A 144179-nucleotide genomic window follows, 5' to 3' on the forward strand; every position below is an offset into this window, starting at 1 on the left:
TAGGTTTCACAAGTCTAACCACGGTAACTTGGGGTCTTGATAATCAAAAACGGTTCTGTCACTTTTCTAAATTTCTCACCAGTGTAACTGTTTTGAATTATTAATAAAGTCGAAAGAAAAGGTCAATTAACTCACCTTTAGCTATTTAAATCATTTGAGGACATTACTCTTTATTTTTAAACTCACAAATTTCCTACCGACAAGTTGACTAACTATGCTTCAAGCCCCCTCATAACAGATAGAAAAAGCATAAACAAATAGTGCATCCAAAATCAAATCCAGAGTATTTATCCCACAATATATTCATTAAATGCTGCATCAAGATGGAATTTTTGCCTAATGATAACAAGTGCAAATGTAACTTTTGGTTAACATACTCAAGCCGGAATATTAAGTACCATTCAGATTAACAAAATCCTAGACTATATGAGGAGGATACACATTATAGCTCAAAGTTTACATTAGCTGTTGCACTAGCACCACAGGCAAAACTCAGAATGAAAAGCAATCTTCCTCAGCTGGGCGAGCCCGTAAGCAATCGTAATCCCATATTTTTTCATAGCAAACCCTGAGCCTGAAACCAAATTGAAACAACTATGGTGAACTTCAAACATATATAAATCGTAATGCCAGAGGTGCCTAGTCACCGAAGGAAACTTTACTGGTTAACAAAAATGTCTGCCTAAGCATGTAAAGTACAACTAATTTGCCGATAACAGACAGATCAAGCCTACGGTAATGCCCCTACATGAAAGTAGTTTGGTTTCCATCTAACATCATAAACACAACGTCTATTCATCCGGTAATTCTTGATCTCCAAAAGATTATTACACAACTAAACAAGAAACAGAAACAAAACCCTGGCGTTTTGAAATTAATATTCACACATACACAATATAATTTATATCACAATAATATGTATTATAGTTAAAATAAATAGTGTACTCCATCACCATGTTTTATTGAATCAAATAATTAAAATTTAATATTAGGATAATGAAGTTAGTCAAGTGATTAGACACTTGAGCATTTGAGTATTATTCAGTTATTCTTTAAAATGCAGAGAAAAATTCAAAATATTACAAATTTCATTTAAATTACAGCTTAAATCTAATTTATTAGATATTAATAAATGAAATTTACATTATAGTTTCTTTATTAAATGCATTTAAATATTAAAGATTATAAAATGTTATGTATATTGTATTTACTTCTATTACAGCAATAAGATTAAACTTGAAAAAAAATCAAAATTCAATAGTTTTCTACTGATATTCAAGAGCCGGAATCATCGCTTCTAGAAAAGGAACCGGAACCCTAACTGTTGGTTCACTTCCAGTTCAGGTTCGGTTCAAAACCGTAGTCAGGTATCCAGTAGGTAATTGCCTATATATGTTATATATGTGATGTATTTTAACTCTTCCGTAAGTTTCACTCACGCAGGTCTGAAAACTAAAGGAAAATCGGAAGGGAAGATAACAGCTTAAAGCTCAAAAATTTCAGTTGCCACAATATCCCAAGATTTACTACTCTTGATAGATGTAACAAAAACATTAGCAGCTACTAAAACAGCAGCAGTCAATGCACGTGAAGCAGAGAAGTGTAGAGCTCAGTCAAGAGACAGGAGAGAACTTCAAAAAACACAAATTATTAGATTAAAAATTCACCTCACTATGATCTATCGGGGAAAAAAGAAATTACAAAACTCAAAATGATGGAAAGTGATACTCTCCTGACATCAAAAACAGTGGCTACGGCATGGTCAACTACAGTAACAGCAATAGCAAATTTAAAGAAGATGAAATGACAACAATAGCAGCTAAAATAACAGCATCAGTGCAGCTATAATAGCAACAAAAAATTCATAACGTTGTCCTCAATATTTTATTTGATTCTAATTTCATTAATTAGGTGATATTGTGATGATATTTATTTTTCAAATTGAAGGAAATGAAATAAAGAAAATAGGTAGTATAGCACATGATTTCCAAGACCCAAAAAAAAAAATTAACCCCATCATATCTCAATAAATGCAAGACAAAAAAAGAGGGAAAACGAATTTATGGTGTGATAGATTTTTACAATAGCAATGGCATCGTGCATTTTTTTTTCTATTTTATCTCAGTTTGATTGTTTGGTTACAATTTTTGATGATTTTCTATCCAATCAATTATTGTGTGAGCAAAAGCAACTGCAACTTTGGTACAGTCAAAGTTCTGGCAACCCTGAAGTTCAGCCTCCAAAACAAATCCAGAGCCTAAAGTTCAGGCTGAACCTTATGAAACTGATTCTGATACAAGATAATAACTTCAGTCACCAGAACTTCAAGACCGAAAACAATTTAATTGTGTTACTTACCCTTATGTTGTATGGAGGAGGTAAAACAGAAAGCTCTTACAAGATTAAGCAATAAATGGTGCATTAATTGACACAAACCTTAAATCCATGTAAAAATCCATTGCGTGCTGTTGTAGAAGAAAATTACTAAAAGTAAAAGCATAGCAAGCAATCAGATAAAGATTAGCAATAAGCAAACATGATAACCTGAAACTTATGACAAGAAAACATTCATATAACTGTATAATACATGAGTAGGCTTCTGAAGGACAAAGTATTGGTAAAATTACCAGTCCAAATCATAACCAACTAGCCATCAGGAATTCAAAGTGGTTGCAATGTAAGATTTTCACTAGTCATTATCAATTTGTTGATTTAAGAAGCAGGCATCAATCTAATTATACCTCTCATTTTTGGGTTAACACATAATTTCCTGAGGTTTTATATACCTCAGGCAGTGCCTCCTTGGACCCATGTAGGGTCCAAGGGGACACTGGGCCCCTGAAATTAAAATATAAATTATAGACCACTTTGTGCTAAAATTAAAAGGCACTTGTCAGAATTATTTTACCATATACTACTATTTAAAATTGATTTTTAAATTTTAAATTTTATCTTACTAACACTCAATTAAATTTTTATTTCATAAAAGAAGTACAATAACATATTTTGAACAAGTAACTGATATAGCAAGGCGGCTAAAACATATTAGTTAGTAAGAACAATGTTGAGTTTCTTACACCTAACATAAAAATAAAATTTATGGTACCAAAAAAATATAAATTAATGTGGCTAAATAATTTGCTCTATATGTCCATTGATTAACAACCTCATTTGTATATATCACCTGATGACAGACTCATAAGCATTTTTAAAAAATATTATTACTAAAATTTGTTGATTCTTTCAAATCGTCTTTAAATTTTATAACAGAATATCAATAATCAAGCATTCAAATAGTAATTAAATTAAAATTGTTTTATCTTTTTTTAATATTAACATATTTTATGTATACTTTATATATATAATATTTTAAAATATGTAATGATTTAAAAGAAAAATTAACAAATGTTTGAAAGAAAGACTTCAAATATCATCCAGAAAAGCTAATGTTGAGGTTGATACATAAAATTTATCCAGTGATCTAGCACTATAACCAAACATAACAATTTTCTCTTAATTAGTAGGAATTGAAGGCTAGAAGATTGTAATTACGATGAAATATATTATCATGTTTTTAATTTATTTGTTAATCATATATTTGTCAATTATATAAGTTGTTATAGTAGTTCAACGACCTTTTTCTGCAATGAAATTCATTAAAACAACATTGCACACTTTGATGGGGATAAATAATTAAATATTTTACTAAGTAATTATATTAAAAAAATTGTGTTTGTAAAAATTAGCAATAAAGCTACTACTATGTAGCGATTTCATAATATTAAATATTCAAAGAGAGTTAATATTATGATTTATTTATATTAATTTATTAATTTCTGTAATGAAATACAATTAATTTAAATATTTTTTATTTACATGCGTATTATATATTTATTTATTTTTAAATTTGGACCCCGCTAAAAAGATGTCTATGCATCGTCATTGACCACAGGTATTACAAAGATTTAGCATATAAAAGAATACTATAGAACTTGGATATCCCTATTTCAGTCTCATGTTAGCATATATATATGTTGGACGACTGAAATTTGAGATCTTGCCCCGGTCACACTAGGTCTGCAAGCAAGTGCAAAGCACACAGCCTTACAGGTGCATGAATTGAAGCAACAAAAATATGCAGGTGCTAGGCTCACTGCCACAATTGCTTCATGATTAATTTGGCCACTTAATGCACAACGCATATCAACCTCAAACATTAGATGGCCTCACAAACCATCATCTGGTAAAAGCAAAAGAGTAGAAATTCTTGGCCTAGCTATACCTCATAATCAAAGTCACACTATACACAATCAGGTTCAATAGTCCAGTATTACTAGTAAAGTTAAATTAATCACAGAAATCATTACCAATTACTATAGAGTTTAGTGTAACAAAATATGCGACTCTGTACAGCAAGACTTCGTCAACATGTTAACATTCAAGACCTTTCCAACACTCAAATCATTGCAGCAACCAAATTCAAAGCAAGTGTCTTGGAAAGCTCACAAAAAGAACTAACACAAAAGGAATCCAAAATTAACAGAGGTGAAGGCTTGACACACTAATCAAAGAAACACAAGTTCAAATCGAATAGCAGCTAATAGCAACATCTACAAATTCTGGAAAACATGCACATAATAGCAATCCAATAAGACAATCAATACCATTGTAACATTCAACAAAATGAAAGATAACTCACACTGAAAAGCTAATTTACCCAAGCATTACCTATCAATCATTGCTGCTGATTCTGCTGTTGTGGAGGAGGCATACCGGGACGAGGCGGTCCGTAACCAGGAGGAGGAGGCATTCCACGAGGGGGGCCACCAGGCGGCATTCCAGGTCTAGGAGGGCCAGGAGGGCCTCTCATCATAGGTGGTGGCCCACCCTGTGGTGGTGGCTGCTGAGGAGGCATTCCCATAGGTCTTTGCCCAAACTGTGGTGGAGGCATAGGATAACCCTGACCAGGTGGTGGCCTAGCACCTCCAAACTGAGGCGGAGGAGGCGGGCCGCCCCTTCCCATCTGCGGTGGAGGAAAAGAACCAGGTGGCATCTGTCCAGGCGGTCTAATAACAGGAGCCGCACCGGTGCCAGCTGGATAATTCATAGGAGGAGCCGAAAGTTGCGGCATGACACTGGGAGGACGAGAGATCTGAGGCTGCATCATACCAGGAGCAGGCCCACCAACACCTCGGACCGGACCGGCAAGGCCAGGCTGAGCTTGAATAAGAGGAGCAGTCGGTATTCCACGGCCCGCAGCGCGTCCAATGCCGGGACCCGCGACAGCAGCAGCAGAAACAGCCTTAGCGCGTGACTCTTCTTGAGGAGGCGGACCCTCAACAGTCATAGAAATAACTTCCTCCCCGCGGAGGAGGACGAGTCCGAGAGTGCGGCGGTCTTCACGATCTTCATTTGTATTGCTCTTGGCTTTGCCGCCGCCTTTGGCTGGCGGAAGTTTGCGAAACTCCTCGCAATCGCCGAGGACTAAGTTCATGTGACGATCAAATGCCATGAATTTGCCTACTAGTTGACGGTCGTCTTGAATTGTTACTCGCATCCGGTAGTTGATGTACTGGAGCATCTTCGAACTCTTGGACATCGACATTTTGGCGGACTCTAGGGTTTTCTTTTCCGCTCTCTGGTTTGAGGGAACAAAATGAGTCGAGGTTTTGGGTTTGGGGAAGGGTTTTATTTTATCTAGGGCTTCCCCGCTAAAGCACTTTTATCAAATACAAATAAGGAAAAGGGGCAAATATGCCCCTATCGTTTATAGAGCGAGTAGACCCTTTTTAAATTTCGGATTTCAATTAAGCTTTTAACGTTTCAAAATTAAACAATATAAGCCCCTTCGTGTAACAGCGTTAATGAAACGTTAGTTTCTGCCTACGTGAAATGTCCATATCATATTCTATGTGGCCAAATGGAAGCAAATATGCCCTTATGGTTTAAGATGAGAGCACATATGCTCCAATAGTTTAGGGCGGAAGTAAATAAGCCTTTTATGAATTTTCTATCTTAATTAAGCTCATGAAGTTTCAAAATCAGTACATTCAAACCCCTTTATCTAACATCGTTAACAAAACGCTCTATGTCATTTCTCCATGGCTACGTGGAAGTTTTATATCATTTAATATCTTAGATAAAAAAATCATGTAACTTACTCATTTTAAATTTTAAAAATCATTTTATTGTTTAAATATAATTGCAGACACCTTTTTAATCCTTTTTTATATTATATATTCTCTTCTACTCGTCTCCTTTCTTTTGATGGTTGTCCACCGTATTTATCACGTCTTTTTACCTCCGTCACATCCTTTTACAACCATGTTCGTCGATTCGAATCTAGAAAGGTACGAACTTACAAACACATCATATGTATGTCTATTCGAATCCAACTGAGTTCAAAACATACAACAAATAAACGTGTTATTTGTAAAAAAAAAAAAGAACTATGTGCACCATTCGTCTGAAGTCCCCACATGAAAAAAGTTCAAAAAGATCTTTAAATTTTTATTTAAAAAATAAAATATTTTTTGAACTTAAAAATGAGTAGGATACGTGGAAAATATTATCTGAAATATTAAATGATATGAACATTCAGCGTAAGCATGAAGTAGAAGGATAAAGCGTTTTGTTAATAATATTAGACAAAGGGGCTTATAGTGCCGATTTTGAAACGTTAAGGGCTTAATTTAGATCAAAAATTCATAAAAGGCCTATTTGCTCCCGCCGTAAACCATAGGGACATATTTACTCCCGTGTTAAACCATAAGGCATATTTGCCTCCTTTTAGCCACATGGAATATGACAAGGGCATTCCACGTAATCAGAAACTAACGTTTCGTTAATACTGTTACATGGAGGGGCTTATATGGTCTGATTTTGAAACGTTGGGGGTTTAATTGAGATCTGAAATTTAAAGAGGGCCTACTTGCTCCATACCCTAAATGATAGAGCAAATTTGTTCCTTTTTCCAATACAAATTTAAAGCAATTTGGTTTCCAATTAAAAAAAACAAATATAAATCAAAAAGAGAGCCTTTTATAAAAAATAAGGAAATCTATGATCCATTTATTTTTGAGGTTTTTAGACAAATTACGGGATTAACCAATAATAATGTAAAATTAAAAATAAACTAAGTTTATTGCAGTGTTCGGTATGAACTCAATGAAAACTCAATGTGAACTCAATGTAAACTCAATGTGAACTCAATGTAGACTCAAAGTGATCTTAGTGTAACTCAATGTGAACTTAATATAAACTCAACGTAAACTCAACGTCAACTTAATATAAATTTAAAATTAATTTAGTTTAATCAAATTAATTTATTTGCGTTTTAAAAATAAATTTTTAAAGAGACAACTAAACTAATAGTAAATTGAAAATAAACTATCTAAGTTAATTACGGTGGTCGATATGAACTTAATATGAACTCAGTGTAAACTCAATGTGAACTTAATGTAAACTCAGTGTAAACTCAAAATAAACTAATTTAAATTTAATTATTAGTAAACTGATTATAACTTCAAAATTAATTTATTCTAATTAAATTAATTTATTAATAATTTACACTATTAATAATTTTTTTTAAGGAATTACACTATTAATAATAAACCTATAAAGTAACATATAAAATAATGACAAAAGTATCTAAGTTTTTAATGAAATTAAATTGGATGTAAGCTTAAAATTAACTTAATATAAATTTGAAGTAAACTAACCTAAATTAAAGTCTTAATGAATTGATTATAAATTTAAAATTAATCAAATTAGTTTATTGATAAAAAATAAATTTATAAAATAAAAAATAAACAAATAGTAAATTGGAAAAAAAATATATGATTTCACTAAAATTAAATCGAATTTATATTTAAAATAAATTTGAAATAAAATGAATGTAAAAGAAATATAAATTAAAAATAATTTAATGTAAAATGTAAAAGAAATGTGAACTTAAAATAAACTAACTTAAAATAAATAATGAGTGAATTAATTATAAACTAATATTTATTTTGTCTAATTAAATAATATATTAAAATTTAATAATAACAAAATAATTTAAAGTAAAATAAAAATAAACTAACTAACTAATTAATTAAATTTATTAATTTTTAATAAAAGTACATTAAATGTGAATTTAAAATAAATAAATAATTTTTTTTAGTAAAATAATTAATTTAGGCAACAATATTATTTAAAAATTAAACATTATTTTAATAAAAAAAAATATGCTGTTAAGAGCATCTGCAACAATGCTCTCTATTTTTAAGAGCATCTTTAAATAAATAAAGAGCATCTTTAATTATGGAGAGCAAAAATTTAAACCTCATTTAATGAACTCTCTAAATTTATTTACTTTTATAATTATTTGACTTTTTCTTTTTTATTTTCCCTCTTCTTTTAATTATATGTCATTATATTCAATTCTCCTCCATTGATCTTTTTCTTATTAAAGCTGAACACACACACTGATAACACATATTAAAAAAAAATTATTACAAAATTAGTAAAAAGATACAGCAAAAGATGATCATCATTGCCACAGATGGTTGTATCCTAATTCCAAAGGCAACGTGTTTGAATCCTTTAGTGGTATTTTCACATAAATAAAATAACTTGTTGGATGAAACGATACATTTACGTTGTTAAGCTTATGTTTTTATTCTCTTGGGGGCATCTTGATTAGACTGAACGAGAAATAGAGGAAAGCAATTAAGCAAAGGCATTGAAAAAGAAACGATGGATGTCAAAGACGATGGCAGAAGATGGAGAAAGAATACATGAGATTTTTTCCCCTAAAAATAAGGAAGTAGTGGAAATATAATTAACACGTTGTTTTTTTGAAAATACAGAGTTGGTTTGACTCTCTAGATGTAGAGAGCCAAACTCACTCTTTATTTTATATCTTTATTTTATTTTTTTAAAATAAAGAGTCCATTGGACTAATATTTTTTAGTTACACTCTTTATAATAAAGAATTTTAAAGAAACTAGTTTCGCATTACGTGCTATGCACGTGGCTCGTAACGTAACTCACCAATGTACATATTAAATTAATATTAAATATTAAATTAGTTAAGAATTTTTGTAAAAGTAAATATAATATATTCGGTTATTAAATTTTTTTCCATACTGAATTTATTCTTGTTTTGGTTTTATAATAACCATAATTAAATAATTAACTTAATTTTATTAATAATATCTTTAAAAATAATAAGATAACAAATTTAAATAATAATATATTGACCAAATATAGTATTTTAATTTTGTAATTAAATCAAACTAAAAGATAGGTATTCCTACTAATTTGGAGACAATTTAGTTATTTTTTACATACTAAAAACTAAATTGGAGATAATTTAGCTACCTATTCTAATTAGGACTTTAATTACAATAATAATTAATTAAATAACTAATTAGTTAATGACTATAAAACCTTTATTTAGTGTTAAATTGAAAAGGATTATTCGGTAAATTTGCCTCTGTCCCCCCCCCCATATTCGTGCTTTTATATATAGTACTAGTATTTCGCCACGTGCTACGCACGTGAGCGATATTTATATGACCCGTTATTTATAATTACATATTTACATGTTTTTTGTTTTACTAATATATTATTATTTATATATAATTAGGATTGTATTTTTGTTATTTTTATTTAATTAATTTAACTATTATTCTATCACATAACTTTATTGAAAAATTATATAATTCTAATTACAAAATAAATATTAATAATTTTCTCGTTTGAAGTTAAGTAGGAGTCTAATTGTTTTAATTAATTTATCATTTTAAAAGACAATTGATTTTGTTATTAAAGAAATTGTAACTATACTATACTATTTGTGTCTATGTGTTGGAAAATAAATATAGGTATATACTGTAGATAACGGAATTATTGCCTTAGTCATTTTAAATTAATATTTAATAAAAATATATTAAAATGGTAAATAAATAAATTAATCAATAAGAATAATTATCTACCTAGACCAGAAGAACTAAACTATCTAAAGTCCTAGGCTTTTTACATTCTGACATACGTTTATAAAGTTATAGTTTTAGAGTAACACTGTAATTTTGCAACCTAATCAACAAAAATATATTAGATTGTAATTTACTAAGTTCATATGAGATAATATTGACATCAATAAAAAAATCACATAGTTTTTACACCATCAATATTGCCTGCACTTGCCTGCACTTTAACAGAACCCTAATTAACACAATTCAAAGAATAAATTTATATAAAAAAATGAAAATTTAAATTATTGCAAACAAACATGATCAAAGTTAATTTGTTGAAACTCCTTCTCCAGCTCCAATTGAACCAAATTTAACCGCAGCATCAGTTAAAATTATTTTTTTAAAATTGATGGTTCTTGTTAAAAAAAAATTCATTGTAGAATAAATTTAAAATATAGAATTGATTGTGTTTATAATTTTTTTAAGAGCAGGTACATATATATATATATATATATATATATATATATATATATATATATATATATATATATATATATATATATATATATATATATATATATATATATATATATATATATATATATATATATATATATATGAGTAAATCCATGTAGCATATAATTAGCTAGTGGTGTTTAATTAGGAATATAGATAGAAGACTTATATTGAAATTAAACTTTTCTTAATTACCTAGTGGTGTTTGATTAGTAGTATACATAAAAGACTCATATTAAAATTAAACTTCTCTACTTAATTTTAGCTTAGTATTGTAAGATTTGGTTTCATATATAACTTCTTAATAATTAAGTTCCTACTTACTATTAAACTCTATTTAACTACTACACTAATCTTTTGATCACTATAGCGTGTCAACAATTAGATCATAGATAAATCATAGATATAATTGATGTTATTGTTACAAATTCAAATTCTTACCCTATTTTAATTTTTGTTGAAATCCTTGGACTATTTATACGGGAAAGTGAAAGCAATCCTAACCAAAGTACAATTTTTTAATACGGTTACTTTTTATTTTTTTTATTAAAATTAAATTTCATTACTATTTGTTTTATAATTTCTTTAATAATCATACCCTTAATGAACTCTATAATCGTAATTTTACCTGTCCTCCCCCCCTTCGCTCTTATAGTATAGTTATAGATAGATAGATAGATTATAGATAGATAGAGAGTCCATTGTGGATGTTCTAAAATTAAATTAGACTAATCCAATTAATAAAATAGTCAAAAGGTAAAATTAGTTATGCCACCTAACCTTTTTTCTTCCTTCGCACTAGCATTCAACAGCACAAGTATTATGGAAACGAGCATGTCTGAATATTAGTCATGCCACCTAAACTTTTTCATTTAATTAGGCAATAACATTCAACAAGTATGAGTATTCCTTCGGATTTAGCATGTGTGGGGTCAGGCACAAACTTGTCCTATTTTATATAAAAGCCAACTTATTTTGAGTTATGGGGGATTTATAAATTTTTTTTTTTTTTTGAGTGATTACTGCAAAAAAAAAATCGAGGTAAGTATATTAGATTGGAGCACTTTTAAGGATTGTGTAGATTACCCATTAGAAAACTAGGAAGACAAATAGAGAAAATCGACCCAATCTTTTTATTTTTGCATTCTTTATATTACTCCCTCCGTCCCGTTTAAAAAGGGACAAATGAGTTTTGCACAAATATTAATAAAATAAGACAATATTTTATTTTGTCATGTCTACCCCTATTTATTAGTGTAGTTTCTCCTAATAATAGTATAGATTTATTGTAAATTGAGTTGCATTTAATACATATTGAAATAACTAAAGGGATAAAAGTGGAAGTTCAATATAAATTGGCACAGAAAACACGATATGGCCTTCTTAGATGAGACAAATAAAAATGGGATATGTCCCTTCTTAAACGGGACGGAGAGAGTATAATTTTTCTAAAAAATACATTATTTATATTAAATATTACATATTAATTCAGCACAAATGCGGACATTTACTACTAGTTAAATTGTATTATTATTTCTTTGATAAATTATTAATTCTTTGATAACGGCTACAATGATTCTTTTGTTGTTTATACAGTACTATATGTATAATAAAAGTGACTTAACTTATATTGAAAACTCGGCTATATCATCAAAACTATAACTAACTGCAACTGACTGTAACACACTGTCAATCAACAGCTATAATACTAAGCAGTCATAACTATTCTCTGAGATCCAACAACTGACTCATCTTCCTTTCCGTATCCATTTGATAACTCATCGTCGCGTTTTCTCTTTGTTTTGCTCTTCCAATCATCCACTTTATCATCAGCAAATGATATAAAGGTCTGGATTCGTCTAGAACGAGAGCTGGCAACAATAGAAGGATCTGAAACCTCAGCAGAGTAGCGGCTGAACTGGCGTAACATCAAGCAAAAGTAAATAAACAGAGCAAGAAAACATGCAACTCCACATATGAGAAAAAGCCCCAAGAAGCTCTGTATCTGAAGCTGTTCTGATCCAGACTCGGAGATTTGAGAACCGCACACTTTTCTTGCCAGCCACTTACTATGTAGCTTTTGAAGATCGCCATTTTCAGAGAGAGTCAGAATGGCAGTTGACATATCTATGGCTAAAGGAGAATCTCTTGGAAATGCCTGAAGCACAAGATAGTCAGACCAGTTAATCACCCCAGCTGAAAAATTAATTACAATGCAGCAAATTCGAAGCTTGATACAGAAGAACCTAAGGTTATACAGCCATGAAATAGCTTATCATGAGAATTTCTATAACCGACTTGCGTAAACCCAAAGAATAGCTAGAAAGGAGGAAGACAAGAATTAAAGACTTAATTAATTAATTAATTCTATGAGATACTTACAAATCCCCATCCACTCTTGGTAAACTCTTGGCCTCTGATTGAGAACTGACAATATTCAGAAAGGAAGAGGTCCACATACGGTCGTTCATCAACCACAGCAGCAACCATTCCATTTATAAGGGCGCGTGCGTATTCTGCTGGTGAGCCAAGAGCAATAAGTCTGGTTTTAGCTATGTTGAGTTCCTCAATCAGATAATTCTCCGCAAAGGACCCTACTTGGTATCCAATACGTTCATTGCTAGTGACCAAAGAATCAATTCCTTTGATGGGTGAGGATAACTGCTGGACGGTCAGTATTGATGTCAGACTTGCAGTATAGCTCGAGTTGATTATCAAAACAACAAAAAGCCATATGATTAGCACCACTCGACCGAGCGTGCTCACTGTATTTTCTCCTGAAATTTGAGGAATCCAGAAATGGTATTATTGACTAGAGTCATAACAAGTTCCTCAATAAAATAGGGTATTATAAGTTTAAGATAAAAAAATAATAAAAAGGAAAACCAACTTACTATGAGCAAAAAACATAGTTGAGAAGCTAAACCTGCAAGGCAAAAGAAAAAGAGTGACATCACAAATTTGAAAAAGGTAACAGCATAACTCTAACTAAAGATGTTGTGAATTAAAGAACTTAATCACTCATTCCCTTCATTTAGTAAAACACGATAAAACAGTTGCACTATTATTTGAGTTTCGTGTGCAAGTTTATATCTGTACCTTCATGAAACACCTTTTTCTTTTTCTAAATTGACCAGTGGAGGGGACTGGGAGAAATGACAATGTCTAACTTAGAGAAAGTTTACAGAATTGCACGGGAGGTTAATGGTGTAAGAGGCAAATTACAACCAAAAACACCAGTCCATACAAGAGAAATCATCCAATTGACAGAAAGGAACTCAACTCCAACTAATGAACAAGTCACAAAATCATCCAAAAAATTATAAAGGGAAGAAAAGCAGCACATTTAATAAAAGAAGTCTATGTTTTCAGTGATGAATGCAAAATTTCAAAGTTGTTTATGAAACATGATTGTTTCCACCGGGAGATTGATAAGCAAACCATGAAGTTTAAACAAACAATGAAAAAGATAGGGTTCCTAAGATGTGGGCAGTGACTGATAGGCTCATGGTAGGATTTTGATAGCTATTTCAATTATCAAACAGAAGAGTATTTGAATATCAAACAGTAGATAAGAACGAGTATCATAAACTAGTGTCATTATTCTCTTCAACTGAACTGCTTTCAATACTAGTTATCATGTACAAAAAATTTCCTAAATAAATGGCATAGTAAACAAGCTGATAAAATAAGAGAAAATATCATTGTTGGAAGTGGTTGGCCATAGTGCCAACTTCGCATTCGTCATCTACTAAGTTGTGTTATATCACTGTGATGCATAGTTTCATTGCAACAGTCCAAAGTAAACCAAATTTCATCAGCTTCCAAATATGAACTGAATATAATAATTATCATGTGATACTGTTTTGAGGGAATTCAGATACAGATCCTTTTCTAGTTCATCTCGATAAGCTAGTAGTTGTTCATTTGAATATTAACTTGACAAGCTATGCGGTGTCAAACAGCAAATTAATCTACCATGTATTACTGAAAAATGTGAAGACCATTCTGTACATCAATCAAAGTACTCACCAGAGAACTGTGACAATTTGCTTCTTAGGTGGGCCCCGGAACTCATCATTGATTCTGTGTTCAAGGATCCACACAACAGCTCCCACCGCAAGAAAAAAAGTTGACGTAACAACCCACATCCATGGAGTAAATGGTCTCAAGAACACCCACTCATTTGAATTCAATTTTTTGACCGGAGCTACGACCACTAGTCCTGACTCTGTATATGGCTGTGTGAAATCCACAGCCCTTGTTCGGTTTGTGACAATTGTAATGTCTCCAATAACAGCATCAAACTTCTGTAGGAAAAAAAAGTTTACAATATCAGTACAAGAACAATACTTTTTATTTTCGGTAATAACATTTGTTAATCTTGTTTTCATTCTCACACTTCATAATCCACTTACGCCTGCTGTTATCTGGTTTACGAGTTCAGCATAGCTTGGATTTTCATGATCATCTCCGAAAGGAATGAACTTATATGGAACTGCATAAGGAAGTAGTTGTATTGCAGCAAGGAATATATCTATGCAATATCCACGAACCTCATCTGTACCATTTACTTTTGACAAAAAATCACGATAACTAACTCGGCTTGGAACACCAATTCTCAAGTGTCGTCCATTGTTTGGAAAAACCCATCCACGGGGCCTAGCTGTTACTCCTCCAGGCCATAAGACAGTACTGAGCAAATGTTGGCTGGAACTTGAACGGTTAGCTGGTTTTCCATAAAGTGTTTCTGGAGGCACAACCGATAGCCCAGAATAATTAGACCAGTATCCAATCAGCTGATACCCATTTTCAATTACATTAATCACTTCATAGGAAGGATACAAGAGAGACCTGTCTGGACTAAACTGAATAGGCCCTGTTAGACCTGTCATGTTTGTCTGTAATATGTTCCTCAGCAAGTTGCTTCCACCATCAAAAATGCTTAATGCTCCAAGATTCAAAATCCCACCTCCTAGATTACTTAAGTTCGAATCATTGGAAAATGAAATAGTGTTGCCTTGATCAAAAAACAATTTCAGTGCATGAGCAATCATCCAAACTGTATCATAAGCATATAAACCATATGGGTTTAACCCAATAGAACCATTGCTCAGCTTGTTCCACCGTGATTCGAAATCCTTTCTTCCTTTTGAGTCTCTTGTGTGCGGGCGAAATGTGAGAACACCCTGAATAGAACTGGCAATTTTGGGAGGAAGTGTTGAGCTTGAATCTATAACGGTGGACAGCCATGTGGTAGCTATCCACACAAATCTCTTCTCCATCATCCCAAGACTTTGAGCTACATCAAAAACCAAGAGTCCAGTTTTGGAGAAAGTATGCAAAACAATCACTCGTGATTCCATTCCTAGAATTTTAATAAGTTCATCTCGAACATCACTTCGTTTTGCAGTTGGATCTGGTGGGAGTGCAGCTTTATAGGAAATTCTGCTGCGTGTCTCTGCAAGTTTATCACCTAATGCTGTTACACCATTTCTACTCTGATCATCATCACTGTAAATTGCAATCACCTCAGTCCAATCATAGAAACTAACTATCTCGGCAATGGCAGTCATCTGAAACAGATCGTTAGGAGCTGTTTGAACGAAGTAGGGATACTGGAGAGGGGACAGGGAGGGGTCTAGAGCTGTAAATGACAATAGTGGAACATGGAGCTCATTTGCAAGATGGGATAGCACATGGGCCATAACAGCGTTTTATGGACCAAGAATAGCAACCGTATCAGTCTCCATAAACTGCAATGCTACAATCAATAGAAATATATTCCAAGTATTACTAACTTGCAACTAACACATACACAAACAACTTTTGAATAAATAGAAGAAATCAGGATAAAAGCATTACCGCCAATGATACCGAGAAATCCACTGAAGTTGGAATCATGCAAGGTTATAGAAAATTTCCTTCCTCCAAGAAAACGGGGATCGGAATTTATATCATCCTCAGCTGCTTTCATGGCAATCCTTGAAACTCTCCCATTGATGCTGCCAAATGAGAAAATAGCCCCAACGTGTATAACACCAGGGCCAGCACTGGCATCCCCATTTGAAATTTGACTGATGTAGACAGGCAGGAAGCATAGAAACCAAACCAGATTCATGGTCCTCTCTCGATTGCTGCCTAACTTGCAAAATAGCACAGAACAAATATAGCAGCTCCATATGAACAGAGACACAGATTCATGAGCAATTTTTTAACTAAAATAACAATAACTTTATTGAGAAGATACAACAAACACTAAGACAAGCATCAATTTCTGTACTAAAACACAGTAGCAGTGCGCATAACAATAGTAAAAAAAACTCCCAAACTTAAAGTAAACATTTTTAATCTTGAAAACATCAAACTGAATCAACAATAAAAAAAACTAAAATTACCTGTAAAGAAGTAGGAAGCAGACGCAAAGAACCATGAGGTGATTCCTTAACACTAACCTCAAATTCAAACAAAGAATATGTTTCAACTTAAATAAATTATCCATCCTGCAAAAGAGCACAGTTCATTCATGAAAAAACTCCATTGAAATGTTTGTTTTGTTGAGTGGCTCAGCAATGGTGGAGCAGAATAAAAGAGGCACAGATAGAATAAGAGTAAGACCACACGGGAAAGGACGAGAATAAAAGAACCATGTTTTTCTTTTATTTTCTTTTTTTGAGAATCATGTTGGATGATGACGCTCATAAAGACGGGTTAATGACACTTTTGACCACCGTTTGTTAATTATTTCTCATTTTAGCCCCCATTTTTCGCAATTTCTTATTTTATATTTTTCGCGCTAATTGGAAGGAAATGCTCCTAATCATTTGATTACTAGTCGTAAACCCGTGCATTTGTGCGAAATTTAATATTTAATTATAAATATTAATACAAAGATGTCAAAAACTCTATTATTTATAAACTAATAAAAATTTGTTCTAAGTTATAGCAATCAACTGGTTAAAATTATTGATATTTATTATCTGTTATATTTCATATATTTATTTTTTTCAAAATTAAGTCTTTTGTGAATCATATATAACAATATTAATATTTTATTATGCCTCGTTCCTTTGGAATTATTAGTAAATTAAATTTTTTATTATAAAATGTATGGTTAATAATCGCACATAACTCACATAACAGTTCCACAAATTTCTTATGATAAAAATTATTGACAAATTTCAAATTTCAATAGTAAATTGGGTATATTTATTTTCAGCTCGTCTATATCGTAGTATCCTATCATATTTACTTTTTTAATCAAATAAATAGTAAATTATGTCACGTAGTCCATGCATTAATTTTGTTTTTTTATAATAAAATAGAAAAAACCAATTATGTACAATATTTTATAGAGTTGAAGATGTTTGGAATATCAGTATAACACTTAATTTTTTTAAAAATCCTTATTTGTTTTTAATATTTAAAAATCAAGTATTTAAATTCTCAATATTCAATAATTTTAATTTTAATTTACTATCACTTCCTTAGTTTTTATTTTATAATACATAATTTTTACTATATTTAGTAATTTAAAATATATATATTATTTTACTATTATGGTATATTTTTTTATAAATAAATAATATATACTTAAATTAAATTATAAAACTATAAAAAAACATTAATGCAAAAAAAATTAAACAATAATTAATATTGAAATTTAAAAACTTCATAATTATTAGAAACTTTCAAGACAAAAATAGCATTTGAAGGCTTGGCATGATGGCCAAGTCCTTCAGTTTGCATGAGGTCGGGAGTTCCATCCCGCAATTCTTCTGAGACCGTGGTTTGTCTATTTAACTTTAAAAATACATACTAACTTCTGCTAATTTCCGCTAACAATTAATTTAAAATAAGTCAAACTTTAAATAAAAAAAGACAAAAAAATGAATCATAATAGAATTTATTGTCTTTGAAATATAACAATTATTAGTGAGCATTAAAAAGTTGATAAATAAAAATAAATACATTTAAAATATTAAATATTTTATTAATTTCTTTTTTAAAATAACCACTTGATCGAACAAAATAATTTATCAATCGACTCTAACTAATTAAAATATTTGACCCATTGTGGTGAACCGACTATATTAAAAAGGTATTACAGTCGACATAATAATCTATACTATATATAAAAGCACGGATAGGACGGACAGACAAAATTACTTAATAACCCTTTTAAATTTATTACTAAGGCATTATTTAATTAAAGGGTTTATGGTCATTTATTATTAAAATATCAATTATTTATATTAAATATAGTAATTTAGATTTTGTTATTTAGTCAAACTAAAAGTTTGCTAAACCTTTTAATATGGAGATGTTTAACTATTTTTTCTATGCTTACCTACTTTTTCTATAAGTAATATTTTTTATAAAATTACCGAAGAAAAGTAACTTGATTAAGGTATTCTCTTATAATCAACATTAACTCAGTAACGCTTACATGCATTCACATAAACTACATATAAAAATCTATAGTTAGTTTACTACCAAAATTATGGAGAAAAAAAAATGCGTGGATCTACCTCATAACATGTTTTCCTCATAAATAGTGTTATATATGCAATCTAAACTTAAATTGCAATTAAAATTAAAACATTTATAGAGAAAATAGTTGCAGGGTCAATATATGCAATCTAAACTTAAATTGCAAATAAAATTAAAAAAATTTATAGGGAAAATAGTTGCAGGGCCAATATCAACTCAACTGTAAGGATCTCAAGCAATGGACAACTATTAAATATAATTGGAATTTTAATTCATTTTATTTTGGTTATAAAATCTTTATTTTATTTTAATATTGATGTGGCAGCTAAACAATTTGAGAAAACTACACAAAAATTGAAAAAGCGGTACATTTTTACTGAAATGTCCACCAACTCTAATCTTTTCTCTTGTAACCAATGTCTTTTACATTAAGTAGCTTATGTGGCACAAATATTACAATTTATAACCAATACACGAATAAATTCCAATTCACCGTATTCTTCACCAGATCATCTATTTTCACTGCTTTTTCTCAATTCTATTACTTTTAGATGCATCATCGGGAGAGATCTTGCGGGATCCAGGTTTAAAGACCGAGACGATTCACGCGAGTGGCGCCCACCGGACTGATGATCGGCGTCGGGTGAAACGACGATGGAGATGAGACCGGCGGGAGAGAGAAGTTTCTTCAAATCGAAACCGTCAGCGAGTTCTGGTGTTGTTGGAGGTTGAGAAATTGACGAGAGGATTGTTACTGTTGATAAATGTTTCAGTTGTTGTAATTGTAGGAAAGTTTTTGATGTTTTATATGTTTAAAAATTATACTAGTAAAAGAGGTAGAAGATGAGGGAGATGGTTAGAAAAGCAATAAAGAGGATTAGGGATTTATTATATTTATTTGAGGGTTGGGATTTTATGTGCATTCGAGGATGCAACTGTGTGCGATATGGTGGGAAGTAAGTCGTGGAAGGTCTGGACTGAAGTGTTGAAGACATATCCATGGCTAAAATGGAATTGTTTTGGAGAAAATGAAGATGGATTCACTTTCACTTAGTTTCTAGCATGGACTCCTGGTCATCTGGCCCCGTTCCTCTCGGGTTGATTAATGGTAGAGTTACTCATATAATAGTGTTTTTCTGATTGAGATTCAACAGTTGATCCCCTTTTTTGTGGGGAGCACAAGGTTGAATTATGCTTGCAACATTCTTTTATTGGCTACAGGTGATATATTTTCTTATTAGTTCGACTATAAATCAAAATCAATGATAATGTACATCTGAGCATCGGTTGTTTCGTTACTAAAATTTTCATATCCATCGGTTTTCTTTCGACTTGTTAATGGAGCCGAATGAAGTTGAATTTAACTAATCGGTAAATTTCAGTTTGGTGTAATTTGATTCTATTTAATCTGGTTCTGAGACGTCTAAAATGTATCAGAGATGTATCAGGAATGTATTTGAAATGTATGTGATATGTTTTCCAGATGTAATCGAACAATTTTTTAAATCTGATTTTATGCAAAATAAAAATTGTAAATTTGCTTCTATATTTTTGAATTTTAATATGTTTCATGTGGCTATTGTTGTTTTGAGACGTATCTAGACTGTTTTTGAGATTAACTTAAACTGGTGATAAATTTATTGAAAGCATTATAAAGTTAATGGTTAAATTTATTGTGTATACATTATTATACATATTAAATACATCCATGATATATACATCGTATATATACACCACCGACACGTTGTAGATAAATCGTCGACCATCATAAAATACACCATTAATACATTGTAGATACATGTCCTTTTTTTATTATTTCAACGAAATGAATTTCGTCGATACACCATTGATTATAATTTTTAGAACCCATCTCCAACTCAGAATGATTATTTTCAACAAAATAATTTTCAAAATGACCGATACATGTGTGTATTAGTGGTATATAGATGGTACTTTTCCGACACGTAGCAGATACATAGATGATACATGTTTAAATTTTTAAAATTATTTTAACGAAATAAATTTTAAAAGGGAAAAGGGTCATTTATGCCCTTAAGGTTTGGCTTTAGGATCAAATAAGCCCTCAACGTACAAAAAGGTTCAATTATGCACCTAACGTCTTAGAAAATGAACAATCAGGCACCCGATTTGGACAACCAGACCCCTAACGTTTCATTTATGCGTCACAATTAGGGGTCTGGTTGTCAACATTTTAAGACGTTAGAGGCATATTTGAACCTTTCCGGACGTTGAGGGCTTAGTTGATCCTGGAGATAAACCATAGGGGCATAAATGACCCTTTTCCCATTTTAAAATGACTTATACATTATCGATACATCGTAATACATTACCGATACATCATAACTACACCATCAATACATCATAAATATAGATGAGAAAAATTAATAATAAAATTTTAGTATATTACCGATGTATCATCTATATCTTGCAATACACTTAAATACATGGCAGATACATCGTAATACATTATCGATACATCATAACTACACCATCAATACATCATAAATATAGATGAGAAAAATTAATAATAAAATTTTAGTATATTACCGATGTATCTTCTATATCTTATATACACTTAAATACATGGCCGATACATCGCAAATATATTATATATAAAAACAATAAATTGAGCTAAAAAGCAAAACCTCGTGCAAGATGGAAAAATAAAAGAACGGAGCAAACATCAAATTTTTAATAGGAAAACACGTGTTTTAAATACATATATTGAATACATATTAGAAGCAATTTATATATATATAATAGATACGTATATTTTTAATCCATAATATAATATGTATACTTTTTTATAACATAATTTATGCATTTTTAAAGCATTTGATACATATATCTTTAAATTTAAAATATATTATACATATACACATAAATAGTACATAAAATAATATATGTGTGTGTATATATATACACACATAAATTTATTTATTTATTTATATTTTTAAAAATATGAGAAAATGAACCAGTGACACATTTCAGATACATAGCAGATACATAGCTGATACATGTTTAAATTATTTTGACATGCTGAGATTCGCTGACACGTACTGACGCGTCACTGACGCGCGTGTCAGACGCGATTCTGACGCATGTCAGACGCGTTTTTGACCAGTTATGACACGTTTTTGACCTTTTTTTTTGCTTTTTGTGTGTGCCATGTGTCTCCTATTTATTGGTTTGGTTAGAATATGTAAACTTTTATCTTTTTTTGGTATCAATGTAAATTATTAGGTTGGTGTGTATTTTTGTTATTTTCTATTTAAATAGTAATATTTTTGTGGTTTTCTCAAACAATTTTGACTTATTTTTTGATTTATTACAGCTACATAATTGCATAATTGCTATTTTTTAGTAGTTTTTTTTCTTCACAAATGATTGTAATCATTAGTTAATCTACCAATAAATATAAATTAAAAATACTCTTTCGCCCAAGACTCTAACTAAATAACTATTTTGATTTTCAGTATTCTGATGTACACAAAGATTAATTACTTTGTTGAATTATTATTATATAGCCAAATGATATTTTATATCCATAATTTTTACTATTTTATCAAATATATCCTTTATAAATAACTTATACATTTTGATAAGTCATTTTTATAAACTGGGACAAATACATTCAACCATCAATCTAAACTTATTTTTAAGGATATAATTGTCATTTTAAATAATCAAAAAAAGTTCATAAGATATTTTTTAATCCACTAAAAAGTCTATTAATATTGATTAAAAATAAAACATAATGATATAGTTATATTAAATTTAACCCAACTCACGAATATTTCTTAAATCAAACATGTCGGAAAACTGATTGGGATTATAAATTGCAAAAATAAGAAAGGTTTAGATTTATTTCGTAACGTTTTGAACGTTAGGATTAAATCGCTACAAAAGTGAAACAGTGAGATTTATTTTGTCAATATCCCATTAATTCATTTCTAACAAAAACTCTTAACTCATTTAATATAAATTGATACAATTAAAATAAATAAATAAATATGTAAATTGACGAGTCACGTTACTAGCTACGTGCATAAAAGCGCGGATGGAAAAGAGACAGACACTTTTACGGTAATGCCTTTAATATATTAATATATTTTCGAATCCAACTAAAACTCTAACATGCCTATATTGTAGATTTTCTTAATAATAGTTAAAATATATTAATAGAAACTTATTTAATTTAAAAACAACCAAAACTCTATCTATTCTATACTATCGAAATTCTATCTTTTCTATACTATGTATGACTACCTTTAAAAATAATTTAAAATTGTGGCACTGCATTAAAATACCCTAATATAAATTATTCATCTACATCAAATAGTAAGAAATCGAAATTAAGAGTTCAGAACAAAACCACATTAGGCAACTTAAATTAGGACTCTTATGTTTGGTTCATGGAATGGAATAGTATGGAATAGAATAGCTATTCTATGAGGAATGTAATAGCTATTCTTTACTTTTTGAGAGGAGTAGTTATTCCATAAAATCATGGAATAGCAATTCCATGGAGTTACTATTCCATAAACCAAAGTGAGGAATAACTATTCAATACGGAATAGGTATTCTATTCCGGATCTATTCCATGAACCAAACATGGCCTAAATGTAATTAGGTATACTACAAAATAATAGTACAAATAGACTATTTTAAAAAAAGTGATCAATCTTATTTATTTTTTATTTTTCTAACGTGACATTTGATTTTTATTTACCCTGTAGACAGAGTAATAATTTAGAGTAATAATTTCAAGTTACGGAAATTTCCAATCAAAATCACTTTCCAAATTCACTTATCCTTTATTTGGAATGAAAATCACTTTATATATATTTTTGTCCATCCTTATTATACTTGTCCATTTTAAAATTACTATGGAATACTACAATTTGAATTATGTTACACATTCTTTACTAAATTATCAACAAAATAAAATTTTACATTTTTATTCAAATTAAATTTATTTTAATCAATTAATATAATAATATTTTTACAAATTTCAACTTACTTTTATAAAATAATATTTTTAAATATCTACGGAATAATGGATTAATATTCACATGCTATCAATTGAAATCAATAATGATAAATTTAAAAAAAAGTGTATATAAATTGATCAGTTACGAGTCACATTACGAGCCACGTGCGTAGCACGTAATGCGAATCTAGTTATATAAAATACCTACATTAGATTGCTTGTCTGATAAATATATTTTAAGCAATAGTAACATTATAATAATAAACATTGTGTGTGCAACTATGCATTATCTTATATATATTTTTATCAATCATTATCTTATATAGATTTAGTAATTTTTATATATTATCGTACATTTATATGGACAAAAATAAGGACTAGAACAAAAAAAACAAGGCTTAATTCCTTAAAAAAACCCCACCTTGTATTTTTTTTTCGTTTATACCCTGACCTTATAAAAACACCATTTGTACCCAATTTTGAGTTTTTATGTTTCATCTCTACCCAAAAGCATTAAATTGTACTCTTTTCATTTGAAAAAGAGTTTAAAACAATCCTTCATTTTTAACTTATATACTAATTAGATATTAATGTTATTAATAATACAAAAATACCATCTTTTTCAAAAAATTAAAAATAATAATAATTTTTTTTAATTTTTTAAACAAATATTTCCGAATTTTTTTAATTTTTAAAAAAAATATTTCCGACAAAAAAACTAAAAATAATAATTAATTTTTTTTATTTTATAAAATTAAAAATAATAATTAATTATTTGGATGTATTTGATTATTTTTTAAGTTTAAGGATTTATTTGTATATTTTAAAATAGAAAAAAGTATGTTTTAAACTTTTTTCCAAATGAAAAGAGTACAATTTAATGCTTTTGGGTAGGGATGAAACATAAAAACCCAAAATTGGGTATAAATGGTGTTTTTACAAGGTCAGGGTATAAACGAAGAAAAAGTGCAAGGTGGGGTTTTTTTAAGAAATTAGGCCAAAAAACAAAGATCACAAAAACTATGTGGTTTCGTAGTTTAAACAACTACACACTTTATTTAACTCTTCTTTATTCAACTAACTCTTATTTATATTGTAATCCTATTGAAATTAAACTCTTATTAATAATTTATTTTTTAAAAATTACTTAAATAAATTGATAATTTATATCAATAATTATTTGTTAATAATAACTTTATGAAATTAAATAATTATTTAATCTAAATTTAAAAAAAAATTACCCAAAATACCATTTTTCTTGAAACAATTTCTTTTTTGCCATGTTATTTTTTAGCCTTTCATCTGTGCTAGAATTTGTTACTTTGATTTACTTTTCTATCATATTTTGTTTTGTCTTTTAGTTAATTTTGTATATTCTCAGTTGCCAACAACTGAGAAGGAAATCTTGCTGACATTAATAAAATCAAGTTTTACTAATGATCCATATAACAGCTTCACTGAGTGGAAATCTTTCAAATGTGAGTGGTGTTTTTTTGCAGTTCAATTGAGAGGATTGTTATGTGGAACAAGAAACTATCCAGGTTTAAAAATAAAAAAAAACAAACTGGATATAAACAATACTCTATTATAAAATAGTTTTAAAAGCTTAAAAAATATATTTCTTAATTGATTGAATTCACAATAATTGTAAATTGACAGAGAATTGAATGCTGATTCGAGGTTTCATTTAAAAATAATTATGGATAAAAAAAGTAAATGTCTCTACTATATTAAATATGTTGATACACTGAAAAAACAAAACAGAAAATAAATAAAAGATAAACAGTGATGATGGATAAACATTTTAAATTTTTTTAATAATATAAATAAAAATAAAATATAAAAATAAATAAAGATAAATAATGTGTAATGTATTTTTATCCTCTTTTTTTGTTATTAGATTCCTTCAAATTGAATAAATTCGTAGATTTATTGATAATTTGAAGATGGTGTAATATTGGCGATAACTTTTACAATCAAGCGATATTTCATTGTGTTGGCATTTTATTTTAATTCTTTCAGTTTCTTTTAATCAAGAGTTAATATTGATCTGAATACTAGTTGATATGTTGGTAAGAGGCCGATTGATCCTTTTGATTATAAGATCCTGAATCATTTGTCGCAATAGATGATATGGTCAATTTTGTAGTTTTTTAATTGTTTATGATGGATACATTATGAAATCATTTTACTTATTCTTCAAGTTGATGTAAAATTGAAGATTTGCATCATTTTTTATTCACAGTAGTCTATAGCCAGTTCTAATTTGATATTTTATGGTATGTCAATTGTTGTTCTCCCATAATATATCTTCGGTTGATTCACAAATATATGCTTTCAATCCATAAATTTTCAACTAATATGTATTAGTATACCAACTATTTGAAAATGAATAAAATTTCCGGTGTTATCCCATTTGTCATTGTGATAATACAAAAATTGGATTGTTATCCATTTGATTCAGCAAGATAAATATACATAGTCAAAATAAATATAAAATAAACGATGGTGTAGCATAAATTATTTTTAAAGTTTCTGCTTTATAATGTAAAAAAGATAAACAATCATGATGCATAAATTTTTTTAAAATTTATGTTTTAGAATGTAACTAAAAATAAGTATAAAATAAACGAAAGATAAACAATCGTGTAACATATTTTTATTTTAAAATTTTCAATTTTTAAAATGCAAAAACAAAAATAAACAAAAGATAAACGGAAAATAAATAAAAGATAAATGACGATGTTCCATAAAATATTTATAAAATTTCTGTTTATAATGTAAAAAAATAATAAAATGAAGATAAACTGAAATAAACAATATTATAATAATAATAGTTTTAAAGTTTCAATTTTTTAACGTAAAGACAAATTATAGAATTATAGCGCAAGAGCAGCAGTTTTGTTTGAACTGCTCAGAGATTGAAACAGCATTTCATATTGTTGTTTTATGTCCGTTGGCTTGTGGTTTTTGGTCGAACCTTTTATACAAGATTGGTATTGTTGCTTGGACGATGCCGGATGATATTGCAAGTTTCTATTTTCAGTGGATGGACTTGGCGAAATCTGAATATAGAAATCTCTGGGCTACAATTTGGTTATTTGGTGTTTGGAAAATTTGAAAGGCAAGAAATAAGAGGGTGTTTCGAAATGAAGTTACAAGCTACAATGATTTGATTTTTCAATGTATTAATAAGGGGGTGATCCATTATAGATATCACCATCCGCATTTTTTATTTGGTGGTAACGATGTATTCCGATGCCTAGATTGCTTCACAAAGCTCTAGTGCTCGATTTTTTTTGCCTATCACATCTTGTGGTAAAGTTAATATAATCACCATTTATCCAAAAAAATGTAAAAACAATAAACAAAAAATAAATAAAAAGAAGTAGTCTCATGTCATAAAGTAGTTTTATATTTTATATTTTACAATGTAAATAAAAATAAACTAAAAATAAACTAAAATAGACAATGAAAATAAACTAAAACAAATGTTAAATCTAATAGGCATACTTATTAAATAGGAATAATTACAAGAAAATTCTAAAACAGGTAAACCTTTTCATGGGGTACATTTTTTTTTGTTCCTTTTCGCGCGTGATGCAGTGCCATTCTTTCATTATCTTTATTTATTTATTATTCTTTCACTGTTCTTACTTTTTTTTTAAAGAAAATATAAAAAAAAATATTTTCTTTTAATAATATTTCCGTGAGTTATTTTATTTTTTAATAATTAAATTTTAACTTTAATTTTAATTTTTTTTAAACCGTCCTAAACCGGAACCGGAACCGTCCGATTCTAAACCGTCATGGAACCGTCTCTTAGGCGGTTTCAGGCCGGTTCCACTTTTTTTTGAACCGTGACCTGACAGTTTCGAACCGGAACTGCCGAATTATAAACTGTGGCCACCTCTAGTTATTTGAGTAAAAAACCCAAAAGAATTCTATAATATTTGCTGACTTGGTGGTGGTCTTTATCAGCGTCATCAATATCCAACATTAACTAAAGTAAAGAAAGAAAAATATGATTCTCTTATTCTCGTTCCTTTAATTATGCTCACAATCTATCAACATTTCCTTCTCTATGCCCTCTTAAATATCCAACCCCACCCCACCACCATTGTTGAGCACTATCTCCCACTCAACAAAATAAACATTTCAGTGGAGTTCTTTTTATGAATGAACTTTGGTGTTTTGCAGGAGGATGGATAATTTGTTTAAGTTCAAACATATTCTTTGTTTGAATTTGAGGTTAGTGCTAAGGAATCACCTCATTATTCTTTGCTTCTGCTTCCTACTTCTTTACAGGTAATTTTAAAGTTTTTTTATTGTTGATTCAATTTGATGTTTTCAAGATTAAAAATGTTTACTTTAGGATTGTTATGCACACTGCTACTTAGTGTTTGCTATATCTTCTCTATAGAGTTATTGTTATTATCGTTAAGAGATTGCTCATGAATCTGTGTCTCTGTTCATATTGAGCTGATGTATTTGTTCTGTCCAATTTTGCAAGTTAGGTAGCAAAATTTAGCAATTGAGGGAGTACCATGAATCTGATTTGGTTTCTATGCTTCCTGCTTGTCTACATCGGTCAAATTTCAAATGGGGATGCGAGTGCCGGCCCTGGTGTTATCCGCGTTGGAGCTATTTTCTCATTTGGAAGTATCAATGGGAGGGTTTCAAGGATTGCTATGAAAGCAGCTGAGGATGATATAAATTCTGATCCCGGTTTTCTTGGAGGAAGGAAATTTTCTATAACCATGCATGATTCCAACTTCAGTGGATTTCTCGGTATTATTGGCGGTATGATTTTAAACTGATTTCTTCTCTTTATTCGAAAGTTGTTTGTGTATGTGTTAGTTGCAAGATAGTAATACTTGGAATATGTTTCGATTGATTGTAGCATTACAGTTTATGGAGACTGATACGGTTGCTATTCTTGGTCCACAAAATGCTGTAATGGCCCATGTGCTATCCCATCTTGCAAATGAGCTCCATGTTCCACTATTGTCATTTACAGCTCTAGACCCCTCCCTGTCCCCTCTCCAATATCCCTACTTCGTTCAAACAGCTCCTAACGATCTTTTTCAGATGACTGCCATTGCCGAGATAGTTAGTTTCTATGGTTGGACTGAGGTGATTGCAATTTACAGTGATGATGATCAGAGTAGAAATGGTGTAACAGCATTAGGTGATAAACTTGCAGAGAGACGCAGCAGAATTTCCTATAAAGCAGCACTCCCACCAGATCCAGCAGCGAAACGAAGTCAAGTTCAAGATGAATTAATTAAAATTCTAGGGATGGAATCGCGAGTGATTGTTTTGCATACTTTCTCCAAAACTGGACTCTTGGTTTTTGATGTGGCTCAAAGTCTTGGGATGATGGAGAAGGGGTTTGTGTGGATAGCTACCACATGGTTGTCCACCGTTTTAGATTCAAGCTTAACACTTTCTCCCAAAGTTGCCAATTCTATTCAGGGTGTTCTCACATTTCGCCCGCACACAAGAGACTCAAAAGGAAGAAAGGATTTCGAATCACGGTGGAACAAGCTGAGCAATGGTTCTATTGGGTTAAACCCATATGGTTTATATGCTTATGATACAGTTTGGATGATTGCTCATGCACTGAAATTGTTTTTTGATCAAGGCAACACTATTTCATTTTCCAATGATTCGAACTTAAGTAATCTAGGAGGTGGGATTTTGAATCTTGGAGCATTAAGCATTTTTGATGGTGGAAGCAAGTTGCTGAGTAACATATTACAGACAAACATGACAGGTTTAACAGGGCCTATTCAGTTTAGTACAGACAGGTCTCCCTTGTATCCTTCCTATGAAGTAATTAATGTGATTGAAAATGGGTATCAGCTGATTGGATACTGGTCTAATTATTCTGGGCTATCGATTGTGCCTCCAGAAACCCTTTATGGAAAACCAGCTAACCGTTCAAGTTCCAGCCAACGTTTGCTCAGTACTGTTGTATGGCCTGGAGGAGTAACAGTTAAGCCTCGTGGATGGGTTTTTCCAAACAATGGACGGTACTTAAGAATTGGTGTTCCAAGCCGAGTTAGTTATCGTGATTTTGTGTCAAAAGTAAATGGTACAGATGATGTTCGTGGATATTGCATAGATATATTCCTTGCTGCGATAAAACTACTTCCTTATGCAGTTCCATATAAGTTCATTCCTTTCGGAGATGATCATAAAAATCCAAGCTACGCTGAACTTGTAAACCAGATAACAGCAGGCGTAAGTAGACTATGAAGTCTGAGAATGAAAACAAGATTAACAAATGTTATTACCGAAAATAAAAAGTATTGTTCTTGTACTGATATTGTAAACTTTTTTTTCCTACAGAAGTTTGATGCTGTTATCGGAGACATTGCAATTGTCACAAACCGAACAAGGGCTGTGGATTTCACACAGCCATATACAGAGTCTGGACTAGTGGTCGTAGCTCCAGTCAAAAAATTGAATTCAAATGAGTGGGCGTTCTTGAGACCATTTACTCCATGGATGTGGGTTGTTACGTCAACTTTTTTTCTTGTGGTGGGAGCTGTTGTGTGGATCCTTGAACACAGAATCAATGATGAGTTCCGGGGCCCACCTAAGAAGCAAATTGTCACAGTTCTCTGGTGAGTACTTTGATTGATGTACAGAATGATCTCCACATTTTTCAGTAATACATGGTAGATTAATTTGCTGTTCGACACCACATAGCTTGTCAAGTTAATATTCAAATGAACAACTACTAGCTTATCGAGATGAACTAGAAAAGGATCTGTATCTGAATTCCTTCAAAACAGTATCACATGATGATATAATACAACTTAATAGATGACAAATGCGACGTTGGATCTACGGCCAACTACTTCCAACAATGATCTTTTCTCTTATTTTATCAGCTTATTTTCTATGCTATTTATTGAGGGAATTTTTTTGTAATTGGTAACTACTGAAAGCAGCTCAGTTGAAGAGAATAATGACACTAGTTTATGATGCTCGTTCTTATCTACTCTTTGATAATTCAACTACTCTACTGTTTGATAATTGAAATAGCTATCAAAATCCTACCATGAGCCTATCAATCAATGCCCACATCTTAGGAACCCTGTCTTCATTGTTTGTTTAAACTTCATGGTTTGCTTATCAATCTCTCGGTGGAATCAATCATGTTTTATCAACAACTTCGAAATTTTGCATTTATCACTGAAAACGTTGACTTCTTTTATTAAATTTGCTGCTTTTCTTCCCTTTATAATTTTTTGGATGAGTTTGTGACTTGTTCATTAGTTGGAGTTGGCTTCCTTTCCGTCAATTGGATGACATTCTTTCCAGGGAATTTGCTCATTCCTCATGTATGGGCTGGTGCTTTTGGTTTTGTCTCTTACACCATTAACCTCCTGCGCAATTCTGTGAACTTTCTCTAAGTTGGACATTGTCATTTCTCCCATTCCCCTCCACTGGTCAATTTAGGGGAAAAAAGAAGGTGTTTCAAGAGGGTAATATAAACTTGCACACGAAACTCCAATAATAGTGCAACTGTTTTATCTTGTTTTACTAATGAAGGGAATGAGTGATTAAGTTATTTAATTCAGAACATCTTTAGTTAGAGTTATGCTGTTACCTTTTTCAAATTTGTGATGTCACTCTTTTTCTTTTGTCTTGCAGGTTTAGCTTCTCAACTATGTTTTTTGCTCATAGTAAGTTGCTTTCTTTTTTCAATTTTTTCATCTTAAACTTATAATACCCTATTTTATTGAGGAACTGGTTATGACTCTAGTCAATAATACCATTTCCGGATTCCTCAAAATTTCAGGAGAAAATACAGTGAGCACGCTCGGTAGAGTGGTGCTAATCATATGGCTTTTTGTTGTTTTGATAATCAACTCGAGCTATACTGCAAGTCTGACATCAATACTGACTGTCCAGCAGTTATCCTCACCCATCAAAGGAATTGATTCTTTGGTCACTAGCAATGAACGTATTGGATACCAAGTAGGGTCCTTTGCAGAGAATTATCTGATTGAGGAACTCAACATAGCTAAAACCAGACTTATTGCTCTTGGCTCACCAGAAGAATATGCACGCGCCCTTATAAATGGAACTGTTGCTGCTGTGGTTGATGAACGACCGTATGTGGACCTCTTTCTTTCTGAATATTGTCAGTTCTCAATCAGAGGCCAAGAGTTTACCAAGGGTGGATGGGGATTTGTAAGTATCTCATAGAATTAATTGATTAAATTTTAAGTCTTTGATTCTTGTGTTCCTCCTTTCTGGCTATTCTTTGGGTTTACGCAAGTCGGTTATAGAAATTCTCATGATAAGCTATTACATGGTTGTATTACCTTAGGTTCTTCTGTATCAAGCTTTGAATTTGCTACATTTTAATTAATTTTTCAGCTGGGGTGATTAACTGGTCTGACTATCTTGTGCTTCAGGCATTTCCAAGAGATTCTCCTTTAGCCATAGATATGTCAACTGCCATTCTGACTCTCTCTGAAAATGGCGATCTTCAAAAGCTACATAGTAAGTGGCTGGCAAGAAAAGTGTGCGGTTCTCAAATCTCCGAGTCTGGATCAGAACAGCTTCAGATACAAAGCTTCTGGGGGCTTTTTCTCATATGTGGAGTTGCGTGTTTTCTTGCTCTGTTTATTTACTTTTGCATGATGTTACGCCAGTTCAGCCGCTACTCTCCTGAGGTTTCAGATCCTTCTATCGGTGCCAGCTCTCGTTCTAGACGAATCCAGACGTTTTTATCATTTGCTGATGATAAAGTGGATGATTGGAAGAGCAAATTAAAGAGAAAACGCGACGATGAGTTATCAAATGGTTACGCGAAGGAAGATGAATCAGTTGTTGGATCTCAGAGAATGTATATCTCATGATGCTTCGCTTCATTAATAGACACGACTGCTTAGTATTGACAGTGTGTTACAGTCAGTTGCAGTTAGTTATAGTTTTGATGATATAACAGAGAGTTCAATACAAGTTAGTTTTTAATTAGCTGTCACTTCTGTTATAGATATCCAAAAATTAAGATGTATAAACAACAAAAGAATCATTGTAGCCGTTATCGAAGAATTAATAATACAATTTAACTAGTACTACATGTCCGCATTTGTGCCGAATTCATTTAATATTTAGAATAAATAATGTATTTTTAAGAAAAAAAAGTCTAATACAGAGAATGCAAAATGAAGAAATTTACAATCTGCAGTTAAATTTTGTTATTCTTGGCTTTCTTATTACGGCAACTAATTCTTTTATAAGCCCTTATCATGGGAACACAACAACAAGTGTTTTATGCATTGAAAGTGAGAGGCAGGCCCTTCTCAAGTTCAAGCAAGATCTTACAGGTACCGATACCCGACTAGTATCTTGGTCGAGTACGGAATTTATTATATGCGACAGTCTTGAGTAGCTCCGTAATCGGAAATTTGAGGGGTAGCATAAACCCTTCCTTGCTTGAGCTGAAGCATCTAAAACTGCAGGACTTAAGCTACAATCGGTTTGAAGGAAACTACAAAATCTACATACATCTAGATGAATTAGTACAATTGAATTACAGATTGAGTAGAATGAGAATTTTAAAATGAAAACAACTTACTAACTCGTTATTTAAAATTTTGAACTGGATGTAATATCTAAATCAAGATTGTAATTCTCATTATGGACCTATAAATGTATTGTCTCTATACGTTTACATTGTGTTGCTTTTAATTCCAACAATGCACATTGATACATTTTCAGTTTTAGAATTTACTTTTAGCTTTTTATTAAAAGCTAAATAAATCTTTGATAGCATGTCCTTAACTAATGGCCAAACAAATATTACAGAAAATATCAAATGTTTATCAATTCCAGAGATAAATTACCATATTGTAAACTGCAGAAAATATTTAACGTAAAATTATTATTTTAATTTTAATTTTAGTCATTTTATTAAATATGTTTAAGAAAAAGAAATTAAATATTCTAATCCGTCAATTTTAATTAATACAATTACACCTATTTCAAAAAAACTTTATAAATTATGATTAGTTTTTTTTTATTTCATTAATGTTTACTTCTATACAAATTAATCTTTTATATCAGTTTATGAAGCGTTCAATGGTTTAAAATGAAGATTATATGCCCATATAAGTTTACATTTAGAATTAGATATATTTATCATATTCGTAAAATTAATAGATCAAAATGTTCAAAATATTTTTTAGAAATATTTCTGACAAAATATTAAAATTTTGGATATAAAAAATTATTTTATCAATCTTTAGGCAAAAGAGTATTATTTTATTATTAATATGAGAAGGGTCTATTGTGCAAAATGGAATAACAATTGGGGTCACCTCGATAATATGCAAAAGTTAAGGTCTGAAAAAAATAAATAATAAACTGAAGAAAGCAAAAATTCGTTCCTTCAAACGATCTGTATAGTCCATTTTATTTTACTTAGAAGAAAAGAGACTGAATCTGCAGATCTAACCAAACAGAACAACAATGGCAGCAGCACCGGATCATCTCTTTACGCTACGAAACAACTTCTATTTAGGAGCTTATCAAGCAGCGATCAACAGCAGCGACATCCCGAACCTTTCACCAGACGACGCCGTTGAGCGCGATTGCCTTGTTCATCGCTCGTACATTGCCCTCGGCAGTTATCACGTATGTTCTTTCTGAAACTGTAATTTTTGTCAATTTTTTAAAGAATTGAATGAGTAATTGATGTTTTTTTGCATTTTTTGTGGCGGCAGCTGGTGATTAATGAGATCAACGATTCTGCACCTACGTCTCTTCAGGCGGTGAAATTGTTGGCTTTGTATCTCTCTAGCCCTGAGAGGAAGGTATAATTTTGCTTGATCTCTTTCGCATTTCGATGATTTTATTGCCATTTGTGATTATTTAATTGCTTGTTAAGTGTGAGATCTAAATCTGTTTGGCATTCTTTTTTTATTTATGATTGGTGTTTTTTTTTGTTTAAAATTAGTATAAAGTTAAGGATGTAGTTGAACTGGAATCGTATATGACGAATGTGTTTGGATTAGTGGTTTGTAGTTTACATTTTCTGGGGCTGGTTTCATTCTGGAACTGGTCTAGTGTGGATGGCTTTTTCTAGAGTTACTAGGTTTTTACCCTGTTTCACTATCGGATGAAAGTGATTATAATTCATCCAACAGTGATAAGTGGACAAAATAACATTTACTTTGCAAACAATAAAGTAACCATAGAAAGCACCATGGCCGATACTTAGAGATTTGTTTTTCAAAAATCTTAATTTTTGTAAATCATGTATGTTTAGCTTTAATTTTATTTGTTGTAAATTGTGTGAGCTATGCTTTTATTTTCTTTCAAACTGCTTTTCCTTGTTCCTTATTTAAAAGAACTGAATTTTAGTAACTAAGAGCTTTCCAAGCGTGTGAATTGAATTATATTGAAATTTTGCAGTTTTAGGCTTTCCTTCCAAGAAGATTTGATAAAATTTAAGTAGCCTATTCCCTCTTGTTCGTAGCATAGCTGATATATAATTATCTTATTATTTGTTTTCTTTTGCATATGCACGTGTGCAATTCTATTCTTCACTTGCAACTAAAATCATGAGAAATTAAAAGTGAGTTTGGAATCTTGATTATTGATGTGGGTCAAATGTAGTGTAGAAATTTATACCCTAGCTTATGTAGCTAAATATAGAGTAAGCATGGGGTTGAACTGAGGCAATTTGAGGGTATTAGCAGGATAGCGTATGTACTAAATTATTTAGGGTTACCAAATGCTTTGAGGTTGAATTGCAAATTTATACTACTAATTAAACTAAACAATTAATTAACTAACTAGGATCATTTAGTACTAAAACTAAATGCTAGAACTTAATTAACAACAATATTAAAAGTGTAGGATGAAATTATATGTTATGAATTACTATTCAAAAACAACGAATGTTTAATATTTTAGGAATGTAAATGATTGGAGAACTAATCTAATCCCTTTAAAGTTTATATCTAAGTCATTTAAAGATGTCTTTGAGCAGGACTATCTATGTCCTCACGTTTATGAAATTCTTTGTTAATTCTTTATACTCCTCTAAAAGTAGATTTCATATCTTTAGTTTAATCCTTTAACTTAAGTCATAGCAATTGAATTTCCACCAAAACTTTCAATTCTCATTATGAATTATTAACTCATATATTATACATGGTGGCAAATCATACATATTTATAGTATATCTTAATTGATATCAAATCATTCATTCTATTGATTGTACATTCATAATTCATTACGTTTTGTTATTATAATTCCAGTCCTACAAAGGAGTTAGGCTTAGTAGATTTTTACTAATACATAAACAAAGATAAAAGAGATAATAAAAGTAAGAAAGAAGAATACTAGAAAGTTAGAAAGAAGGAGAAAAAATTACAGTGACAAGTTTCTTTTACAAAGTTGGTTTTCAATGTGTACTTTTTTTGCTTCTTTACTTGCCTTTAAATCTTGTCAATCTGATAACTAACTTCCTCGATTCTTTTTCTCTTATGTATTTATATCCTCTTGTTTCTGTAATATGTTGTTCCTAGCTTTAAAATACCACGTTTCACTTTCATCCTTTTATTAAGTCTGGAATTTTATTGGTCAAGAGTAATAGAGTTTTTCATCACAAAAGGTGTCATTTGGTGAAAGTCGCCATGCCTCTAAATAAGCAGTTATTTCAAGGGTAATTTTTTCATTTTTAATGGACGAATCAGATTTTGATGTCTTCCTAAAAGTTGTAGCTCTTTGAGTTACCTTTCCATAGCCGTTTGAATTATCTAAACTCGATGTTTGTAGAGGAAGTTATACCCAAAATAGTCGCGACTGCTCAAAGGGAGTTGTGACTGTTAGATTTGTCACGAGCCAGCACCAAGTGACCAGGCGTGCCAACTCGTGACATAGCCTAGGATTGCTGAGTAGCGAAGGTGCAAAATTTCCATTTCAGTCAGTCCTTAACCTTCCCATAATGCATTCTATGACCCTCCAATGTCACCATACTCAAAAGAACATCAAATATTATGACAAAACAACACTTTCAAACATACAAATAATATTTTCAAACTTATATCTAAGAAATGTAAATTAAACTAATATTAAGATAAAAATAACACTAAAATCCTAACCTTTTGCATGATATTTAAGCCAAATCACTATGCTAGTCAGCCAATGTGGGCCTAGCTTGGATGGCTAAGACACCTCTAAGTGCATCAAGAGGTTGTGGGTTCGAACCACGCTTCCGTAACTAACAAACTAACAATTGAGACTCTAAAGAGTCGATTACCATCTTTACAGAAAAAAAACTATGCTAGTCGTGTCGAATCAATTTTAAAATTCATAAATTTGAAAACTAGGAAGAAGCAAGTTTTTACTCTGCTTTAATTAGTTTTGAATTTTTCAGGAATCCACTATCTCAAGCCTGAAAGACTGGCTGGCTGATCCAGCAATTGCAAATAATGCTACTTTGAGGCTGATTGCTGGGACTATATTTACGCACGAAGAAGACTATAATGAGGCTCTTAAACACACCAATGCTGGAGGGACCATGGAATTGTAAGTTTAATTTTGACTTAGATTTTGTAATTATACATGCAGATTTGTTGTTGGAATATTTGTCGTTTCTTTGTTGGTATTCATTATTAGAAGTGCTACTGTTGAACTATTTATATTTTGCTGCTGTTAATATCATCTTTTAGCTATGATGCATTGTCCAAGGATTAAAATGTCAAAATGTTTAAATTTTCATATCTCGTTAGCTTTTTTCCAAGGATTAAAATGTCGAAATGAAATAAATTTCATGGCTTAGATTCATCGTTGGTTTAGTTGACTATAGTTGAAAAAGAAAGATTTAGGACCGAGTAAGATGTCTATTATTTTGTGGAAGCTATGGTTAAGGAGAATATTACTGAACTAAGGAAGCTCTTTTCTTCAGACTGTGTGCGGAAAATAAATAAAATTAGATAATTGAAAAAGCTAAAAATGGAGCTTCTCTTAATTCATTTTGCCTTTGGTTATGAGCATGCTGTGACTTGAATGAAGAGATGATGAGAAAATGTTATTTATTTTTATCTGGCTATTGTGCTTAGCTGTACAGCAAGTTTTACATTAAAGTTACTTAGAATAACAAAAAAATTGGGATTAAAGTATGAGCATGCTTTTCTCTTTCGATTATGGATATTTTTGGGCATTATCTTAGGGTTTGCAAGACGATTATTTTTTCTTCTGTCGGTAACTATAAAGATACTTGTCTATGAAAACAAATTGAAAGAGTTCGCAATTAAAAGTGACTAAAAATAACAAACAAATTGGAATTTGAGTGCGTGCTTTTCTCTTTTGATTATGGATATTTGGTGGGCATTATCTTAGGGTTGGCAAGACCAATATTTTGGCTTCTGTCCATGACTGTAAAGATACTTCTGTATGAAAATAAATCAAAAGAGTACACAATTAATGACTATTTAGGATCTGTAACTGTAGTGGCATCATGCATGGATTAGATGGATTGAGATTACTTTGTGCATTGATTTTCTTTCATCGCTTTTATACTTAAAACGCGCTGCCTTGCTTTTCCAGGTATGCTTTGAATGTCCAAATATTTCTCAAGATGCACAGGTCAGATTTTGCAGAGAAACAGCTGAGGCACATGCAGCAGATTGATGAGGACCACACACTAACTCAACTTGCAATGGCTTGGTTGAATCTGGCAGTTGTATGTGAAACTGTTTATCTTATCATAATTGTTACAGGCCATTGGCAATACTCTAATAAAATATTCTTTTGCGCCAATTAGGGTGGTGCAAAGATAAAGGAAGCAGAACTCATCTTCCAAGATTTCTCTGAAAAGTTTCTGATGACAAACTTGATCTTGAATGGGAGAGCAGTTTGTTGCATGCACATGGGAAAGTTTGATGATGCTGAAACATTATTACTTGAAGCATTGAACAAGGCGAGTTATAATTAGTTAACTTACTTCTGTTTCTGTGTTTCTGATTGATCCTAAAAATATAACTCGTCACCCTTTTCTTGTGTGTGTATGTATCATCTTGAGAAAATAATAGCTGTTCACAGTTGAAGGACTGTAGCATATGCTTATTTGCTTCTACTTGCTTAGTTTGCAATACTTTTGTGATATTGCCGTCCATGATTATTTACTTCTTACTTGCAGCCGTCATTGTGGACTACTTTTAAATTGTTTAGACTTCATGCTTTCCTCTAGTTCCGAAATTTGAATTTATTGCACGGAGAATTGGATTCGCTTCAAATTGACTGTAAAGAGTTCTCTACTTCACGTTAGTAACAATTGTTTTCTTTTGATGTTGGTACAGGATGCAAAGGATCCAGAGACTTTAGCTAATCTGGTAGTATGCAGTCTTCACCTTGGTAAACCGTCTTCCCGCTATCTCAGGTAAAGTGTCCTTTCATATTTACCCCGTTTTCATGTTTTTGTGTGAAAATTGACGATGAATGCTCCTTTAAGCTAAGTGCGATTTCTCAAACTGCTTAGTTAGAACATGAAATAAAAAGAATTACGCGTCAAGGAAGTCTGTGGAGATGCTATGATTTAAAAATGAAACACCTTAGCAATTAGTTTTGACTTTTGGAGCAAACATCGGTTGCTTCTCCGCATGCACAAGAAAGTCAGACTTGGGTCCTGGTAAATGGCTTTTTGAAGGTAGGGATGGAAGTTGAGTCGGATCATTTCAAATTCGGGTCACTATGGGCCATGGGGTATGATTTTTGGGTTATTTCAGTTTCATGTCATTTCAAGTTTGAGTTGGGGTCAGGTCATATCAGTTTCTGATTTTTAAGAAAGAATCAAATCAGTTTGACTTCTGGTTTGGGTCAAACAAGTGAACCGGCCAATTTGATTTGGTTGTTAAAACACTGCTCTTGAAGCCACTTAGTTTTGTAGTACTATCAACCTATGCAGTCAGTATTCCAACTGATTCAGCAAATGAAAGTTTTCGTTATACCTTTTGCCTCTGGTGCATGTGTTGAAAATGCTGGCATAATTGTTCTATTTGATAAACGGGGTTAAATTATTGGAATGTTTTTGCAGCCTATTGCAACAAGACCACATTCTTGTGAAACGTGCATCATCCGCCGAGGAGAATTTTGAAAGAGCAGTCCAATCGGTTTCTTGATGTGCGGTGGGGTTTTGGCAACTGGGTTTGTTTCAGCTGTCCTACTCTAAAATATACAGTCGATAGGGAATGTATTTGTCGAACAGAGCTCAAATTCTATTACTGTTTGCATTTTCCCAAGTCTTTTTGGACAAAAAAAAAGAATGGATAGATCAAACATTTGTACCCGATTTTTGTTTTTAAATGTATTTTGGTAATCTTGCATAAATTTTAATCATATTCTTTTACTATTCAAAAGATTGTATTGGCATATTACACTTCTAGATATTCTAAAGAGTTGCATTCTTTTTAGGCAATAATGTTCATATATATTCACAATTTTGGAATGTTTGCCAAATATACTACTCCCTCTTAAGAAGTTTACATGTCACAATTTTAGAATACATATTAAACTTCTTGATATTTATTATTAAAAAAAATAGACAGTAATTTTCTTTCATTTCTCTCCTATTAATAATCTGATAATTTGTGTTTGAAGTTTTACTCGTTAACTTTAAAAAGAGAAGTGTTAAAAGAGAAACTTTCATATAAAATTTACTAAATTCATGAAATAGACTTTTTAAATGGGATGAATAAAAATGTGACATGTCTTCTTTTAAACGGGATTGGGGAGGTATATTTGAGGTATATTTTTAAAATTATGCCAGATATACTGTTATTTTTCTACCTTTACCAAATATATCTGCAATCGATTTAGAGTTAATGTGACGCGATGCTATACAAGACATAAGATTAATTTTTATACACATATACGTATAGCATTGCGTTGCATCAAATTAAATTGATTGTGGGTGTATAAAAAATGATGAAAAAATAATGATATATAACACGATTTTAAAAACATACTAATTTTGTGGGTATGCATGAATATTTTGTCTTCTTTTTATTTTACCTTGGTGGACAACTTCAACCATTTTGGCTTTTTTATGTGTTGTTTATAAAAATATTTAAATAAATAACAATGTTTTTAAAAATTAACACCCATTCTATAATTTAAAAGTTGGGCTATTATCAGAAATAAGCAACATTTTATTTTGGTTTATAAATATATGATGCCAACTTTTTATTTTTTAAATTACGATACACACTGATTTTTATATCATTTATAATCCAACCCATTAATTTTTCTTCCTCATCTTTCCATCCATTTCCATTGATAGCTCATTCTCCATCTCCTTCAAATACCGTTGCTGCTCCGGTTCCAGCCGGAGTTTCGTGCAATTTACAAAGATATCTTCGGTAAATTTTAATGATCAATCTCCTCGTTCAGACGACATAAGAAATCAAATGGTAATTGATAAATCACAAAATGGATCTGAGCTCCGAGATACCTGCGCACACCAGAAAAACAGAGTTCATAAAGAATTCTGGTAGGGCCTACTGGAAGTTCGCTCCGACGCTCAAGTAAAAATTTAGTCGGGAAAGAAGAAGAAAAGAAAGAATAAGTGTAAATTGTGAAAAAAGAGTTGTACTTTAAGATTTGCACATAAGGTTGCTTTTATAGCTTAACCCGTGCAAACCTTTGCCACACCGCCCTCTTCATCTTATGGTCCCCACTTTTTTGTTATGCTAAAGTGGAATGTTTTGCCGTGTTTGGCGCGGTCTGTCAAGTGCGCATCACGCGAGGGACATTCCTTGTATGTATCAGAGAATATTCTATGGTTCCAAAAATCTGTTAGGCACGCGTGCAATCTGAGATGTGCCTTTTAGCTGGAATAGTGTTGTATCTCGACCTGTTCGGATTATAAATAACCGAGATTGTTCATATGGTTTTGTAACTCGGTATTCTTAAGCCTGTTTAACTAGTCTTTAAACCCGGTTTAGCATGATAACTTTCTGAGATACGACTTTACGCTTGATAGCTCAGTGACCCCGTAGTTTCTAGGTCGATTATTTGCTTGACTTAGCAATTGGGAGCAGAAGTGGAGGTTTTAGGGTCTCGTTCGCCCAAATTTATGGCGGGACTCTACTATGGACATGTTTTGAAATAAATGTGGAGTCGCCATCTATCTCAGCTAGGAAATTCCTTTTATACCGACTCGGTAACCTTACTCGCTTATGGGTAAAATTATTGTACGCTGGACCAAAAGACCGGGTTCGTGGACCTATCCCGAGTCGTGTGCTTGACTTATCAGTTTCCATTTATACTTACTAGACATATAGATATCATTTCGACATACATTACAGTTTGTAGGATTTATTGCTGGAAATATAAACACTTTTGAAAGCGGTAAACCCGTTTGACGTGCATATTACTCGATCTAGACTGCATTTGAGGCAAGTAGCAATTACCCCTAAACATTCATATAAACCTGACGGTTTCTAACAAATAGTCAAGTGTTGGATGGTCTGAATATTTTTCATGCATAAAGCCTAAGCCGGATATCTAAGTTTAATTGATTTTATTAGGTCATAATTGAAATCCTCTAACCTCCAATTACATTTTCGATGCATTCCTAAGATGTCTAGGTGATAACCTGGATTTGATTTGATTCGCTAAATTAATATGGTTAGTCTTTTAGTCTGTTAATATGGGATTTAGCATGCTTTTGGAAAGTGCTAAACGATTTCAACATACTCATGGGCAGTTGGATAGACATGCAAGGTTATGAATACTTTTAAACCTCGTTGACTTTGAGCGATTGAAACTCGCTACATTTTGACCGTTGGTGTGGTTAGAATTGATTCTCGGAAAGAACACAAAAGTTTCCCGTCTTGTCGATACGGTTCCAATGGCTTAAACCAGAGATGATTCCGAGTTCAGGTGAACCCGGAATCCCTTCTGGACGTTCCTGGACTCGTCGATTGTAGGCTTCAAGGCCCGATTGGCTTAGCGGATTGTAATTTTGGGCTTCGAGGTCCAAATTAAATAGGAATTGACCCATTATAAAACAGAATATGAAAGTATATTAAAAAAACATAAACGTGGGCTGAAACATGGCCCAATTCCGAGTTTAAACGAGCTCGGAAACATAAATACAAAGTCGGATTGGGTCTGGGAAGATCTGGGGGTCGATTTATAGGCAGGGGGAAAAGGTGAGCACCGCGCCACTCCATAGTGGCGGCGGCGACCGTTCAAACCACCGGTGGCACCTGTTTGATTGGTGGCGGCGGCGGTTCGTGTAGGGACAACAGGTTTCGTCTTTCAGTCGTTTTTCATGCAAAAACGCTCAAAAACATATCAAACACAGAGGGAAAAGACATCAAAATATTATGGAACTAATATATGATGATTAAATAGTCATTAAACACCCTAAATCACAATTCTATAAGCAGTTTTGACAGTAAAAGAACAGACACGTCAAGAATGTAAATAAGAGGCAGTCCATCTCTAACATGCTTCCTAAGTACTGGAATTAGACAGATTCAAAATTAATGGATTAGAAACATTAGGACATACCTAAAACATGCTTCCTAACTCAATTTTATAGCAGTTATGGAAATTCACAAAATACAACAATTATGACAATTGGCAATAAAATTATGAAGCTAAGTAAACGTGCAACGTAGATCACATAAATAGACGATTATGGATGAAAATGATAAAAGGTAAATAGGGTCCTCAGAAGTACCGTTATGAGTCCTTTACTCGTTCACTGGTGTCACGACCCAAATTATTGAGTCACAACCGACGCTAGGGAATGAGAATTTTAGTTCCGAAACCCGTAGCAAGCCTCGATTTCACTAAAACTTTTCCGCAATGATGTTATAACACGGAAGAATTTGATTATGGAAACATCATTTTAATTACGTAAAAGCCACATTGTTATTATATTCACAATATACACATTAGCAGTTATAAACATTGCCCCAAAACTATAGCACTATCCTAGGTCATGACAGGTCACACGATGTACTACTACGGTGGTCACGGAAGTCGAACTATACATGGAAAAATAGACTCATGGAAAAACGATGGGATTCTGGTTACTCCAATCTAGGTAGCTGAAATGTTTAAATCCACGGAGTTAGCTTAAACTGAGTGAGATATAAACTACCTACAGTATTACATAGAAAATAACATCGCAGTTAAAATAAGCATATATGAAAATATTGTTTTCATACAACGCAAACAAACAATATAATATTGTCATGTCACAACAAATAATTGATCTGATAGAAACCCTAATCTTATAACGATCCTAAACTAGTTATTTACTAATATTCACAAGCGATAGTAATTTCTTAATTCCTGTTGGTAAGGTTCCGGGATAGTTCAACCGAGTTCAACCTATACCAAGTGGTACCGTCCGGGATAGTTCAACCGAGTTAAACCAGCACCATTTCTTATATCCAAACGATCGATATAAGTCTTGGGATAATTCCACCAAGGTGACTTATTAGATACATGTCATGGGATAGTTCCACTAAGCTGACCTTGTATCTAAACAAACGAGGAGAGTACTCTATAAAGCTATCGAGACTAAGTGTATGACATACCCGGACGCTGGTGATCACAAATCCTATTGACGCCCAATAGGTAGCTTGTTTATTTCGGATTGCAAATCAAAACACAAAACAATTCACAATACAATACACTATTGATATAATTATCAACTATACAATCCATTTTGCATTACAATCATTAATCAACAATTTAGCAATCAATAAATTAATCGACATAATACGATCAACAATCAACAAATCGATACAATCAATCCATTTCGATCAAATCAACGTATATGTATATGTGTATATATATAGGCTTTATAGAAAATATTATGCCGTATATATTTTCTATGTCGACTATCCTAATCACATACACAATCGTCAATCAATCATAGCCAAATTATAGTCATACAATCGACATTAAACAATCAATCAATCAAAATCATGTTATCGTTTTCAATCACTATTTTACCCTAGTCATGCGATGTGTTTTAGCTACATAAAATATTTAATATTATAATATAACATAATAATGCGCGTGAGTAGAATATACTCACCCCTTTCTTTCCAAACCAATTATGATCTCAAAGCCTTGGCCGAATACTCCTAGGCCAAAGTCGCCAATTTCGTAGCCGGCCAACGTGTCTGTCACAAATGAAATTCAATTACTTTAAAATTACATCGGCAATACAACTTGGAGACTCTAAGTTACTAACTTAGGTCAAGTACATTTATATTTTGCCCCATTTGTATAGCTTAGTTGATTTTCCAAAATCATCTCGAACGCTTAAACTCGTTTCGTCGTGCTTTTACGTTAATATAGGTTTCTATGTTTTAAACTCAAAATGCTTAAACCTTAGTTTTAATTCCTTAACATTTTTGAGTTTAAAACATCCTATCTTCACCTATAATCAATCCATTTAATTCACCCTTTACTTAGTCTAAAATCCAACTCAATTCATTTTACGTTAAAACCGATTCTACTCGTTGCGGTACGTATTTAACGTTTCAAATACGTTCTAGCTTCATTTTAACACCAAACCCCATACATTATTATCAATTGAAACATCCCCTATGCATTTCCATCCAACCATTTTATCATTCAACTTCATATTGCATTTTCAACGTAATTTCGCAATTTATGTTTCAAACTTAAAACGTCCAACTCTTAGGTTATTCCTTTAATGTGTTAGTTGACTAAAACAGTTTGTATACTCATCATTATACCATCTTATTCATTTCCTATTTATGATATAATCATCAACCTGAATCAATAACATTTTCACTTCATTATAAACTTCAAAAATTGTTTTACGTCACACTCGTTTTCTAACTCCGTAGCTTCACATTAAACATAAAACTTATCGTATTGAACCTCAACGAAGGGTGGAATCAGCCCCCCTTATCATTCACATGGCCCTCCTGTGTTTTTGTAGAGGAGAGGCTGCTCTTGCTCTGGTGCATAGCACGAGAGCCGCTGCCATTGCAGCTCCCCCATGCTACAGCACGGTGGAACACCTCCGGCCACAAAGGCTTCCAGACAGCCACCATGAAGTTTTTCCTCCATCAAACTCTAGAAATTAACTACCCAAACAGAACTCTCATGTCCTCACTCAAACCACTTTTAATTTAGTATAAACATAATCAATTCATGTCATACTCTTCATTTCTAAGCTCAAAATCTTCATCACCATTAAAGCTTAACAAAACAAAAAATTCTCAGCAAAAGCCTAGCCATATATACTTATCCTTACCTAAATTTTCTATGCTCAATCCATATATATCATTCTTCTCTTTCCGTAGCCGCGAGAATCAACCAAAACCGAGCTAAATTGAGGAAGTTTTGGAGTTTTGAAGATTTTTCATGTTATGTTAAGGTTGAGAGGTTGAAGGAGATGAAGTGGGTTCAGCTGAGATATATCTGATATTATGAGTTTAAAATTCAATTTTTGACTATTTATATTTATGGAAAAAGTCTTCTTTAGTACTTGAAAATGCTACCTCCTCAAACTTTGATTCGTAATTTTTCTTTCGTGTAATTTAGTCCATCGATCACTTAATCGTTCGAAATCAATAAATTTAGTATTATTTATATCTAAATAAATAATAATCTTCCACTATCTTATTATTTTATATTCCGATAAGTTATTTTGATAAAGTTCGGTTAACAACGCTCAATTTCCAATTTGAGCGAAAATGACTATTTCCGTCACTTTTTTCATCCTTATTTTGATTTGACAATTGTCGATATCCAAATAACCGATACCAATCTCTTAAATATTAATTCCCGTCAATAATTTATTTAAATCATATTTTTCAAGCAATAAAATTATATTTTCCAATTTCTCGGGGACTTTAACTTATTTTAAATTCCAACTTTTCTTACGATTTTTTTTAACCCCGTCAAACTATTTTAGGCATTATAAATATTGAAATTTATTTTTTAAATTAAATATCGACCTATTCTCGTCCTTTTTTAATTATTTTCTCCGCTAATTTCTTTTTTAGCCGCTCTAACTATTTAAATTCAGTCTCGTTGCCTACTTTGGCAACGTCGAAAATACGGGGTATTACATTCTACCCCCCTTATAAAAATTCGTACTCGAATTATTGTATAATTTTTTTCTGGTAAAGATCATACCCTTACATCGTTTACTTCATCATCACGATGGCGCGTAAACTTGTCATTTCAACTATCGCACATCTTTTGCGTCCTTTTGTAATTTTTATTATAAATGTACTCCAGGTATCCAGTCTGTTGCTGGCCAACTCCTTGTTTTTTCTTATTCCTTGGCGTTGATATTCTTCAATGTTTATTCGTCGTTTCTCCGCAATTCCTTTACAAGCCGAATTTGTAGCGTATCATATTTGATACTGGCTTAAAACGTCATTTAAATACCTTTAGTTATTAATCAAAATCTTAATTTGATTAATTCAGAACAGTTTAATTGAATAACTTAATATTTTAAGTTATTGTGAACTTATCCAAAATTGGCTCTTCTGGTCAACTTTGACCCTTAGAATCGCTTTTGTCGACTAGCTCGTTTGTCTAATAAAATTGACATTCATATAGTCTGTAACGCTATCTTCAAATTTCGTTAGAACATCGAGTCAAAAATAATCCTGAATGATTTTGAAAACTTGCGCTGAAATCGCCTTCTTGAGGTAGTTTTGAAACTGCACTTGCACGTCTTATAGCCGCTGTTCAAGTCGATAAAACAAGCGTTTAAAAACATCGTAATCTGAATTAAATTCAGTATTCCTATAGTTTACTATCATGTCTACAACTTCCTTTAAGACCAAATTTCATTTTGATATTTTCTTAATGTCCAAAATAGTCCTTAAAAGTAGCTAGAAGCCATACTTTTATCTTTTTGTTTTGTGGTTTCCACTTATTATTAAGTTATAGTTCCAACCATTCCGACTTCTATATTCTTTGATTAAATTATCCAAATCTAATCTACACCACTCCTTCAATTCAAATCAATCATTTTTTATTAAAAATAATCGGGTTTTATGGTTCAACTTAAATTCAAAATATAGCTTAGTAGTTATATGGAAACTTTGTTCTAGTACTGCGTGTTTAAGTTTATCTTACTCTGTATATTCTTTTGACATTTGCATTTACTATTCCTTTATATCTTCTCGAAGCATAATCCTTAACAGTCGAGTTATCGTGTTTGCCTGAACCAAACAACACATAACGATTATCTTATATCCAACTGACATTTCCAATCTTAGCGTTTTTTATTTTCCTCGTATTTGAACGAGTTTATCTTTTCCCTCTTTCTCTTTTTCTGCGACACTTTGATTATGTACTTGCACACTTTGTGCCTTCAAAAAATGAATCTCATGAAGTTGAGTGCTCGTTGAGCATTACATTTTCTGAGCAGCGTCCATTCTTATCGTCTCGATCCATTGTCATAAGTTATTCATATTTATTTTGCGATGTCTTTATCATCGTCTAGTGGAATTCCTTTCCCATTAACGTAATTTCTAGATCCTTATCTTCATCTCGTTCTAATGTTTTTGATCTCGAGTTGACAATTTCTTCTTAAAATTTCTCAGTGTGTCGTGCTTTCGATTAAGCGTGCGTCCTTATATTCATACTGATAGTCGAATTATTCTTGTACTTATAACAACTCTATCCACTGAATTCTCTTTGTCGGTCACCTTATCTAATCTATTTCCTCTTTAGCTCATCCCTTTAATCCTCATGTTAAGCGTCTTTCCGCTAGTCTATCGTATCTCGTCTTACTTCTCTTCCTTGTATACTCTTCTTAAGTACTAAGCATTATACGCGGGTTAATTAACTTTCTTTATATTCCGCATTATCTTCGAGTCTTTCACGCTTTCATCTTTCTCTCATATACTTTCTATTTTCATTCCATCTTTGAATACTTCTTTTCCGACGATCTCGATCGATCCAATAATATTTTATTATTATCAAGGCTTAATTCTTTTTATTGGGGTATGTTGTTGTTACAGAAATTCATGTCATTCTTAACTATTGATGCTTTTTCTTATAATCGCAGGGCTTTACATCGGAGTTCTCTTACACAACAAGACACAATTTTGATCATTTTCGGTCGACCTTTCAAAATTTTCTTTCGATTCAAATCATTTGAAAATTCTAGTACAATTATTACTCAGAGTGATGACATCTCTCATCACCAAAGAGTTTCTCAATAAAATCACATTTTCTCTAGTCCATGTTCAAATATGATGCATGATCTACATGTTGAAAATGTTTTACATATAGAAATTGTATGCTTTGCTAACGTGATTATGATTGGCCATATGCGACGTCTGAGCATAATTATACTGTTAAAATCATAAGAATTTTGTATCTTTTGAAAATTCGTAAGTCCCTCCAGATTACACACTCTGCGACATTATAGGCTTTTCATTATTAATTATTGGAGTTTATAACGATTTCGTTATTGATAGTTTCGCTGACACTCCTCTTCTTCTCCGACACTTTATCTTGAACACCTTGTTCAATACCTTCTCATATCCATCTATCTTCTCACTTCGTCCTCTAGATCATGAACTTGTATCGCATAGCCCTTAGGCATATTTATCGATGTTTCACAGCGATTCTTCATCGAGATCGCTTAGCAATGTCGCGGTAATCAAAACGTAATATCAGGGATTATGTTTCGAGACAAATGTGTTTTATGTATATTATGTGTTTTTCATTCAATTTCCAATTTTGCAACTATGTGTAGGCTCTAATCCTAAAAGAATGGGTTCTAATAGCATCTTATTGCTATTAGAAATATCTATATGATATACTATTCAACAAATACAATTCATATCAATTACGTTGCAAATACATTTATCAAATATGCAACAATACCACGTGTTCACAATTCTATCTCGATCATTTATGTCGCAACCAGTTCATATAGCCAATACAACAAATCAAACATTCCATAATTTTATGATATATCAATCAAAATTGAATCCATAAGGTACGATTTAAACCCCTTATATCACCATGTTCTATAACTATGCCTAATATATAACTCAAATAATCACTTAGGCACATCGCAATTTAACGCACATATCAATAAATCTCACATACCCGTACTATATTCGATAACTGGTACCTAGCAAAATCAATCCAATTCAAACAATCATCATCAATTAAGGCTCGACTCTCTATGCTGCAGTAGCACCTATACATGGTGCACGACCGTGCACCACCAAGGTGCACGAACGTGCACCCCCGACCCTCGCACCCCGTTTTTTTTTGTTGTTTAATGCCCGTTATATACGCTTGTCGAGATTGGAAATCGAATGAAAACGATTGGGTATCGATCGATTTTAATAGTTAACCTAATGAGGTTAAAAGAGAATTGAACTAGAAATGATGTACCATCCGTAAACGAGTTAAATACCGTTTAACGGGATATGCGTGAGAAGCACGACGAATAATGAAAGTGAAACGTGTCGAGTCTTGAGTCTAGAGTCAATCTTAGAATATGATTCTGATACAAGTCAAATGTTTTAAAATTTGTTTTAGATCCGGCGAGGCAAGAAGCAGCTGGACCAGGAGTTCGGGAAGCTTGGCGTTTCTAAGCCCCGACGTATTTTTGGATAAGCGTTTTCTGTGAGTTTATACGATTTGCTTTTAAAGTATTTATTCAAGCAATTATTTTATATTGTTTTATGTTTGAATTGCATGTTTATAATGCGAAATTTTTATATGAATTGTATATACGCTTGATTTGAAACCAGTATTGATCTGATGGAACGTGCTACCTATTGAGCGGAAATAGGACTGCGTGATCACCAATTTGATTTAATACAGCTGTGAGATTGATTATGAGTATGGATTTTAAGGTTGAATATATGAATTTGATACGAGTGAGAACTCGGTTACGGTATAACCTGGAGTCCCCGTATCTAGTGGGTTGGACCCACCAGTGAGTTGAAATCACAACTTGAGATTAATGTTTGGGTTGAACGATATATAATTAGTATGTTTGAGGATTAGGGTTTCAATCGGATCCTGTACTAGGTAGCATACGTTTTGAATGCTTTGACATTATTTTATGTTTTATTTGAATACTTATTAGTAAATGTATGAACTCGCTCAGTATATCCCCATATACTGACCCCTCACAGAATTCCTTTCAGGTTAAAGACGCTTTGAAGCAACGGATTTCTATCCTACTTCCAGAAGTCTGTATTTTTGAAAGTATGTAAAGAAACAATACCTTACTCTTAGAGCTTCAGTAGATAGGTATTTTGTTAGTCAGTCTGTATTATATAGTTTTCTGTAATATAGCTTTAATGTTTTAAAGTTTTAAATGTTTTATGCTCGTTGCATTTTAATATTTGAGATTTCCAGAGGATGTGTATGCCTGGCATGTGTGTACAGCATGACACGTGTTATGTATGTCGTGCATGACGTTTATTTTCGCGAAAAATTATTTTACGTTTTTAGGCTTGCTACGGGTTTCGGAGCAACCACTCCCATTCCCTAGCGCCGGTCTCGGCCCTGAGATTGGGTCGTGACAAGGTGTTTTTGGTCTATTGTTCCAACCCCTGCAGAAAAGAATTCCCTTCCTTTAGGTGACTTTTTCAAAAAGAATAAGGGTAAGGGTAAGGCAGTGAATGATTCTGATATTAACCAAGAAGTTGGAAATGAAGACGGTCATTGTCCTGCATTTGATATATCGAATGCTTTTGAATCAATGTCGCGAACTTTGGATTTAAGTAAAATGGAAAAGAAGCTTAAATTTTGATGGTTGGTCAGAAGACCATACAAGCTAACATATTGAATTTTAAACGGGTTTTCACTTCCAAATTTTCCGAAGTTTTGACAGTTGTAAATTCGTTGAATGTGATGCTTACTCATATTGTTGATTCAAAAAAGGTAATTTGTTTTGATTTTTATATTTAGTACTTTTAAAATTTAGTGTTAATATTTTATGTTATTACGATAGTTTTCATTTCGTTATTATACTGCTTTGCTCTAGTTACAGGACAAAGTTGATGATTCAAATGTAGATGCCTCATCTTCTCGAGAAGGCAGTGAACATGATGCTAAGTGATCTTCTGTTGAACTTGAAGCTTCTATGGAAACAGAAAACACTGATTCTGATGTATCTGCCAAACTATTAAGGGTTTAGTAAAATATAATTTATGGTATTTCATATTATGCTTTTGTAACTGAATATGAACTTCATATCTGTAACAGACTCTCAGCAAGAAAAAGAAAGTATCTGATAGTGTGCAAACAGAAAATGTTGTCAAAGAGAAAAATGGTGATCTCCCCGCGAAGAAAAATAGTTCTATAGGAACCGAAGAAGGAGTTGAAGATTCTGTTGATGCTTAAAAGATCATGCATACTGAAGAAATTGAGACTAAGACTTCTTTTGGAAAAGAAAGTAAAGAGGGGGAGTCTTCTGATGAAGAAGAAAGTGATTGAAAAAATGGAAGATGTAGGGGAGCCTTCTTATGGAGAAGAAAGTAATGAAAAAAGTGAAGATATAGGTGAGTCTTCTGGTGAAGAACAAGGTTCTGAAAAAATGGAAGATGCAGATTTGGTTTGCGAGAAGTCTGGTGATGGGTGATAGGAGTATTTTACTCCTATATTTAGGGTCGATTTTACTCGGTTTTCATCATGTGTAGTATTGTTTTTATACATTATTTGGCATTTTTACGTTTAATAGTGTTTGTTAGTGTTTCAGTGGAAATTAGGTGAAAAACGACTATTTGGGGCAAATTTATGATGGATTGCGTGTACGAGTAAAAAGCGTAGCTTGCGGACGAAGAAATTGAAGATTCACGAACGAGATTGAGAAAAATGGGTTGTTCCCGTTCGAAACAAAGGTTTCACGAACGGGAACCATGCAGAATGAGCATGAGTCTCGAACGAGAAGGCTTTGTCTCGTTCGGGACTCAAGAAGAAATCAACATCTCAAAGCTCTCGGGTTCAAGTTTTTTCGAACGTGAATAAGGCTCCCGTTCGGGAACCATGTTAAATTTGGGAATGTCACGAACGGGACTATGGTTTCCCGAACGGGAAAGAAGGAAAATACACGTGCAGCAGACTTTGAATTGGACTGAAATTCCTCCTCAAATTACAATTACAATTCCTATTACAAATTGATTTGTAATACGAATTAGAAGACTCCGGAACTTCTCCTACTATATAAAGACCTTGTACTAGACTCAATTTAAGATGTAGAATAATTTAGATTACATTAGTTATAATTTAGTTTTCATTAAATAGCTTTTTAGTTTAGTTTTTTCCAGCAGTTTATAAGTAGTTTATAATTAGTTTCTGCAAGACGATTGTTGAAGATTTCAAGCTTAATCAAGACGATTCTTTCCGAAATTGACAACTCCGGTATTTATTGTTTAATTATGCTTTCTTCTTCATCATCCTTCTTGTTTTGTTTCAGTTTTATTATGAGTAACTAAAACCCTTGTTCGAGGGTTGATATGAACTTATAAATTGGTAATTATTTGGATTGGATGGATTAGTATTAATTCGTGTCTTAATTATTAATCTTATTGCTTGGATTAAATTAGCTACTTAGTTCATGATTTTGTGTTTAATTAACTAATTGAGAGATTGTTAATTAAATAGACATAGATAATTAAGAACTTAGAGAAAAACGCCGTGAGAGCGGGTTGGAATTTAGGTAGTCATTGAGTTTGCTTCATAATTATAATTTGATTATTTAATTCAGTTTTAATATCGTGAGAGCGAGTTAATAATTGGTTAGTTAATTAGGTTGTGATTTTATTCGGATCTTTGAGGCTTGAGAGGGCGGGATTCGGTGCTTTAGAATAGCTCGATTCACGATAAAATCACTAAAAAATCCTATTCCATAATTTTACTTATTTATTTGGGATTATCAATCCTTGAGATTTTTAATCTTATTGTTTTAAATCATATTTTATTATTTGTTTTCAATTTATATTAGTTTAATTAAATTACAAATCCTATTGATTTTTCTAGTTAGCCGATTAAAGAATATTTGAAATTAGTGATTAAGTCCATTGTCTCTGTGGGATCGATACTTGGTCTTCCAAGTTATATTACTTGAGCGATATCGTACACTTGCGATTATTCACCAACAAGTTTTTGGCGCCGTTGCCGGGGACAATTGCGTACTTAATAAATTAAGAGTATTATATTCTTGTTTGTGTTAGCTTTTATTTTCTGTTTTTTATTTTTATTTTTTTTCGTGTTTATTGGATTTTACATGGGGTGTTCTTGTTTTTGGGTGTGCAGGAAATTTGATATTTGTTGGTTTATCCTCAATTTGTTTTTGGTGTACCTATTTTGGAAAGAGTAATGGCATGGAATCAAAATTATATGCAGTACCAAAATTTTCAGTATAATTGTGAAATTTGTGGGGATTTTGGTCATACTCGAGCTGACTGTCATGTACTCTATCCAGATTGGAATGGACATGCCAACTATATGGGTGATCAATGGCAAGCTAGTGAAACTTATGGTTGGAACGATACTTGGGAGAACTTCAATGAAAATTTGAACTTTAATTCAAGTTATCACCCACATAAAAACGAATGGGATTTCAATTCCAACTTTGATAATGAACCACAACAATCACCGGATTTTCAGCAAAATTGGAATGTGGATGAAGGAAGCAAGATTGACGAATTCATTGAGGAGATGAGAACCGGTTTCCAAAATCAAGCCGCCGTCAACCACCGTCTTGAGATACAAATTTCTCAATTGGCTATTTTGATTCAAAATATAGCTCAAGATGGTCTACCATCTACAACAGAATCAAATCTAAAAGAGCAAGTAAAAGTAATTGAGCTTCGAAGCGGAAAATCACTTGACAATCCATATGTTACGAAGGTGGTTCAAGTTGACGATGTGCCGATCAATGAGATAGCTGAAATTTTATATGTCAATGCCTTAGTTGGACATCATCCAACAAAGGTACATGTAGAGGTCGAAAAAGAACAGTGTGAGGATGGTGAACTTGAAACTCCGATTTTCCACCCAATTACAACATCCATGAGCTTAAATAATGAAAGTGGAGAGCAATTTGGTATTACGGTACTCTACGAGGAATTTAACAAAGCCTTTGATTTCAAAGATCCATTCTTAGAAGGGTTTGATTCCGAGTATGATGGAAATAATACTAAATATATGAATATGCTTCATACTCCTCATGTTCCCTACTATAGAGTACAAGCATACTCTATATCATCCGAGTTTTATTTGAAGGAGCCAACAAGGAAAAAAAGGGAGAAGATGCTACCAAGACGGCTTCCTCATGTTAGGTTTTATTTTTAGCAACCTTACGCGAAGAGTCTAGCTTTAGACTCTAACTATAGCGCACTTGGGAGGCAATCCCAAGAGGTATTATTTTTCTTTCATCTTACACTCATGTTTTTCAATTTTTTTATTTCATTACACTGAGGACATTGCATGAAATAGTGTGAGGATGGAGGAAAAACATATCGTTTAGTTAGGATTTTTATTTATTTATTATTGTTTGTTTATTTATGTTTTCTTAGGTTTAGTTTGTGTTTGTTTTTATTATTATTGTTTTTCTTGTGTTTTTGTGTTTTAGTAGATAGTATTAAGGTGTTTTAGGATATTCGTAGTTTTTTACAATGCCTTGTATCGCTTTAAATCTTTGTCTTTCAATTATGAAAAAAAAAAGTGTTAGTTGATTTGGTGTTATCTTTTAAATTTGTCAATTTTAGATTTCCCCGAATCAATGAATGTATGAACGCAATTTCTTAATTCGACAATTGATAAGCGATGCTTGCTTAATGACTTAATAATTCATTGACATAATCCGATGAAATAAGGGTGAATTCAAAATTTAGACTTGTTCAAATCGTTGAAACATAATTGAATAACTTGATGCGGATTCATGACATGTTGATTGTTTATTTTTATAGTCGTTTTTAAACTTTTGGCATAAGTAGCATAATTTTTGTAAGAATTGAGTTTATGGCATAACACTACACACTTTTGAGAGTTTTGAGCTTAATTTCCTTGTTGTGAGTGTTGATTTCATGTTTTATTCCTAGAACTTGCTCGGTGTCCGTTTAAAGTTACACGATTGAGTTTTCAACAATTAGATGATTATGGCAATTAGGTATAACCTTTCTTTTAGACCACTTAAATAGACTACCATTTATCCCTTAGATTACACCAATTTGAGCCTTAAACCTTTTTATTGTTTTTACCGTATTTTACCCTTTACCGTTCTATGTTTTACATCTTTTGTTTACCTTATCGACTTAATATATTATTTGTTATGACTATGATGAATATAGGTGATTCAAAACTCAAGATTAGTGAAAAGAGAAAGTGAACTACATTATGTTTAAAAGATTAAGTTTGCGCCTTGGAAAAAAAAATTGAAACAAAAAAAAGAGATAGAAATTTGCAAGCAAAAGCTTCAAAAAGAAGAAAAAAATTCTGAGATTGCAAAAAGCAATGAGTAGAGCGTAATTCAAAAAGAAAAGAAAGTTAAGAGTTCACATAAACGCAAAAGCGGAGTTAGATCGACCTAGAAGTTAATAGTAGTAATAAATAGTTTATTAAGTTGATAATTAGCCTTTGTTTTATCCTTTTTACCTACCCTTTACCTTAACCACGTTACAACCCCAATAAAGACCATATGATTTTTGTTGATTACCGAATCAAGTAGCGGAGTCCGGGACTATGAGCAAGCTTATGGTGAGTATTCATGTTTTCAAGTGTGAGTTTTTCTTTTGATTATATATACCCTAAACACTTGTTATTATATTGATGCCATTAGCTCGGATTCTACTAAATTGTGCTATGATTTGCTTAAGTGGAAAAAAATTGATTATTTTCCATGTCCCGCAAGTGATAGTGAAGCTTGAAGTGTGATTCAATTTGACCTTGTACTAATGAGTTAGTAACCGTTGTTATATTGAATTATGTCATAAAATTATTATTGTTATTTGATTGCATCATTATTTAGTTGTCGGTTTTAGAAGGTTGTTTTTCATATTATTCATAGGGTCGGGGATTTCTTTGATTGATTTATTGTTAAGTTATATGCTAATGATTTCTAACATATTTTGTAGAGTAAGATTTATTTCTTGCTTGAGGACAAGCAAAGGTTAAGTGTGAGGAGGTTTGATAGGAGTATTTTACTCCTATATTTAGGGTCGATTTTACTCGGTTTTCATCATGTGTAGTATTGTTTTTATACATTATTTGGCGTTTTTACGTTTAATAGTGTTTGTTAGTGTTTCAGTGGAAATTAGGTGAAAAACGACTATTTGGGGCAAATTTATGGTGGATTGCGTGTACGAGTAAAAAGCGTAGCTTGCGGACGAAGAAATTGAAGATTCACGAACGAGATTGAGAAAAATGGGTTGTTCCCGTTCGAAACAAAGGTTTCACGAACGGGAACCATGCAGAATGAGCATGAGTCTCGAACGAGAAGGCTTTGTCTCGTTCGGGACTCAAGAAGAAATCAACATCTCAAAGCTCTCGGGTTCAAGTTTTTTCGAACGTGAATAAGGCTCCCGTTCGGGAACCATGTTAAATTTGGGCATGTCACGAACGGGACTATGGTTTCCCGAACGGGAAAGAAGGAAAATACACGTGCAGCAGACTTTGAATTGGACTGAAATTCCTCCTCAAATTACAATTACAATTCCTATTACAAATTGATTTGTAATACGAATTAGAAGACTCCGGAACTTCTCCTACTATATAAAGACCTTGTACTAGACTCAATTTAAGATGTAGAATAATTTAGATTACATTAGTTATAATTTAGTTTTCATTAAATAGCTTTTTAGTTTAGTTTTTTCCAGCAGTTTATAAGTAGTTTATAATTAGTTTCTGCAAGACGATTGTTGAAGATTTCAAGCTTAATCAAGACGATTCTTTCCGAAATTGACAACTCCGGTATTTATTGTTTAATTATGCTTTCTTCTTCTTCATCCTTCTTGTTTTGTTTCAGTTTTATTATGAGTAACTAAAACCCTTGTTCGAGGGTTGATATGAACTTATAAATTGGTAATTATTTGGATTGGATGGATTAGTATTAATTCGTGTCTTAATTATTAATCTTATTGTTTGGATTAAATTAGCTACTTAGTTCATGATTTTGTGTTTAATTAACTAATTGAGAGATTGTTAATTAAATAGACATAGATAATTAAGAACTTAGAGAAAAACGCCGTGAGAGCGGGTTGGAATTTAGGTAGTCATTGAGTTTGCTTCATAATTATAATTTGATTATTTAATTCAGTTTTAATATCGTGAGAGCGAGTTAATAATTGGTTAGTTAATTAGGTTGTGATTTTATTCGGATCTTTGAGACTTGAGAGGGCGGGATTCGGTGCTTTAGAATAGCTCGATTCACGATAAAATCACTAAAAAATCCTATTCCATAATTTTACTTATTTATTTGGGATTATCAATCCTTGAGCTTTTTAATCTTATTGTTTTAAATCATATTTTATTATTTGTTTTCAGTTTATATTAGTTTAATTAAATTACAAATCCTATTGATTTTTCTAGTTAGCCGATTAAAGAATATTTGAAATTAGTGATTAAGTCCATTGTCTCTGTGGGATCGATACTTGGTCTTCCAAGTTATATTACTTGAGCGATATCGTACACTTGCGATTATTCACCAACAATGGGACTGACCTTACTGATGATATTCCAAATAAGAAGAATATGGACGCTGATGTTGTTACTCCAGTTCCTTCTAAAAGGATTGTAAAACCTAGTTTTTTTTAATGAAGTCGCCATTTTTGAACGAGTTTGGCTCATCTTCAAGCTGCATTATGCCGAAGCCAACTATTGGCAGCGTTCGTATTTGTCCATTGACGATAATTGCATTTTATTTAGTGATGTTACTAAACAAGGTATTGTTTGGAAATGGCTGGTAGAAGGCAATCCTAAAAGCTCCAGGTTCATATGTCAACGTATTCTATGTTTATCCTTTTTTTTCACTTAAGTTTTTTAATTTGTTTTTCTTTGTGTTTTTGGGAAGAAAATAAATGATCCAAAGTTTGACATATTGCGTCCCCGTCTTTGTCTTAGCGTGGTTGACATTGAAATAAAAAGTTGGTCTTACAATCTTTTTCACAGTGGACAGCCTATTATGTCTTCTGTTAGTATCTTTTTTCTTATTTTTTCTTTTTATTATTTTATTTGTTTGTCATTTAAATTACTCATGATAGCAACAATAACCATAAGTTGACTATATATCAACTTAACTTTTTTTTTGTTTTTTTTGCTGCATGTAGATGTTTTGCTTTATTATCTGAGGAAAAATATGAAAAGCGGATGTGTTGCAAACAACAGATGCACGACTACTGACAATTTTTTTGATCGACGTATTCAAACCATATACGCTTTATACATGAAAAAGCAAGATACGTAACTTGTTTCTTCGAAAAATACAGTGGCTGACTACATTAACGGTGGTCATATGCGTTGCAACGCCAAGTGGGCTGATGTTGATGATGTTCTTTTCCCGATCAATTACGGTAAAAATTGGCATTGAATATTGGCTCGGCTGAACTTCAAGGAACGATGCATCTATGTCTATAATTTGTTGAGGTCAGTTCGAAGTGACTCATCAGCAATTGAGCTTGTTAACTTATCGTGTGTTGCTTCCGCTCTTCCTTGAAGCTATCAACTTCTTTGATTCTCGAGATGACATCGATACTACCACCGGTCCTTACGAGGGAAAGAGTATAACTGACCCATTCAAAATTGAGATTGTGGAGAACTTACCCATTCAAACTGATAAGTAAGTCTTAAACTTTTTACAATTTTTATTTAGTTGGATTTTTTAAAGTTATGGTGACAGAATATGAACTTAATGTTAACCGTATGTGAACCTTATGTCATCCTTATCTCTTATATCTTTTTTATCATTTTATCTTACTTTTTGCAGTGATTGTGGAGTTCATATGTTTGCCGCTGCTGAGCTTTTTGTTGATGGAAAAGTTATGGGGCAAGTTTTTAGTGTCAAAGAACACCGTGCTCGTTACACTTCGTCATTGTATTTTTTATGCTCGTTGGAAGGACGAATCTTTAATTATCAGTGAAGATGAAGCTCCTCTGAAAATCAAGAGGGTGGTTTCTTAGGCATTTTGCCTTTTAGGATTTTATTTTGTTTTTGTATTGGAAATATATCTGAATATTATTGCACTATCGTACTTTGGATGTTATTTTTCTTATTTTGTTTTTTCTTTTTAGTATTGTAAATAGAATTTATGTTTTTAATTCTACTTTCACTATTTTTCTCTCTTTTATTTTATTTTTAGTCTTCTATACAGTTACACACTTATTTGTTTATGTAACTTTTAAATATTAATTAAAAGTTACAGTTATTTTATACCTAATATAAAGCATATTTGAACATAACTCTATACAACTCAAACTTAAGGACTATATGTGAACTTAATATTAACCTTATGACAACTTAAAAAAAAAACAAATCAACAAGTCTTTTTTACTTTATTACATATATTGTGGATTGCATTAATATATATGACATTTCATATATGAAGAAATTGAAATTTATATTACATTAAAACTTCAATATGTCTTTTAAGTGAAATGTATTTGAACTTCAAAAAAATCTTATATCAACCTGAAGTGAACTTTAGTAAATTGAATCATTTTTTCTTAGACATATTCCTGCATGTCTTCACATTGCGTCCATATATATGACATCTGCTGCACTTGTTATGATTTGTAGTTTCTCCAGCAGATCTAATTCTTTTCTCCCTAGGCTTTCCCAACTTTATTCTTCCTTGTGGTGTATTAACAATCTTTTGTGCCACTTCTTCCGGGACATTCCACAAACTCTCATCTACCACTGGATATACTGCTTCTTCATAAGTCTTCAGTATTGTTTCTTTTGTGAAATAATGCAAACAAAATTTGTAAGGATCTTGATTGAATTCTTTGAATATTGCCATTGCATGTGGGCAAGGAATTTCATCAATGTCGAATTTCCTACATGTGCATGTTCTTTCTTTGAGGTCAACAATGAATTTTGTTGTATGATCATAGACTGTATTCACATTGTCATTCGAATTTGAAACTTGCATTTTCAGTTAAATTTCAGAAACTCATATGTGAACAATATGTTAACCGTATGTGAACTTTACTTATTTAATTTGACATAATTAAACCATACCACTAATTTCAGTGATTGAATGTAATTGTCATTCAAGATATCTTCTGTTCCTTTTGATAGGTTTGCGAAAGTTGATCGTGGCAAATGCATATTCGCGTAGCTCCATTCTTGCACCATTTTTCTTAGGTACTCAAGTAGTGTAGTGATTGGGAGATCCTTACCTGCCTTTATTCTGGAATTCACTGATTCTGCAATATTAGTTGTCATGACTTTGTGCCTGTTATTTTTGCGATGTGCTCGTGCCCATTTTTTATAATCAACAGCTTGTAGGTAAGTCTTTAAACCTCTGCACTTACCGTCAAGTTGCTTCATGTAGTAGTCAAATGCCTCAGTCATGTAGGCTTTTGCTGCCCCATGAAATGCTTCTCGTAGCTGTTTTGTTGACTTCTTGAAGTTTTTTAACATTGTTGAATAAATGGAATGTGCACAATACATGAGAAGCTTCTGGAAAAACACCAATGGCTGCATTTTTTATGCTTTCATGTCGATCAGAGACTATACACATGTTACTTCGCATATGAAATGCATCTCTAATTCTCCTCATAAACCACTCCCAAGATTCATCGTTTTCAGAATCCACTACTGAAAAAGCTAGAGGAAATATTTTACCATTTCCATCTTGTGCAAATGCTGTTAAAAGCATACCTCCATAAGCTAAAGTAAGGAAAGTGCTGTCAACAGCAATTACCGGAATGCAGAACTCCCATCCTTTTATAGACGCATTTAATGCCATAAAAACATAAAAGAAGCTGTTGTCATCTTTTAATTCCAACTTGACAAACGAACCCGGATTTGCAACCATTGGCATGTACAAGTAGCTTGGTATTAATGAAAAGGAGTCACAAGGTTTTCCTCTTACCATTTTTTGAGCTACTACTTTTGATCTGTAGGCTTTAGAGTAGCTCATTTTTATTCCATGATCATCTCTCATGTCTCTCAAAATATCAGCTGGTTTGTAAACAATTTTGAGGTTGGTGTACTTGGATTTAATGTATTCACCAATTACACTTGATGTTGCTTGCCTTTGATCACTAGTTCTCACAACCATTGAGCAATTGTGGTTGATATTAAGTTTTCGAATGATAAAAATCTGTTGTTCCTTTTCTTGAAGCATTAAGTTTCCATGTGCAATTTGTATCCAAACAACTCAAGAAATATTGCCTTTCACATGATCTCCGTACCTTGAATTGAAAATGGTTGTGGATTGCATAAGAGCTCAAAATTGATTTCAAAACATCTTTGTTCTTGTATGACTATCCTTCTTTGATTTCTCTACCTCTTGTGTCTGTTATTATATTATCATCTTTGAATTTACTTTCCACTTCATCTTCATCATGTGTGAACTCATTGTTCAAAAATGTAGCATAGCTTATCACATCGGACACATGTTCTTTCCTTTTTTCACTTGTTGAGCCAACCTCATGTGTTGATCTTGATGCATTTGCTGATTCTTGTCCTGACTGGACGTCTGCATTCGATACATTGAAAGTTGAGTCAAAGAATGCCACTTCTTTTCCGAACGATATGAATGAAATGCATAATGGGTACATCATGTAATATGGTGCATTCTTTTTCAGCTCTAAGTAGAATGACAAATTTCCATTGTCTGTTATTTTCATTGGTGGATAATTGTTTTTGACTTTGTACTTGATCTCCAGGCAAGTTGACATAAGGTTGATATTGAGTTGCTTTGACGGTATTTCCAATAAACTGTTATAGTCACTGTTTTCTTTAACCAATATTCCCATTAGTTCAAAATTTACAGACTCCATGTTTTGATTTTATTCTCCATTATAGTGAACAAATATCAAAATACTCTGTATATCTGTTTTTATCACAGAAATATAATGAAAAAATCATTATTCAAAACAGTTACAGTTAACAATGTAATGCACTTGAAACCATCTAATTTCATATTCATGTAATCTTACTTTAATAAATCAAAGTTTTTTCTGTAGAAATTGAATCACATGATCTCCGTACCTTGAATTGAAAATGGTTGTGGATTGCATAAGAGCTCAAAATTGATTTTAAAACATCTTTGTTCTCGTATGGCTATCCTTCTTTGATTTCTCTATCTCTTGTGTCTGTTATTATATTATCATCTTTGAATTTACTTTCCACTTCATCTTCATCATGTGTGAACTCATTGTTCAAAAATGTAGCATAGCTTATCACATCGGACATATGTTCTTTCCTATTTTCACTTCTTTTTCAAATTAAGAGACAATATGATTCAATTTCTACAGAAAAAACTTTGATTTATTAAAGTAAGATTACATGAATATGAAATTATATGGTTTCAAGTGCATTACATTGTTAACTATAACTGTTATGAATAATGATTTTTTCATAATATTTTTATGATAAAAACAGATATGCAGAGTATTTTGATATTTGTTCACTATAATAGAGAATAAAATCAAAACATGGAGTATGTAAATTTTGAACCAATGGGAATATTGGTTAAAGACGACAGTGACTATAACAGTTTATTGGAAATACTGTCAAAGCAACTCAATATCAACCTTATGTCAACTTGCCTGGAGATCAAGTACCAAGTCAAAAACAATTATCCACCAATGAAAATAACAGACAATGGAAATGTGTCATTCTACTTGGAGCTGAAAATGAATGCACCAGATTACACGATGTACCCGTTATGCATTTCATTCATATCGTCCGGAAAAGAAGTGGTATTCATTGACTCAACTTTCAAAGTATCGAATGCGGACGTCCAGTCAGGACAAGAATCAGCAAATGCATCAAGATCAACACATGAGGTTGGCTCAACAAGTGAAAAAAGGGAAAGAACAGTTGTCCGATGTGATAAACTATGCTACATTTTTGAACAATGAGTTCACACATGATGAAGATAAAGTGGAAAGTAACTTCAAAGATGATAATGTAATAACTGACACAAGACATAGAGAAATCAAAGAAGGACAGTCATACAAGAACAAAACTGTTTTGAAATCAGTTTTGAGCTCTTTTGCAATCCACAACCATTTTCAATTCAAGGTACGGAGATCATGTGAAAGGCAATATTTCTTGAGTTGTTTGGATACAAATTGCACATGGAAACTTAATGCTACAAGAAAAGGAACATCACAGATTTTTATCATTCGAAAACTTAATATCAACCACAATTGCTCAATGGTTGTGAGAACTAGTGATCAAAGGCAAGCAACATCAAGTGTAATTGGTGGATACATTAAATCCAAGTACACCAACCTCAAAATTGTTTACAAACCAGCTGATATTTTGAGAGACATGAGAGATGATCATGGAATAAAAATGAGCTACTCTAATGCATACAGATCGAAAGTAGTAGCTCAAGAAATGCTAAGAGGAAAACCTTATGACTCTTTTTCATTAATACCAAGCTACTTGTACATGCTAGTGGTTGCAAATCCGGGTTCGTTTGTCAAGTTGGAATTAAAAGATGCCAACAGCTTCCTTTATATTTTTATGGCATTGAATGCGTCTATAAAAGAATGGGAGTTCTGCATTCCGGTAATTGCTTTTGACGGCACTTTCCTTACTTCGGCCTATGGAGGTATGCTTTCAACAGCATGTGCACAAGATGGAAATGGTAAGATATTTCCTCTAGCTTTTTCCTTAGTGGATTTTGAAAACGATGAATCCTGGGAGTGGTTTATGAGGAGAATTAGAGATGCATTTTAGATGCGAAGTAACATGTGTATAGTCTCTGATCGACATGAAAGCATCAAAAATACAGCCATTGCTGTTTTTCCAGAAGCTTCTCATGTATTGTGCACATTCCATTTATTCAACAATGTTAAAAAAACTTCAAAAAGTCAACAAAACAGCTAGGAGAAGCATTTTATGGGGCAGTAAAAGCCTACACGACTAAGGCATTTGACTACTACATGAAGTAACTTGACGATATGTGCAGAGGTTTAAAGACTTACCTACAAGCTGTTGATTATAAAAAATGGGCACGAGCACATTGCGAAAATAACAGGCACAAAGTCATGACAACTAATATTGCAGAATCAATGAATTCCAGAATAAAGGCAGGTAAGGATCTCCCAATCACTACACTACTTGAGTACCTACAAAAAATGGTGCAAGAATGGAGCTACGCGAATATGCATTTGTCACGATCAACTTTCACAAACCTATCAAAAAGAGCAGAAGATATCTTGAATGGAAATTACATTCAGTCACTGAAATTAGTGGTATGATTTAATTATGTCAAATTAAATAAGTAAAGTTCACATACTGTTAACATATGGTTCACATATGGTTTCCGAAATTTAACTAAAAATGCAGGTGTCAAATTCAAATGACTATATGAAGACAGCCTATAATCATACAACAAAGTTCATTGTTGACCTCAAAGAAAGAACATGCACATGTTGGAGATTCGATATTGATGAAATTCTTTGCCCATATGCAATGGCAATACTTAAAGAATTCAATCAAGATCCTTACAAATTTTGTTCGCATTATTTCATAAAAGAAACAATACTAAGTATGAAGAAACATTATATCCAGTGGCAGATGAGAGTTTGTGGAATGTCCCGGAAGAAGTGGCACAAAAGATTGTTAATACACCACAAGGAAGAATAAAGTCGGGAAGGCCTAGGAAGAAAGAATTAGATCTGCTTGGGAAACTACAAATCATAACAAGTGCAGCAGATGTCATATATATGGACACAATGTGAAGACATGCAGGAATATGCCTAAGAAAAAATAATTCAATTTACTAAAGTTCGGTTCAAGTTGATATAAGGTTTTTTTGAAGTTCAAATACATTTCACTTAAAAGACAATATTGAAGTTTTAAAGTAATATAAATGGTAAAAAGGTATAAGAGATAAGGATGACATAAGGTTCACATACAGTTAACATTAAGTTCATATTCCGTCACCATAACTTTAAAAAATGCAACTAAATAAAAATTGTAAAAAGTATAAGACTTACTTATAAGTTTGAATGTGCAAGTTCTCCACAATCTCAATTCTGAATGGATTAGTTATACTCTTTCCCTCGTAAGGACCGGTGGTAGTATCGATGTCATCTCGAGAATCAAAGAAGTTGATAGCTTCAAGGAAGAGCAAAAGCAACACACGATAAGTTAACAAGCTCAATTGATGATGAGTCACTTCGAACTGACCTCAACGAATTATAGACATAGATGAATCGTTCCTTGAAGTTCAGCTGAGCCAATATCCAATGCCAATCTTTACCGCAACTGATCGGGAAAAGAACATCATCAACATCAGCCCACTTGCCGTTGCAACGCATATGACCACCGTTAATGTAGTTAGCCACTGTATTTTTCGAAGAAACAAGTTACGTATCTTGCTTTTTCATGTATAAAGCGTATATGGCTTGAATACGTCGATCGGAAAAATTGTCAGTAGTCGTGCATCTGCTGTTTGCAACACGTCCGCTTTTCATTTTTTTCCTCAAATAATAAAGAAAAACATCAACATGCTGCAAAAAAACAAAAAATAAAGTTAAGTTGATATATAATCAACTTATGGTTATTGCAGCTATCATGAGTAATTTAAATGATAAACAAATAAATAATAAAAAGAAAAAAATAAGAAAGATACTAACAGGACTCGCAATAGGTTGTCCACTGTGAAAAAGATTGTAAACCCAACTTTTTGTTTCAATGTCAACCACACCAAGACAAAGACGGGGACGCAATATGTCAAACTTTGGATCGTATATTTTCTTCCTAAAAACACAAAAAAAAACAAATTAAAAAACATAAGTGAAACAAAAAAAAAGGATCAACATAGAATAAGTTGACATATGAACCTGAAGCTTTTAGGATTGCCTTATGCCAGCCATTTTCGAACAATATCTTGTTTAGTGAAATCACTAAATAAAATGCAATTATCGTCAAATGGGCAAATACGGATGCTGCCAATAGTTGGCTTCGGCATAATGCAGCCTGAAGAAGAACCAAACTCGTTCAAAAATGGTGACTTCATTAAAAAAACTAGGTTTTACAATCCTTTTAGAAGGAACTGGAGATACAACATCAGGGTTAATAGAATCAGTACCGAAGTTTGCTTCTAAATAGTCAACCTACAAAAAAAGAACACTTTTAGTAACCTGATTTCAACTCAATAGTAACCTAATGTAAACCATCACATATAAAGTTAAACAATTAATAAAAATTAAAGAAAACAATACCTCCTCAGATTTCAATTTAGCAATGGATTCATATGCATTTTTTTCAACCTCATTACAGCACTCGTCTGTCAAAGTGCATGTTGGAGATCTTAAAATCACCTGACTTTCATGCGGAACCTAATAAATTGAACATATAAAAATTAAAAATTTTAACAAAACAACCCAATTTAAAAATATTAAATATACCTTAGAAGTCGAGGCGATAACATCATCAGCGTCCATATTCTTCTCATTTGGAACATCATCAGTAGGGCCAGTCCCATCACTAGCCTTCTCGTAAAGTAAATCTGCATCTTCCATTTTTTCAGAACTTTGTTCTTCACTAGAAGACTTACCTACATCTTCATTTTTTTCATCACTTTCTTCTCCATAAGAAGGCTCCCCTACATCTTCCATTTTTTCATCACTTTCTTCTTCATCAGAAGACTCCCCCTCTTTATTTTCTTTCCCAAAAGAAGTCTTAGTCTCAATTTCTTCAGTATGCGTGACCTTTTGAGCATCAACGGAATATTCAACTCCTCCTTCGATTCCTATAGAACTATTTTTCTTCGCGGGGTGATCACCATTTTTCTCTTTGACAACACTTTCTGTCTGCACACTATCATATACTTTCTTTTTCTAACTGAGAGTCTGTTACAGATATAAAGTTCATATTCAGTTACAAAAGCATAATATAAATACCATAAATTATATTTTACTAAAGGCCAAACTCATACTAAGGCCCTGCACTATACGATTTTTTTTCAAAAAGCCCTTATCTCGAAAAACTTATTTCTCCGGTCCTTTTACTTATTATTTCACGATTTTGATGCCCTTAACTGGCAAGTGTATCTCACTTGGTGTTAACTCATAAGATTTTCCGTTAACTAACCTAAATGACTGTTAACTAAATATATATATATTTGTATAAAAGAAGCACATAATGCCATGTCATTATTCTCTTTAAAAAGTACACAAAATTATGGGAGCAAACTGGCTATTTTACCATCTTCTCCCAAACTTCCATTTTATTCGTTTTCTCCAAATCTCAATTTTGAACAACACTGCAGCCCCCATGCCTGACCGGAGATATTACATTGCTAGAAGAGGATACGCCGAGGATACGACTTCTCGGTATTTTGGTGATCGGCACTGTTACTGCATCATCCGGACCGTCGCACTGCAACTTCCATCGCCATTGCCATTTTTGTTGCGCCGTGACTCAATTTATCCGTTGATTTATCTGTTTTCCATTCACATCCCTGTATAATCAAATTACCATGTCCATAACCCATCAAATGAAGCTCACCAATTCTTGCCACATATTGCAAAAGCTCTGTAATTATATAAAATCTTGCCACCTTGGACAAATTTTTTTAAAAATGCAAACTTTATGCTAAGATATTGATGAACAATTTTCCTTTAAGTATTCAGATTATTACCATGTCCAGAAGCCATCAAATTTTCTTTAATTTTCCTTAGTTTTTGTAAATTCTTTGCTGCATAAGCAAAAGAGATTTACTAAGCTCAAATGATTTACTAAGCTCTCTCTGTTGAAAATGCGTCTTAAATGATAAGAAAAACTCCTTTTACAGGATTATATTGGTTATAAATACAAACAAATGGAAGTTTTTCAGAAGTCCATAGGATTATATTGGTTATAAGTACGTCTCCTAACCTCTGCAATGAGAAGTTCCTCCTGCTGTGCATTTTCAGTTTTGTATTCTTGAAGACGAGCTGAAAGTGCTGATGAGTAGGAAACTACTAAATTGCAGAAAAAGGATTGTTGGTTCAAATAACAGTTCTTTGGACAAAATCCAACAGCTCAACTAATTCTAAAAGATTCATAATCCAAATCACTAGACTATCTCTAACTGGTTATACCCAAACAAGAAGCTATATCATAATGCTGCAGCTTATAACTAAAGATTAGGCTCAGAAAAGCTAGCAAAAACCCAGAGAAGCTTTGTCAAGAAAAAACCCAGAGAAGCCAGACCATAGCAACGCCGGTCGTATCTTTCGGCCGTGGGTAAATGTGACAGAGGCGAAGAAGTAGAGATGGAAACAGCGGCAGTGGGGTGACTGTGGAAGAGGCGCTGAAGGGACAGCTTCCGGTAGTAGTGGTGCTCACGATAGTACTGGAGACGGCAGTGGATGATAGGCTGTGTTGGTCTGTCGGATCACGGCGGGTAAGGTGGAAGCAAATAGAGGCTGATGGTGGAATATAGATATAATTAAATAATTAGGGTTACATAATTAGTAAGACACATGTTGATATATTAGTAGCTTTTCGTAGATCTGATGTGGCAAAATGTGAAAATAATGGGTTTTAAACTTTTTATGTCACTTACTTTTTCTATCACTCTCTCATTAACGACAAGTGGGCTACACTTGCTGCGTTCCGTCCAAATAAGGGCATCAAAATCGTGAAATAATAAGTAAAAGGACCGGAGAAATAAGTTTTTCGAGATAAGGGCTTTCTGAAAAAAAAAAAGTCGTATAGTACAGGGGCCTTAGTATAGGTTTGGCCTTTACTAAACCCTTAAAAGTATGGCAGATACATAAGAATCAGTGTTTTAAGTTTCCATAGAAGATTCAGGTTCAACAGAAGATCACTTAGCATCATGTTCACTGCCATCTCGAGAAGATGAGGCATCTACATTAGAATCATCAACTTTGTCCTGTAATTAGAGCAAAGCAGTACATAATAATAACGAAATGAAAACAATTGTACTAACATAAAACATTAACACTAAATGATAAAAGTACTAAATATAAAAATCAAAACAAATTACCTTTTTTGAATCAACAATATGAGTAAGCATCGCATCCAACGAATTTAAAACTGTCAAAACTTCAGAAAATTTGGAAGTGAAAATCCGTTTAAATTCCAATATGTCAGCTTGCATGGTCTTCTGACCAACCATCAAAAATCAAGCTTCTTTTCCATTTTACTTAAATCCAAAGTTCGCGGCATTGATTCAGAAGCATTCGATATATCAAATGCAGGACAATAACCGTCTTCATTCCCAACTTCTTGGCTAACATCAGAATCATTCACTTCCTTACCCTTACCCTTATTCTTTTTGAAAAAGTCACCTAAAGGAAGGGCATTCTTTTGTGCAGGGGCTGGAACAATAGATCAAAAACACCTATAGATATACCAAATGTGAACCCAATGTAAACCATGCATGAAAAAAAGCAAATGATAAATTCAATTTAAAAATCTGAAATTTAAAAATCTACAAACCTCATCAGATGCTATATCAACAAAGAGTTCTCTGTCGGCAGCAATGTATTTTGGATGAAAAAATGCTTTCCATCTCAAAATGCGCGGGATAGCAATTTTGTTCACTAGCTGAACGAAGGTATTTTTGGCTGCCGGACAGCACTCATAGAACCAGCATTGCAGTACATAAGGAAAACCAAGGAGGCGATAGTGGTAAGCATTGTCTTCAGCCTTAAGACATCCCGAAGTACGAACAACTTTTATGGACAGAGAATCAAACGTGCACTTGAATACATAAACACCCCACAGATAGTCATTAAAATCAGCAGAATCAACTACGTCAAAGTCTTTTAAAGGGATACGAGTAGTCTTTGGTGAAGCAAGCAAGAAATTGTGCAAAAATTGCATAAATGCGAGCTTAAACCCGTCCTCCTCGGAATCCCAACGCCTAGATATAAACAAATCCTGAAGGGTTTGTTTAGAAACCGATTGCAGCCCGCTGAAGTACTTGTCATAAAGGCCATATGCAACTTTTGGATAGACATATTTACTGCTGTCACCTTGACAGTTTAAACCTGACACCAGCGCAAATTCTTCAATGCCGAATTTCAGCCGACACCCGCCAACTTCAAACCATAACTCAGATTTGTTCAATTGTTCTGCCTCCCTCAGTAACAAACAGTGGATAATTTGATTTTGCACTTTGATCTCTGGAGTGTCAATGAGGTACCCGAAGCAACATTGTCTGAACATTTTCAATTCACCGGGATTAAGAGTCGTGTTGATCTCGAAAATGATATCATTCGACATGCGCGTATCGATCTTGGAGTGAGGATGAACTTCTCGATTAAGTTTAAACTGCCATAGCTGTACATAAATGAAAGCGAAAACTGTCATAATTCAACAAAACTAAATGTCAACTAGATATGAACCAAAATTACACAAAAAAAATGAAATGAAAATATAAACAGAAAAATTAAAAAAAACAAACAAACATGCAAACCAGTTACAATCATAATGAAAACAGGTTCATAAAATTTAAAGCAAAAAACCTAATCCTGGAAGATAACAAATACATATGAAATAGAATACATAACAATTGTTTGTTTAATAACTATTAAGTTCATAATTTAAAAACATTATGCACAAGATCAAGTAAAAACCTTAAAGTGATGTAACTTAATTGAAAATCTATTGAGTATAGCATAAATATTAAGAAAACCTATAATAGACAAAATGTGAACCCTAAGTAAGTTAGAAAAGTATGAAATCAGACCTCAGGAGTAGATTTTTTTGATTCATTGATGGAAATGCCTTTACGATTCTTCGGTGACCGGATTAAATCATCTGCATGTCTCTTATTCAAAGAGGTAGGAGATGGACGAATTAAAGCATCTCCAGTTGATTTCTTTTTTTTACAGTTTGACGAATTAAAGCATCTCCAGTTGATTTCTTTTTTTACAGTTTTTGGAGGTCTTTTTGCAACGCTCTTCTGCCTCATTTCGCCGAGTTTGATTTCAGGTTGAGAATCAGAGCCACCGCGTGTGGTAACCATAAAAATAGGTGAAGGAAAAGAGAGAATCTGAGATTAGGAGATAATGGAGGAAGTTAAGAGATAACAGAGGAAAAGAAGCTAATAATTAATAAGGTGGGAGTCTCAAAATTGTGGTGAACGGTTAAGAAGGTGATAATCTGAAATCGTGGTGAAGAATAAGGAAGGTAAGGGTTTTAATGTATTAATTTCAAGTAACCATTATGAGTAATGAGGTAGGAGATAATAGGAAAAAAATTCAGTGTATTAAATACATAATAGGCAAAATACACTAGGGATAAAATAAGAATGATAAATATAAAAAAATAGACATGAAAAAAATGTTTAAAATTTGATGGATTTTTGCAGGAAAAAAGAAATGGATTACTAATATAATTTTTTGAGATTTTGAGGAATTTTATGTAATTTTCTCTAAACTAAATCATCTTCGCTACCGAGTAGGGGTGAGCATTCGGTCGGTTCGGTCAAAACCGATCCGAAAATGGTCAAACCGACCAAACCGAATATTGTAATATTTTTGACCGAACCGACCGAACAAAAAACATTAACCGAATCTGTTTCGACCGAATATATTTTCGGTCGATTCGGTCGGTTCGGTTAAATGGGCTATTTATGGGTTTTTTCAATTACATATGCTTTAAAAATCAATTAATTTTTTTCACAAATTCAAATAATTGAATTCTATAAAAATTAGAAAGAAATCAAGCATTTTCTCACAAATTCAAACAACATATCATAGCAAGAATTAAATTCAAAAAAAAATATCACCCTACTTTTCATAATAAGCATTCAAAATTAGAAGTATTCGGTCGGTCGGTTAAAATGTAAACTTTAAATTCTTAACCGAACCGTTAACCGATAACCGAAAATTTATATTTTTTTAACCGAACCGACCGAATGAAAATTTATCACCGAACCAAACCGACCAAAATTCATCGGTTCGGTCGGTTTGGTCGGTTTTTTCAAAACTTTGCTCACCCCTACTACCGAGTGTTGAGCAGACTCTCTACAGCACTAGTAGGAGTGGTGGCCTCAGCTAAAACAACTCCACAGATTTCAGATGACACATTTCTCACTCACTTCAATCTGAGTAGTAGCATTATCTAATAATGGAGTTGATTCAGTTCGGCTCTTCTACTTCAACCGCTCTCTCTATTCATCCTATTTTCAGGAACAGCAACAAGAACAGCAGCAATAATTATCATAACAACAAAAAATGCGGTAAGTTTCTCAAATTGAACAATGTTCGCAATCCTTCTCTCTTATCAATCGCCGCCGCCAGAAGAGATGAACCGGAGACCACAGTCGGCGTTGTCGAAAAACCAAACCTACGTAAATACGAGCTATCCCTCGGTAATCCGGCGCCGTTTGGCGCAACTCTCAACGAAACCCGCGGCGGTGTTAATTTCGCTATTTACTCTTCCAATGCCGTCTCCGCTTCTCTCTGTTTAATCTCTCTCGACGACTTGCCTCAGGTAACCGTTTTAATCGGCGGTTTTTTTTTATTTTTAATCACTACATTTTGTTGATGAGATGAGATCAGTTACTAATTTGATTTTGTTTGCAGAATAGAGTGACGGAAGAGATAGTTCTTGATCCGGCGACGAATAAAACGGGAGATATTTGGCATGTGTTTGTGAAGGGAGATTTTAAGGATATGTTATACGGTTATAAATTTGATGGAGTTTTATCTCTTCAAGATGGAGTTTGTTTTGATTCTTCTAATATAGTGTTAGATCCTTATGCTAAAGTAAGTTAGTGTTAGATTGTTTTTGTTGACGATTTCGTTGTTTTAACTGTATTGACTCCGATAATGTTTAATTTGTGTAGGCGGTTATAAGCAGAGGAGAGTTTGGTGTTTTAGGATCTGATGGGAACTGCTGGCCTCAAATGGCTGGGATGATACCGGTTCCTTCTCAGGATGAGGTGATTATTTGCGCGAATTGGTTTGTTGTCAACCGAATAAGCAATTTCCGAGTTATTACTTGAAGTGCGTTTGCAGTTTGTTGGAAAAATTTGAATTGCTTTGCTATTCATGTCATTGAGAAAATGTGTTTGTTACTGTTCCGGTGGAAGGATTTTCTTTTAGATTATCAGCTGAGGTGTGAAAAATGTTTACATTTAACTATGATAGGTTTTGTAATGAGTACATCATTCTGTTTTTCTTTTATTCTATGTTTAGAAAATTGGATTATGAAAAGTAACCTGCTCTTTAGGTTCAACTATGCTTGATTGCTTTAAATGTTCAAAGTCATATATGATCAAGATATGGACTATCAACTAATCCATTTTTGGATTCATCTAGCAGTTGTTGGGATCCATTTTCAATGGACTATTTTGTATGTTCAGAAATTTCCATATTCAGTTGCTTTGAATTCTTTACTTCACCTTTAGTTTTCATATTATAGTCGATGCTCTTTCTAGTTGAACTTTTCATGTTTGGCATTTACTCATGTGAATTTAGTATATTCTGCAGTTGCTATAAAGCTTGTTTCTAACTTATTATTAATGAAATCTATTTGGTATTACTTCAATGTGATTGATTTTTTTTTTTAAATTCTTGCATTTGCAGTTTGATTGGGAAGGGGATTTACCCTTGAAGTATTCCCAGAAAGATCTAGTGATATATGAAATGCATGTTCGGGGTTTTACACAGCATGAATCAAGCAGAACTGAATTTCCAGGGACATATCTCGGTACTGTGGAAAAGCTTGATCACTTGAAAGTAGGTTGCACTTCTATTATGTGGCTTCCCATGGGAATAATTGCTTAACAATCAGAAAATATGAGTAGAAATGTAGAATCAATTTTAAGTTCTAAAGAAATAGTGTTTCTATTTTCTACGATTACGTACAACCAAAAAAGAGATACGTATTGTTTCTTCCATTTACTATATTAATGATTTTTTTTTTCCCAACTTGATGAAAATTTCTTGACAGCTTAATAAAAGATTCCACTGCAATCTAATTTGGTTCAACTTTAGGTACAGTAATACATTTATCTAATGCAATACATATTCTTCTGTATCTAAGATTCATTCTATTCTCCCACTTGCTGTTTCTGAGGTACTTATATAAGGATTAGATGTAATAACTCTGTGGCATTGCTTATGTCTAATACTGTTTTACAAAGTAGAACAATCTCATCTATCTAGCAAATAAAACAATTTAAATATAGAATACATAGCCTCCTTATTTGTCTATCTATGTGTTTCTTTGAAGTCTTGAAGTGTTAGAAATGTCACCCGTGAAATCTTTCAAATTAAATAAGATTTAGGATTTTCCTAAAGGCTATGGGGATTCTATTGAAGTCGCGGGTCAAGATTTGGTTGGTGAATCACATTACATTTGACATCTTATTATTTGTCATCTCATTATATTTCAGGAACTTGGTGTCAACTGTATAGAGTTAATGCCATGCCATGAGTTCAATGAGCTGGAGTACTACAGCTACAATCCTGTCTTAGGTGATTACAAGTATGGTCACTTTTGCTTTTGTTAGTGATTATTTATTGTAGCATATAGGATATATCGGGAAAAATTTCAGATTCTTCCACTTCAAACTTATAGGTAGTAAATGTATCCAATTTTAAATATAGAAGGTGTAAATTTTTTGGGTAGTTGGAGAATGAAACAATGTGAACGATATTGTAGTGTGGATAATTTCACATTTTTTGATTGGATAATATCTCAAAATTGTCTTTTTTTTATTATGTCAGTTGTACTTAACATTTAGATTCACTTCTCTTACCCTCTAGATAGAGCAAATGATGCTGGGCATATCATATTTAAGTCTCCAATCTTTTCTTGCAGTCCTCGAGAACTCATCATTTTGCAAGAACTTTGATTCTGTTTCTTAGTTTAATTCTCCTCAAACAAAGTATTATTTTCCATGAATATCTTTTAAGTGCTTCTGCTTGTGCCCATACATCCTGTGAACTTATACTAGTAGAAAAGTTTCAGGTTTAGCTAATAATTCAAACCCATCTTGAAGAAATGCTACATCTTAATAATTATTTATAAGTTCCTTGTCCACAAGAAAAGCTGCTCCCTGATCATAGGAACAGTGTATTCTGAAAGGATGAACATATATTTGTCTGTTTTCTTAATGTAAAAATGAAAGACATAATTAATAGGCCAAATTTCATAAAGTTCAAAATTAGAGCAACATGAATCTGACCAATAAATTTATCCTCATTTAACTTTTAACCTCATTTCTTGTCCAGGATGAACTTTTGGGGATATTCAACTATAAATTACTTTTCACCTATGACTAGATATTCTTCTTCTGGGACTCAGAATTGTGGCCGCGGTGCAATCAATGAATTCAAGTTTCTTGTTAGAGAAGCACACAAACGAGGAATTGAGGTTAACAACTGGGTGCTATATGATATAAGATTTTAATGTGAGGTCTTCCGAAGATTACTATTTTATATGACTTGAACAGGTGATCATGGATGTCGTTTTTAATCACACAGCTGAAGGAAATGAAAAAGGTCCTGTCTTATCTTTCAGAGGAGTTGATAACAGTGTCTACTATATGCTTGCGCCTAAGGTATAGTACTTGAAATTATACTAAGTTGTTTCTGGTGTTGAAAATGACTGCATAAATTGTAAACAAAGTGGTGCATTACTTAAAGATAATTACCTCTTAGGGATTAAACAGATGATTTTAAGCAATAAGTAAAAAACACTTCATTTTCTTTTACCAGTGATCCAATGTCGTGCTTGGAGAATAAGTTAGTACTTTAGCACACTGAATCTAATTTTTTCATCCATTTTTGGTCCTTTTTATCCATTCATGCTTTGGTTGACCTTTTATTTTTTCCCCTCGTTTTCTTTTTTCCTGAAAAGAAAATAAGAAATTACACTTGGATTTTTGTTTTTCCTCTGTCAGATGCTCTCAATGAGAGTAATTTGATTATATAGATTTTCTTACTCTTAGCTGTTCATTGTAGCTTAAAAGCACATGTAAAGACCTTTTGAATCTAATTTGGGTAATTTAGACGTGTGGTCTCATGGAAATGTTTGTCAACTTTATTTTCTGACTATTGCTGAATTTTATGCAATTTTTGAATTGGAGATAACTGCTGAAGGTTCTTGACTTATATTCGAGTTTTGAGTTATCCTAACTAACAAGCCTTCAAACTGTTTAATAATTTGGGTTTATGTATTGATAATATGTCAGTTATGATTTTTGTGGAAATTATTGTTGAGCTAAGGTTTATGTTATGCTATTACAGGGCGAGTACTACAATTATTCAGGTTGTGGGAACACATTCAATTGCAACCATCCCATTGTGCGCCAATTTATATTGGACTGCCTTAGGTAAATGCATGAGAGCTTTCTACCTTAGTTGTTTGTCAGCGTTGAAAAGGGTTAAGTATTTAAAAACCTCTCTTTTTCATACAATATGTTCATTTCTTGTTTTTCTTCTTTCTATTGTATGGGTAAGAAAGTTTGGTATTGCTTTCTTGTGCTACAGGTATTGGGTATTGGAAATGCATGTGGATGGATTCCGCTTTGATCTTGCTTCCATTATGACGAGGAGTAGTAGGTAGTGCTTTGTACAATTTTATTATGCTGTCTGCTTGTATTCATACAATGAAGATTAATCGTTGCAGTTTCTCATACTAGTTTTTGTTTCCTCTGAAGTCTTTGGGATGCAGTCAATGTCTTTGGGAGTCCAATAGAAGGTGACTTGCTGACAACTGGCACACCTCTTAGCAGCCCGCCTTTGATTGATATGCTAAGTAATGATCCAATACTTCGTGAAGTAAAGGTATGATCATTAGCTTTCTCCCTTTGATTATTGGCTGAAGTGTTGGTATGATCATTAGCTTTCTCCCTTTGATTATTGGCTGAAGTGTTGGTATAATTAGTTTACATTTCTAGGCTTTCAATTCTTTCATAAACTTCATGAAGTTAAAGTTTGTGAACTTCATATTTTCCATGCCTTGGGCCTTGAATTCTTTTTATCCCTAGGCAATTTCTCACCTTGTGATGTTGTCTCACCTCACTAGTCACCCTAGTAGGCGTACTAGCTCTAGGGTCGGATGTGCCTTGTGGATTCTTAACAAATTGTTTTTGAAAGATTATTGTATCAAACTTCAGATTGGGCTTCGTGTGTATATTATTATAGTTCATAACGTCATTCATTTACTTTGATATTTTTGTAGTTTGAAATTTGAACTTTCAACAACTTTGGATCTTTTTCTCAAATAGAGGAACAATGGTACTGCATCTGTTGTCCTCATGCATTGATTTTATGTTAGAATCTTATTGAACAATCTGGTCAACTGCACCGCCCCCACTTCCCCATGACCCTTCTAATTTTAGTAAAATTTCATCACGGCTGCATGCTTTTCCTATCGTTAATTCACCCCTTACAAATGATTATTTAAATTTTGATGTTCCAATCCTATGAGGTGTCATGAGCATTTATATGTTCAAAATATCTTCAAAAGTTTTCAATATGACTACCATCAAATAGTTTATCACGTGTGTTTTTTTCCTTTTGTTTGGAGTTCTAGTTCATTCTTTCCACAATCTCTTGTATCTTATTTTTTAGGCTTAATGCCTTAAAAAACCCCGACCTTTCATCCCCTTTTCAATTCTACCTTGACGTTGAAAAATTGTCCATTTTACCCCAGTTTGCATTTTTTCATTTCAATTGTACTCTGAAGTATAAAATTGACCTTTATTTATTTGACAAAAGTTTAATAATTTTTTTTAAAAATGGTCAATTTAATATAAAAAGTTAATCTAATGCAAAAAGGGTTCAATTTAGAGAATTTTTGCCAAATAAAAAAAAGTCAATTTTATGCTTTAGGGTACAATTGAAATGAAATAATACAAAATAAGGTAAAATTGACAGATTTGCAACGTCAGGGTAGGATTGAAAAGGGGATGAAAGGTGAGGGTTTTTTAAGACATTAAGCCTATCTTTTATATGCACTTGATCTATTAAGTCCCCCATTTCCTATTTCAGGCCAGTGTTTGTACATCCTAAAGTCCTCATGTACCAAGTGTTTTACAACTTATCACCATAGACTTGTGCTTTAGCTTTACTAAATGCCTTTCTCGCAGAACTTTTATTCATGATATAGTAATTACAGTAAATACGTTTTCTTTGTTTTTCTGGTTCAGTTATGGTATTTCACTTCTAATTCTCATCTTCTACTTTTCTTTTTCTTCTTAAGATTTTTTTTCAATGGGTGTCATGGCCTATAGTTAGACTTAATTAGCTTATAAATTATTGTTAGCTGGTATCATTCGTTAATGTATTATTTTATTCAATTTATTCTAATTTTATTCTCTTTTAAATAGCTTATAGCTGAAGCATGGGATACTGGAGGTTTGTATCAAGTTGGTTGCTTTCCGCATTGGCAAATATGGTCAGAATGGAATGGAAAGGTTGGTATAAAACTGATGTTTGCATTATCATTTCAATTGATATCTTGTGAATTTGTTTTTTTTTTTTCAAATATCACCCTCATTGCCATGTCTTGAACTCTGTAATCTATAACTTGGCAGTAAGAAGATTGATGTATTTGCAATTACTGTAGGCTCATAACTCTTCAACTTAAGTGGTACTGGCATTATCAACAATAGGATAAATGTTCCCTTGTTATTGATGATTGTAGATGCTGTCTTCAAGTCTATTGCCACTATTTCATTACTTATTTATGCTCTTCTCAATTTATCATTACGCGTTACTATAGTGAGTACTTTTCTCGTTAGTAATCAAGAAGAAATAGCTCTATTTTTTTATGGCAAGAGTTACTTCATTTTATCAATGGTCTGAACCAGAGGGGTATGTTGATTATTTAATCACATAACAAGTTGAAACGCTCCACACCTGTTGTCTATTCTTAAATTAGAGGGATACCGGAGGGATCTAAATTCTGTAGTTAACTTGAGAATCAGTGGTTAATATAGCCCTTGACAAAATAAAATATGAGATTTATAACGATTTCTCCTATCAATTTCTAACTGACAAAATAAAATATCAGAATTTATAATTATTTCTCTTATCAATTTCTAAGTGTTTGCATTAATAGTGCTTTCAATCTCAGTAGATACCCAGTTCTTACTTAGTTTGTGATAAGTTTGTACTTTTTATTTTACTTATTTAATGTTCTATTGTATTTTTATGTTTTCCATAGAAAGCCTGTGTCCTTAAAATGACAGGAACTCACAAATCCAACATATAATATTTCATTCGATTGTAACTTTGGGTGGGTTTTGAGAATCTTCATGTTCAAGATTGCACCCTTACCAAAATTCTGCTCTTAGTCTTAGACTCTGAAGTCTGAAGTCTTATGTCATTTGGAATCTACTCCCGCTAATAAAGTTAATGAGTTTGCTTTCATATATGAATTTGAAAAATGGAGAAAGTAAATGAGGATGAAGGAATATGAAAACAAGAGAAAATACATTTGCTTTCTTGCATCTTTTTATTTTCATAAAATTTGGGAAATTTTATTATTATTTGCATTTGCAATTTTAATATAAGATGTAGGCTTAAATTGATTAATCATTCTCTGTGTTTCTTTTTTCAATTATAGTATCGTGACGTTGTGAGGCAGTTCATGAAGGGTACCGATGGCTTTTCTGGGGCTTTTGCTGAATGTTTATGCGGGAGCCCAAATTTATATCAGGTATAACTTTTCAGTATTAGTCTGTCTAGCCATCCATTTATATTTTCTGTGGGACATATTGATATCACTCTGTGCAATCTAATGCTCTTATTGTGTTTACTTATACATATCACTAATACTTTAATTGTACTGGATTTTATCGAGTTTCGACATAATTTACGTTGTTTTCCTTGAAAAATCAACGTATCAGTTTGTGCTGATTTCTTATATAGAAAGATACAGCGTTGGACACCCCAAATAAATGAGATCTTTACCATATAAAAATATACATTTCTCTTACTCTACGCCTAAGCATGACTCGAGCATTCTAGTAGCATATGAATCTTTGAATTATTATGTAACATGAAATGTACTCTATCTAAGCATGATATTTTCCGAATTCTGTTGACATTATAATTGTGGTTTCTAAATGAACCAATAAATCAGGAAGGAGGAAGGAAACCATGGAACAGCATCAACTTTGTATGTGCACATGATGGTTTTACTTTGGCTGACTTGGTGACGTATAACAACAAAAATAATTTGGCAAATGGAGAAGACAATAATGATGGGGAAAGTCATAACAATAGCTGGAACTGTGGACAGGTAAGGTTAGTTATTATAAATTTATAGGGTTTGGGTAGTCTAATCATTGCGAGCTTATTGTGAAGGTTTCCACAATCGTTTTCCTGGAGATTCTTTAATTTGTGTTAGGCTTCCAGCTGTTTGGACTTATTGCTGGAAAGCTGGGAAAAATGTTTTTCAAATTTTACTATGTTTGCTGTTTTATAGAGTCTCTGGATGGAAATGAATGCATGGTTTTGAAATATCAATGTGTTCTTTAATTTAATGTGGGACATGGTGGTTTCTTTATGATCTGTGTGAAATTATGTTTCCGGTGCTTTTGGGGAATTTCGGTCCTATTCAATATAATGACAAGGCATGATCTTCTTAGATTTTCCCTTCTTATTTTTCATTTTTTCTGTAGTATTATTTGTATGTTGGCTTCTGTGGGAGAATCCATAATCTATTGATTTCATTTAAAATGGGCTACTGAATTTTTGGCTTCAGTAAGTAAAGAAAGAGGCAAAATCGATAGATTGCTCACATACTCTTCTTATGAAAACTTATGCTATTTCTTTGTGATTTTCAATGAGTTTTTTTTATTTAGCTTGCTTTTAAGTCTGTTCGTCATGTTTCATCAACTTATCAAGTAGGAAGGAGAGTTTGCAAGCATTTCAGTGAAGAAATTGAGGAGACGGCAAATGCGGAATTTCTTTGTCTGTCTAATGGTTTCACAAGTAAGACTCTGTTTATTGTTACTATTATTAAAAGACATATTCCTAATTATGTTATTTTAATGAAAGACAAGAAATTGAGATGTGTAGTATAGAATAGTTTTTAAAGCTACTATAAATAGAATCTGTAATTTCCTTTAGTTCCTCATTTAATATATCACATCCTATATTCCATGGCAAAAAGCAAAGAAAAGAGATTTGATATCGCCTAACTACTAATTAAATTATTTTAATGTATGTATCCGTGAGAATAATTGCCAAATTTGCCAAATCCTGAAGTCTGCAAACTGTAAATCAATTTTTTTTTTAATTTTTGCATTTGGTAAGATTAAAGTTTAACATAGGTTGTAACATAGCTAAGTTAAATCACTGTTTTATTGCTTTAGCACGGATCAATTAGAGTTGTTCATTTCTACTATCTCCTCCTTTCAGTCTGGTGAACATTGCCTCAAAGCTTAACAATATTTTAAAAGATTGTCGAATGACCGAAAAGGGCTTGAAACTGTTGCATAATATTATATGCTGTTATGGTAATTGATGTACCATACCGCATAGAGTGAATGCATTTTACAAACCGGTTTTCTAACGTCCTTCATGTTCCTTCTGCAATAATCTGGATTGGGATTCCCACAAGTTCATTTTGAACTTGAGGGGGTCATGTTCACGATCTACACCATTCATTGTAAAATGAACGGTGTAGATTAATTTAATTAAAATTGTTCTTTTTTGATCTACACCGTTAATGAATGGTGTAGATCGTGAACATGACCCCTCAAGTTCAAATGAACTTGAGGAAATCCTAATCCGAATAGTTTTCCATCTCAACTCAAAAAGTGAATTAGTAAACAAACTGATCTTGATCTTTTGTGTGACCAGGGTGTTCCAATGATATACATGGGGGATGAATATGGCCATACCAAAGGAGGAAACAACAATACATATTGTCATGATAATTATGTATCCACTGCTCCCTGCTGGTATTCAGAGGTTTTATGAAAAAATTATGTTAATTATGTGGATTAACTTCCTGCTCTGCTGCAGATCAACTACTTTCGGTGGGATAAAAAGGAAGAATTCTCATCAGACTTCTATAGATTTTGCTGCCTGATGACCAAGTTCCGACGGTGAGAATTTGCCACGAAATTCTTTTCATGCAGTTTGGCCTGTATTTAGACATTTCCCTTATCTCATTGGAGCTGTGATCTTGCAGTGAATGTGAGTCCCTTGGTTTACATGATTTCCCTACTGCAGAGAGGTTACAATGGCATGGCCTTTTTCCTGGAGTTCCAGATTGGTCTGAATCTAGCAGATATGTGGCTTTTACCCTGGTAGGTTTTCTTGGTATTGGAGACAGCAAAATCCCATCTGAACTTAACCACAAAGCTGTGTGCCATATTCTTACCAATCTCCATTCATTTTCTGGTCTTTAATCATTGTTTTTTTTTGCCAAGTCTTTAATCATTGTACATTTTTAAGAAATTCATTGTCTTGCATAATTGGCCCAATGACGAGTGGCCCAATAGATTGAGCCAAGTGCTTCAGAAGTGTATTTTTTTTAATTTCAAAATTGCATCAAATAGTACTGATGGACATGGTGCAACATACTTTTTACTGGCACTCTCTCATTCTGGTATTACGTTGATGGTGTTGGGTATCAAGGATAGGATGGATGGGTTTATTTGTGTCCTCATCTTCGATCTCTGATGGAATTGGTCAATTTTTCAGCATTTTTTGACAGTGGTAATTTAGCTGAAATAATTATTCAGGAATTGTTAACAGTAATAAAGTGTCTTTAGGCTATCCTCTACTGCAGTTCAACGTGTTTCCATAATCTAGTTATGCCTTTCTTGTTTCAGAAGTAGTGTTTGTATACTTTAGAAAGCAAGTTCTTAATAATGTGTTCCTTACATTCATAATAATCGTTTGAAATCACATATTTCTGCTTAAATTAGCTCTTGTTTCTATTGTCGAATTTAAGCCCAGTACTAAACAGTTCTTGGTGTGACCTTTTGTCCAGATTGACTCCGTGAAGCAAGAGATTTATGTTGCCTTCAATGCTAGTCATATACCCATCACTATCACTCTGCCGGAACGCCCCGGATACAGATGGGAGCCTCTGGTAGATACTGGGAAGGCTGCTCCGTTCGACTTTCTGTCCAGCGATGTTCCCGATAGAGACATTGCGGTTAAACAGTATGCTCACTTTCTTGATGCCAATTTATACCCTATGCTTAGTTATTCTTCCATCATTCTCACCCTTTCTCCTGATCATATTGCTTAGCTTTAAGAACACCAAAATGTTTAGTTTGTATATATTTTCAATTTATAGGAAATTGTAAGTCTCACAATGTATAATTCAAAGATAGTCTCTTTAAACATGTCATGTGCCCATGTGGGACACTACTTGCCACATCAGAAAAGGTTTATTTTTTTATCTATATAATTTATTTAAATATAATCTAAAATTATGAGATGAGCAACAGCAGAAAATACATTTGAGCAGTGTTTTTATGATCGGACTGTATCAAACTGACCTAGCGAGAAAGTCCCCGATTTATGTTCTCTCAACCTCTAAAGTCTTTTAAACTTCAATTCATAATTTAAACTTCAATTCATAACTAGAAAATGTGTGATATTTTTTGAATTTTTTGTACTCATCTATTTTTTGTTGTTAGTTAAGGACATGGCAGCTGATGCATTCTAAAAGAATATAAAAGAACAGAAGGAAAATATTATTTAATCTATTTTATTTTTTTATATATTTTTTATTAATTTAATCTCATATTCTAATTGCTAATTTAAATATAATAAAAATTATTTAAATTGTATCACTATCTTGTATTGTTAAATAATTAGTTTATATTTTTTTTAAATATATATATAAAAAATCAAGAGATCAATCAAAAAGTGAAAGTTTTAGGGAAATTTAGGTATTTACTCCAAAAATGAAAATATTTGCACTTTATACCTCAACACGGAAAAGTTACAGAAAATACTTCATGTTTTTTCCAGATTTATGTTTTTACTCTGGATATTAAAATATTTATGATTTAACTCCGTTATCATCTGGTTATCATAAACACTCATGTAATTTATTTTTTCATAGGTTATCATACAATTATCATAAGCTTATCATATTTCATTATCATCTAGTTATCATACTGCAGTGTTATGATAACGACATGATAATCAGACATTGTATTATCATAACATTATCATAAATATTATCATAACATTATCATCTAGGTACCATAAATATTATGGTCTCGGTATCATATGATAAATATTATGATAACGACATGATAATCAGACATTGTTTTATCATAATATATCATAGATATTATCATAACATTATCATTTAGGTACCATAAATATTATCATCTCGGTATCGTATGATAATATTATGATAACAACATGATAATATTATGATAACGATATGATAATCAAACATTATTTTCTCCAGAAAATCATTTTTTTTCTTGCAGTGTTATGATAACAGCATGATAATATAGTGATACTTATATGATAATCAGACGTTGTCTTTTAAAAAAATCATTTTTTCTGCAGTGTTATGATAATATTATAATAATGCAGTGATACTCATATGATAATCAGATGCTGTTTTTTGTGCAGAAAATCGTTTTTTCATCACAAAATCGTTTTTCATGCAGATTTTTAGATTTAAAATTGAGAAAATTAAAGAGTAATTTATTTAGATATAAAAGTTAACATAAATCGTATTAATCACCACGAATTTAAGAAAAACTAAAATCAAATATGAAAAGAACGGCGGAGCGACGGTTGAGTGATGGCGGAGCGACGACGACCGATGAATGAACGGCGAAGAAGAAGAGAAGAACTAAAGAAGAAGAAGAAAAAAAATGGCAAAGAAAAGCCAAACAGAGAAGAAGAGAAGAATAAAAAGAAGAAAGAGGAGAGATGAGAGAGGAGAGAGAGAGAGAGAAAAAAAATAATGACAATTGTCATTAGTTGTCACTTGAGAGTAAACAAATTATGACTAGAGTAAAATAATAATAAAAGTTAGGTATATTGTTAGAGTAAAAAAATAAAAACAATAAAAGAGTGAGGTATTTTTTTTATCTTTTTCTTATTGAGTTACGAAATCAAATTATTTTTGAAAATGGAGTATTTATCCTAATTTACTCAAAGCTTAAGCTTTAAGGATCTGAGCAAGCCAAATAGAAGATGAGAGATCTGATAAATCAAAACCAAAATCGTATAATTTAGGAATTCTAAAATGAGTTTAGTCTAAATTTTTTTAGTTTATTTATTTACAAGACTAAAATCAATTCTTACAAACTGAATTATCAAAAAAAATTCTTACAAACAACCACACACGACCTCTTTGAGTGTTTTAACGAATTCAAAAAAAATTGAATTTTTAGAGATTTTTAGATATAGGAGTTTTGCTCAAAGTTTTTCTTTACCCAAATAATATGTTGAAGCCATAATGCTTGAATTCAAAAATAGAGCCGTTGAACGTCTTTAACTTCTTCATTAAATGTTAGTGTACGATAGTACGCCGCTACTGATCTCCAACAACATAAGTTTGTTTGAATTTTGAGGCACCATAGGATCATATGAAAGCTATACAATCGTATTGCCTTCTTTAGATACAACTCTATGTTGCTCATATGTGCTTATATAAGATTTGCATATCCGTCGTACGTTGGTCGTACACTAACTCTTTTATTTTATTTTTCTACCGCACCTTCAAATTTTTAACTTTTATCCATTTAATCTTCTTAAAAATACAATTATTTAATTTTCAACCATTTTATGTCCAGCATGAATGATTAGAAGCATATAAATTAATTTATGCACGATCACAAATAATTTTTTTTAAATATATTTATTTTGAATTTTAATAATATTTTATAAATTGTTAACGACAATAGAAATAAACAATATAAAAAAATAAAATATTGAAATTTAGTCAAATAATTACATAATATAACTTCTTGTACATGTAAATATTGGTTTACATTTCAATAATGATAAATGGAGTTTGTCTATTTTAACGATATTATAAAATATATAAATTTACTATACTGTGATAATATTAAATAAAGACTTTAATTGTTTAAAAAATTATAATTTTTAGTGTGTTTCACGAATTTCTAATTTTAATTTTTTTAATTAATATACCATCTTTTTTTTTTTTGCAATTTCAAACTTTTCAAATCAATTCTGAATTTTTAAAATTTGGGTTAAATTCGGAAAACACGCTAAATTTTATGATTTTTAAAATACTTAAACATTAAATGATTTTTTCAAATAATATGTAAAGTACATCACTTTTTATTTTAAATTAAAAATATATTTAGGCTTAATATATTTTGACCCTTAAATTTTACCATTTTGTTCCCTATGACCTCTAAACAATTTTAGTGTTCCATTAGACCTCTTAACTATTTATTGTTCTAGTTAACCCCATGTCAGCAAAGCCATGTCAGCAATTTTATCCACGTCATCGCGCGTGGTGTGCACGTTTCGAATGAGGGGTTAAATCGAAAAAAAAAAAGAATTAAAAGATCCAATTATTTGTCACCTATCGTTAGCGGCTAACGAATCGGGGTATACAAATAAGGAATTAAAGAAAGTACAAGAGCTCTTAAGATCTGTTGATAGGGATTGTGTTTTACAAGATAAAATTTATTTTGCTGCTTTTCAAGCTAGTACTGCAGTCGAGGTTTTATGAGATTTTAATTGTTTTTCTTTCATGTTCTCTAATTTTGCTATTTTTGTTCATATGATATCTGTATAAATATTTAGATTCATAATATTAATACTAATTATTTTTAATCTTTGTAACAACCTATATAGAACAACTATGTGAGTATTCATTTCTTTTACTCATTAATTTTGGTTCTTTGAACTACTAAATTAGTACTGTTAGAATCTGAAACTTTCAATGCTAATTTTTTTTATTCAATAGAATATATGTACAATTCATTTGTGACATGTAATGATTCAAGTGGAGTTGTAGAATGTTATGATTCTTTAATAAATTTGAGACGCATTTGAACTGTTTTTGAGATGTATCGTATCAATTTATTATATATATTTGAAATGTGTTATTTTTATATCTTTGTATGTATTATGTGATATTTATTAATCTGTTTTTGTTTACTGATTTTTATCTGCTGTTTTTTTTGTAGTTTGATGATTCCGTCAATACTTTTTGCAAAAAGTTCAGACAACTTCCTTTATTTCGAAGAATGTAGCTAAACTGGTTCTGAGGCGTATATGAGTTGTTTTTGAGATGTATCTAAACTATGTTTTAGATGTATATGACTTGTATATGAGATGTATTTGAATTATTTTTGAGATTTGATTTCTCATGTAAACTAGAAAATTGTAAGTATTTACATTTTAATATAAATTCATATGTGTAAGATTAACTTCAAATAATGATAAATTTAATGAATGCATTATATAGTTATTGGTTCATTTTATTATGTATATACATATTAGATACATCAACGATATATCGTATTTACACCACTAATACATTGTAGATAAATTGTTTATTCATTACTAATATGCCACTGATACATCGTAGACACATATTTTGTCCCTTTTTAATTATTTTAACAAATAAATTTTATCGATACACCATTAATTATAATTTCTAAAATGCGTCTCCAACTCAGAATGATTATTTTAACAAAATAAATTTTAAAATGACTCGTACATTATAGATATGTTGTCAATACACCGTAATACATTGCTGATATATCATAAATACACCACTAATATACCACTGATATATCGTAAATACACCACTAATACATCATATATATAGAGGGAAGAAATCAATAATAACATTTTAATTAGTAGCAACTTTCAGTAATAAAATTTCAATTAGCGCAACTTCCAATAATTTCTCAATGACTGAAAAACAAGTCTTCATAATTCAAAATATCATCAAAATTCATTATTTAACAATTGAAACTCTTTACACAAACTAAATCAAAACAAAATAAAACAAAAATATCTATTTAGTTTTTCAAAACTTTAATTTATAAAAGAACCTCGTGTTTTTCCCAATTTTAAACCTCTTTTTGAATCTATTTTAAAAGTATGAGAAAATATGTTAGTGATACATTTCAGATATAAAGATACCTGTTTATTTTTTTTATACGTTTACACGTGCTGACGCGTGACTAGCGCGCATGTCATACACATTTGTGACCCATTGACTTTTTTTTTTTAGTGTGCCCCGCCTCTTATTTAATGGTTGAGTAAAATATGTAAACTTTTTTCTTGTTTTATCATGAATGTAAAAATTTAAGCTTGTATGTATTTGAGACTTTGAGTAAAGTATTATTTAAATCGGGATATTTTTGTGGATTTTTCAGAAAAAATTGGACAATTACTTGCTAGAAAAAGATAGTATAACAAAGAACAGAAACTGAAACTATACCTGCACCACTGCAAACGGGCATCATCATATTATTATGCTATTATCTGTTCAATACATATAATAATAATGAATTAGCTATTCCTACCACTATATTATATATTGAAACAAAAAATATTAATCATCGCAAGTCTGAAGTCCCATGTCGCTTCTACGAACTAGAAGCTCGCAGCCGAAAATCCAGTGCTGCATGAGGGCTGTAGGTCAAATTTCTGCTATGAACAGCTTTCCGAATCCAAAATTTCAAGAAGCCATCGCCAAAGGCGGTCCATACCCATTTCTATGCGACTTCTGCCATCTCCATGCTACTTGTAAGCTCTCTTGGAGATCGGTGTGTTGAGCTGTCCAGTTGAGTTCGAGCCTAATCTTAGTAGGGTCACTAAACACTTCAGCATAGTCACCAGGTCGACGAGGCAAATAGTCGACTTTGATGTCCACACCGGTTGCCTTCTTGCAGGCCTCTACAAATTCATTGACTGATCTACCTGAAAGTCGTAATCAGAAGAAAAGCTATAAACAAATGATCCAGAGAATAAATTATATCATAGAAGGCGTTTGACATTCAAAATGTATAACGCACCTTTTCCAGTACCGACATTAAAGATCCCAACTTTTCCAGGCACTGCCTTTTCAAGAGCTTTCACATGAGCATCGACAAGATCAGTAACATCGATATAATCTCTTACACAAGTACCATCATGTGTCTTATAGTCTGTTCCTTTAACCTACAAAGTAACAAATACCTTAATACCATTAGCTTATTCAATCATCAGAATGCACAAAAAAGCATGCATTTCCTAGTTTAAGAGCTGATGTCGCAGGCGCTATAATCAATCAGTCAAATTGTTCTTAGACAGTCATTTGCAGCACAGGACACAATAAGTATTGCAAATTTCATAATAAATATTTCGGCGGAACATCATCATTATCTGGATTTATAATCCAGCAAATAAATCAAATAATTGGAAGATTACCGAACATGTGATAGTTAGCTGACACTGCAAAATACAAATTAAAGCAGTATGCCAAAATGAAAAATATGATCAAGGTTTTACGAAACAAGAAAGTGCCAACAACCGAGCAGGTTCTGGTAAAATAATAAATTAGCTGTTCACGCAAATATAGGATTTCTAAAAACAGGCAAAGTGACATTAAAAAGCATGCATGAAAAATGAAAAAAACAGTCAGAAATACGTCATCCACATACATAAATTATCCACACATACAAATTAGCAGTGCCTGCAAGAAGCAAAGAATACCTTCAGCCCAGGAATAAAACCACGAGCTGCATCAAAACAAGCACCAGAAATCCGTCCATGTTCTCGAAGTTCAGGACTGGGAGCCTCACCAAGTCTGCCATCTGGATCCGAACCAATCACATTGAAGTATCTGGAAAACATTCCCGCCCAAAAAAATCATCAATCACTAGATAACAATTGAGACATCTATAATTAGCATTTCAAATAAGAAAATAACATTAAAAAGAGAAATTTTTAGGTAGACTTAGTCCACCACATCATTCATGGACTATGTCAATCATTTTAAAACACATCATTAAAAAAGGACATTAATTTATTTATTTTTACATATTTAATGTGCTTTAAAATGATTGGCTCATTGCATGAATGAGCAATGGACCGAGTCTCCTAAAAATTTCTCGATTAAAAAAGGTGTGACATGTGCATGGCTCTATTAATTTTGATATTTGCAAACTCGAGATGCAAATATCTTAATGTATTTTTTCAGCGACAATAAATCAGAATTATGCATTACACATGGTCTTGAGCATCTCAAGAAAGAATGAAAACAATGAAAGATTAATCACTTAAAAAAAATAAAAATTGAAAGAACAACAGTTGAAAAAGCTAGAGAATTCAATCAAAGAAATCCACCAACCTAAGAATCATAACTGCCATGTCAGAATTTTTAGAAAAATCAAGAATGATATCTTCAGCCATCTTCTTAGCTTTTCCATATGGATTTATTGGGACCTGAACTGACGGAGATACACTGATCAATCAACCAGCCAGAAAAATTACAATGCATCTCATGCAGAGTGTCTTAGCAAATACCTGTGGGGTGACTTCGGTAATAGGCATCTTCTCAGGCTCCCCGTATGTTGCACACGTGCTTGAATAAATTAAAGTCTTTACATCATGAGCAGACATCGACTCTACTACAGTTAATGTATTTGATGTTATGTTGTGATAGTACCTTCATAAACAAGCAGAAGGAATTCATGATTAAGACGGAGAAAGTAAACATTACTTGTTGACCAAAACAATAATTTACCACAACAAAAGAGAGATAAATCCTTAAATAGATGTCTAAATTATCAAAAACTCAAATAGATGTCTAAATTATCAGTTTCAAAAGCAATCTTCTATGATGTATAATTTCTATTTGCACTCAAAATAAAGAACAGGATTCGATCAAGGAAACATAGTTATTCATGGTTTTCTTAGATGACTGCAAAACCTTACACTTCCTGCATTCAATATTCAGCATCTACTTGTCATCACCAACACCAATCTAGCCTGTCCTGGCACTAACACCGCATGCATAGAACAGAAACATTGCCACAAGACAAGAGAGAAGATGTTTTCAACAACAAAAAACTGAACATGCCTAAACTTACTTAAGAGGATCCATAGTGCTTTCCCCAACATATGCAACAGCAGCAAAGTGCATCACAGCATCAAATGCATTTTCTGAGAAAATTTTATTAACCTGCAAATTTCAGTAAAGGAAACAACTTGCAAATCCAAGTTCTTGTGTTTATGGACAATATACTGTCATATATTATAAATTGTTCAACAAGGATACAACTTTTGCATCTCCCAAATCAGCATAAATAAACTGAAGCCTCCCAGGCTCTGGAAATAATTCTTGTAGAACTTTTACAGCACCTAGGTTTCCCCGTGAAAGATTATCCTGTCAAAAATAACAAAAAACCATTTGATCTTGCAAGTCCAGCATAAAATTGTGAATATTTAAATGACACAAGATATCAATAAATTGCATAAAACGCACGTACCACTATGGTAACCCTGTAACCATCCTTCAGAAGTCGCAATGAAGCATGTGAACCAATATAACCAGCTCCACCAGTCACTAGGACATGTATAACCGATTCATCATGCACAGAGAACTGGATAATAACCAACCAAAACATAAATTACATGTTAATAAATTGCCATAGAAATTCAAACAATTGTATAACATATGGAAAAATGGAAATCTCATAACAACCACCCCAGTCTAATCCTTTCCTATAGTTTCCCCAGAACAAAATTGACCCTATGTTAGAGGCAGAAATCATAAAATATAGACAATAATATTACAAACAAACCCCCTTTTAATTCATAAAATTAGATATGACAGCACCCATTGCTCAAAATCCAATAAAGACAAAACGCCTTCTAAACTAGTCTATGTGTCTGTGAAAATGATAATCATGTCACTCATGGATAGGAGTTTCCTGCACGTCTTAGGGGCAAATAAAGGTGCACGGGAAAATCTTTGAGCAAGAAAAAATCTACGAAACATATAACACAGCCTCTGCCAGACAGGGTACCAAGACAACAAAATGAGCCGTAAGGTGAAACCAATTACCGGGCTTGGGGCGTTAAATGTTGGGGATTGCTTGAGCATAATAATGCATAATGCTGTGAGGGCAGCAGCCAAAAGAATCTTCCCCACAACATTATTCTTCCTCTTTGGGTCTGCGTAGTCCAAGCCTGCAGGCAGCGAATAAAACAAATAAAAAACTACGCTTTACAGAATCAAAGCAATAGATTCAAAACTGAAGAAAATTCAACAAAAATTGAAATACTACGATAAAAAGAAGCACAACAGCAGGCGAAATATAGCGAAAAACAAACCTCCGAGCGGCATAGATCTGTTGGGTCTTTGCTGATTTCTCAACCTACCAAAATTTAGCATTTGGAGAGTCTCTTGAAAAAGATACAGAAGTAAGCTTCTTCTGTATCAAACAATCATCTAGCAAGCAATTACCTTACTTTTCAGCACTAATCTCCTGCAATGAAGATCAAGAAGCTAGCAGAGTCAATTTTGAATCACATTTAAGAAAATCATTAAAACAATAGTATATAACATGAAACATGTAAAGTTGAAATCAAAAGCAAAAGAAAAGGCTGGCTGGGCCCTCTGCAAGCAATTAAATGTTGAAAAGGCAACAAAAAGTTAAAAAATGTAAAGTTTCAAAAAATTTAACACCACAATTACCAACAGAAACAAAAAAAAATCATCAGTGAAAATTTAAATTTCAACAAACAAAGATCCAAATAAAACCAAGCTCCAATTTTGTTTTGGGCTCTTATATAAAGTTTTGTCAGGGCGTGTCGTCTTCCCAAACCTGATTTATGGGAAATTTTGGAAAAAATTAAAACCCATATAAATGGAAATAGAAGCAAAGAAAAAGATTGAAAATTGGGGAAGATCCAATGAAATTAGAGCGTAAAAATGAATACCCAGTAAGAGAAAATTGGCAATGGCAGAGATATGAACACCAAAAAAGGACAAAAAAATTGGAAAGAAAGGATATTTAACTGCAATTACAAACCACCTTATAAAAATAGCAAAACAATTGTCAAAGTTTCCAAATTTGAATCACAAGATCCACACATGTGACCATATGTAACGGAAAACGCACAAAATAAAACAAAACCCAGAATTGGAAATTCAATCAACAGTTAAGATTATGTAACAAAAATAGAAAGAACGTTTGTTTTTGTGTTTTACTTACAAAAATGCAAAGAGAGGGATAAAATTAGAGAGAGAAAGTTTGTGTTGAGTTTGAATATGAAGAGAGTTAGAGAGAGAGAGAGAGTTGTAATAGGCGAAGAATTCTCTCTATTTTCCATTTAGTCATTGCTTCTGCGTCTGTTGAGAAGTCGCAGGCACAGCAAAAATTCTCTTTTTTTTTATTATTTTCATATTTTATTAGTAATTTTTTTTTATTATTTGTTCAATTTGTATACTATTTTTTTCATTTTTGGGGGTTTGGAACTTTGGACGACAATGAAAGGAGGACCAATCATGGGGAGTCCAGAGCGGAGCGGGAAGCGCGGGGCTTTGGTTCTTTTGTTGTGCTGTCGCCTATAAGATGCTGCCATTTCATCTTCTTCTCTTATGCTTTTTTACTTTTTTTTTTTTATTTCTCATGCTTTTTTTTAAAAACATTTGTCATGCTTTTTTACTTTTTTTTTGTCAAAAGATAGTAATATTAATAGATTAACATATTACTACATCTTACCGAAAAAGTAAATCGTAGATCAAAAATAAAAAATAAAAAACAACTGAAACCATATATCGATCTATAGAAAGAAACGAAATAAAAATACAAATTTAACAGACGATTAAAAATAGGAACAATTCCAGTGTGAAGAATTCCCTGCCACCAATCATATCCCAAAACTTCTACGAACCACTTATTTCGCTGTTAAAATACTTCGAACGATGAAAAAAAAATACCTTGAATCTTCAATAACGTGAATTTGAAGTTTGAACAAACGCTAAAAAGTCTTGAACGGATCAAGGATCTACAGAAACCACGAATAAAACACACCAAAACTCCAAAGAACGGAGCAATTTAAAGAAACGAGCTAAGAGATGATGATATACGGCTAAAAGCCGAAAATCACCGTCCCCTGCGCTCGAAATCGAAGAAAATCAGACTTTTCCTCTCTAGAATAAGGTTTCTCTCCGCTTTGATTATATAGATTCTTAGGTAGACTCGATCTACCACGTCATCCGTGAATTAGCCTATCACACTATGACACGTCATTAAAATAGTGGCACTATCGTAATTTTGTTTGTTACTTTTTACATTTTTGAATAGTAATATTACAATAATACCATTATTTTAAGGGTTAATTCCTAAAAAAATCACGAACTTTAAATAAAGTTTCATTTTAATCATGAACTTTAAAAGTTGTCATTTAAAGGCACGAACTTTCATTTTGTTTCAAATCTATCGCCAAAGTAAAATCCGGTGTATTTTATCGAATCAAAAATTCCTAATCCTATATACTCTAACTAAAAAATAATAAGATTTAATGTCGATTTATAATTTGGGTCTTTCATTAGTGGTTTATTGAAGAATTTAGTCAACAAAAATACACTGAAATGATAGATTTGAAACAAAATGAAAGTTCGTGCCTTTAAATGGCAACTTTTAAAGGTCATGATTAAAATGAAACTTCATGTAAAGTTCATGATTTTTTTAAGAATTAACCCTTATTTTAATGATGTGTCATAATGTGGTAAGTTTAGTCCATGGACGACGTGGTGGACTGAGTCTACTTAAAAATTTCTCCTTTTTTTCATGGATGTAACTTGTTGCATATTTTCTATTAGAGTGTTTATCTCATGCAACAGTTGTGTCATATTATTTTTACAACAAGTAAATGAGTATTTGCGATAAAAAATCTTTAATTTTTTTTTAATCATTAAATATTAGCACAACGCCTTATTGGTTTGTTGCATGAATGACGTGGCGCAACCGTTGTGTTGTATCTCGTGTCTACCAACAACATAAATGAAAACTAATTCATATTAGGCGAAACTCATTAAGGACCCCTAGTATTTTATCATTTTTGTTCATAACATTTTTACCATTTACTTTCAATCTTTCTGATCCCTCTATAACCATTGGCAAATGACCAAAAAAGGCCAATTTTTTTATGAAAGTTTCACAAAGGTCCAAACCTTTTAATTTTATCCAATTTGTCCTGAAATACATGATTTTGTTTCAATTTTGTCCAACTACACAATTTTGCTTATGTGGCGCTGATGTGTGGCATTGTCACATCAACGTCACGTAGGTGCCACATAAGCAAAATTACACAATTGGAGAGAATTGAAACTAAATCATGCGTTTCATGACAAATTGGATAAAATTGAAAGGAACAAAGGATCAATTCACCTTAGTACAAACAAACCCAAAAGTTGCGTTTTTAGCTCAAATCAGCCCTTGAGAGAGTGAGTTTCTTAATTTTATTTAATTAACTTAATTACTCATATTTTAATTAATCAAAACTCTATTATACTCTAATTAAACTAATAAAACACAATTAACCTTAATTTAATTATATTTTACTAAATTCATCAAAAATATTACTCCTATATTTTACTTAATTAAAACTCTTAATTATATTCTAATTTTTACTTTATTAAAACATAATTAACTCTAATTATTTTCTAATTCACCACTCCTTTTTGTTCACCGGAATTTTATTTTCACCGGAATTTTTTTTTCTTAAATTTTTTTTCCCGTTGAAACCGGAGGAGACCCATCTGGGTCTGCTCCTCCACGATGATGGAGGAGCAGACCCAGATGGGTCTCCTCCATGGTGGAAAGCAGACCCATCGGGTCTACTCTTCGCCGGAGTAGACCCAGATGGGTCTTCTCCACGGTGGAAAGCAGACCCATCGGGTCTGCCCTTCCATCGTGGAAGAGCAGACCCGATGGGTCTGCTCTTCGCCGGAGTAGACCCATCTGGGTCTGCTCCTCCACGATGGAGGAGCAGACCCAGATGGGTCTTCTCCACGGTGGTAAGCAGACCCATCGAGTCTGCTCTTCCATCGTGGAAGAGCAGACCCGATGGGTTTGCTCTTTGCCGGAGTAGAACCATTTGGGTCTGCTCCTCCAATTTTAAATAGATTTTTTGTTTTTAAATTTAGATATTAATTTGTAATTTTTTTAAAATAACAAGGATTATTTAAGACTTTTAACCAAGAGAGTGTGTTTCAAACGCAAGTTGAGAGTGGGCAAGAATGAAAAAGGGGCTGATTTGATACGAAAACACAACTTTTGGGTCTGTTTGTACCAAAATCTTCCAAAATGACTCATTTGATATTTCGTGCCAAGTTGAGGAGGTGAATTGATCCTTTTTTCAAATTGAAAGGTTTGGACTTTTGTGAAATTTTCATGAAAGATTTGGTCTTTTTTGGTTATTTAGCCTTTTGATTTCAGTTCCTTATTTGAATGCAATTTGGCATGTGCGTCTGACTTATTGTTAGCAAGAGTTTAAGAAAAACAGTTATGATATAATTAATGTTCTTAAGGACTTTTCGAACAAAAACGGTAAATGTGAGCGAAGTGGGGGTCAGACTCGCCCAGACTTATGGCAACCTCAATCTGGTTTAGTTTTAAAAATGGAGTCACCACCTAACTTAGTTAGGAAATGTCTTTTCTACCGATTATACATTCTCACGCGCCTATGAATGAGATGTCGTGCATCAGACCAAAGGATTCGGGTTCGTGAACACAACCTAACTCTTGACTTGATTATATATTTAATCGATTTAAAAGACATCCATATAGAAAAGGTCTCATCAAAACAAGGTAGTTTGAAAAAAATATAGTACTGGGAAGTAAATGACTTGAAAATAGAGTTCCAAATTGTAAACATGCATTGTATTTAAGATTCGCATATGAGTCGATTTGCACTCGCATGGTGAACAAAAAGCAGGTACTCCTAAACAAGATCTAACCCTAAGGTTTCTAACATACAACAAACAAGTATGGATTTTATTTCAATTATATGCATAAAATTAAACCGGATGTAAAAGTGAGATTCATTTTATTAATTACCATCTTGAATACTTATATAACCATTAAGTATAGTTTTCATGGCAGTCTTAGAATTCCTATGTGAATTGATTAGTTTGGAACCAAATTAACATGGTTATCTTATAGTCCTATCAATAATGAATCTGGACATACATTCAAATCTGTACACAATATTTACTTACTCAAACTACAGTTGATATATATATATACAAGATTAGAAATATTTTTTAACCTTATTTTAGAATGTCTGACGGTTGGTAGGAGACCGATTTTGTACTAAGATAAATAAGGCAATGATATGATTGAAACCTTGCCAAATGAGTAACATGTCAGTCTCCATACAGCTCTAACATGCTGAATTAGCAAGGAATTTATCCAGAATGTCTTTGATACGCTGGTTATCACTTTGACGATTGGTCTAGGTAAACGTTCTTATGTTAATATATAAATATTTTGTTGCAGGTTGCCTTATAAACTTTTTAAAAAATAAAATTAAATCGCTGGTAGAGTTTGATCAAACTGAAAGCTTTCTTTAGAAAAATTTCATTATATATCATTAAACGAGCATGAAATGTCAAACGAACCAAGAAAAAACATCGTGATTAATTAAGAGACATGAAGTTGAAAATCGAACGAACGCGTAATAATCTTGATGTAACCAAAGATCAGCAAACCAACCTTAATTTACAGCACCCAAAACACACTAAAGTCGCTCAATTTTTTTTATTTTTTTTAAATGAAGCGATTTATTCGAAAATAAAAAAAAGTTAAATAACAATCGTAGAGACGATATTTTTGGGCAGAAGCCAAAGATCACCATCTCTTGCCCTCGGCCGATTATTTTAAAATTTTAAAATATCAAATAAAATAATGTTCTTTTTAGATGAATATGAATATTATTGTATTAACTCGGAAACAAAAGCAGTTATAATGTAAGACACGTGATAAATTTGTAGATTTGACTAAAAAATAGCATATGCTATTATCATAAGCGATTTCATCGCAGATCTTCCTTACAGACCTTTAATGTAAACCCCCTCTCAAAAAGAATAAAATAATAATAATAAAATCATAGTTCAAAATAAGTTCTCAAAAATATATTTATTCAATCATTTATTGATGATCTCAAAATAAACTAATTACACTGGAGTTGAATACAAACCGAGTTTTTGAAGAAATCTGCAGCCGAAAATTTAAAACATTGCAAAAATTGTGAAAACTAGCATAACTTTTCCACGAAACAAGCTGGAATCAATATAAGAATTTTGAAGAAATCAAGAAAACTTCACAAGACAAAATTCATCAAGAATCTGAACAGGTGATCGCTCAGAACGATGAGATCTTTGATCGAATTTACAAATCACTCAACAACCTCATATAAACCAAATACATAAACTGTGAAAACACTCTGATACCACACTGAAATCTCAAAACAAAGCAATTTATTTAAGAAATTAAACTAACTGCACTGGGGTTGAATACAAATTCGAGTTTTTGAAGAAATTTACAGTTGAATACTTAAAACGTCGTAAAAATTGCGAATACCAGCATAAATTTGCCACAAAATAAACTGGAACCAACATAAGAATATTTAAGAAATCAAAAAATCATCACAACAGAGAATTCATCAAGAATCTGAACAATTGATCGCCAGAACGATAAAATCTTTGATCGAATTCACAAACACTCGACATACTCATACAAACCAAATACATAAACTACATAAACTGTAAAAACACTCTAAAACTGCACTCAAATCTTCATAACAGAGCAATTTGTTTAAAGAAAAACATAAAATATAACACAAAATATGTAAAGAGCCGTTGATTTCCGTTTGAAATTGAAATTTAGCTCCAACTGGCTCTTTAACTACATTTTGTGGGATTGAGATCAACCTAAACATTAGCATGGCTTGTTATTTCGATTGAATTATTAGTAACTTTTTTATGAGTACTAAAACGTAGCAATTAAACTAGCAAAATCTTATGTAGTAATTTTTTTTTTAAAGAACAGCAGCAATTTTTGGTAGTATTTTATTATTTCGGAGGTTGTGAGACATAGGTCCTAAATAGAGCGGCACCCCCTCCCAGGACAAAGTCATTAGAATAGGAAGATATGGGTCTATTTAATATATGTGTCAATTTATTTTGGAGTAGAGATAAATGCTTCATGTTCGTTGGTAAACGAGTCTCCTTCGCCTGCTGACATTTGTCCTCTCTTTTTCGAAAAATCCAATTTTTTGGCACTTTACAAACTAATATATCCCATTAAATATGATATGTGAATTTTATAACTTTAAAAATAAAATTTCTAACACTTTTTTAAAATAATACTCTATAAAATTATATATTTTCATATTTGGTAATTTTTTTATAATTCTTACTTTATACTTAATTAATATTAATTAATGAATGTTAACTTTTTTTTATAATGTTAAGATATAAAATAAATAAAATATAAAAATTTACATATAAATTTTTACAAAATATTTTTTTATCTGTTGGTCATTGTTATAATTTATAATATATATATTATTTTTATGGTCAATGAGTATTTTTATTATAAATATAGTTTATATAATAAAATAAAATAATTATTTGATAATGGTTGAATTGAGTTTAAAAAAATATCAAATTAAACCAGACTCTATTTGCATAATGTTATTTATCTAATTTAATTTTTGTTTGAAAACCTATCAAATTAACATTAAAATATTAATATTAAATTAGTTAAATCAAACAATATACACCTTATATTTTGAAAGTTAGTGTTTTGTATCCCACCTCAATTCATATAAAATTATATATATTCTTTATATGTGTTTATACTATTGTTATTATGTGTATGCATATATTCGCAAGAAATATATCCGAACTCCAATTTTTGAATTTATAAATGAATCTCCACTGATAGATGCTTTAATCAGGTCGTATTTAAGGTAACCATAGGATGTCATTAATGTAACCTTCTAAACTAATGCTAATAAGATCAATTATGGGAATCACGAAGATTCAAGCGAGAACGATATCAAATCTACATCTTAAATTAAATCAATCTTGGAGATTGAAATGTAAAGTCTGAATTTGTTGTTTGTTTGATAAATATGTGTATGTAACCTGATAATAATAATGGCTCAGTTATTTATAACCCAAGAGTCCTAGTTAAAACAACACTCTTAATCTTACCAAGAGCCTTATTTTTTTAGGAAAAAGGGTCATTCATGTCCTTAAAGTTTGGGGTCTGAATCAAGTAAGCTCTCAACGTTCAGAAAGGTTCACCCATGCCCCCAACGTTTGTAAAAATAGACAATCAGGCCCCTCGATTTAATGCTGTTTCATTGCTCCTAAAACTCCGTTGCTGTGATCCTATGTGGCAAAGATAAAAGGATCATTTATACCCTTAAGGTTTAGGTCCGAGATCAAATGAGCCCTCAACGTTTGAAAAAGGTTCACTTATTTCCCCCACGTTTGAAAAGGTTCACTTATGCCCTCAACGTTTGAAAAATGAACAATTAGGCCCCCAATTTAACATCGTCTCATTGCTTCCCAAACTCTGTTAGTGTAATCCTGCGTGGCTAATTTTACCGTCAAATTTTTCTCTACGGTGACGGTCTTTCTCTCAGCAACAATAGTCCCTTGTTGCAAAGCCATTTTATTACAAGACCAAACTAAATCGATAGACTATCCTTCTCCAACAATCGAATAAGGAATTTTCTTCATTAATCAGTATCTTACTTGATAAAACTTACAATGCCATAGACGGAGAAAAGGAAGTGTTTGGTGAGGTAGAAGGAGGCAGCGCATGAGACGGAACGTCAAATGAAAAGGAATACAATTTTGATCCTTTTCGTTAATTTTTTTATATAATTGTTGGGTTTCTAATTTTTGGAGGAATATAATTATCGAATCGAAATACATGAATAAAATGATTTTTTATAATTTACGTTTCATCATTAATTACGTTTAATCGTTTTCAATGATATCAGATAATTATTACCGATTCAATATTCAACGTTGGTTACCTATGGTTCGATTAATGGAAAACACTAAAAATTAGCCACGTAGGATCACACTATTAGAATTTGGGAAGCAATGATACAATGTTTGAGGGCCTAACTGTTCATTTTTTTCAAACGTTGAGGGCATAAGTGAACCTTTTCAAACGTTAGGGGCATAAATGAACCTTTTTTTAAACGTTGAGGGCTCATTTGATCTCGGACTTAAACCTTAGGGGCATAAATGATCCTTTTATCTCTGCCACGTAGGATCACACTAACGGAGTCTTAGGAGCAATGAAACGGCGTTAAACCAAGGGGCCTGATTGTCCATTTTTACAAACGTTGGGGGCATGAGCGAACCTTTCTGGACGTTGGGGGCTTACTTGATCCAGACCCTAAATCTTAGGGGTATGAATGACCCTTTTCCCATTCTTTTATTGATAAACATAAAAGAAACCTAACATAACTCATTTTCTAATGAGTTTTCCAACTCAGATATGGTCTTCTAGAAGCTTTCTTTGGGCTTAACCCTCTTGCTGCTCTCAGGGCTAACACGTGTGCTACCCTTAGGGCTGACCACTCCATCACTCTACTTTTGGGCAGATAATGCATACTCAATCAGACTAAGCCCATTTTGAGGCCATTGTAAACAATGCCTCCAACAAATACATTGCGATAATTATGTACTTGTTTATTTACCTATTGCCCAACTAAATTAAATCTCAAATTGGGCTCAGGTCCATTCGGTACATATCCCCTTAATGAAAAATGACCTCCCATCTTTTGACTCATGGACCTTTTTTTCTGAGTACTACAAATGCTCTTTATCTTGTTCATTTAGCCCATGCATTCAAGAGCTCTCAAATCTCAAATTCTCTCTCATTCCCTAAGGTAACACTCTCTTTTCAGTTGCCTCCTTTCATTCGGCCGCTCCACTGTCGTCAAATACTTCAAGGCCAAATCATAATCGCCCTTTCTTTTTTGCAGCTTCCAACCTTATGCGAACTCTCTCAATTAACAAGATAATGTGTTACTCCTTGTTTGTTGTTCCTCAATAATTCGACTGACTTTGGTGTTAATTCGTACCTCCTCTCCGGTTGAATACTAACCGCCCATCCTCTTGTAAAAACATATGGCGCATCAAGGCAAAGAAATCACAAAATTAGTTCGTGACAAACTCAAAAAAATCAAGTCTTCCAACACATCAGCAAATTTTCTGGTACTCATTCCCTTTGGAAATGATTGCCACTGCCTTGGGCCAATCATTACATTGCCGTTGGAACTCTTCAAGACTACTACTCCATTCCCAACGCTACTACCCCCACGCTTCACTCGCCCACACAACTCCTCATTCTGGGTCAAAGGTCACATCGGGAATTGGCCTTCGTATAATAAGGACTTTAAAAGATGGGTCGCAAGGCTAGAGCCGTTTTACGGAAACACTTGGAAAGAAACATGCATCCACGACCTTATCCAAATATGCAAAGTCGGCCAGCCTATTGCCAAACACTATATGATGGGCGCTTCCCTATTCTGGTCTCCTGTCATTAACAGATTCTGCTTCAACTTCGATCATATGTCCATTACTCTATTGGATTTGGCTGTTATGTTTAATGTTCAGATTATCGGCCGTTGTATTTTGCCACTTCTAGAGGCTCTAGAGAATACACTTGGCTCTGATAAAACTCTAAGGAAGTACGACCAGTACTTGAAATCATACATGGGCAGTTACAATATTCACTTTGATTAGGCCAAACATACAGAGTTCCTGAGTTATTTCTTCGCCAAATTCATTATGCGCACGCCATCATTCTGTATCACTACTAACTGCTTCACTATAGCCGCCGCCTTTGCCGAAGGTCAGCATTTCAATCTGGGTGAATTCCTGCTCGCCCATGTATATTGCACCATGCATGACCTCATTCCATCCGACGAACCAGATACCTATAAGTGCAGCAGCAGTCCCTTATGGATAGTACAGATGTGGCTCGGTTTGTAATTCCCTGAAATGGCTAAAGTCGGTAAGTACCAACGAGCCAAATGTTACATGTATACCTTACTCAACGGTCTGTTTCTTTTCAAAGATATACTTGAAGTGATTCAATTTTCCAACGAGACCACTACCCGTTCAGCCAAACTATTTTGTCCAATCTTCTATTGGCCGAATCCTCCAGTCTGGCTTGCCCATGGATGTGACAAATCCTGTGATACCTATTCCAACGAATATCAAGTATGGGACCAAAATTGGGCGGGCTCTCTTCGATCCAGAAATCTTCTAGTCGGCCTTAGTTACAAGACAAGTGGTTTTGAAGGTTATTGCGCAAATTATTTTGTTCGACATCTAGGGCAGATTCAAGGACCCCCAAGTACATTGTTGATCGATAAGAATATCTTTGTCTGTAGGCGGTCGAAGATTAGTGGCAATAGAGATACCAACCTTTAGATTCTCCTAGGCATTAGATATCTCTCAAAACCTGAAAATCTCCCTTTTCCTAAGGCTGAACCTTCATGTTCTGCAGTGTTCCTGAGTTGGGGGGGGGATATCGTGGTCGAGTACTATACGGTTTCATTAAGGGAGATTTTGACTATGAAATTTTTTTTACTTCCCAAACTCATAAAGAAAACTAGTCATGTCGATCTCTTTATCTTGCAGGTGCCTAGACGATCTAACTGCATAGGTAATTAAAATATTTCAATTAAAATCCTAAATTGGTTTTCTTTAAATCGCCTCTTGTGAAAAGAGATAGGCGGTGGTACTCCTTCTCTCCCTTTCTTTCATGTATTCGGCCTATAAGATACTAACTTGCTCTTATCTTGCAGCAACTAGAGTTGAGGAACCGAGTTGTGATTTTCCCTCTAACGAAGAAGGCAATACCAAGAAAATGATGAATAAGAAGAAATCCAAACTTCCAGTAGATGTTGAATCCAGTCGCTTAAAAAGAAAACCAAGCTGCCTCTTTTGCAGGATTCACCCTCCATGGTTTCTCAAATAGCACAGTCTACGCCCATCATACCTTTGGGAGAATCTGGACCCCCTGAAGGATCGTCCAAAGCGTCAAGGAATGCCTCCCATTTGGCCAAGGCCTCAATTCCTGTGCAATCCCAAGATCATCATTCAGCTAAAACCTCAACCTCTGTGCAACATGAAGGTCCTACCGATCTGCAACCCATGGATGATCAGCACACTCCCGAAGATCAAATGACCTTTGATTCCATTTTGAGAAGTCAGTTTCCACATATAAGTCACCCCGTACTTCATTCGCCCTTGGGGCCCAAATTGAGTTTGTCCCGTTTCAAATCTACTCAGTCGCAGAAGGTAAACATCCACTCTCTTTTGCTCATTTACCTTAACGATTACGATTATAACCACCTTGCCTATGTCGGTCAACATAGTTGCTCGCCTCAAGATCTTTGACTCTTAATCACAAGAGGAGGTGAAGTCAGGCAAAGAGACCGAGGTGTCCAAAGACGAGGTGGATACTGGTGAGGGCGATGAAATCACAAATAGTTTGGAGACTATTAAAATGATAAAGATGAAGGGCCTTAAACTCCTGGAGGACGAATCAGACACAACCTTTTTGAAGAAAAACCCTATAAAACCTTGTTGATCAAGGTTCGGCCAATACTATAGGTGAAGCCAAACTGAATTCAATTCGGGAGATGGCCGAATCTCTATCCTGTCTACAGAGTCAATACCTCAAGGCATAACCCAATAACCCATATGTTCTTAATACGCAAAACACTTAGCTGATAGAAAAGGTTTGGACCAGTGGGCGGAAAAGGCGAAGTCCCAAGTGAAGAAGTTAGCAACTTACATAGAGGGAGGGACACTTGACCAAAATCGAAGAATTGCAAGCCTAAATTTCCAAGCTTCAACGAGACGTGAAGTCCGGACAAGAACTGCTCTTGCCATTTTAAATTAACTTTGACAAGGTGGTTGATGAGGCGACCCCCATTCAAGATAAAAAAGAAGCTTTGAAGGCAAAACTAGCGACAAACAAGAAGGCGCATTCGGCTGCACTCCAAAATATTCAACACCGGCCGAAGTTCCATGGGCGATTTCTTCAGCCATTTTTAGAATAATTTTGTAACATCTGTACAATTTTCTTTTCGTTTGGATTTTTTTGGGCGTGCAATTTGCCTTCCTTTTCCCTTTTATCTTTTGTTGCCCCATGGCGAATTCAGCATTACGTATGTATTCATTTGAGCGTACATTTTTCCTTCCTTTTCCATTTTATCATACTTTAGTTCCCTTAGGGCGAAGTAAGCGTTACCCATGTGTTTATTTGGCTCAACCGATTTATGGAGAAATTGGCTTAATTTTGAAACTTGGCCGAATATTATTACATAATGTTTGGCCTAAAAGTCAAATAATAATGTGACTAATAAAAAATAATATTTATTTACTAATTTAATTACATAATCGGTTGGATCCTCATGCATTAGGCCTCATATGTATTATCATAGTCTTCTATTACCGAATACCATGCAACTCTAGGTTTTACGTTTCATAAATACTGTTGTCAATGCCTTCCCAACAACTTGGGACGTAATCCTTTAAATTTTGACCATTAATCGCCCTTTCATGCGCTTGGCCATCTATATCAGCTAGCACATATGCACCATTTTATAATATCTGAAGGATCTTGAATGGTCCATCCCAATTAGGACTCCATTTTTGTGGCGATTATCGTGTTGCCCTATTGGGTGGGGGGCATCTCCACACCATTTGATCGATGGTGAAATTTTTAACCCTGACTCTCTTATTGTACCTCATCTCAGCTCTCCTTTTATGGGCTTCAATATGATTCATGGCAACAAGTCTTTCTTTCTCCAGGTCGAGTGGCTCGATTACCATTTTATTAATGCAATCCTATTTGGTGAAGGTATGATGAAGCTTCCGCCGAGTTGATGCAACCGTTAATTCCATAGGGAGAATAACATCATGCCCATATACCAATCTGAATGGAGTTGTTCCCGTGGCTGACTTCTGGCTGGTGCGATTCGCCCATACTGCTTTAGACAAATGGTGGTGCTATTGACCAGAGTTTTCTTCTATCATCTTTTTAATAATCCCCTTAATGGCTTTATTTGTAGCCTCGGCCTAGCCATTTGCTTGGGCATAATAAGGTGTAGAGTGTAACAGTTTAAATCCCATTTCTTCGGCAAATATTGTGATTTCCCACCGGTAAACATTGTCCGTTGATCAGAAGTGATTGACTCAGGCAACCAATGCTGATGAATAATCGACACTTTGAAGAATTTGACAACTGCCTCTTGAGTAGAGGACTTCATCAGTATTTATCCATTTTGTGAAGTAGTCTATGGCGATTATCACAAAAGTATGCCCTTCAGGAGAAGGTGGATAAAATTTTCCAATTAAGTCTACCACCCATCCGTGGAACGGCCATGATTTTACTATAGAATGTAGCATTTCTGCAGGGACCCTTTGAAATGGCCCACACTTTTGGCACGCCTTGCACCCTTTTGCATAATTTATGCAATCTTGATCCATTTTCGGCCAATAAAAACCGTACTTGTGAATGAGCCATCTCATCCTCAAGCATGCCTGATGCACCCCATCGGTTCCTTTGTGTACCTCATCCATAGCTAACATAGCTTTTTTGGGCTGAGGCATGTTAACAAGAGTCCATCACTTCCTCTTTTATACAGCTCAGATGCCAACACCACATAATTTAGCGTTAGAGTCCTGAGACGCCTATCTTCCATGTCTGGGGACTCACACCATTCCAAGATTTCCTTTCTCCAATCTTTGGAAAAATTGAATCCGTAGATTAAACTAGTAGCTTCTTATAAGGTGTTCCCCTTAGTGTACAAATTATGGGTAGCCTTTTCGATGGCCTGAAATGGCATGCTAGTCTTATAGCCACTCTCGTGTTGCGCTAAATCATTTGCCTTCATGATTTCAGTTCTATCATTATACTTAAGGCGGGTATCTGTGAAACCTTGAATGAGGTGTTTGGCTTAATTGCAATAACAGATAAAAAAGTTCTGATTTACACTTGAACTCTCCGATGACTTGTTTAATCACCAACGTTGAATCTCCCCATACTTGAATGACACGTGCCTCGCATTCCACTGGCACATCTAGGTCGATTATGAGCGCCTCGTATTCGGCCTGGTTATTGGTACATGAAAACATCAAAGTAAATGACATTTAATATGACACGCCCTTGAGCAATATGATCACGACACCTGCTCCTGTCCCCTTGCTAGTTCGGGAACCATCAAACCACATTTTCCACAGGGTTACATCAACACAGATAACCTCTTGAGCACCAGGTTCCATGTTTGGATGATTTGCAAGAAAATCGACCAACACTTATCCTTTTACGGCCTTTTGAGGAACGTACACCAATATGAACTCCGACATTGTAATTTCCCATTTTCCAAAGCGGTTCTTTAAATAAGGCCGAGTAAGGATGTACTTGATAATGTATGTCTGGGATAACACATACACCACCACTAGTAACATGTAATATCTTAACTTGCAACACGTGAAGTATAGGCACAAGCATAACTTCTCAATATCTGAATATTGGGTCTAGGTGTCGTTTAACGCCCTGCTCAGGTAATAAATAGATCATTCGATACCTTGTTCCTCTTGGGTGAGCATGTAACCCATAAAATCATATGCCGCTGATATATAGAGCGTCAATCGTTAATTTGGTTTGGGTGGTGTCATCATTGGCGACTTAACAAGATACGCTTTCAATTCATTAGATACATGCTGCTGTTTCATCGACCATACAAATTTCTCGGCCTTGCGCCCTCACAATAGGCCACTCCAACTTCTTAGATGCCCCGCAGTGTTGGAAATAAAACACCTTAGGAAGTTGATTGCCGATTAACCTTTGCAACTGTGTCTTGGTCTTAGAAGGTTCAACATCAATTATGGCCTTTGCCTTATTCTTGTCTACTTCCACCCTCCATAGGTGAACCAAGGAACCCAAAAAATTTCCAGCTGATACCTTAAAAGCACACTTCAGGGGATTCATTTTTAAGCCTTTTGCATGCATCCTTTCAAACCATTTTCTCAAATCGGCCAAATTGATTTTGAACTTGTTGAATAGATTGACACTATATTATTACGGTTATTCGCAAGATGAATTTCCCTTATCGTTGGCTAGACTGGATGTATACTTGCCTATCGACTGGTTATTGTTCTATTCTCATGAATGGTAGTCCTAATGATCCATTTATTTTGAACTGCAATGTCCTCCAAGGTGATCCAATTTCTCCATTTTTATTTTTACTGGCTATGGAAGGTTTGAATTGTATCATTAACAAGGGAGATTTGGGGCTGATTGATGGGTATTCATATAGCGATGATGCTTCTTCTATCTCGTAACTTGAATTTCTGGATAATACATTTTAATTTCTGCCGTTTGATTTTGAGAAGCTTAAGAACTTAACTAGAATTTTTAAATGCTTCGAGTTGATTTCGGGTCTGAAAATTAACTTTCACAAAAGCTATCTAATACGAATAAACGTTAATCATCTTGATCTTATTCATGCTTCACATATTGTCGGCTGCAAGTTGAGTTCTTTTCTTGATAAATACCTTGGCTTGCCTCCTGCTAACAAGAACATTAAAACTGGAATATGAGACAATGTAATTCAGAATTTTAAATCTCATTTGGCTATGTGAATGGTGCCATTCTTTCTCCGTCTAGTTGTTTGATTTTAATCAAATCCGTTTTATTTAACATCCCCATCTACCATACGTCTATTTGTTACATGCCCCTTGAAGGTACAATCTGTTCTTAACTCTTACATGAGAACATTTCTTTAGAAGGGAGTCACTTCTACTTCCAATCGTGTCCTTTGCAAGGTTTCATGAGACGCTATTTATATGGATTACAAGCATGGTGGTCTGGGTATTTGCTATTTACGAACTAGAAACCAAAGTCTCATATTCAAGTGGATTTGAAGGTTACGTACAACTGATCGTAATTCATTATGGTTTGTCATTGTTTCCGTAACTTCAAAGGTTACCATTTGAAATTTTGTTTTAAATGCGAAAGTGAAGAATCTCTCTTTTATGTGGCGAGAAATTCATAAATGTTGTTGTCTAGACACGTCGGCTTGGAAGATCTTCACGGAAAACACGAGATTATACATCATGTCGCGTCAAAAGGAAGACACATTCAGCAGCGTTTGCAACAACAGTTGAAGATGGCGCAGACGTTTAAGAATTTTAGAAAAAGAGGATCTTCAGCGACTTCAAATCTGGGTATCGAACATCATCTCCAACAGCTCCTCTACCCTCAACGATAAAATTGTTTGGAAGTCAGGTATTCGGTTTATACTCCAAGCTCTTTTGTTAAGCTACAAAATTGGCCAAGTACTTCTCACGAACCGTTTGCTCTTATTTGGAATTCTTTTTTGCCTCCGCTCGTGAAGTTTTTCTTGTGGACAGCCCTTCATACCCGTGTGACTTCTCTTTCTTTTCTTACTTCTCGGCATATCGTTTCTCATGATTCTTCTAGATGTGATGTTTGTGGAATTTTGGAAGATCAAGATCATATTCTCATGCACTGCTCCTATGCCAATTCTGTGTGGAACTTAGTTTTGTCAAAATTTAGAATTTGTTGGATTATGCCGAGGACTTTCGAAGATTTATTGCTGCAAAGAGGGATTTGATTCGGTCAGGAAGATACTTCAATTTATGGTGCTTGATTTGGGATTCCATTATCTGTAAATTATGGAAATAACACAATAGGCATATCTTTCAAAGCAAGTCTACATATATTCTTACAATTGTGCAATGGAGTTTTAATAAGGCGGTCTTTATTTTTAAGTCTAATGATGTTAGATTTTCTTATTCTAGTATGAATTTTTTCAGAAATTCGGATTCTATTCTTTTAAACTTTAGTTCGTTTTCTTCTCTCTCAGAGTTATAGCCTCTAGTGTTTACTTTTTATGCGAAAACTCGTGAGTATGGTGTTTCTTAATATATATCTATTCATAAAAAAAGAAAAGAAATTAGGAGTTCAATTTTATATTTCTAAAAATTACTAACTAAAATATTAGTATAAAAATTGTATGGTTCCGAAAAGCACATATTTAAAAATCTATTCAATTGAAAATTTATTTATTTTTTAAAAATTGATTTAATTATACCTACAAATAGCAGTTGGATATGAGTTTTTTTAAAAGAAAAAAAATAGAGTTGTTAATTGGGATAGCATATGGCTTTGATAAATCAATTATAAAAAATATTAAATTAATTTTTAAAAATTAAAATCTACTCATAAATCATACTTTTTAAGAAAGAAATATAATGGTCGATGCTTTTTCGAAATTTGGTCACGAATTAAACAGTATCAAGACTTTTACTATTGTTGATTTTTGGTCGATGCTTTTTCGAAATTTGGTCACAAATTAAACAATATCAAGACTTTTACTATTGTTGATTTTTTTAATTTCTCATAATATTAAAGATTTTATATATTATAGACATTAGTTGGTTTGTTTTGTTTTTCAGGTAATTTGTTTTTTTTTTACTAGAATCAATTATGAAGATTAAAATTTACAATAAGTGAAAGTCATATAATAAAAGAAGCGCGCGCGCGCGCGCGCGCGCGCACACACACACACACACATATATATATATATATATATATATATATATATATATATATATAATCTTTTAAATTTTAAACTACTAAATAATAAGCAACAAATCAAGATATAAATAATCAAAAATAAGAAAATTATAAACATAAATCTAGAACATTAACACAACAATTCCGTTGAGAGGGTGTTCCGATATTTTCTTTTTCCGATTTGCAATTCTATCTGCTCGATCCATTGATGCCTGCTATTTCCGATTCTAATCTTTATTGAGATTTTAAAAAGATAGTTCCACAACTGTTTCATTTCTTAGATCTACAAGACCTTAAATCTAAATATCAAACAAACACTAAAAAATCTTGAGAGATCTAATGAATCTAATCAAAGGAGGTAAAAAAGACCTTAACTTTCATTCAAACATTGCTAGAATGAAAAACTCAAATTCAAAATAAAATTTTAACAAAGACTTATTGAAACAAAGAGTAGATCTATAGTAATTAGTAATACAAGCGGAAAGAAAATGATTTTTCGGCTAGCCGAAAAAATCATTTCCTCCCACTTCAAAGATAAATAATATGTGAAGTTTTTCTAGAGTGAAAGGAGAGCACAAATTTTAGAGAGGGAGAAAATTTACTTTTTACAATCATATTTAAATAATTTATTTTTCTCATTACCTCTCGAAATTTTACTTTTATAACTACGGTTTTCCTCCGCCATAAATAAGTGGTACCCTCCATGTTCTTTTTTAAATCTATTCCAATTTATGCCGATGTATGCTATTAAATTTAAGTTGCTATCATTTTATGTTTGTTACCATTTGATTGCTTTATATATATAAGAAATATGCATGCAAAGACATTGTTTGCTTCCAAGATTAAAAGAAGAGAACAAGGTATGCACGTCCAGGGAAAACAATTCTACAAAAATCCCACTACAAGTAGAAGATATGTTATATCATTTGTCAACCTTACACTTTCTATATTAATTCCTACCATGTTCTTATTATATAAAAATAAAATTCTATGCACTTATATAAATATATATATATGGTGAACCATCTCTTGCAATTAGTTGTCCATCATATGTGAGGTAACAGATTAACATATAATTCCAACAACTATACAATTCTTAATCCGCTTAATCTAATTGTAAAATAAAATAATAAAAAAATAAAATAATCGAGCAAAATTAATTACCGACGGCTAGCTATTAAAAACCGATCATTCTTCCCCGTTCCTTTTTCGGATTTGATCTACATGTTCTTTACCATTTTTTTTAATCATGAGCATGTTCTATACCATTGGGATATTATTCTTTTAAACCAAATGCATCCATAAATTTTTGAGAGTGTTTATCCCACACAACGGATGTGCCACGTCATTTTTACAACTAGCCAATAATCATTTACGATAGGAAATTTTTATTTATTGCTTATTTTTTTTATTATTAAATATTTGCACATGGCTAACGCCTCATTGGTTTGTTGCACGAATGACGTGGCGCAACCGTTGCGTTGTATAATTATTCATTTTTTAGGGCTAGTTGTCTCTGCCTTATGCTGAAGCTGTAAAGATTAATAAATAACTACTTAATTTGATGAGTTTTCTTTTAGTATATTAATGCCGTAAGGAAAAAATATGTAGTTTTGATGGGTCTTTTTATTTATTTATTTATTTATTTATCAATGCTTCTTTTGTCAAACAAAAAAATATCGTGTGTACCTAATTTGTATGACTTTTCAGTTCTACCTCAATCTTAGGTGGGGCAAACCTTAACTTCAAATTAAATGAAAATTAAAAACCCATTATAATAGATTACTAGTTATTGATTAGTTTTGGTTATTGACTCAGATGAGAAATATTAAAGAACTAACCCAATTAAACTAAAAATAATCCAATTTTATAAAAATAAAATCTGAATCCAATGAATTATTGCTGGTTAATTCAGCTTTTCTAACTTTATTTCTCATAATTCGCATACTAGTAATATTAAATTAATTAAAAAAATATTACATAATAGATTAGTTAAATTATTTAATTAGCATAAACTAATAGAACTAACAGAATTAATCAAGTCAATCAAATTCTTAAGACCGATCACACCCGAATAGAACTAAATGGGTTAATTATTGGCTCTATATTCTCAGTTGACTTAGATATTATTGATGGCATTGGATTATTGAGATAAGAAAAGACAAAAATAGAGATTAATAAAATTCCACTTGTGGATATAGAAAAAATTGAAAGGGAAGGATCATCCACAAAATTCCACTTCTTGTATGTTTCGTCTGAAATTTCCAAAGTTGAAAGTTTATCTATCTTCAAATTTGATGTAGACATTAACCAAAAATACTAATGTACACCGTTTAAATGCTATAAGATAATTAATTAACACTATTTAAATTCTAGGTAAAATTCTTATTAAATTATGGTTTTATTATCTTCAACACACACTCATGTGTGTATCCATTGAGCTTAAAATATAAACAAATATAAATATATCTTATTTCATGTTCAAAATTAAATGTTCATTGTTAATGATCGAAATTTAGAAATTTTCTATTATAAGACTGATATTATATTAAAGTGTTAGTCAATAGAAAAGTTCCGTTTTTTTTTGGATTTAGAAAAGTTTTATAAGTAATGTTTTTTTTACTTTAAGTACATGCATCACACGATGTTCAGTGATTATTTTGGATCGAGCCGAATAGGACTCATTAAGACAATAACATTTTTTTCAAAAAGTTTTTAAAGTTATTTTATATTTAGGATTCGAACTCGAGACTTCCGTTTAAAAAATAAGTCATTACCATTTCATTTCAATTTCCATAAGTATTAGTATATTCTAATTTTTATGATTTTTTTGTTTGTTGGAATAATATGCTTTTATTTTTAGAGTGTTCTTTGTTATTTATTGAAATAAAGAGAAAAAAAATCAAATTTGAAAGTTTCAAATTGAATGATAGTGTTTAAACCATTAGTTTATAAGTCTATATAACTGCAGAGACCAAAACTCCAATTAACATTGAAATTCGCAATGCAATCTTACTATTACATTTAGGCCATGTTTGGTTCATGGAACAGGTGCGGAATGGAATAGCTATTCCGTATAGAATAACAATTCTTTGCTTTGGTTCATAGAATAGGTATTCCAAAGAATTGCTATTCCATGATTTTGTGGAATAAACACTCCTCTCAAAAACTAAAGAATGGCTATTCCATTCCTTATGGAATAACTATTCTATTCCATGCTATTCTATTCCATGAACCAAACATGGCCGTAGAGTAATGTAGTTTATGCATTAAAATAAAAAATTCATTAATAATTCATAAACTAAAATTCAATTCTAAGATAAAGCCATTTCTCCAATAAATTAATTGTGAGTAGACGGGAAATCATTATCAATTAAATTGTTTATAAGAGAAAACTCCAAGCTACCAACTATCAAGAAAATTAATCTTTCTTCTTTCATTATATGCTTTTTTTAATTAAAATATTGATTCAATCTTTTAATTAGATTTTGAAACTAAATTATGTATTCAATAACAGACTGATACTAACTTATTATTATGAGTACGATATACTGGTATAAATCTTTAGTTATATCTAATGGCTTAAAGCACAATTTAACTTCTATATTATACCAGTCTAACTTATAACGCCTTTTGATTATTAATATCTACCTTAATATTTTATATTAATTTTTTATACTATTCTGATATGGTAATATATAGTTAACAAATTTTATTCATATGTTTTATAATACAAAATCTTTTTTAACAAATAATTTTTGTTATATGAAAAATAATTTAAATTCTATCCTTTTAATCAATTCTAATCAATTTTTTTAAATTTGTTAATTTATTGTGATATGAAATTTTTTATTTCAATTATAATCAAGAACAGCTAATTAAATCAATTAAGTTTGATTATTCAAAGATGGACATATGAGTAAAATTATACTTAATTTATTGAGGTTTGATGGTATGAAGAATTTAAATTTTCTTGGCTGTTTATAAATTTATTCAAAGCTTCTGAAATTTATAAACATATTAATTTTATAATTTTGTCGCAACTTAGTCTAATATTTCAATCAATTTAATTGTGTCAATATCTCATCTCAATGCAACATTTATATATTTTTTAATTTGTTCATTTTGAGATATAAACTTGCTTATTTTTTGCTTCAATCGTAATACATAGTTTAAAGTTTAATTTTAATGTTGTTTGTAGTAAGTTATAAATTATAAATTGAATTTTGTAATTTTAAAAAATGATAGTTTTCTAATTAAAGATTTAGTAAAAAATCAATTAAAAATTAAGATAATTACAAAAATTAGATAGAAACTGATATAAAATTATTAAATTAAAATAGACTTACAAAGTTTAAAATTTAGGATAGATTATAAAAGTCGACAATGATTGAGTTTATGGCATTATTAAATCATTTATATAATTAGAAAATTTTAGTTACAATAGAAATATTTTTTTTAAATCACTCTATAATTAACAAAATTTAAAATATCATTAGAACAAAGAAAAATCATTATTATTTGGATTTTTTTTTGGTATTAAGCATTTAGCCTTTTCAATGGGAAAAGTGTTTTTAGGACAGCAATAGAAGTTATCAAGATATATTTGTGAAAGAAAGAAACAAAGAAATCCTATTTTTTTTATTGGTGTTATGCCTCTCTAGCCGCCCCTTCTCTTGGTGGTGGCCGGCCGGCACCCCTTCTTATTCACATTTTATAGAATTTTCTTTTTTGGAGAAAGCATAGATTTTAAACTTTAATTCAAGTAAAACAAGATGTTAAAGTTCAAATTTACATTTTACTTTTTCATTTTAAGTCATTTTTTTTGGAATAACATGTCGTATTTTTATTTTTAGCCATAATTTAAGTCTACATTAGAAAGCTCTTTTTATATCTTTTGTATTTTTATTTTTATTTTTGTAGTTATAATTTATAATTTATATTTTATATTTTTTTTAATTTTTAATTTATCATTATATTTTTGGCCTAATGCCTTAAAAACTCCGAGCTTTTATCCTCTTTTCAATCCTATACTAGTGTTAAAAAATCAAAAAATTTACCCTATTTCGCATTTTTGTGTTTCAGTTGTACCCCTGAAATATTAAATTGGCTTCTTTTTCATTTGAAAAAAATTCAAATACGTTCGTCTAGCATATATTAATTGTATGTGTTTAAAATTTATTTAATTTAGTTAAATTATTTAATAATTTTAATTAATTTTAATTTGATTATGGTTTTTAGTTAGTTTTTAAAAATAAAGGATTTATTTGTACTTTTTTGAACAAAAATGAATTAAATTTTAGCTTTATTCTCAATTAATTGAATGATTTCATCATTTAAATAAAAAAACTGACAAAAATTAAAAAATTGGGATACAATTAAAATAATAAAATACAAAATAGGATAAAATTGACAAATTTTCAACGTTATGGTAGGATTGAAAAAGGGCTAAAAAATCAGGATTTTTGTTAAGGCATTAGGAGTATATTTTTTTAATAAATTACATATATTTTAGATACAAATTGAAGTACATCATTAAAAGAAAAAATAAGAAAAAAGTAAATATGAGTTATATTTTTAAAAGTAAGAGACTTTTAAAATCAAAAGGATGTAGTAATTAAAATTAGGTCTAATAGTAAAAAAAAGTCAAACATTTATGACTTGTTACAATATAAATTAAATTTTTTAATTTTTGAAACCTTTTAATTTTTATAATAATAGCCAAATTGGTGGTCAAACTGGTTGTTTTCAATTAAAATATTAGACTATTAATATTATTTTTGGATGAATAATAATTATTAAAAGTCATAAGAAGTGCAAAAAAACTTAAAAAAGTTTGCACAAAAAGTGCAATTTGGCTATTATTGCAAAAAAAAAAATGATTCAGCTATTATTATAAAAATTAAAAAATTTAGTTTAAATTGTAATAAGTCGTAAAAATTTGGCTTTTTTCGTCATTAAGCCGTAAAATTAAGATGGTAGCTTTTGGCAGTTGGATTTCTACTTTATTTTAAATTTATAATATTCAGTTGATTGCAGTTATATTAATAAAAAAATATCAAATGATTTATGTTGGCCTACATAAAATGAGATGTTTATGCTAAAAAATGTGCAGCATAATTTACATATCATTTTAGGGATAAAAAAAAAGTACTAGGTCATATTTACCAAATAATTGACTCTTATCATAGTTTTATTTTTGCAATACTTAATGCTTCTCATAGTTTTTATTTCCGCAAAAATATCTTTATAATAATTTAAAAAAAAAGCATCTTTAAAGACAGAACTATTAAAAATTTGAGAAATTCTAAGCTAAACCTGGTACATGAATTTTCTATGCACCTATCCAGTGAGGTGTTAGAAAATCTAATACAATTTTCTCTATCTTCTCATTATTTTCTCTTTCTTCTCATTTCTCTAACATCTCATTGAATAGGCCCGTGGATTTTTCATAACCAGATCTATGTAAGAATTTCCCTAAAAATTTAGGATAAGTTTTGGTTTGAACTGTTGTCGATTTTATTTTTTAAAAGTAGTAGAATATGTAGTGAACCCGTGACTAATAAAATGTTGATCCTAAATTATCAAAAAATTAATTTTAAATTAAAATAAAATTCTAATTCCGCAGCTGAGCATCTTGCTGCATAATAGGTATAGACATGCCTTGCTACATTCGGACCATACTTCAACATTGTTGTCTATACATTTAACTATATTTTAGGTATCCCATAATGTCATAAATGTCTTCCAATGCAGATGACATGTTGAACGAAATTAAGTCCATTTATAAAGAGAAGGCATAGGCCATGGCCGGGTCCGTGCTTTTGAGGCTTTTATACATTAGAAGAGTGACCTTTAGGGGTTTAAATGAGTTGGGCTACTTGAAATTATTCGAGATCCACTTGAAAAAAGCTCGAGATCGGCTCGAAAAATTCGAGCTCGAACTCGAGATCGAGTAGCTCCATCTCGAGCCGAGCTCGAGTATCAATTACTGAGGCTCGTGAGGCTCGCGAGCCTAAACGGGCCTAAACAAGCTTGTTATAAAATAACAATAATAATTTTACTATCATTATATTAAATTTTTGCACCTCTAAATTTAGATATGCATCATAAAAATTGGTTAAATTACATAATATGTAGTGAAAAATAATAAAAAATACCCCAAATCTGATTTTTTTAATTATTCTTTTATTTTTATTAAATTCAACTCGAGCTCGAGCTCGAACAACATAAAATACCCCAAATCTGATTTTTTTAATTATTTTTTTATTTTTATTAAATTCAACTCGAGCTCGAGCTCGAGTAGTTCAAATGTTGTTCGAGCTCGAGCTCGAACTTCAAAATTTAAGCCCAGTCGAGCTCGAGCCTGTAAAACACACTCGAGTTCGAGCTCGAACTTGGCCTAACTCGGGTTCGGCTCGGCCCGTTTACACCCCTAGTGACTTGAGAAAATTAGAGAAAAAACTCTATTTTCTAAAATAATAGTAAATTATACCTCAACAAAGAAAAGATAGAAAAAATACCACACCTTTTTAGCACTTTTATTTTTTTACTCTAAAATCTTTTTTTATTATAATAATACTTATTTTTTATTACTTTTTTCTCTAAACATTTTATTTTTACTCTCACGTGTATCTCCCTTTTTTCCCAGATTCTCTCTCTCTCTCTCTCTCTCTCTCTCTCTCTCTCTCTCTCTCTCTCTCTCTCTCTCTCTCTCTCTCTCTCTCTCTCTCTCTCTCTCTCTCTCTCTCTCTCTCTCTCTCTCTCTCTCTCTTCTTCTCCTCCATTTTTTCTTCTTTTCCTATTTCTTCTTCTTCTTCATTTATTTTTTTCTTCTTTATCACGCCGTTGCTCCGCCTTCGCTGATCCGCCATTATTCCGTCGTTGCTCCGCCTTCGCCCCGCCTTCGTTTCGTCTTCACTCCGCCGTTCTTCCACATTTTAGCGTTTTTTTAACTCGTTGTGATTATTACGATTTATTTTAACTCTCAGATCTAAAATAATTGTTCTTAATTTTTTTTAGTTTAAGATCTGAAAATCTGCATTAAAAACGATTTTATGATTAAAAAAATGATTTTTCTACAGAAAAAACGATTTTCTGCAGAAAACAGCGCCTGATTATCATATTGTTATCACTATGACGTTATCATATCATTATCATAACACTGCAGAGAAAAACGATTTTCTGTCTAGAAAAATGCTTGATTATCATTTCAGTATCATTAACGTTAGCATAACTGTATCATAACGTTATCATATCAATACCATAATATTACGTGGTTATGATAATAATATGATAAGATTATGATATAGTTATGATAAAGTATGTTATGATAATGTTATGATAATAATTTTTGATATTGTTATGATAAAGTATATTGTGATAATGTTATGATAATAGTATGATGATAAGTTTATGATAAAAAGTTAAGATATAGTTATGATAAAGTACGTCATGATAATATTTTATGATAATGTTATGATAAAGTATATTATGATAATGTTATGATAATTTTTATAAGAATAGGTTATGATAATAGTATGAAAAAGTTAATGATAATAGTATGATAATGTACGAAAAATAATTTTTTATAGAAAAATTATGATACCGAGATGATAATATCACTGCTGCTTTTATAATAATATTATGAAAAAATTATTTTTTTTTACAGATTTTTTTTTTTTATATTTTTAAATCAGTGATTAAAATAATGAATTTTTAATTAATTACAAGCTGAAATTAACATAAATTATTAAGAATATTTATTTTTAAAAATGATAATGTGATGATAAGGTTATGATAATGTGATGATAAGGTTATTATTATTAAAAATGATAATGTGATGATAATAGTATGATAATGTGATGATAATGTTATGATGAAACTATGATAAAATTATGTTAAGTTTATGATAAAGTTCGTAAAATTATGAAAAAAATACAAAAAATCATTTTTAAGGATTATTTTTTTCATATTTTTAGATTTGAAACTAAAATGATCATTTTATAATTAGTTGCAAGCTGAAATTAACATAAATTGTGAAAAATATTTTATTTGTCATATAATTTTTTTGATGTATTATTTTTATTGCAACTTTTTTAAATCTAGAACTAAAATAAAAAAAATTAAATTATAAAATAAAATATAATAATTCAGAATTGATTGTATATTTTTAGAATTAAATACATGGTTGAAGATGATATTATCTAAAAAAAGAAAATAAGAGAAAGGAAAAAAAAATTACAGCAAAAAAAAGTGGAATAAGAGAAGAAAAAAAAAGTGAAATAAAAGAGAGAAAATATGTGAGATATGTGTAATATTGCATGTGTTATGCACTGAGAGTAAAATAACAAATATTTTATATACGGGAAGTACACAAATAAATAAGACAAAATCCTGAGGCATTTTTGTTAACTTTAGCGTGTTGATACATTATTTCATATTATTTTTGTTTTTTAGGTAAAATCCTAAATCTCTCTAGTGACTTTGCTCCATCTCCATTAGGGGAGGAGAAGGAGCAGCTACTTCGACGACCTCCAAAATTTATTTATTTTTTCGTCAAAACATCTTTTTAAGGTTTTTAATTTTAAAAAATCATTGACAATTAATAGAAATTTAAATAAAAAAAATATTATTTTTTAAATTATTTTTGAAGAAAAATGTATTTTTATATAATTAATAACATTAAAATTTAATTAAAATATGAGCTAAAAATGAATGATTATTTTGAACTTTTTTCAAATGAAAAAAGATCAATTTAATATTTTAGGTAGAGATGAAACATGAAAACCCAAAAAATGGTACAATTGTTTTTTTTCCTACATCAGGATATAAATGAAAAAAAATCAACGTAAATAGTTTTTAATTAATTATGCCTTTTAGAAAGAAAAAAAGTTTTATAATCCACTTTTTTAACCCAGCTCTTTTAACCCACCATACGTGGCAAAGTTTCATTCGTCCAATTCCCACCTAAAATTGTATATCTCAAAAAACAGAATTTAATCAATCCACTCTTTGATTGCTACGTCAGGCAGTATAAAAAAGTGGGTTAAAAATATTGGATATATCATTACATTTTCAAAAAATAGAAGAGATAGCAAAAGAAGCACTCAACTTCTAATGAAAAAAATCTAAATTTCTAAATTCATCATTTTCATTATAAGAAAAACTTGAATTGTGATATTTAAAATAAACTACCCTTTTATTTAGGATTGGAATTCTCTCAAGTTCATTTGCAACGGAATTTCTTCTACAATTACCCTGGGGACCGGGTGTCCGTCACATGCAGTCAGTTTCAGAACATTCCAATGGATTACGAAAAAGAAACTGATTGCCAATAATTAACAGCTTTAACAAAACAAACCAACATGGCCCATTAGAATTCCTCTAGTTGTAAAAGGGTAGTTGCATATCTGACTCCACCAATTTGGAGGAGAAAATGAGAAGATGAATTCTATTCACAGTTCATTCAAAGGAATTATGCATAACAATAAAAAAACCTGAAGTTATGTGCAAACCTCAGGCTTCCCTGTCGATAGCATACGAACCAAAGATGACTTGCCCACATTAGGAGACAAACAAAACAGAGAGTCGGTGTTTCCAGATCAATTACCGGCATAGCGAGCAAAGTCTGCCAATCATATTAGGAACTAAATTGGAAAATTGTGGATTATAATTGTAACACAATAAGATAATAGATCATTACTCAGAACAGAACCCAAATTTGAAACAACAAAGCAGGATGTGTGCATAGGTTGTAAAAGCTTAGGAGGAGCAAATGCACTGACCAAAAACTAATGTTTGTCCAGTTGCGAATTTGTCGATAAATCATATATCAATTGAAAGCTACGAATCCCTGGATAAGGCAAGGAACACAGACTTGTTTTTTTCATTCTAGACTCATGCCTCATAAAGTTGGCAGCTCATATTGAATGTTTTTTACTTTCCACTGGACATTCACAGTTTTCCCCATATGGAAAATGTTAGATCCATATTTTACCTTCAAGGAATCCCACCATTATTAGTTCAAGGAAACCAATATCACAAAGTAAGTTCATTTCCTAATACGGCGACAAAAACAATGCAACAATGATAAGGAGGCACATGCCTTCATGTGAATGTTGTGACCACAAAATAATTATTGAAAACAAGAAACTAAAAATGTCGAAGAGCTGCAGCAAAAATGTATGTTTGTAGACAGAGAAAAACCTTGTCAATGTTCAATAAATCATCGACAACCTTTCCGTCACATTTAAAAATTTGTTCAAGCTTTTTCTTCCCCTGCAGTTATTATTAACAGACTTTGTTGTCATAGATAGTACTAGAATAGTACAGCAAAATGTAATAGCTGACCTCATTCAACCATTCCCCAGCCTCTCGTTTCATTAATGACTGTCCAGAAATGAAGTTTCCAGTTAGTTGAACTTCAAATCTTTCAATTTTTGTACATAGAAGCAATGCAAAATGCAGCATTGATTATCCTTCAATTCTAAATTGTCGCATAAAAAATCAGACTCTGAAACGTTATGACAAAAACCTCAATCGAGTAATAATATTCACCGAAAAGTGAAGCAAACAGCTAAGTCGGGAAGTATATAGAAAACTATGATAGACAGATAAGAATATTTTTATTATTATGCTCTAATAAAACTTGCACATGGAATGCTAAGACCAGTCTGCTGAATGAAGCACCAGACAAATGGAAGAACCTTGATGTCTTCTACTCTAAGATTGATTAAAAGAAAGAAAAAAATGGTTCCAGGTGTCTCATAGGCTATATGTTCAGGACATATCCAATCAATTTAGAAGGAATCAGAATATCAAAGCAATGCATTCATAATAAGCGTACAAGAAGTTAACAAGAGATACAAGCTCAAGTAAGAAAGAACTCAAAGGAGGAGCTTCCATTTTCAAGTTGCGTGCCGAACAAAAGTTATCACTTAAATGATAACTGCAACTACACAATTTAAGTAGCGAAGCAACTAGAATCTACAAGAGGATATTCAAGAACAAGACATTACCTTAGGACATAAGGAAGCATGTTCCTTTCCAACAGAGACCACGTTCTTCGCCAGATTATCTACTTTTCCTCAAAACCTGCTACACCTTAGATCCTGACATGAATGTTCAAACAGCAAAAACTTTGATACCGGACTTATCAGGAAAAAACTTCAAACTACAAAAGTGTAGTCTTCCATTTTCTAATGGCAACTTTTTGAAACTAGAAAACTAGTTAAATAAAGCATCCCTTCCATGTCATGTCTTTTGTGACAGTCTGTGTATGTCTAGAGAAGTACAATAAGCTTGGAAATGTTGCCTTCTTCCCATAAAAACCTCCTGCGCAAATCTTCAATTCATAAATTAAATTAAATTATAAGAGAAACAACTGCATACGAAATTCAATTAAGAATCCAAATTTTAATAACTTCAAAATAGTTGTGCAATCCGTAGACACAAAACGCATACACTTGAATTTAGATGTTACAGTAGAGAATATGAGAGAGAATACCTTGAGAAAAACGAGATGTTCGAAATAGAAATTTGGAGGTGGAAATATCTGCATCAAACTTAATGCTCCACTCATGCTTCTCCTTCAACACAAGATTGGAAACTCTTTTCTAACAGCTTGTTGCTTCTTTTCACTTCTTCTTTAAAGGTAGCTCAGAAATATTTTAACTGGAGATTGGAGGTGCAATTAACCTCTTGTTGCAAAAAGAGTAGCACATCCAAGCCCTTGCAGTTAACCACTATTATTTTCCAACATTTTCTTTGATTACTTTTTATTATTATTTTGCCAATAATTTTTCTGGCAACTCATATTTACTGGATATTTAATTTTAATGTTCATAAATTTTTGTAATTTAATATCTGAGAGTTCTAAAGCACAGACATGGTAACACAATCTTAATCCCTAATACACCATTAGCCACAGCAGAGAGAAGCAACAAATCAAAGCATAAAATATCTGGATCATAGCAAATCTTCCAGTTGCATAATGAATGTTCAACTCTTAAAAGTATTGAACTGACAATTTCACCCATCAAACTACAAACTTAATTAAGATCCAAGATTTAATATTATACCTATTTATACCCCTAAAAAAATAACTTAATAATAAGGTAGCAAATGACATCAACAAAATCTAACAAGTGGCTATTAAAATTAGTATTCAAAGACTTAAACTAAGAATTTCAAATGGGCTTTATTAGCTTCACATTAATATTATCAACAAGAAGAATCATGATGGTTGTCTTTAACATCATGTTGAGCTTTCCTTGCCTTAGAATCATCAAAGTAATTCTGGTAACTATAACAGCCAAAACTCCAAAAAGCCATAAGCAAAGAGATTACTTTCACACCATTCATCTTGTCATGGAAAGCAATGACAGCAGCAATTGGAGATACAGCCAAAGCCACAGTACTTATGACATTGGAGAAGAGAGAAGACACCAGAAAAATAAGTCCAACAACCCCAACAGAACAAACCTGCCAACTAACTGCTGTAAAAACCATTGTAAGAATATAAGACACCCTCCCGCTACCAAAACTCTCCGCTTCTCCATGCAAAGTCTTCCATTCTCCACTAGCAAACAGCCCGATAACAGAAACACACGTGGCAACAAGCGAGGTGTAAATCTGCATATCCAACACCACGGAGAACGTTTCCTTTTTTATGACCTTTTGAAAGGTGAGCTGCATAAGTGAAAGCACAAGAGAGTATATTGCTGAAGCACCAAGCGTGCAAAGGAAGCCTATGATGTATTTCCCCTTAGAGAGTCCTGAAGGGCCGTCTGAATCATCATTGACTGCAATGAGAGCTGCAGAAAATGAAAGCACAACCACGGAGTTAAGAATCAAAGACGTGAACTTCTGCGAATTAAGGAAGTACGAGAAAATGGCATTGAAGGCTAATTGCGATGCACAAATGAGCGAATAAGTGGAGGCAGATAGGTATAAAAGGCCAGTTGAATACAACATGTTATCACCGGCTATAAGCGCGCCAAGAAAAAAGTATATTAGAGCAAGCATTTTAATGGAGGGGGATGTAGAAGTGATTGAAGGCTCTCCAGAAGAAGGAAGTAGAACGAGGGGGATGTAAAGGAACGGGAATGCAGCAGTTTGGACAAGAGTTGCCAGCCATTTACTATTTCCGCCTTTGTCGTAATAATATCTTCCCAACAGAACAGCAGCAGATTGGCCTGCAACTAGGAAGAAAATATTGATTGCCACCAAAAGCCACCACTGCCAAGGCTTGAGTTTAAGGTATGCTGATCGCATACCACTAACACCATCCTTATTCAAAATTGGTTCTTGATTACCTGTTCATTCGAAAGTCAGGCAAAGAGTTTACATAGAAGCAAACGAAAGTAAGTAAAAAAGAAAGCACATATACATGCTAACGTAAACAATAGTGATTGTCAGTCAGCATACAATTAAAACTCACAGTACATGGGAGTCAATGATAATGATATGGAATCCAATAGACAAAAATACTACGTGAAAATTAACATTTAATGCTTTCTATTGACAAAAATACATTCAGGAAGTGGTAAATGACATTAAAGATAACCAGAACTGTCATCAATGTAAAAAAATAAATGTAACAGAAAGATAGTAGAGTTAAAATAATATCGTAGCCTGTAAGACAAGAACATCTTTTGCATTTTATCTGAAAAAACCAGTGTAAAAAAAGAAGGTTAATGGCATAAAATTCACTAACTTTACGCGTCTTTATGCATTTTAAAAAATATCACATTCATACACCAACTTTCATTTTTTCCCATATTGATACAGCGGTCACAATCCGGTGTAATTTGCTGAGGTGGCAGCCAAAAAACGACATCCATATCAGCAAATTACCTCGGCAAATTATGATCACGTGTATCAATTTAGAAAAAACGAAAGCTGGTGTGTAAAAATAACACTTTTTAAATTGAGAAAATATGTAAAGTCGGTGAATTTTTATAACATTAACACGAAAAAAAATTGCAAAATTTAAATTTATGGTGGACAATTTGCAAATGGAAACTTAGTAAATGAGAGTAGAGCAAAAATACATATACATAGAGTATGTATGAACACAGATAAGCCAACAAATAAGAGAACAATCAAAACAAAGGCACAGTTCAGTAGACACCTCCAATTCAATTCCAGAATAACCCAAAAGAGAAATCAAATAGCAAAGAATGAAATATTATTGGAAATTGCTGATTGAAATGTGGAATTGGAAAAAAAAGTAAATGAAATATTGATGATGAGAGAAGCAGAGGGATACCTGACATAATTGGAAGTTTGAAAAGCTTAAAAAAAAGAGGCGACTCTGTGAAGTGTGTTATGCAGAGAGTTGGGGATTGGAGTCCCTAAGAAAAGGCCGGAGAATCCTTTACCAATAACGGCTGCGCTACTGCCTACTTCTGCGCACTTGGATTTCGTCCATGCCAAACACTTGCAAAATGCCATATAAAACAAAGCTGTCTTTTCTTCCTTACGTCACCTTGGGCCAACGCCCCCAATTTAACTGCCGGGCTGGATGAATACCTAAAAAACCAATGATTGGGATATTTAACCATACAAAATGTACAATAATTAAATTAAGAGTGTAATGTAGTCGAGTCGACAAACTGTCAAGCTCGAGCTCAATCCGATTTCAAAATCGAGCCTCGAATCAAATTTGATCACTTTCGTTTTAGGAGCTCGAACTCGATAATTAACTCGAGTAGGTCGAATTCGAGCTCGACTCGATAATTAACTCGAGTAGTTCGAATTCGAGCTCGACTCGATATAAGTCGAGTCGATTTCGAGTATTTTTCAGTACCTCTCGTTTGAAAATCAAACGATTTAGTATCTCGATTACCACTTTATGTTAAATTTAGGTATCAAATCGTTAACGGAATTAAAAGTAAGATACTAAATCATTTGAAAAGGAGGTACTAAATCGTCATGGAGACAATTATGTCACGACCCAAAATATTGAGCCGCAACCGGCGCTAGGGAACGGGAGTGATAGCTCCGGAACCCGTAGCAAGCCTCAAATCACTATTAATTTTTCGCAAATAATATAAACAAATAGCATAACACAACAGAAGCAAATATATAATATATATCAACATTTACACTAACTGTTCTGTTAACCTCGCGGGCTCTAGTTACTGTACCCTGTACGAACTGGCCTCGCGGTACTATATACATCAGTTAGTGTATCCAAACATCTCACCGGCATCTGGGGCCGTGGATCATATACAAAACACGTAGCCTATCAAGAAGCATCTAAAACAATGACAGCAGTTAACATATACAATCAAAATGAACTGCTGTCTAGGCTACTATTCTGTCGACACAGGACTACTACTGCAGCGTTCACAGAAGTCAGAAACTATACATACACAGCTGACTTCTGGACTTCAAAATTGGCCTCTAACTAAGTCCACAGACTAAGCACCTGAAAGGCATCAAAGGTGAGGGGTCAGTATTTGGAAAAATACTGAATGAGTTGACATTTACTAACAGTATTAATATAGAAATACAGCATCGCATCTCAAGAAAACAATAATATGAAACATATAAACATGTATTTGATCCGTACGAAACTAATATCCTAGCATGCGACACATTTCTCGAATAATCATATATCATTCAACCCAATCGTAAATCTCAAGCTGTGAGTCCAACTCACTGGTGGGCCCAGCCCACTAGATACGGGGACTTCCAGGCTACACCGTAGCCGAGTTCACTCTCGTATCGAATTCATATCGTATCATACATATCCAATCATTTCTCAAATGCAAACACACTAGACTGACTCAATACTGGTGATCACACAGCCTATTGACACCCAATAGGTAGCTAGTTTCTTCGGATCGCATACTAGTTCTCGTATATAGAAATTAATAAGCATATAACATTTCAATCAATTATATATAATGCGATGCGTGTAAACAGTATATATATCTATATGAAATAACTTTAATATATAATACACGAAAGTAAAATGCAACTCACAGTGACCGCTATCCAAGTAATGATGTGGTCGATCTGATAGTACACTCTCGCTAGTCCGCGTCTACTGACCCCACTATTCGCTGACACGTCTGACAAATTGTTAATGATTAGACGTGCACCTTATACTTTAAAATAATACTTTTAAGTTCTAGGGTTTAGTTTTATTTTTAACGTTATTTATGATCTCGATATTCCTTAATCATAATTACGATATCTCGAACTTTGTTTCTCGTATTCGAGAAACGTATAATATTCTCGACATTTTTCGTTAGCGTAGCTCACGTAAAACGTCGAGCTAAAACTTTACTTTTTAATTTATCGGGGTCCTTAATCGTTTTTAGGATCTAATATTGAAATATCGAAATCTCATTTCTTTAAGGCTAAAAGTCCATTTTAGTCCCTCGGGCAAAAAGTCCATTTTAGTCCCTCGTGGACCCTCTGCGCGCCCGCACAAGGTGGTGCGTTCGCACACCATCACTGGTGTGCGTCCGCACACCATCACAGGTGTGCGTCCGCACACCATCACAGGTGTGCGTTCGCACACCACGGGTGTGCGATCGCACACCACGTGCGATCCGCACGCAACCCCCGGAAATCGACGCGAAAATCACTTGAATCGGACGTCGAACGGAGAAACGGCAGCGAAACGACGTAATCGGCGATTGATTTCCTTTTCTCTCGATCCTTCTTCTGTTTCCTTCATTCATATCTCAAACCTTATATATTAAGGTCAAAAGCTCACTTTGATCCTTGTTCTTTTTGTTTATTTATCCTTTAAACTTTTCTTTTCTACGAATTAGTCCATAGCTAAATCGATATACTCTTTTATTACGACTGATACGTATTATTTATATCATATAAATAATACAAAGCTCGATATTAACACTTTCCCGTCAAAATCCAATATTTCTATTTTCGACACAAAGTGGCTAAATTACCACTTTGGTCCTTGTACTTCATTTTTGACTTTTCTTAACATTTTTCCTTTTAATTTCAATTCTAACTTTAGAATTGAAGTATATTATTAAATTCCTCGCATACAATTCTTTCCAAAACCGACCTACTAAAACTTATTTATCGGAAACTTTCCGATATCGTCACTACTGCGACTCAAAACTGGACACGTGGTCCAATTAGATAATTAAATATTTTGGGGTATTACAAATTATTACTGATTCCGAAGGTATTCTGTTGTGGTTCTGTATCGATCTATTCAATAATAACCCAACATACGAATTTGGCGGAACAGAAAAAAAATCATAGCAGACGACATGAGGAAGCAGAGATGGAAACACAGAGTATATAGTTAAGTTCTCTCTTTTCATGTATAATTGATTAATTTCGAATGTGTAGTTGGTATGTGTTTATACCGAAATTAAAATCGCCCAAAGTGCCCAAAAGAATTAAGGAGATGCTGAAGTTACAGAAGTCTATAACACAAGATCTTAGCTCAGGATCTCCAAGGTTCCAAAAGCTAAAGATCGCCAAGTTGTCATAAGCTCAGGACCTCCAACTTGCTAGGAGTTCAGGATCTCTAGAATTTCAGGATCTCCAGAAGCTGAAGATCTCTAGAAGTCCAGAATCTCCAGAAGCTCAAGATCTCAAAAGTCCAGGATCTTCAAAAGTTCAGCCTAGAACGCAGAAGTTTACAACTATGATCTTCAATTTAGTACGTGCTGGCAGTTTATCGAAGTGACGGTTTTTATGCAGTTAAAAAACATGGAAAGTTGGAGAACAAGGGCAGTTGGAAAGAAGTGAGCATTTGACGATTTTTATAAAAGTGGAGAAAGTGGGCAGCTAAGAGGCAGTAATCACCTGACAACTATGCAAATTTACTATAAATAGAAGAGGAATGCAACGATTTGAAGCCTAGCCAAATTCAACAAAAACCTGAAAACTCTCAGGAGAATATCTGTCACGACCCAAATTATTGAGTCGAGACCGGCGCTAGGGAATGGGAGTGATAGCTCCAAATCCCGTAGCAAGCCTAGAACACAACTCGCGTAAGAGTCTAACTCTAGAGACACTCTAGACTCGAGATATAACCATATATGTAACTCGTCGAGTTCTAATCGCGTCTAACTCGACTTGATCAATCTTCGATACTAACTCTATATAACTTTAGGTTTACGACTTAAACCTTAAACTCAAACGTCTAATTCCGTATGTCAAAACTCTAATTCTACTTCTCATGTTATATGCCCCAGTTTTACGTTTTTGCAATTCAATCGAATCACGATTGATTACGCGACTTGAAATTGTCTGAAATCAAGTTTTTACATCGCGTCAGGGCCCTGAAAAGCCCACATTGAAGATTCCCATTGGCGAAGGACTGCACGTTCGTGCAGTATGCTGCACGTTCGTGCAGTTGTTGTGCTGCACGTCCGTGCAGCAAGTCTACACGTTCGAGCAGTCTGTTGCACGTTCATGCAGCCCCGGGGTTCACTCCCCGGGCCATTTCCGACGTGTTCCCAACTTAAAAACGCTCCTAACGCGTTCAAATACATCAATAACTCAAAATCTAAACTCAAAACACTATAAATCGATCCTAAACGATGAAACCGTTCCGTGGCCTAAAATTTAAACTCGATATATCATCCAAAATACTCAATTAAACGGTAAAACTACATGCTTACCGTGATTCGCCACTGAAATACAAGCGATTCGAGCTATAGAACGTCGGAAACGGACGAGAAACGGAGATCGAGCGATAAACCGTAAATGATTGACGAAAGAAATGAAGAGAAGAGACTGAACTGAAGTGAGGGTTCTGAATCCTTCATTCACTTCCTTCCTTTTATATATAATTGGATAAATTGCACTTTGGTCCTTAAAACGTTTTAAAAGTTGCAATTTAGTCTAAAACTTATCCGCGTCCAAATTTTAAACAGTCTCCGATTGACTCGAAACTTTTACCATAAATACTATATGATATTTCGCGGATTTTGGCAAAATAATTATTATCTCGGGATTTATAATTTATTTTTATATTAATTTTCTAAGTCTTTTCCTTAAATCCCACTAATCTGCTTAATAAAAATTATTCTAAATTCCCGATATCATTAAATTAAATCCATCCTAACTTAATTTATCAGAATTTATGACACGTGACACGACTTAATTATTCTAAAGTATTAGGGGTATTACAATATCACCACCAAACGCTTTTATTTTATGAATTCACTTTTACGCAGTTTATATTTTTCTTATTTTTAATCTCCTTGTTTTTGACATTATTTTCAGTAGTGATTTCATTTACAGTGTTGAATTTTAAAATTTTAATTACGAAAGCATATATTTATTTTCAAAGTTTTTCAGGAGATTTCTTTACGAACATCTTAGATTTTTTACGTCCTTTGAGAATCCACACAATCGCTTTATTATTTTTTAAATTTTAATTTGAGTTCTAACCTCTGGCACGCTCGCACGTTCAAAGGGACAGACCATTTTCTTAAAAATTAACAGGGAAACAATTTGGCATGCCCAATGGGACTATTAGAAAAATGGCTCCTCGGACTCGTAGTATTTTGAAAAAAAATATATCGGACTCCCAGGAGGAGGATAATGTGCCTGCAACGGTAGGGCCAGAAAAACTTGTTCACCTAGTGGTTGAACAGTTTGAAAAATCACTCGTGCCTCGTTACCATAAAAATTTGAGGCGCCATAAAATGTTGTTATTGCATTAGGATTTGTTACTATTGAAAAAAAATGTTAAATAATAAAAAATAAAAAGAAAGGCTAAAACTACGTCCTTAAAAGAATAAGGCCGAACCAAGGGCCAAAGATAGTAAATTGTGAAAGAATCTGAAAAATACAGATTTGCAAATTAGAGAAAATTTCAGATTCTCTAGAATTCGGTCAAACTATGGCTTGTTATTTTTAGGGTTAATTACAAATGTATACACAAACTTTACCCTAATTTTCAATTACAACATAAACTTTGAAACTTGGCAATGTCAATAACCAATTTTCATTTTTTGACAAATTGGTACACCGACCAATTACGCAACGACGCATGGCGGCATATTACAATGTCCACGTTAGTTTTTTTCGTGTTTGGTGTATCGATTTTCCAAAAGTGTAAAGTTGATTACTAACATTGCCAAGTTTCAAAGTTTATGTTGTAATTGCAAATTAGGTTAAAGTTCGTGTATAAATTTGCAATTAACCCTTTTTGTTTATTATTGTGTTTTAAGTATTTTTACTGTATGATTGAATTCTATAATTTAAGAAAGATAGGCATGTTGGCACCTTTTTTTTACTGTTGGAGTTTTTGTAGCAGTTGGAGTATCTAAAGCAAGTTGGAGCATCTGAAACTATTAAAGGTCTGAAACTGCTAGAGCGCCTGGAACTCCTAGAGCATCTGGAACCTCTAGAGCCGTATGCTAGAGCGCTTGGAGCTACTAGAGCATCTGACACTATTAGATCGTCTGAAAATGATAAGCAGATGAAGCGTCTAGAGCGATGAGAATTGCTAAAGCGGCTAGAGCATTGAAATTGCTAGTTAAAGCGGATGCAACTTATAAAACAGCACGAAGTATTTGGCTAAGAAAGATTATATATAAATGGCTTTAGTTCTAAAGTCATTCATATATAGGGAGCATTGTTTATATCAAAATTAAAATTTTCCAAAGTCCAAGAGCCCAAAAGAATTAAGGAGATGCTGAAGTCACAGAAGTCTATAACCCATGATCTTAGCTCAGGATCTCCAAGGTTCCAAAAGCTAAAGATTGTCAAGTTGCCAGAAGCTCAGGATCTCCAACTTGCTAGGATTTCAGGATCTCTAAAAGTTCAGGATCTTCAGAAGCTTAGAATCTACAGGAGCTCAGGATCTCCAAAAATTCAGGATCTCCAATTTGGAAAAAGCTCAAGATCTCCAAAATCTCAGCCTAGAAAATAAAGGTTTACAACCATGATTTTCAATTTTAGCATGTGTTGGCAGTTTATCAAAGTGACGGTTTTTATGAAGTTAGAGAACATGGATTGGAGAACGTGGGCAGTTGGAAAGAAGTGAGCATTTGACGGTCGTTATAGAAATGGAGAAAGTGGAAAGTGGGAACGTGGACATATATGAGACAGTTATCACCTGAAAGTTTTGCAAAGATACTATAAATAGAAGAGGAATGCAACGATTTGAAGGCCAACCAAATTCAACAAAAACTTGAAAACTCTCAGGAGAATATCACCACCAAATACTTTTGTTTTATGATTTCACTTGTACGCAGTTTACATTTTTCTTATTTTCAATCTCGTGTTTTTGACATTATTTTCAGCAATGATTTCATTTACAATGTGGAATTTTAAACTTTTAATTACAGAAGCATATTTTTATTTTCAAAGTTTTCCAGGAGATTTCTTTACAAACCGCTTTGATTTTTTTACGTCCTTTGAGAATCCACACAATCGCTTGATTATTTTTTAAATTTTAATTTAAGGTCCAACATCTGGCACGCTCGCACGTTCAAAGGCATAAACTGTTTTCTTAATAATTAACAGGGAACCAGTATGATATCTTGTTCATATTGTTTCATTCTGAAGTATCCACCCATTAAATTGTTTTGGTTTACACTTGTGTAAAAATGAGTATACACTCATTTAGCGTTACTGAAATTTTATATGTTTTATGCAAAAGATAATGATTTCATGCTAAAAAAAATGAAAATTATAGTAGAATGTAATATGACACAATCTAACAAAAAGTAATAGCAATAGTGAGTGTTTTGATTTTAGAAATAGAAAATACCTCTTTTACTCTTTGGCTCTCTTTGGTAATGAAATGAAAATTGGGTTAATTTCTAAAAAAATCACGAACTTTACACGAAGTTTCATTTTAATCATGACCTTTAAAAGTTGTCATTTAAAGGCACGAACTTTCATTTTATTTAAAATTTATCACCAAAATAAAATTCGGTTTATTTTATCTGACTAAAAATTCCTAATCCTAGATACTCTAACCGAAAGATAATAAGATTTGATGTTGATTAATAACTCGGGTCTTTCATTAATGATTTAGTGAAGAATTTAGTCAATAAAAATACACTGAAATAATGAATTTAAAACAATATGAAAGTTCGTGCCCTTAAATGGCAACTTTTAAAGGTAATGATTAAAATGAAACTTCGTGTAAAGTTCGTGATTTTTTTAGGAATTAACCCATGAAAATTTCAGTTTAACGTATTGCGATTAATTCTACCTCTCCTTTGTTAGTACCTTTTGTATTTTGTTGGGCAAATAGTATGAAAATGAGGTATTAAATCGTTAATATAATTAGAAATGAGGTAACACATTGTTTGAGAATAAATATTAAATTGTTAACGGAACTAATAGAAATCCCTAATTATTAAAAATATCAAAAGTGGAATACCACATCATTTAGTTTTCAAATAAAATACACTAAATTGTAAATTATGACTTTGGAAGGTTTCATAATAGTTTACTCTAAAATAAGATATTAGTGTAATATTGATCTCAATAGAAAATCCAAATTGTAGAGAAAATTTCGTTAAGGTTCTAAGGTATAACATAATTAACAGTTTGATACTTCTTATTTCAATAGTCTATTTAATGGTATTCAAGTTTTAATCTGTTAACTGAGAGACCTTTCCGCTAATTTGGGGTACCAAATTGTTTAACGGAATTAAAACCGAGGTAACAAATCGTTTAACGGAATTGAAACCGAGATACCAACGATCAGGCTTCTTGCTAGATCACGCTCGTGGAAATGCGATGCTTTAGCCATTCAGTTGACTCCTTGCTTTCAAATCGTTTAAAAGTGAGGTGCCAAATCATTTAACAAAATTAAAAGTGAAGGATCAAATCGTTCACGAAATTAAAAATGGGCTATCAAATCATTTGTAAGTATATATCAAAACGGAGAGGTCTAATAGTTAATGAAATTAAACCTGATTAACCATTAAGTAGAATTTTAAAATATCAAACTATTAGTTATGCTATATCTTAGAATCTCAGCGTAATTTATTCCAAATTTTATTAACCCAACCACACCAAATAAAGTGTTTTGGAGGGGGGAAAAATTATTGATTCTGGTTTGGCATGGTGTATAGGCAATGGTATGTCGGTGGATGCAAAGAATGATAACTGGATTTATACGGAAAATTATATGAAACCTGCAGGTCAACCTATTTTGCCGGAGGGATGCACTGTAAGTTTCTTCATTGATCAGCAGACTTCAAGTTGGGACAAAAACGAGATGCTGTAATCATTCTCCTATCAAGAGGTTGAATGTATTTTACAAATTCCCTTAAGCTCTCGGTTACCACCGGATAGATTGTGTTGGTCTCTGAACAAAAATGGAGTTTATTCAGTTAAGACAGGCTATTATCAAGCTTGTAAATTACTGAATAGGAATTCTGCAAGCTCTTCAAGTGCAGGCGCAGATAAGAATATATGGAGGAAGATTTGGAGATGCTCGGCCCCGCCGTAAGTTCGACATTTCCTTTGGCGTTTATGTCATCAAAGCCTGCCGTGTAATGTTAATATAGATAAGAAAAGGGTGCATATTGATGTTATTTGTCCTAGATGTGAAATGGAATAGGAGACTGAGTTACATGCTCTAAAAGATTGTGAAGCAGCCCGAGGAATGTGGCTGCTATCCCCGTTGAATTTGAGAGTCGATAATGCTCATTGCAGATCGTTGGTTGAATGGTTGGAAACTATGTTTGATTCTCTCAAAGAAGATGATTTGCAGCTTTTCGGTCTTAGGCTTTGGGTTATTTGGAACGATCACAACAATATCGTTTTTTAGAATAGAAGACTGCCGCCTCCTTTGATGTTTAAGAGTATTCATGGGATGATTCAGAAGCCAAATCGATCTTCCAAGAGTAGCAATCCAGCCACTGTTCAGTTTTGGCAAGCTCCTCCTCCTTTTGTTCTAAAAATTAATACAGATGCCTCAGTTCAATCTGCCACGTATCTCTCAGTAGCCAGTGCTGTCACTCGAGACTCGTCTGGCTCAGTTATCAACTTTGGTGTCTACGTTGCTCATGGTGTTGTTGATGTTGACGCAGCAGAAGCTTTGACAGTTCGCTTAGGGTTGCAACAGTCAGCCTCCGTTCCTGAATCATAGTTTATTGTTGAATTAGATTCCACAAGCATCATTCGTAGGTTGCACCATCCTGAAGACGATATAGTTCCTGTCCAGACCATCGTTGATGATTGTTTGGCTCTCGTTGGTGATCGTTCTATTTGCTTTCAGCATATTCTTTGTAATTAAGTTGCACAATGCCCTTGCTAAGCGGGGTGTGTTTTTTGGTCGTGATTGTTTATTTACCGGCGAAGTTCCATTTCCGGTCTCTGAACTTGTAAACTTGATTGGCTGATTAATAAAAGCAAATTTGTTTCTCAAAAAAAAATAAAATTGACACATAAGAACTTGTTATTTGCATAATGAGGCTCTTTGTAGCACCGTGCGGATTACATCACCTTATAAAGATCCGAAAACTTTATTTCTGAGCTCTTGTTTTCTAAATTTTCAACATTTTTTTGAGTTTTAGTTTCAGTTTTGATTCAATTAGTTCAAAACTATTTTATATTCATCTTTCAATTAGTTACAATTGAATTTAAATTTTTAATTAAAATTGTTTTTTATTATTAGATTCCTGATTCATGCCTCATCTTCCTACTGGTTGAAATAAACAAAAAAAACATAAAACAATTTAATTCTCTCAAATATTTGTTCTTTTATTGTGTTATTTTAAGTTCTCATTAATTACTAATTATTTTAATTTATAAATATTATCTATATCGTGTTCAAATTATCAACACGACTGTTATATTAATTGACCATTATCTAATATAAGAAGATTTAGTAAAGTATTGCAAAGGCGAATCTATAACTTAATTACTAGTTTAATTATTTAATGGAAAGATATATTTTCTATAAATTTTCTTTATTTAGTATTTGCTTTATTATATTTATGTTCATGTTATCAATTTTTATATTATTATAAAAAGGAAAGCTCCCATAAATAACTCGTTGCTAATTTTTTTTATTTGATTAACATTAGTAATATAAAAGTAACTATTTTATAATAATAATTAATTTTATCATTGTTTTTATCTAAATAATTGTAAGAGAATATAAAATAATCTAACGACTACATAACGGTAATAAAACGACTATTTTTCTCTCTTTATATATACTCACTTTACTATTTATTTTCGAACAAACGGTCAATTCAACCCCTCAACTTGGCATGAAACATCAAAAGAGTCATTTTGGAGGGTTTTGGGTCAAACAGACCCGCAACTATGTCAAAGTGCATCAAATCAGCCCCTCTCTCATTTTTTCTACTCTGAACCCGCATTTGAAACACACTCTTATAGTTAAAAGTTTAATATAATCCTTATTATTTAAAATTACAAATTAATACCTAACTTTAAAAAAAAAATTATTTTTAAGTTTTTTTGAGGAGGAGCAGCTACTCCTCGCCAGAGGAGTAGATGGGATTGCTCTTGGGTCTGCTCTTCCACGATAGAAGAGCAGGCCCATTAGGTCTGCTTTGGCGATTTAACGGGAAAAATAATGTTTTGTTTGAAAAAATATGGTGAAAAAAAAATATGGTGGCGGTTTCCGGTGGAATGAAGTGGTTTCCGGTGTATAATGAGGGGTGAATTGATATGGTTTTACAAAGGTTTTTTTTTGTGCGGTGGGAGGGGGGGGGGGGGGGGGGGGGGAGGGATCCCTACTCGGTGTTTTTGATATGAAAATATAAGTTTGGATTAGTTTGATCCAAAACTTTTCAACATGACTCATTTGATATTTCGTACAAAGTTGAGGAGATTAATTGATCCTTTGTTCATTTATTTTCACTACACAATTTTTTTCAACTCTTTTCATAAATTTTCTATTATCTTATAAAAATATCAAAATGAAATTATTTTTATTTTTAATTTTTATTATTATATAAGTTATTTTACTGCTAATTTAAAAATAATACCACATAACTAATATAATTTCTAATGGAACTCCATAGAAGGAGTTAAAGACATGTTTTTTCTAATTACATAAATTAAAACAAGACAAAATTTAGTTAAATAATAAATTAATCAAAAAATGTATAGTTTAAAAATCTAATAATGGGTTAAGCTTTGAATTAATACAAACCATACTGCTCCAATACAATTTTATATTTAAGAAAACAATTTCATCATCCAAGAAACTAAACTTATACACCTTCATTTCAATAAGTATCTAACCCAGAAGCTGAACTTATAGAACTTCAATTCAATAATGTAATGATAAAACCTACAGAAAACCGAATATTCAACAATTAATAGCTATCAACAATTGTTATTAGTCCACACTAAAGAATTTTGGACAACATTTGTGTTGTCCACCAGTGTTGAATAATCTGGACTCCACATGTTGTGCACCTATTCTTTAATTTCAGCAATCCCGAAATTAAAGCCTGTCCGAGTATATTTAAAGATCGTGGGTTCAAATTCCGTTTCTGTAATTAACATCTAACAAAATGAAACTCTAGGTGTCGGAATCTTATCTATTAAAAAATTGTGATTCTGTTCGATTAAGCGACATGTCAACATTTCTCATCAAAAATTTGAATCTTGTGACATTACTTAATCCACAAATTAGTTTTGGCAGTTTTAAAAATTGTAAGCCTTTGTTATATATGTTTATCAATGTGAGAGTATGTAACACTTTAAATTGGAAAAATCTATATATTAATTAAACTACACTTTTACACGCAATGCATTTGCTATTTTAAAACAGAAATATAAATATTATTTTAAAAATATAACTTAATTATGGTTGAGTCGAATTCAACAACCATAATTGATTCTTAAATTTAAGAATTGAATGTAACAATAATAAATTCAAAATAAAATAAAGTTGTAATTTATGGACTAGAAATATCTATAAAAAAAAAAAATTTGAGCTATCAGACCGTATTTAATCAAATTAAGCTGGCATTCTTTTACATCATCAATTGATTATGCTATTAAATAAAGAAGTTTTTTTTATTGATAATATTAAATAAAGAAGTTGACTCCATCTATTTGAGAGAACTCATCTTTATATTTTTGACTCGATCACAATATTACTAGCATTATCATTAGCCCATTTTTTGTTTGAATAGTTCTTGGAACAAGACGTGAATTTTCCAATATATAAACCATGTTTTATTGAATCAATAAACAATTTTTTACTTATAATATTATCAAATTTATTGTTGAAATTGGTACTTGTATATAGTCAATAAAAGTTTAAGATAGAGGCCATCACAACTCCCTCTCCCTAATCATTTCACAAACTATTAGTCTTTTTGGCACAAATTTGAGAGAAAATGTTTTTACATAGATAGGATTCCGACTGCTAGAGTCTCGTAAATGAAATAAATGAGGTGTAAGAATCACCTTACCGACCTGAGCAGCAGTGTAGGGGTCTGTGCCTCGTGCCTCCGGGAACGCCTTCTTCCTCTATCCGACGTCCAATCACCACCGACGCTTGTATTCGCCCGCTGCAAATCTCACGAAATCTCTCCGTCCGACCATGGTCATCATATTCCTCAGGTGATCTGCTCTACTTCCATTACACATCATAATAGTGATACTAAGCACCATACCAGGTTCTCTCTTCTGTCAAAGTTGTTCAGGTCCAAGTCCGATAAGTTCCATTCATCTACCACAAACAGAAAATATCAAGTAACTGAATATATATATGACTCTTCATCCCACAAACATCGAGGAATGTCTCCGGTCAGCGAGGCCAATATCGATGGCCCTCCCAGTCGGATGATGACTCCATCGCGAGTCAATGCTGCATATAAAAGTAAAAAAGTGTCCGGGTTAGCGTTTTGCTTTAGCCCTCTGGTGAGGCTCAGCCCGAACACTAACAGCCATTGGAAGCAGAAAGTGAATTTGACCTCGGAATTGGGGAAGTCTCGCCTGTCTACGGCGGCCTCATTTTGTGGCAACCGCTCCAGGAAGCTTTACGATTTGGGAAGACTCAATCTCAATCTCAACCGTTGACTGTGGACATAGCAGAATATCTTGGTCTGTCTTTGTACATTGTGATTGTTATTAGCACAAACAGACTACACATATATACTTGAGTTTTCGTATTTTATAAAACATAATTTATTTTGATTAGAGCCTTTAAGATTGTAAATGTTCTTGTTTGTTACGTCTCGTATTCTGCAAATATAACATATATATTGTCTTTAAGATTGCAATTTGCGAAGCTCTTAAAGCCCAAGTGAGCAGAGTATAAGGTTAAGCAATACACTGATTGTGTTCCTATCTTTGAGAACTTAACAAATGTTTCACATTACGCTATAATTATGACACAAATTCTAAACAATATCCATCTCAAGTTCAATTGACACTAAAGATTGCTATCAGAAAGCATCATTGCTTCATAAACCCCCAACTGGAGATAATCCAAGAAGCACATCAGGTTTCACTTCACGCACCCGGCCAGCATCAAATATACGAAATCAGATCAGACAAATTAAAATGGATACTAGGCAATTATATGAACATGACAGCCTTCCCAAAATATAGTAAAAAGTTAATAGAATCTTAAATTCACATGCCACTTGTACACGACTTGCGCCCTGCCCTAGTCCTTGACGATTCACTTCTTTGATCCTCCTTGTAAATGGCTGGACTTCTGAATCAAGATTTTCACGTTCCTGTGTTATCAGACCCTGGATAAGCACACAAACATTTCAATATAACGCGTAACGTGTTAACAAACAACTGCGATACAATACAATATCTATCTGGGAAACAGAATCTTTCATTGTACATGTTACTGAAGTTGTCAGAATTTGTTGTCATCAGCTTGAAATCTATATATAGAGTTTTTGCAATTTTTTTAATAGTAGGATGATTCTGAGCATATCAGAAAGAGATTGTTGTAACATTGATACCGATTGTTGAATCTTTAGTACCAATTGTCGTGACCTGTTCGTGACCGGATTGGTATGCGCAGCGGAATCGAAATCATTGGTAGGTATTTAATAATGGATTTGATCAACAAATAACAATATAGCAAAAATAATAAATAACACAAGAGATTTACGTGGTTCTGCTTTAAAGCGTACATCCACGGGCGAAAGATTCGAGCCATCCACTAATCATCAAAATGAGTACAAAATTGGTGGAGAATCACCAAATAGAGAACATCTCTAATAAATATGCCCTTAGAAGAAAAACCCACAAAGTGTTTAACTCTCTAAAAGAAGTAACGCAAAAGGGTAAGAAATAACTTATATTCCTCACATCACACACACCCCCTTTTCCCCTTATTCACATCAATGTCTACATTGTGTGTTCGGTTTTTGGTGTATTCTAAAAGGTGAATAAGGTAGTGTATATATAGTGAATAAATAGTTTATATGGCATTGAGAATATTAATCCTAATTGGATTTATACTTCCTAATTAGCCAATGATAACAAAGTTATCCTTCTCCCAAATACTTCATTAATCCTAATACAAATTAGAATTACTAGGCATATTCCAACAATCTCCACCTTGACTTGAATTCTCCAATAAACTGTGATTACTGTTGTGCTCCACCTTCTCCATTTAAGTCCAAACTGAACTTATTCCAAAAGAGGTTCTTTGAGGAGGACCATACAAGTTTCAAGAACGTCTTAAACTTGCTGAAACCAAAATGACATGAAGATTTATTATCTTCGGGTGTATCAATCAAAATTTCACGAAGCTTCGAATTTTGTTGGTCTTAAAACTGATACCAGAAACAAACGTCATTAGTAGCCTATAATGATTAAATCAAAAAACAAATGTTGAGGTCGTAGCATATCCCTTAATCTTCATAAGTCGACCAACCCAATGAGCATACATCACAAGTGCAGCATCCAATCTCACTTCATCGCCAAATAACCCATAAAACTCGTAGTTTTATATATTGAGATACCAGACATGTGCATATAGAAATCATGTTGAACAAACACTATTGTTCTAACTGCCTCATTATGCATCTTGCCCTTGACTGAACCAAAACCCAAAATTCTGCATGTATTGACCGTTACCCATAACTACACTCCACTATCAACTCAGTTGTAGACGGAAAACCAATCGAAATTGGCACATATGTGATATGAACAAACTGAATCTGCATAAATTTCGGATAAAAAACAATTATGCTGCAATTTTAAGCGTAGACTGGTTCTCTAACCCGAGTCGCCTGTAACCGCTAGCATTCAGTTCTCATCTAATTATCTCCAAACAAATTGACTTATGAGTGATCCAATAATGACGCTATTCCAAATTACAAACGTTGTAATCCATCTTGTGTCTAAGATTGCTACTTATTCAAAACAAAATCTCTTTTACAATGTCATGATTTTATCAAAATCTGACTATGTCCAAACGAACTCTTCATTCAATAAACTCTTAAAAGCAATTTTAGATTCAAATCACTAATAGAATTTCATGAGAGTATAAAGAGATTACCCCAATCATTCATCTTACAAAGGCTCTATAAAATCCTCAAATAGTTGTGTGTTTAGAAAAATCATACCTTTCTTCTTTGTAGTTCAAAGTAGCATATTGATCTCCATCACAAAAATCTCCTTAAAAATTTTAATACCCAAGTCCGTCTTCAATTGACGACTTTCGGCACTTCCAAATTTGATGGCTTCTCTATCTCCAAAAAATATTCTCTGTGTCAAGTAATTGCGCCTTGCGAAATCGTTCAAATAATACTTTGCCATAATAACCATAATCCAAAATTAAATCTGAAAACCAAATTGGCTCCGATACCAATTGTTGTAACATTGATACCGATTGTTGAATCTTTGGTACCAATTGTCGTGACCTGTTCGTGACCGGATTGGTATGCGCAGCGGAATCGAAACCATTGGTAGGTATTTAATAATGGATTTGATCAACAAATAACAATATAGCAAAAATAATAAATAACACAAGAGATTTACGTGGTTCTGCTTTAAAGCGTACATCCACGGGCGAAAGATTCGAGCCATCCACTAATCATCAAAAGGAGTACAAAATTGGTGGAGAATCACCAAATAGAGAACATCTCTAATAAATATGCCCTTAGAAGAAAAACCCACAAAGTGTTTAACTCTCTACAAGAAGTAACCCAAAAGGGTAAGAAATAACTTATATTCCTCACATCACACACACCCCCTTTTCCCCTTATTCATATCAATGTCTAAATTGTGTGTTCGGTTTTTGGTGTATTCTAAAAGGTGAATAAGGTAGTGTATATATAGTGAATAAATAGTCTATATGGCATTAGGAATATTAATCCTAATTGGATTTATACTTCCTAATTAGCCAATGATAACAAAGTTATCCTTCTCCCAAATACTTCATTAATCCTAATACAAATTAGAATTAGAATTCTAGGCATATTCCAACAGAGA

The 144179-nt window shown here is 32.5% G+C and overlaps 12 protein-coding genes across 17 annotated transcripts; 6 read left to right on the plus strand and 6 right to left on the minus strand.

Moving 5' to 3' along the window:
- Positions 1-286: 286 nt before the first annotated feature.
- Positions 287-5716, minus strand: LOC126673577 (uncharacterized). Its single transcript, XM_050367775.2, has 2 exons — positions 4729-5716; positions 287-574 (listed from the first exon to the last, which is right to left on the minus strand). Exon 1 carries the CDS (start codon positions 5603-5605, stop codon positions 4736-4738), a length of 870 nt encoding a protein of 289 aa, XP_050223732.1. The 5' UTR covers positions 5606-5716; the 3' UTR covers positions 287-574; positions 4729-4735.
- A 6268-nt stretch (positions 5717-11984) lies between these two features.
- LOC126673364 (glutamate receptor 3.2-like) lies at positions 11985-16858 on the minus strand. 2 transcript variants are annotated; one of them, XM_050367478.2, is made up of 6 exons: positions 16344-16858; positions 14897-16234; positions 14511-14788; positions 13373-13404; positions 12861-13255; positions 11985-12636 (listed from the first exon to the last, which is right to left on the minus strand). In XM_050367478.2, exons 2-6 carry the CDS (start codon positions 16184-16186, stop codon positions 12187-12189), a joined length of 2445 nt encoding a protein of 814 aa, XP_050223435.1. In that variant the 5' UTR covers positions 16187-16234; positions 16344-16858; the 3' UTR covers positions 11985-12186. The 2 variants fall into 2 exon arrangements, with proteins under 2 accessions (XP_050223435.1, XP_050223434.1); XM_050367477.2 differs by having other exon boundaries at positions 14897-16242.
- An 11119-nt stretch (positions 16859-27977) lies between these two features.
- On the plus strand, positions 27978-33095 carry LOC126672209 (glutamate receptor 3.2-like). Of its 5 annotated transcripts, none has more exons than XM_050366156.2 (7): positions 27982-28293; positions 28499-28788; positions 28889-30234; positions 30343-30620; positions 31657-31688; positions 31805-32199; positions 32427-33095. In XM_050366156.2, the coding sequence occupies exons 2-7, from the start codon at positions 28533-28535 to the stop codon at positions 32871-32873; spliced, it is 2754 nt and encodes a 917-aa protein (XP_050222113.1). In that variant the 5' UTR covers positions 27982-28293; positions 28499-28532; the 3' UTR covers positions 32874-33095. The 5 variants fall into 5 exon arrangements, with proteins under 5 accessions (XP_050222115.1, XP_050222116.1, XP_050222113.1 ...); XM_050366155.2 differs by having other exon boundaries at positions 28503-28788; XM_050366158.2 differs by lacking the exon at positions 32427-33095 and having other exon boundaries at positions 27978-28293; positions 28503-28788; positions 31918-32094.
- A 1309-nt stretch (positions 33096-34404) lies between these two features.
- On the plus strand, positions 34405-40356 carry LOC126674701 (coatomer subunit epsilon-1-like). Its single transcript, XM_050369190.2, has 7 exons — positions 34405-34653; positions 34743-34832; positions 37406-37557; positions 38578-38713; positions 38795-38950; positions 39330-39409; positions 40064-40356. Exons 1-7 carry the CDS (start codon positions 34489-34491, stop codon positions 40146-40148), a joined length of 864 nt encoding a protein of 287 aa, XP_050225147.1. The 5' UTR covers positions 34405-34488; the 3' UTR covers positions 40149-40356.
- Positions 40357-60695: 20339 nt separating this feature from the next.
- LOC126672680 (uncharacterized) lies at positions 60696-61133 on the minus strand. Its single transcript, XM_050366634.1, has one exon. The coding sequence runs from the start codon at positions 61131-61133 to the stop codon at positions 60696-60698; it is 438 nt and encodes a 145-aa protein (XP_050222591.1).
- A 56-nt stretch (positions 61134-61189) lies between these two features.
- LOC126672681 (uncharacterized) lies at positions 61190-62336 on the minus strand. Its single transcript, XM_050366635.1, has 2 exons — positions 61656-62336; positions 61190-61609 (listed from the first exon to the last, which is right to left on the minus strand). The coding sequence occupies exons 1-2, from the start codon at positions 62334-62336 to the stop codon at positions 61190-61192; spliced, it is 1101 nt and encodes a 366-aa protein (XP_050222592.1).
- Positions 62337-63675: 1339 nt separating this feature from the next.
- LOC126672682 (uncharacterized) lies at positions 63676-64909 on the plus strand. Its single transcript, XM_050366637.1, has 2 exons — positions 63676-63875; positions 63964-64909. Exons 1-2 carry the CDS (start codon positions 63676-63678, stop codon positions 64907-64909), a joined length of 1146 nt encoding a protein of 381 aa, XP_050222594.1.
- Positions 64910-65133: 224 nt separating this feature from the next.
- On the plus strand, positions 65134-65916 carry LOC126672683 (uncharacterized). Its single transcript, XM_050366638.1, has 3 exons — positions 65134-65427; positions 65522-65690; positions 65747-65916. The coding sequence occupies exons 1-3, from the start codon at positions 65134-65136 to the stop codon at positions 65914-65916; spliced, it is 633 nt and encodes a 210-aa protein (XP_050222595.1).
- A 7255-nt stretch (positions 65917-73171) lies between these two features.
- Positions 73172-84577, plus strand: LOC126673946 (isoamylase 1, chloroplastic). The gene is made up of 18 exons (XM_050368281.1): positions 73172-73639; positions 73732-73914; positions 73995-74090; positions 74737-74889; positions 75549-75640; positions 76390-76531; positions 76611-76718; positions 77407-77492; positions 77650-77721; positions 77820-77946; positions 79494-79580; positions 80735-80827; positions 81254-81412; positions 82024-82107; positions 82981-83061; positions 83146-83228; positions 83315-83432; positions 84122-84577. Exons 1-18 carry the CDS (start codon positions 73274-73276, stop codon positions 84383-84385), a joined length of 2394 nt encoding a protein of 797 aa, XP_050224238.1. The 5' UTR covers positions 73172-73273; the 3' UTR covers positions 84386-84577.
- Positions 84578-89543: 4966 nt separating this feature from the next.
- Positions 89544-94467, minus strand: LOC126673944 (UDP-arabinose 4-epimerase 1). Its single transcript, XM_050368279.2, has 11 exons — positions 94320-94467; positions 93436-93590; positions 93167-93291; positions 92589-92702; positions 92378-92485; positions 92190-92281; positions 91624-91765; positions 91448-91542; positions 90811-90940; positions 90132-90276; positions 89544-90036 (listed from the first exon to the last, which is right to left on the minus strand). Exons 2-11 carry the CDS (start codon positions 93494-93496, stop codon positions 89795-89797), a joined length of 1254 nt encoding a protein of 417 aa, XP_050224236.1. The 5' UTR covers positions 93497-93590; positions 94320-94467; the 3' UTR covers positions 89544-89794.
- Positions 94468-124955: 30488 nt separating this feature from the next.
- Positions 124956-127248, minus strand: LOC126674718 (probable purine permease 11). The gene is made up of 2 exons (XM_050369209.2): positions 127054-127248; positions 124956-126097 (listed from the first exon to the last, which is right to left on the minus strand). Exons 1-2 carry the CDS (start codon positions 127058-127060, stop codon positions 125004-125006), a joined length of 1101 nt encoding a protein of 366 aa, XP_050225166.1. The 5' UTR covers positions 127061-127248; the 3' UTR covers positions 124956-125003.
- Positions 127249-139988: 12740 nt separating this feature from the next.
- Positions 139989-140919, plus strand: LOC126671656 (uncharacterized). The gene has a single exon (XM_050365441.1). It carries the CDS (start codon positions 140157-140159, stop codon positions 140787-140789), a length of 633 nt encoding a protein of 210 aa, XP_050221398.1. The 5' UTR covers positions 139989-140156; the 3' UTR covers positions 140790-140919.
- Positions 140920-144179: the final 3260 nt, after the last annotated feature.

Source organism: Mercurialis annua, linkage group LG3 (assembly GCF_937616625.2).
Source record: "Mercurialis annua linkage group LG3, ddMerAnnu1.2, whole genome shotgun sequence".
NCBI lineage: Eukaryota > Viridiplantae > Streptophyta > Magnoliopsida > Malpighiales > Euphorbiaceae > Mercurialis > Mercurialis annua.

Bases quoted from the DNA above. Each gene is read 5' to 3' on its own strand.
- LOC126673577 (XM_050367775.2), bottom strand. From the start codon at position 5,605: ATGTCGATGTCCAAGAGTTCGAAGATGCTCCAGTACATCAACTACCGG.
- LOC126673364 (XM_050367478.2), bottom strand. From the start codon at position 16,186: ATGGCCCATGTGCTATCCCATCTTGCAAATGAGCTCCATGTTCCACTA. The intron at 14,789-14,896 runs GTAAGTGGATTA...TTTTTCCTACAG, and splicing joins TAAACCAGATAACAGCAGGC to AAGTTTGATGCTGTTATTGG. The intron at 13,256-13,372 runs GTAAGTTGGTTT...CTCAAATTTCAG, and splicing joins AACTATGTTTTTTGCTCATA to GAGAAAATACAGTGAGCACG.
- LOC126672209 (XM_050366156.2), top strand. From the start codon at position 28,533: ATGAATCTGATTTGGTTTCTATGCTTCCTGCTTGTCTACATCGGTCAA. The intron at 28,789-28,888 runs GTATGATTTTAA...GATTGATTGTAG, and splicing joins ATTTCTCGGTATTATTGGCG to CATTACAGTTTATGGAGACT. The intron at 31,689-31,804 runs GTAAGTTGCTTT...TCAAAATTTCAG, and splicing joins AACTATGTTTTTTGCTCATA to GAGAAAATACAGTGAGCACG.
- LOC126674701 (XM_050369190.2), top strand. From the start codon at position 34,489: ATGGCAGCAGCACCGGATCATCTCTTTACGCTACGAAACAACTTCTAT. The intron at 37,558-38,577 runs GTAAGTTTAATT...TTGCTTTTCCAG, and splicing joins GCTGGAGGGACCATGGAATT to GTATGCTTTGAATGTCCAAA. The intron at 39,410-40,063 runs GTAAAGTGTCCT...ATGTTTTTGCAG, and splicing joins CCGTCTTCCCGCTATCTCAG to CCTATTGCAACAAGACCACA.
- LOC126672680 (XM_050366634.1), bottom strand. From the start codon at position 61,133: ATGCAAGTTTCAAATTCGAATGACAATGTGAATACAGTCTATGATCAT.
- LOC126672681 (XM_050366635.1), bottom strand. From the start codon at position 62,336: ATGCTTCAAGAAAAGGAACAACAGATTTTTATCATTCGAAAACTTAAT. The intron at 61,610-61,655 runs GTATTGTGCACA...AAAAACTTCAAG, and splicing joins TTTTTCCAGAAGCTTCTCAT to AAGTCAACAAAACAGCTACG.
- LOC126672682 (XM_050366637.1), top strand. From the start codon at position 63,676: ATGGGAATATTGGTTAAAGACGACAGTGACTATAACAGTTTATTGGAA. The intron at 63,876-63,963 runs GTACCCGTTATG...GCGGACGTCCAG, and splicing joins AATGCACCAGATTACACGAT to TCAGGACAAGAATCAGCAAA.
- LOC126672683 (XM_050366638.1), top strand. From the start codon at position 65,134: ATGTGCAGAGGTTTAAAGACTTACCTACAAGCTGTTGATTATAAAAAA. The intron at 65,428-65,521 runs GTATGATTTAAT...CTAAAAATGCAG, and splicing joins TTCAGTCACTGAAATTAGTG to GTGTCAAATTCAAATGACTA. The intron at 65,691-65,746 runs GTTCGCATTATT...CATTATATCCAG, and splicing joins TCAAGATCCTTACAAATTTT to TGGCAGATGAGAGTTTGTGG.
- LOC126673946 (XM_050368281.1), top strand. From the start codon at position 73,274: ATGGAGTTGATTCAGTTCGGCTCTTCTACTTCAACCGCTCTCTCTATT. The intron at 77,493-77,649 runs GTAAATGCATGA...CTTGTGCTACAG, and splicing joins TTTATATTGGACTGCCTTAG to GTATTGGGTATTGGAAATGC. The intron at 83,062-83,145 runs GTATCCACTGCT...GCTCTGCTGCAG, and splicing joins CATATTGTCATGATAATTAT to ATCAACTACTTTCGGTGGGA.
- LOC126673944 (XM_050368279.2), bottom strand. From the start codon at position 93,496: ATGCTAAATTTTGGTAGGTTGAGAAATCAGCAAAGACCCAACAGATCT. The intron at 92,703-93,166 runs GTAATTGGTTTC...GTTATTATCCAG, and splicing joins CATTTAACGCCCCAAGCCCG to TTCTCTGTGCATGATGAATC. The intron at 90,941-91,447 runs GTTGGTGGATTT...AATGTTTTCCAG, and splicing joins ATGGCAGTTATGATTCTTAG to ATACTTCAATGTGATTGGTT.
- LOC126671656 (XM_050365441.1), top strand. From the start codon at position 140,157: ATGAGGTGTAAGAATCACCTTACCGACCTGAGCAGCAGTGTAGGGGTC.